This window comes from Suncus etruscus, chromosome 3 (genome assembly GCF_024139225.1).
Source record: "Suncus etruscus isolate mSunEtr1 chromosome 3, mSunEtr1.pri.cur, whole genome shotgun sequence".
Classification (NCBI taxonomy): domain Eukaryota; kingdom Metazoa; phylum Chordata; class Mammalia; order Eulipotyphla; family Soricidae; genus Suncus; species Suncus etruscus.
In genome coordinates this window covers 42,359,268-42,481,163 of record NC_064850.1, presented here as the reverse complement: position 1 = coordinate 42,481,163, position 121,896 = coordinate 42,359,268, and the positions used below count along the sequence as shown (strand labels likewise).

The window sequence follows — 121,896 nt, the reverse complement described above, 5'->3', positions numbered from 1 at the left end:
CCGAGAGAAAAACAAACAAACAAACCCCCTAAAAAAAAACCTGCAACAACCCAGACAAGCTGACTGCGAGCCTAGAACCTCCCCCCCTCTCCAACCGGGGCAGTTTTACATTGCTTTGGGTTTTTTTTGAGGGGGCGGGGTGAGGGGGTACGAGACAAGTCCCCAAGTTTACTTTGCCTTTTTCCCCCCTTTTCCCCCTCCTTTATTTCTTTTATTATTATTATTTTTTATTTGTTGCATTTTCCCCCTTTCCCCCCTCCCCTTCCTCAACTCCTCTTCTGGCTAGAAGAAGTGCGCGTTCCTCGGAGCCGACCCCGACAGTGACAGGAGAGGGTATACGATCCCATTGAAGTTCAAGAAGACATTTCCAACAAGTCCAGGAGGCCAGTTTGGAGAAGTGCAAGAGATTTTGTTCTTTTTTTTTTTTTCCTCTCTTTTTTTCCCCCCTTGGAAAGAAGATATTTGTAAAGCGACCACCAGCCACTCTGCGGCCAGCGACAGCGGACCCCCCCACCTCTCTCTCTCCGATTTTACCTCGAGGTGGGTCTTTTGGCTTCTCCTTGGCTTCTTGCAAACAGCACCAAAAAGCAGCACAGCAGAAACAGCAAAATAAAGAAGAAGAAGAAGAAGAAGAAGAAGAAGAAGAAGAAGAAGAAGAAAGAGAAGGAGGAGAAGGAGAAGGAGAAGAAGAAGAAGGGAAGGAAAAGAGGGCAAGAGAGGAAGGGGAAAAAAAACAAACCAAAACACCAACCGGGGCAGAGGAGGAGCGCGGCGGCGGCGGCGGCGGCGGCAGCAGCAGCAGCAGCGGCAGCGGCAGCGGCAGCAGCGGCGGCTCGGACCCCCTCCCCCGGTTCCCCCCCATCGGTGCAGCTCTCCGGGCGATGCCAGAATAGATGCCGGGGCAATGTCCCGCCGCAAACAGGGCAACCCGCAGCACTTATCCCAGAGGGAGCTCATCACCCGTAAGTGTGTGCGGCGCGCGCGCGCGAGGGGCCGGAGAAAGGGGCTCCGGGCGCCCGGGGCTGGGGACTCGGAGGCCGCGGTGGAGGGGACGCAGGCGGCGGTGTGTGTGTGTGTGCATGTGCGTGTGTGTATGTGCGTGTGCATATGTGTGTGTGTGTTTGCAGCGGGGTAGCCAGGGGGGTTCGGAAAGTTTCTTTGCAGCCTGGGGAGTCGGCATTGCGCTGCCCCGCTCTGTGCCCGGCGGGCTCCGGGCCGGGCCAAGGCAAGTGGGGCGCGCAGGCTGCCGGCGAGGTGTGTGCGCGCCCGGGGAGCCGGGCTGGACACTCGTCCCCTCGGAGCGGCGTGTGTGGCGGCGGCTGCGCTGGTGGTGGTGGTGTTGCTGGTGGTGGTGGCGGGGTTTAGAGAGGAGGGGGAGGGGGTCTGGGGGGGAGAGAGAGCCGAGGGGGATGGGGAGGGGGAGTCTGGAAAAGTTGGCGAGCGCGTGGGTCCGCGCTGGCGATGCGGGCGGAGGTGAGCGGGGCGCGCTCCGAGCTGGAACGGGGGCGACTGTGGTGATGGAGATGGAGATGATGGTGGTCTGGAAGCCGCGGGGCCCGGCGCAGCTGCAGCCGCCGGGTCCTGGGGTCCCCCCTTTCTTCCCCACACCGGTCGCTGCTGCTGCCTGGGTCCTCGTAGGGCGCCGGCCACACCGGTGCTGGAGATGCCGCCACGCCACCACCGCCTTTCTCTTCCCCTCCTCTTGGTATTTGCAAAAGAATCCAGCTGCGCGGCTGTTTGCCGGTCGGAAGCAAATTCATCCCCCCCCTCTCTCTGCACCCCCCAACTCCCCACCTCCGTCTGTCTCCTGGGATAATCTTCTCTTTTCCCCCCACTCCAAAAAGAAAAAAAAAAGATAAAGAAAAGATGGGGAGAGATTGGGGGTTGGTGAAAAAATCCCCGCCACGGGGGGCGGAAAAAAAAGAGGGGTGTTATCAGTTAGGAGTGGGAAGAGAGGGATGTGCTTGTAAATTAGTCAAAAAAAAGAGAGAGAGAGAAAAGAGAAAAAGAGAGACTTATCAGTCTCTTACCCATCTCTCTCCGAATAGCCCTCCTTTCCCCCATCTAAATAAACAAGGCAGGTCGCCCTGGAAATACTCCCGCAGCCACCGGACGCCTTTGGAGCAAGTAGAGGCCGAGCAAAATCCGGCAGCTTTCTGGGTGTGCGCGCCTGGTTCTTTAGAAAAGGGGATCAGGCTTGCAGGAGCGGGGCCCAGGGCCGATGCTCCAGCAGGGCAACCAGCTCCTTTGCACCGGGAAGGTCGCTCCTCTCTCTTTCTCTGTCTCGCTCTCTGTCGCTTCTGGCTCCGGGGCCGCTGCTTCGCGAGCGCGCCAATGTTTTATTCCTTTCTCTCTCGCTGTGTCTGGGTCTCTGTCTGTCGCTCCCCCCTCATCCTTCAACTCTCTTTCTTTCCTTTTATTTATTTTTTCTTAAAAATATTAAAAATAAAAATGATAGCTGCAAATCAAACAGTCTCTGGTGCCACCGAGACGGGCACGCAAGGTTGTGTTCTTGCAAAAAAAGAGAAAAAAAAAAATCCACAGGCTGGGGCCGGCTGCGTGCCTGTCTGCTTGCCTGCTTGCCTGCCTGCCTGTCTGCCTGCCTGCTTGCCTGCCTGTGCGTCCCGCCGGCCGCCGGCCCAGGACTGGCTGCCCGGAGGCCGGCAGCCGAATATTTATGTTATATTTTAAAAAATTTAAATAAATAAATAAATATATAAAGGGGTTCTCCCCTCCCCTGAAAACACCCGGCATAGGAGCCATCTGCTCGGAGCGTGGCTGCCATCTCTTTCTCTCCTTTGTTTCGGCAGATACATTAGTAAGAATTTGTGGGTTTCTTATTATTTGGAGGGGGGTGAAGGGGAGGGGATGCCATATTAAAGTGGGGTTCGCCTTGGGAGAGACAGAGAGAGAGAGGGGGAATGCCTTTTTTTTTCCGGAGGGAAGGCAGAGAGAACTTCTCCTTGATGATAATGATGATAATGAATATGATGATGATGATATTATTATTATTATTATTATTTTTTTGGCCCATCCTGGTAATGCTCTTACAAAAGCCAGACTCACTGGTTGCATTTTCAAAAACAATATTCTGCCACCAGATTTGAGCCTGGCTGGATCCAAGTCCCTTTTCTGCAGTTGTCACTTTGCCCTTCCTTTCCCAGCTGCAGCCCTGGCTTCTCTCCCCTGCCTGCCTCCCTCTAGCTCTGCTTGGGAACTGGTGAAACTGTCTCCTACTTGCAGAATCCCTTCTCCAGCAGGCAAATTGGCCTCCCCGACCTGCTTGCTTGCTTGTGTATAATTGCAGGTTTTTTTTATTTTTTTTGAGGAGGGGGGTAAATGGAAGAAGGGGCTTGCAGTGGGAGGGTGTTGTTTGGGTAGGGGGGGTGCATTGTCAAGATAGCAGCAGCCTAAGAAGCTAAGCGACCAGGCAGTGGCTTATTAGGGGGAAAAGGGACAGGTAGGTGTCATTTTTTTCCCCCCTCGATTTCTCCTCCTGGCATTTCGGAGACCTCAGAAGTCCTGATCTGGAAGGACCATTGGCAGCTGGGTTTGTGTGTATGTGGGAATGCCAGGGGGGCTGGTGCATTTTCTTCCATCCTTCATGCACTCTCTGTGTCCTCGCTGGGAGCTAGCTGGGAAAGGCTGGTGGGCACCAAGAGTCAGGGCTTGCAGGGGGACGAGTGAGAGAGGAGTGCATGTATGTGTGTGTGTGTGTGTGTGTGTGTGTATATGTGTGTGTTGGGGGGAGACACAGGCATGTGTGGGGCTTGAAGCGGGGCAGCAGAGTGGTCTGACTAGTTTCCAGATCAGCTTCTTTAGGATCAAAAAGACAGTTGGTCTTTTCTCTCTGTCCTGGGTCAACCCTTGAGGTGAGGCAGGCAGGCCAGAGGGATGCACTTAGGCCTGAGCCCACAAATAATTCTTTTTCAGGGACTTGAGTTGGGCATGGGTGGGTATAGGGTGCTGGCATCTTGATGAGATAAGCATGATGCTGTCCCTAACTTAACTTGGCTCTGTGTGTGTATGTGTGTTTGTATGGGGTGGGGGGTAGCGTCCCTTTGCTGATTTTAAACGTGAAAGCAGCATTTCACTTGGGTAGCAGCCCGAGGACTGCAGGATGATGCAACTCGGGATAACTGATGGCGTGGGAAATGCGCACAGAACATACAAGGCGCGTGGGCAATCGTGGGGGGCTGTGTGGGTCAGAGGAGAACTCTAGAATGAGCTGGTAACAGGGCTAGACAGAGCAGAGAGAGAGAGAGACCACCAGTGTGGCCGGCAGCTGAGCAGGGAACACTAGGCTTCTGGTTCCTTTCAAAATGTTTCACCCAGATACACCTGGCTTTCTCAAGCACTGCTAATAAAAACAAACACAGAAGAACACAGGAATCTCGGTGAAGAGGGAGCTGGACCAGGCAGGGCAGGGCAGGGGGGCTGCTTGAAGGATCAGAGGCCACAAGAGCAGGTCATGACCTCCAGCCCCAGATGGAACTTGAGGCTTGGGGAGGAAAGTGACTGAGCCCCGGCAGCTCAGTTCCCTAGTCCCAGAGAAGGGGTGACATCTCCACTTTGATCCAGATTTTCTTGGGGAGACCCTCAGTCTCTTTAGGCAATCATGTTTGTGCACAGCTCGAGCTCCAAGTCTGCATGTGGTGGAACTTGGGCTGTTTCTTGGGGGGCTTTCTAATCAGATGCTCTGTTCCCCAAGTCCCTGGGAAGGCTGGCTTCCCTATATCTTCACCTCGTTTTCTTGATCTAGCTTTCTCCTACCTGCTACCTGAGATACTGGAACCTCTTTTGTCTTCCAATTTTAGGAAGTGGGCAGGGATTGTGAAATTGGGTTCCTTCGCATATTGTGAAGGGAGCCCCCCAAGACCAGCTGGGTGAAGGGTGAGGTGCTTCGGGAGAATAGAAAAGTGCTTGGCCGAGGGGTGAGGCTAACCTGATCTTATTCGTTTGTCATTTGCACCTGAGGGAAAAGAGCCGTGAACCTATCTCAACCACCCCTATTATCTTTCAGGGGTACCCTTTCCTCCCCGAATATTTTACCTATGCACATATGTCTTCTGGGGACTGGGCATGATTTGCTTCTGACCCCTGCTTTCTTCTTATGTGCTTAAAATTTGGGGGGGGGTGTTCAGGCCTTCAAAATACTTCCCAACGGAAAAGGAGTTGTTTTGAGTGAATGCAGTCGTTTTGGCAAAATCTATCTAAAATACAGCCTAGAGATATGGGGGAAGGCTGGGGCCACGTACGCATGTATGTGTGTGTGTATGTGTGTGTGTGTGTGTGTGTGTGTGTGTGTGTGTACACGTGTATTGGGAGGGGGTAGGTTGTGATGTTAAAGAGCTTCCGTGCAAAACTGAATGGGATTTAGATGCTCTGACGTTGGACAGTCATTAGAATTGCGTCTCAGGTGGGATGGAGCCGGCCACGCAGCTTTCCTGCAGCTCTCCGCTTTCTGGCTTTCTCGCACCTGCCAGTACTATTTATTAGACCGTGTCTCCCCATCCCGGCTTCCCCGCTCCTTGACCTTCTCCCCGTTCCTCCTTTCACCGTTGTGTTGCTGCCTTTGCTGGTGCTTGTTGTGATAAAAACACTTTCCAAAATAAACTTTCCGTTGCAATGGGCTTGGGCAGGCTGCATGGCTGGGCTGAGTGAAACCGGAGTCAGCCTGGTGCTTACCGCAGCTAGGGGGAGCTCCGTGCCTGTCTCATGTGGGCTGTCGCCGCCGGGGCTGCCGCTGCCCTACCGGTTGCAAAACCTCTTAAGTGAAGTGCAAGATTGATTTTCCTGCAGAGAAGGAACGGAACAGGACAGAATGAGGATAAAAGTTTGGGAAACCCGGGTCTTGATGGACACCCCTGCTCCCCCCATCTCACTCATCCCAATCACCCCAACCTAGCATCTGTTCCCTTTTCTTTTTCAGAATTAAGATGATTTCTATTGGAATGGGGGTGTCTTCCTAGCCGCCGAGTTGAATCTGGGCTTTGACTTGCTGACATGTTGAGTCAGTGGAAGGTCCGGATGGTGGTGGGAGGGAACCTTAACTTTGTCTGTGTCCTCGCATGTCACAGACCCCAGAATGATTGCTTTTAGCGAGTTCTGCACCTCAAATGGCTTGATGGATCCTGTGAGCTCTGGTTTAATTATTATTTTTATTATATTATTTTTTTTATAACAGTTGGCTTCCTGATGTCGTAGATTAAATGATGTTCCAGTCGAGAGAGGGAGGAATAACAGTGTCCCCCAAAGAGATAAAATGGCTATTCTAATAGCCAGTCAAACTTTAGAAGGATTGTGTGCTGGTTAGCACAGGCGTGATTCATGCCTGGCTCCTCTAGCCTGGGCCCTTCATGCATAGTGTTGAACAGGCCTTTCTTGCCACCTCCTTCACCGTGGAACTCGGGCAGGGAGAAACTGTCTGCTTTTAGATCCTCATGTTCTAGAAGGTCGTCTTGGCCAAGCCCAAGACAGCTGTGGCCTGCACACACTCATTTCACAACCTAGGCAGAAGAGTTTGCACCGAGACAGGAAAGGGTGCGTTCTGCTAACCTGCAAGAGAAATAAATTAGGTCAGACAAAAGCTGAGCATTGTCATCAGAGAGCCGCTTCCCTCTCCGGCTTGGAGGACCCGCGATTTATCTGCCTGTTTCTCTCCTTCATTTCATGTTTGAGTCAGGCCCGTTGCAAGCAGTTCCGGGCTTTGAGCCCTGGTGACAACTAGGAAGGCTGGGCAGTGACTTGGGGCCCAAGAGACTCCATGAGCGGGAGGGGAAAAAAAGAACCAAACACCTCCTTTAGCAATTCCTATCCCTCTGTTGTGGCACACTCAGGGGTGTGGGGGGACTTTTATAGCCACCCCTGAGATGAGTGAGGTGGGGAGGCGAGGCTGGAACTCTCTCTAGGGAACAGTCTGTGTTTTCTCTGACTTGGGGAGCTTTAGGGAAGGGCACCCCGGCCAGCCATTTGCTTTGTCCTGCCTGGAGCTAAGGGTCTGTGCTGGGGTTCCAGCTGGGAGGATGAGGAAAATTGTCCATCTGGGGGGGTGGGAACCATACCCTGCACCTTGCAGTTGACCACCCAGCTCGAAGGAAACACAGGACCAGGAAGGGATGAGTCCACAGCAAAGCTTTAGTCTTTGTCATTCTCTCAAACATATCCCCCACTATTAGGATGGATCTGGGGTTCCCTCTTCTTGCTGCCCTCCCTTGCATGCCCCCACTCTCCCCCACACCCCGTGCAGGGAGCCAGCTGAGACCGGAAACACATTTCCCCTAATCACCCCTTCTCCAACCCTTCTATATGCCCCCCCTGCCTCTGCACAGGGGTGCCATTCCCCGCTTAGCCTGCGACCCACAAGTGTCCAAAGCTGGGGACCAGGGGAAGGGGACTATCTGGAAGGCACATGCATGTAGTGCTTTAGTCACGCGTACCCTGCAAAAGGAACACAAAATTGGGGCTGGAGGAACAGAGCAGTGACATCCGCAGAGTTGTGCCTCTGGGACAGGAGGTGTCTTTTGTGTCGTAGCTGAAATTCACACGGCACCTCTTTTTTTTTTTTTTTTTCCTTTTTCTTCCAAGCAGCTGCTAACCTACTGGGGGTGTTGAATGCGCCAGCCCGATTTTATGATTTTATGTGATTTTGTGATTTTATGAGCATGAAATCCCAGACCACACAAAATGAAAATTAAAGTTGAGAGAGAGAGAGAGAAAGAGAGAGAGAGAGAGAAAGAGAGAGAGAGAGAGAGAGAGAGGGAGGGAGAGAGAGACAGAGAAAGAGAAAGAAAGAGAGAGAGGAAAAAATATATATAGAAAAACAAAACAAGTAAACAAAACCAAAAAGGCTGGGTTGTATGGAACTTTGTTGTGACCTTTAAGCCTTCCACTTAAGGGTCAAAATGCAGCCCCACGGGTGAAATATTTCGCTCCCCTAACAGCCCCTTTTCCCTGGTTGTGAACTTTAAGGAAGGTGAATGCCTGTTGTGGTGCCCACGACAGGGACGATTGCTTAGAAAGAAAAACTGAAAGGCTTTATATGAGAGAGGTGGCAGAATTTTGAGAGCTTCGGAGGCTCTGTTTGGGAGTGGGGATCCAGGAGTCAGGACCCGGCCTGCTAGGCTTGTAGCCTTTATGGCCTGGGTTGGAGGCCTGGCTTGTCCTGAGCCGAGTCCCTGGGAAAAAACCGAGCATGCAACAGTATAGTTCTCGCTGGCTCTGCGGTGCTTCCTGGTTCCCTGGGGATGGGGGACGTGGGCAGCTCTCGCAGAGTGGGGATCCCTTCCAGAGGTTTGCGGGGAGTCTGAGTAGAAAGGAGGTCCCTGCTTTCTCCCCAGATGTGCTTTCATTGATGCCACATGCTGGCTGTGGACCCGGCTTGTTAGTGGAGCAGCCCGAAGGGCCGTCTGGATCTGACACACAGATTTGAGGTGTTTCTCTCTCGTCTGGTCTTCGGATATATTTTTTTTTCTGCTGACCTGGCTTTGAGGGCTCAGGCGGGGAGTTCTGGGATGGGATGGGGAGTGGGTGCTACGTCTTTGGTGGTGTTGGTGATGGAAGGGAGAGGTTGGAGCAAGTCTGTAACATAATTTCATCTTTCTTTTTCCTGGGAGCTGTTTCTGAGATGGGCAGGAACCTCCAAACCAGGCGAGGCTGTGAGGACCATGCGTGCAGGTGGGGTGGTGGGTCGGGGAAAGGGGCATCTGTTTCACGCCCATCTGCACTTGGCAGAGTGAAGATTTTCTTGCACCTCACATCTCTTCTTGGGGGCAGGACTCTTGCCTTCCCAGAGTTCTGGGGGTTCTGTTCTCTGCGAGAAAGACAGTAATCTTTAGGTTGACAGAGCGGTCTTCTGTCTGCCCTTCCTGAACCCTGAAAGTTCAATAAGGGTTGGGGGAGCTCGTGGTGGCATGAACTTTAGCTGATGGGCACCCCACAAACCTGTGAGTGTGGGGGGTCTGCACTCTGCCTTTTTATCCCATCTGAGAAGGGTCTGAAGGTGGCCTTTGGAGTTGATAGGGGAGGCGGGCGAGGACCAGGAGGGACTCTGGGTGTGGGCCTGTTTTTGGCCTGTTCAGGCTTTAGCAGCAACTGTAGAATTTCAGTGGGGGATTGTGCCAGCCCTCCCTGCCTGGTGTAAGTGTACCCCCTGTAGCACCATGACTGGCCCTGCTGCTGTCCTGTTCCTGTTTCTCTCTGTCAGCCACAGTGTTATTCCTTCCATTCCAAGAACTTCTCCCAGCCTCATTTGTTTGTGTCCTGCCTTTAGAGTGTCCCCCTAGACACAGATTATTTCTCCCCCAAGATCTGATATCTTTCCCTGTTGTTATTCTTTCTCTCCCTCTGCACAGCCCTTCTGTCTGCCCGCACCTCTTCTATCCCAAAAATCCAGAAATGAGAAGCTAACAGCAGCTCAGAAGCCGGGGCTGCATGTAGAGCACACTTGTGGGTTGCCCGACCATGTGTGGGCAGTCCAGGCGTTTCGTTTCTGGTGTGTTTTGGGGTGGAGGCCGCTAGCTTCTACCAGTGCAGACCCTCCAGGGAAGCTGTGCCAGTGGGCAGGGCAGCGGTTGGGGCTTGGTAGAAGCAGGTGTGAGGCCTCCAGGGGAAATGCAGCCGGTTATAAACAAGCCGCCTATGATGGTGGCAGTGGTGGTTCAATGTTCTCAGTGCCTGGCACCCCTTGCCACCCTCCCGCTACCTCTCCTGGAAGGGATCTGTGTGTTTTCCCCGGTGATGGGTCAAATGTTCAAAGTAGAGATTGGGGTTTATGTCTTTGCGGCTAAAGGGACTTTCAGCCCCATGGCCTGTGTTCAGCCATTTGCCGGGGACAGTGGCTAGAGGGATAGCGGAGGACTCCTTGTGGACTGGCATCACCCCGGGGCCTGGTGCGTGGAAACTATCAGATATTCCAGGGGCAGCTGGGGCAGGGGTCAAATTGGGGCCGCTCAGCCCTGACAGCTACTGGCTGGACTTGGACCCTCTCAGCACCCCGTTCCAGACCCGTCTTTTGCCCGCAGGTCCTTTCTGGCCTCTTGGAGCACACATGTGTGTGAATGTGTGTGTGTGAGTATGCGTGTATAAGTGTATCTATGTGCATGTGAGTGTGTGTTTGGTGAGCCAGGCTCCAGTGCTTTTCTGTGACCTCATAGCCAAGCTCATCGTGGATGAACCCCAATTTCCCTTCCTCTAAGTACATCTTCCCAGTGGGGTAGGGACCGTCTCATACATGAAGTGAGGTTTTGCAGTAAAGGAGCTGGTGAGTGTGTGTGTGTGTGCACACACTTTAAGGGGAGTGGTTTGGGATGTTTTGGGGCCCATGAGCAGCTGCCCCAAGAGTCCAGAGTCACTTGATCGGGCTGGGGCTGGGGGCCGGAGAGGGCCCGGGGAGGGTGGGGGAGAGCCAGAGAGGTTGAGGGAAAGCCAGGTTGTTCACCACCCTGGGCCTTTGCGGGGACAGAGCTTCCTGGAGGTTTTCCAGGGGGCTGGGGTGCAGGGTTGGGAATTGGAAGGCCCTGTTTGTCTTGGCCGGGGAGAAGCATGGTGTGCTCCCCCACTCACCTATCATAGGAGCCGGAGTAGGAGAAGCGAGTAGTTCTCAGGCCCCGGGCCCTTCTCCGACTGTGGCTTTTGTGTTTTCTATTGTTGATATGGCCTGAGCAGGCCTGGCGGGTACACACAAGCACACACACACACAGGTGCATGTACACACACGAACACGCGTACACGCACCCCACATGCCCAATCCAGTCTCCACCCGCCAGCGGAAGGGAAACCACAGCTCATCTTGGGGTGTCTCTGGGGGCCTCAGCGTGAGTCTCAGACTCAGCAGCTGCCTCGGGTCACCCGCTCCCACCCCAAAGTTTGATCTTGTGGGCCTGTGGGGACCTCCATTGCTGGAATGTTTATGTGTGAGAGTGTGAGGGTATGGGAGAGTGAATGTGTGTAAGAGGGTGTCTGAGAATGTGTGTGAGAGTTTGTGTCTGGCGTGAGTGTAAGTCTGGTGTTGTGAGTGTGCCTGGTATGAATGTGTGTATGAGAGTATACATCATGAAAGTGTCTGTGTGTCTAGTCTGTGTTCCTGGTGTGTGTGTGTGTGTGTGTGTGTGTGTGTGTGTGTTGGCACAGGGGCTGCCGCCACCTTCCTGGGAACCCCTTCAGGCAGCCCGTTTGGAGCGCGGAACCCCACGCATGGCCTTGGTGGGGGGAGATGGTGCCTCTTGGGAAGGGCAGCCAAGCTCTTAGGGGGTACAGGACAGGGCTGGGGAAGACCCACTTTGTTAGTTTTCTGCTTGGAGGCCTCAGGCCGCCCGGCCTGACCACCCAGAGGCCTGAGTCAGAGCTGGGGTGCCGGGAGCAACTTTGGCTACTCTCAAACTGGGTTATGGGACTCACCCGAGCTGGGCAGGAGGAAAGCGAAAAGGCAGAGGCTGCCAATGAGAGAAAAGAATACCAGATGTTTCCAAAAAGGGGGGGAGAGAGAAAAAAAAACAGAGAGAGAGAGTGAGAGAGCAAGCGAGAGAGCGAGAGAGAGAGAGAGAGAGAGAAGAGAAGAGAGAGGAGAGAGGAGAGAGGAGAGAGAGAGAGAGAGAGAGAGAGAGAGAGAGAGAGAGAGAGAGAGAGAGAGAGAGAGCCACGATCTAGTGCTTTAATGCTTTCTGAGCATCTCACCAGAGCACGCGGCTGAGAAAAAGTAATGAAAAGCAAAAGAAAGCGAAAGGGACCAGGAAAAAGCCAGTGTGACATTTACTACTCCAAGACCCTCCAGCACCCCAGATGGCCTGGAGATGGGGGGTGTGGGAGGGATTGGGCTGACTTGTCTCCCAGGGCCAGGCCTGCAGAGGGGTTATTTCTAGGGGACCAGGCAGCTGCCTTTTCTCTCCACAGATGGGGCCCCTGTTTCGTCTAAATTCTTGTTGTCTTCTCCTTTTATTTTATTTTATATTTTTGCTTTTCAGTTCATTTTCTTTGTGTGTATGAGTCTCTGTTCTCCTCTCTCCCTCTCCTCTCTCTTTTTTTTTAACAACACAATATTTTGACATCCTTTCATTTATTAGTGTTCCTTTTCTAGCAATGGTGCACAATACCTCCTTATATTTCTAAAGAACTGTTTCCACAGTCTTCTCCTCTGGCTCTGAAATTATGTATATGTAATTGGTAATTAAAGGTGCGAGCTTTTCAATATAAACAGTATTGCTCAATGTTAGATCATTAAAGGGAAAACGGGCACTGAATAATTACCTTTTGCATCCTGACAGGAATCTCGTGCCCCCCCCCTCCAGCGCCACCCCTCCCCTCATGGCACCCCAGAACCATGGCTGGGCGGGAGGGGTGTGATTACATTCTAACCAGAGCGAAAGCATCTTTTCATAAAATAAATTGGTAAATTAATTATGGAGTATTGTCTCCCAACTCCTTTCCAAGGAAAACTCGCGCCCGCTGGCTTTGCAGAAGTGTAATGAGGGGGTTTCTGGGACTCCGTCACGAGCACCCTTTCTTGTGTCTGTCTATCTGTCTGTCTCTCTGTGGCTGCTGGGGGGGAAGTGTGTGCCGAAGGCTGTGTTCTGATCATCTCTTCGCGGCCCTTTCTGGAACGCCACGTTTCTGTGGAGGGCTCTGTGTGGCTGCTCTGTTGGTGTCCCCCCCTCAAGTTCCCCCTCCCTCGCCTCTGCCATCTGTCCTTGTGGCTTGTCTACACTCTGCTGAGTCCCAAGCCGGACCCCAGGGCCTCAGTGATCTCCTTGCTCTCCTACCTGAGCTCTTGTAGGGAAACCCGGGTTCTGAAAACACCCTGATTTATTTATGAGCAGGACAGAAAAGGCTGCAGGTTTTTTTTATTTTTTGTTTTTAATTCTTCTGACATACTCTGTATCTTGGTTCCAGCCACTTTAGGGCCTCAGGAATGTGCTTTTCTGCCACCTGCCAGGTCCCCCAAATTCCACGGCCAACTTCAGTGCTACCTGGTTTCCCCAACGAGCGTTCTTGAAAAATCCCGTGTCCCCAGGTCCCCACGGGGAATGTTCTCTTCTTGCTCATTCTACACGTTTTATTTATGGTTCTTTGGTTGCTTCCCCCAGGGATGGCTGCTTTGAGGGGAGGTGATTACTAGCTTCCAAATATTTGGGTCCTGGGTCCTGGACAAAAAAGGAATAAATGAAAAGTAAGGAATGGATCCGGCGGCCAGAGAGACATGGAGACAAGGGCTTCTTCGTCTGTGGTTAGTTCCCTGCCGAGCAAGGCTGCTCCGAGTCAGGATTGTTTCCTTTTCTCGTCTCTTTTTTGCTGGGAGTAAAAATAAAATAAGAACAGGACTATGAGGTGTGCACACGGGGGATGTGGAAGGATGACTGGAGATGGACTAGGAGTTGACATGGGGGATGGAGGCTGGCCCCATCTTGGCTTTGTACTTTGTCCTGGCACTTGTTGCTGTCTGTCTGTCTGCCTGCCTATCTCCTCTGTCTGTCTGTCTATCTGTGGGGCCTGTTGACGTAGCTGACTTTCTGTTTTCTCCTCTGTGCTGCTACCGGGCTTGAGCATATGGTAGAGGGGAAAGGTAGGGGCCGCCACCCAGGTGAATCAGCTCTGGCCTGTGCTCCTTGGGGTGGCCCCCAAATCCCCATATAAATATTTTTAGGAGTGTGTGTGTGTGTGTGTGTGTGTGTGTGTGTGTGTGTGTGTGTGTGTGTGTGTGTAGTGTATGTATTCCTGAGGGTCAGCAGGCCCGGCTTTTCACAAGCACCAGGCCTGTGTTTTTCTACTGAGCTATAGCAGCACCCTGGGGAAATAAAGAGAAAAAAAAACACAAAAACAAAAAACCAACAACTGGGAGCCCAGAGAGATAGGGCAGTGGGAATGCACTTGTCTTGCACACAGCCGGCCCTGGTTCCCACCCTGGCACCCATAGGGGGTCTCCTGAGTTCTTCCAGGAGTGATCCCTGATCTCAGAGCCAGGAATGATTTCTAGGCATGGCTGGGCATGGGCACCCAACATAAATAACCAACCTGAGGTTAGAGCCTTTGTGTTTTTAGAGTCTGGGCACTTTTGGGGGCTGAGAGAGGGGCTCTGGGGTGCTGAGGCTTTTCCGTGCAGAGATGATCCTGTGATCTCTGTTCTCTGGGCTCTATCTTGGGGGGGGGGCCTTTGGGAACCAAACATTGCATGGGACATGTGTGACCCTTGGCATGTGAGGGTAGGGTGGAGTCCTGCTTGGGAATAAAGAGAGGGCATGTGAGCAGGACCTCGGAGGGGGACACAGAGGTTCTTTGTGGAAGCCCAGGGCTGCCGGGACTGACTGATCAACTGACCAACGGGGGGGTGGGGCCGGTCAATGGCTGTGATCTTGCCCGTGGGGGCGGGCAATGGGTGTCGTGGATGGATGGTGGGTGCCCATGGTTGCGGTTGCTTAAGCCCATTTCTCTCTTCTCTGCCCGCCCCTGTCCCTCTCCCTTGTGTATCCAGCAGAGGTCGAGCATGTGGAGACCAGCATCCTGGAGGAAGATGAGGGGCTGGAGATAGAGGAGCCCGAGCGGGCCTGGGGCTCATGGTAGGCGGCCCCGAGCCAGACCTGCTGACGTGTGGCCAGTGCCAGATGAATTTCCCCCTGGGCGACATTCTGGTATTCATCGAGCACAAGAAAAAGCAGTGTGGGGCCGGGCTGGGTCCCTGCTACGATAAAGGCCTGGACAAAGGCAGCCCCCCACCCTCTTCACGCCCTGAGCTCAGGAGAGTATCCGAACCCGTGGAGATCGGAATCCAGGTCACCCCTGACGAAGATGACCACCTGCTCTTGCCCACTAAAGGCATCTGCCCCAAGCAAGAGAACCCTGCAGGTATGGACCCTAAGCTCGCCGCCCCCCTTTCCTGTCTGTGCTGGGTATGGTGGTGGTTTGGTGGGAGGGGCTGGCTTCCTTCCTGCTTGAGGGACCCCTCAGTGCTGGTCACCCTGAAATGTGCTCGGAGCTCCAATGTGCCCTTGGGCCCAAGCTGGCTCTGCTTGTGGACTCTGAGGAGTCCAGAGAGGAGTGTGACAATCTGGAAGTGTCTCTCTTTGACCCTGGCTTTGCTAATGCTCTTGGCATGGTCTTCTGGCTTTGGGACCCAGTGTCTGTATTCTGTCCTTGACCCAGAGCCAGTTGGTTCCCCCACTTGTGGCCTGGACCTATTGGAAAGATTCCTTCTGTGAGGTGTGCGGTGAGGGTTTTTTTTTTTTTTTTGGGGGGGGGAGGGTGGCTCTGTTTTCTCTTGGGTCTTGGTGTCTGCTCATAAAAGTGGTGAGACCTCTCCATAATGTCAGGGATCCCAGCCCTCATTGCCTGGTCTGATGGTTGGATCCAGGGAGGCGTGAGCTGGGGTGTTGTTTGCCTGGAAGAAAGAGAAACGGAGTTTGATTTTCACAACCTGGAGCTCAAGGCTTTGCATGTGGGTTGCTTTGCAAAAGTGGGTATTAGAGCACCTCTGCTCTGAGGGAGCCTATCTCTGGGCATACCAGAGGCTTTGCATCTGCAGCCTCTGACTTTGAGGCCTGGCTGGCCTGGACAGGGCAGCTGTGTACTCCAGCCTGTATTGGAGAATGGGGTACCTCTCTAGCCATATCCTGTGTCCTTGCCTCCATTTCCCCAAATGACAACAGGACAGGATAGATTTTAGTTGCTTGCCAGGCAGGAGGGTACATGGACTGGGCTTGTGGAAGCTTTGCCAGGGATGCCCTTGGAATGTGGGGGACCCCTCTGACTGCAGTGAGAACATAGGTGAATATGTGTGTGTGTGTGTGTGTGTGTGTGTGTGGGCTGTCCCCGTTATGTTGGGGACCTTCTGTACATGCCAAAGGGATGGAATTCTGGGTACTCTTTGGAGAGGGGGCCTGGCATAATGGGTCCTTCCCCACTCTACTGGTAAGATGCCCCGTCCCAGGAAGTGGTCAGTGAGAGCGACTGTAGGATGATTTCTGTGTGAATGACCTGTTTGCCGATGACATGTTACCAAGGGCAGAGAGTGAGGTTGGGTTGGAGATGCCTGAGTTAGGAGGGGCCTCGTAAGGAAACTGGGCCAGTGTGTGGTCATTGCTGGCAGAGATGGGTCCTAGAGGTAGAAGGTCATCCCAGAAGCTGCCGGAAGGGGCTTTGAGTCCAGTGTGTGCATATCTGTACCTGGCACCCAGCGGCCTTGGTCTCAGTAAAGCCTTGGCAGCTTTGCTGTCAGCATGAACCCTTCGTGCGGCCTCAGCAGAAAAGGCCCCTTTTCTCTTTGTCGCTAGCAAGGGGGCCCTACTTCCTAAATTCCTTGGCTTACTGCTGGAGAGATTGTTTCCTCCTAGTCATTCCCTTCATGGCTGGCTTCTGCCCAAGAGGCAAGGCTTCAATTTCCACTTCCAGTTTTGCCTCCTGGCCTGGATCCCCCAAACATTTCTCAGGTGGGTGTGAGAGGGAGAGCTCCCTCATAAGAAAAGGGGAGGGTCATGGAGTGCAGGTTTGTGTCCAAGAGAGACTCCCTGTGGTTTCAGAAAAAGCAAACTCTATCTCCGAGTCAGCTCTGCCTCTCCCTGACACCCCCGATCCTCCCCCGTGCCCCCACCCCATTCTGGGGGTTGTAATGCGGCAGCCTCCAGTATTTTTATCTGAGGTGTGACGAAAGATATTCTTGGCCTTCTCTGTTCTGGAACAGGACGCAAGGATTTCTTCATTCTGGAAGGACTCTGTAAAATAACCCTCAGAAGTTTAAAGAGATAGGTCTGTTCAAAGCATCTAAAATGGTATTTTAATCAGACACACAAAATAATCTGTGTGCAGTGTCGGTAGAACAGGGGCCTTGTTTTATGAAGGGGTTCTTCCTCTCTGCTCTCTCTCTTCTTCCTCCCTCCCTCCCCTTTGGCACCAACTTTCTTTCTTTCGTTTTTTTTTTGTTTGTTTTTTCTTTAATTTAATAAAAAAGGCAAGATTAAAGACGAAAACTTCAGTGGCTCCAATGTATAAAGTTATTTAATATGGTAGGAGCATTAATTATTTTAGCTTAATTGAATTCTGAGGACTGCCATGGTTGCATTTTTGTCGACAAGTCCTGTTTATTATTTCTCTGTGTAGATTAACAGTAAAGGAAACACAGATAACTTTCAGTTATTTATTGTAAAATAAATGTGTCAATTCATGTGTAAAGCAAGCTGCTCCAAGATAATTGAGTCTTTATATTTAAGTAGGGGACTTGGAAACCCTGGCTTGTCTCTGCCAGGGTTTCTGGTGCCACACACAGCAGCCACCCACACTGTGACCCCACCAGCCTTGATAAGCCTATCTCTTGGGCATTGCCATAAGTGGCACCCAGGTCACCCCTGGCTTGTCTGGTTGTATTCTGGGACCTTCCAGGTGAGGGGGTCTTGAGTGCAGAACCTGGAGCCAGACCCGCTGCCAAAGCTCCCAAGAAGCGTAGGCCTGGAGGACCTGTGAACAAGGCAGGGGGATCCCCTAAACTCTCCAGTGCATCCACTAGGGCTGTTGAAATTCTACTGGTCATGGCTCTAGGGTCAGACCTGGCCCATCCCTAGACCTAGAAATGGAAATTTTGGAAAAAATAAAAAATTTTTTTGATTTTGGGCCACATCTGGTGACGCTCAGGGATTACTCCTAGCTATGAGCTCAGAAATCGCTCCTGGCTTGGGGGACCTATGGGATGCTGGGGGATCGAATAGCAGTCCATCCTGGGTCAGCTACGTGCAAGGCAAACACCTTACTGCTTGGCCATTGCTCCAGCCCCTAGAAGTGAATATTTTGGACTTGACTTAATGCTTTGTTTCTTTTCCTGGGTCACACTTGTCAGGGCTCAGGCTTACTCTTGGCCTCTCTGCCTGGGGGGTCACTCCCAGTTGAACTGGGGGACTTTATGGGATGCTGAGGATTGAGCTTGTCTGTCACATGCAAGACAGGAGTTTCACTCTTATACTATCTCTTGGGCCCTGGACATGGGGTTCAAAGAAAGGACTGTGAGTCATTTAAATAGAAAAGATGAAGAAGTGGCAGGGATGATGCCTCTTGGAGGACCCATTCATTCATTTACTTACTCACCATCATTCCACTCCTTTACTCCTTTATTCATTTATTTACACACACATTTTTCACTCATTCATTTATTCATTCAATTCACTAATTCAATTCATTCATCACTCACTACGCTCATACATTTGTTCATCAGCAGTAAAGCACCTTGTACTCTTTCTTCTCTTGGACCTCATGTGACCTGGGGTGACAGACCCCCACCAGCGTTGGGGACCCGGGGGAACGATGGCTTGTGTGGAGACACAGCGAGCCAGGTTTTTGATGTGGGGTCCCTTCCCCTCATCATGCACTTTGGGAGGAAGACCTAGTGGTGGGGATTTTTGTCTGAGAAACAAGGGGGAGTAGAAAGGCCCCAGAAACAGGTAGTGTCAGGATAAAGTATACCCTTTGTGTGGTGTTGCTGGTTGTGGTGTGGGGGCAAGGGGCCCCTCAGAGTAGGCATTCGGGGTACAGGGGACCTTCATGTCTCACCTACTTCCCTATGATCTGTCCCTTGGTCCTCAACCTCACTTTTGTATGCTGTGCATATGTAGAACCCCTTGGCCTCCCACAGGGGACACCCTGAGACACGGAAACTTCTAGAAGCCAAACTTGGGTGCTTGTTTGCAGCTGCTCTTAGTTTAAGACTCAGAAACTATCTCTTGAAGACTTTCTCAGTTCTGTCCCCAGCCTGCCCTCATTTGTGAGCTGCTGCAGAGAAGGCACTTAATTTGGGGGGGTGTTTTACCCTCTCTGTGAAGGCATGGTAAAGCTCGGGGGGACGAGGGGCAGAGAGGACTAGCTGTCACCTGTCAGTCCTGAGTGTCACTTCTTTGGAGGCGACAGGAGGCTGGCAGCATCTTCTTGGCTTGGCTGTAGCAACCAGGGTCCCTGCCTTGACGCTTGGCCCATGCCTCCCATGGGAAAGCTCTGGGGGGGGTGGTGGTGGTGTTACCTGGCAGCTTGGAGTAGCCCCGATGGGACACAATCAGGACTGGGGTGACCTCCCTGCACCCCTCACCTGAAGTGCCAGATGGGAGGGAACCTCTCACCCCTCTGCTTGGCTGAGGGGGTTTGCATGCAGCTGCTTTCTGGCTGTCCAGAATAAATAAAATAAAACATGGGAAGAGAGAGAGAGAGTGTGTGAGGAGAGGCGAGGCGAGATGAGAGAGAGAGAGAGAGAAAAGCAACAGGCAAGAGAGAGAGAGAGAGTATTAACTTGGCCGGTGGGAGATATGGAATGACTGGCTGTGCTGGAAGCCCGAGATAAACTCCATTCCAGGTTGTCTGGAAAGAACTTGCATTTGTTATATTTAGAGTTGTTATTTTCTCTCCAAATTAAGATTAGTTAAATCCGTGTGTGTGGTGGCAGGGATTATTATATTTTATTATTAAATCGTGACAGCTAATTATTAGTTCTGTCTGCACAGAGGAACAGCGGCGCGCACTGCTGGTGAGGGGCATGTCCCCAGGCTCAGCAGGGCACGTGCTGGGTGCTGGGTGCTGGGTGTGGCAGGGTTGGTTGGGAGTAGCCAGGCTGGCCCGCCTGGCTAGGGCACCAGGCTTGTTGCTCTTCTGGGTTGACTGCACATGAAAACAGAGACCTCTCACCTGCCTTGGAAACAGGGATTTATTTCTAAGACCCATTTGAGGGAGTGCAGAGACATTAAGGAACTTGCCCAGAGTCACACAACAAAGATGCCGCTGGCTTCTTGGGAGGCTTTTTCCCAAGCAGTGATTCCACCAGATAGAGACACTGAAAGCAGAACCTTCCTTTCAGGGTGGTCCAAGACACCCCTAATGTGGCCTGTGATTGCAGCGCCCTCTATAGTTTCCTGGCAGGACAGCAGCCAAAGGATGGAGTGAGGACCAGAGAGTAGAGTGGGTGCCCTCTAACCTCTCTGTGAGTTCGAGTCCGATTCTCATCATTTGGAAAACCCTGTTTTGATGAGAACGGTTCATGTCCACAACCGGCCCATGCACCTTGAACTCTCCTTTCCCTGAGCGCGGCCCAGCCTCACGCGCTCTGACCTGTCCATGGGGCTCTTCTGCCTTTGAGTGTTGGTATCCTTACCTGGCCGAATCATGTCTCTACGGAGGCCTGTGGCCACTTGTTCGTGGAGTGCTGGTGTCCTCTATTCTCCCTGGGGCTCGTCCGGTCTACTGGCTTCTCAGGTGGGGAGGCTGCATGTCTCCGAAGTGCAGCCTAGTGCTGAGCTGTGCTAGGAAGAACACAGCCTAAGGACAAGAACTACTGTTTTTTGTTGCTCCAGGGGCTTACCCTGCAGGGTCCCTACCCCGCCACAGCAGCTCAGCAAACCAGGGAAGAAGAAGAGGGCAAGAGAGAGAGAGAGACAGATATATGGCACACCTACAACTGATACCCCCTCCCTGTTGTATTAATAATGATAATAATAATAATAATAATAATAATAAGATGATGAGATGAGAAGGAGAGGGTTTTGAGTTGGACAGTAATACTTGGCAGTTGAGTCCAGTTTTGTTTAGTTTTAGTTTGGTTTTGGGGCCACACCCAACAGTGCTCAGAGGTTACTCCTGGCTCTGTGCTCAGAAATCATTCCTGGCAGACTCAGGGGGTCGGACCCTATAGGATGCCAAGGATAGGATCCAGGTTGGCCATGCTGCAAGGCCAACAGCCAAGGTCAACACAAGCCCTCCCTGCTGTGCTAATCACTTTGGCCCCTCTAGCCTTCTTTATTTAGGCACCTGTAGTGGACAGTTTCTCTAGTCCAGTTGCTGACGGGGGCTGAGCATGGCTCCAACATGACTGGTACAAAATGGGTGTCCTGGAAAGAAGAGTGTGAGGCCAGAGCTGCTCTGGTAGCCTTTCCTGGGGAGCTGGCATGGGCACCCCCCCCATGAGTACAGTGGAGGAAACCCAGACTTGCTGCTTGCCTACCGCAGGGGGTCCGGGTGTAAACTCAGCCAGCCTTATGGTGCTGCTGTAACTGCTCAGCTCCCCCATCCTGCTGGTGGTTCCTGCTGGAACAACAGGGTTCAGCCCTGTCTCTGTCCTAAGCAGGAGTGAAACCCCAACTTACTTTCACTTTGTACCTGACATGATTGACTGAATTAAGGACAGTGCGTGGGAGGAGGGGGCTGTGAGTTCAGGCTTCTTTGTGCCTGGGGACATGGGTAGCATGGTGTCCAGGGTCTATGCAGTCACTGATTTCTCTCTCTCTCTCTCTCTCTCTCTTTTTTTTTGTTTTTTGTTTTTGGGTCACACCCGGCGCCGCTAAGAGGTTACTTCCTGGCTATGCACTCAGAAATTGTTCCTGGCTTAGGGGACCATATGAGATCCTGGGGATGGAACCAGGTCGATCCTGGTTCTGCTGTGTGCAAGGCAAATGCGGTAACTCTGTGCTATCACTCCAGCCCCTCCTTTTTTTAAAATTTATTTTGTTATTTTTATTTTTTATTTATTATTATTTTTTACAATATCTTTATTTAAGCACCTTGATTACAAACATATTTGTAGTTGGACTTCAGTCATAAAAAAGAACGATCCTCTTCACCAGTGCAACCTTTCCAGCACCAATGATCCCCATCTCCTTCCTCCCCCACGCCCTGCCTGTATTTGAGATGGCATTCTATTTTTCTCATTCACTACCATTCTTCAAAGAAGTGGATCAAACACTCCTGAAATTTATTTGGAACAATAAATATCCATGAATAGCTAAAGCAACCCTTAGGAACAAAGAAAATGGGAGGCATCACTTTCCCCAACTTTAAATTGTACAACAAAGAAATAGTCATTAAAATAGCATACTATTGGAATAAAGACAGACCCTCAAATCAATGGAATAGACTTGAGTATTAAGAGAATGTTTCCTAGGCATACAATCAATTAATATTTGATAAAGGGGCAAGAAACACAAAATGGAGCAAAGAAAGCTTCTTCAACAAGCAGTGTTAGGACAACTGGTCAGCCACATGCAAAATGTGGTTAGACCTCCATCTAACACATGCACAAAGGTCAAATCTAAATGGATTAAAGACCTTGATATCAAATCCAGAGCCATAAGGTACATAAAACAAGTAAAACACTCTACGACATTGAAACTAAAGACATCTTCAAGGAGAAACAAACACCACTGTCCAAACAAATGGAAGCAGAGATAAACAAATAGGAGTATATTAAACTAAGAAACTTCTGCACTTCAAAGGAAATAGTGACTAGGACACAAAGGCCTTTCATAGAATGGAATAAACTATTCACCCAATATTGATTCCTTTTTTAATCCTCCTAGTACCAGGGACCAAACCCTAGGCCTCTTGTATGCAAGACTTGAACTTTCCTCACCCTTATCCCCTTTATAAAGGCCATACTCAGTCTCGTGGTGTCTGGGAGGGATGCCCAGGGATCACTCCTGATTCAGTGCTCAGGATTCACACCTATCTTAGAGCTCAGAGCTTATTTTTGTCCTAGTCCTCAGGGATCGCTCCTGAATTGGTCCTAGGCATCACTTCTGTTTCGGCGTTTATGGGTCAGATCTGTATTAGTGTTTAGGGCTTATTCCTATCTCAGTGCTCAGGGATTCTACCTGTCTCAGTGTTTAGGGTTGAATTCTGTCTTTTTTTTTTTTTTGGTCACACCCAGTAGCGCTCAGGGGTTACTCCTGACTCTCTGCTCAGAAATCGCTCCTGGCAGGCACGGGGGACCACATGGGATGCCGGAATTCGAACCACTGTCCTTCTGCATGCAAGGCAAATGCCTTGCCTCCATGCTATCTCTCTGGCCCCTGAATTCTGTCTTGGTACTCAGATATCACTTCTGTTTCAGTCCTCAGGGATGATGTCTGTCTTAGTGCTCAGGGTTTACTCCTGTACCAGTGCTCAGGGATCACTCCTCTTTTGATGCTCAGAAATCACTCCTGGAGGGCTTGAGGGGACCATATGTGGTGCCAGCCAGGGTTCAGTCCCTGCCCATGTGTTCCAGACAAGTGCTCTCGCTCTGGCTCTGCTTTGATTCTCTCTGCTGTGACTTCTGTGGCTCTCAGCCTAGCTCACAGTGATACTGCTGTGTCGGTGGCTCTGGGCACAGAGCTCGGGGCCTAGCAGGGGGTGCAAGTACTAGGAGGGCGTCCCGTGGCCTCCCCATGTCTGTGGCTCATGTCCTGCTGGCCATGGGTGGAAAACCTGTCGATTGATAGCTGACCTGGGATGGCCACTAGCTGTGGGTCTTGGGTGTGGGTTGGGGGCTGGCTGGGGGAGACAAGGCAGGTGGCAAAGGCTGGTGGTAGCTAATCTGTGTGACCTTGAGCAGCCTGTCTTTCTTTCCCTCTGTCTCCTTGCCCACCTCTGTCTCTCTGTCCTGTCTTTCTGTTCATCTGTCCCCTCTGTCCCTATCTGGGCTGAGCCCTAGAGCTGAATAGAAGGATCTGCCTGGGGTTAGCGAGGGTGGGGATAGCGTCCTGCCCCACAGACCCCCTTACCCTTTCCTGTCCCTCAAAGGCCTTTCTGTGAGTGCTGGATAGAAACTCAACATGGCCTGACTAGAGGGCACTGAGGACCGTAGGGGCCTCTCGGGGTATCTCGGGATAGTGGGGTGCCCCTGCTACAAGGGCACAGCAAGGGTCTCCCTGGCATCTGGTCACAGAGGTATTTGCTTTATTAACAGGAGGCTCTGACTCAAATCTCTCAAACTAGAGGGACAGGTTCAGTGGGGTGAAGGGTCTCCGCAAGGCCAATGTGGGGCCCTGTCTAACAGCCTGAGACAAGGAGGGTCCCCTTCTAGACAAGGCCAGGCTTCAGACTTCATTCTTTTTTATTTGGGGGATGTCCTCAATGATTCGTGGGGGGTCTGGACCTGAGGGTGTCTGTGTGGGCTTGCAATATCTTTCTGCAGCACTCAGACCCATGTGGTGTGGGGGAATCACACTTGGAGCCTTGAACTTCTCAGGCTTGTGTGCCAACCCATTGAACCACCTTTTCGGCCCTTGTCTATTTCTGCATCTTAGTAAACTTTTCTTGTGTTGGATCTAGAAAGAGTTGCTGGAGGAGCCTGAGAGGTGAAACCCAACCAGTATAGAAACTGGGGACTTCCCCAGCCCCACCACCTTTGGGTGGGAAAATAGCTACAAAATGGCCTTGTTGGACTTAGCAAGGTAGAACCAGTGGGGGAAAGAAGCAAGTCACCACACAGCTGCCAAGGGTCTGACTCCCAGCAGGGAAGGACCACTAGAATCAGGGCCTTGCCTTCAGTCCCTCCACTGTAGGAGGGATCAGCCTGACTTTCACCTCTCTCCCTTTTGGGGGTACAGGGCTCATTAACTGGATTCTGGGGGTCTTCCCTGGGGGCCAGAGCCCCGAGTTGACTTTTTTGGGCTTAGTGCCCGCCACTGGTGTTCTAGACTCTTCTCGGAGAACTCTATGAATCCAAGACCAGTCTTTGAGGGAGGCTTTGAGAGGGCCTTCCCCTCCCCTCCACCACCCCCAGCCCTGGCTTTAAGAGGGGGGCAGCATTTGGAAGAGGTAAGCTTCCCCCCTCCCAGCTACTCTCTCCCCGCCCAGCTACTCTTCCCACCCAATGGCCCAGTCAGTTAAGCAACCGGTCCTTCCCTGTCTGGAGGTTTGTAAAACTTTCCCTGCAGTGGCCACCCTGGAATTTTCCTGGCCAGGCCTTCCTCCACTTTGGTAAGACTGGGCGGGAGAGGGACAGTCAGAGCTCTGGGGAATTTACTTTCAAAAACACAGACGGACATAAGAGATCCAGCCAGGTCCCACGAGGGTGAGGTGGTGGTGGTGGGGAGTCGAGGAGACACCAATATCAGTGGCCCCCAAAATGTCGCCGGCCATTTGGAAGTAAGAGAGAGGTCCCTAAAGCCTTGGGGGTGAGGAATAGAAAGTCAAAATCTGCTAACTGGGGGGCCCTCTGAAGTGATAGCACAGCCGGGAGGGCGTTTCCCTCGCACACTAGGCTGTCTCGGGTTCAGTCCCTGGCATCCCATAGGGTCCCCTGAGCCTGACAGGAGTGATCCCTGAGTGCAGAATCAAGAGTAACCCCCGAGTGCCTCTGGGGGGGGGGTGCTCCTCAAACCTTGCTGACCTCAACCTCCTTCCCTCTGCTGCTGAAGCATCTCCAAAGCCCGCACACCCTCTGCGGATCCTGGACTTAGCCCTATGTCAGGAAATCCAACCTTGGCTGTCGGGGAAAGGGAAATGACTAAGGACTGGCTTTCTGGGGGGAGCCGAAGAGGGGCCACACCGAGCTGGTCCACCCGGTTTCCATTTCCGCCAAGCCCCTGCACACAAAAGCTTTTCCTTATACAGCAGGGACTGAACTCTGGCGGGGGCGCGCGCATCTCTCCAGCCGGGTGCAGTGACCCGGGGCGCCTGCATACTGGCCACTTGGATTGCGTTTCCGGCAGCCCCAGCGGCGGTTGCCCCTGGGGAACTGAGGTGCGGGGTTCTGAAGTCCGGCTCCTGGCCTTTGGGTTGCTCTGCAATCTTTCCCCCTGGTCTCTCCAAGCTGCGCCCAGGGCGCACGGCGGGGGCCCCTGTGACCATCAGCAAAGTCCAGGCCTCCCACTGCCTGGCCTCACCGAGAGCTGATTGTGCCTTCCTGGGGCGGGAGGGCAGAGAGGGGCTGCCGGCCTTGCATAATTCCGGGGCTTAATGGGCCAGCTGCCCGGGCGGGGCGGCGGGGGTGACCCCCCGCGCGTCTGGCCTCGCAGGGGGCGCGCTCCTTTCTTCTTCTTCCTGACAGCTGCCCTCCCCCCCTTGGCCCGTCTGAGCTGGAGAAGGGGTTTCCTTGGGGGGGGGTGCGGGGGTGGGGTAAAGATTCTTAACTTTGGCAAAGGGGAGCTGGACGCATGCAATGAATCGGAGCGGTCCTGGGGCTCCTCAAGGCGCCGGCGAGTTGGAAAGCAGGTTTCCTCCGAGGCCTCTGCAGCGCTGGAGTCTTTTCTTTTCTCCCCCAACCTCGTTCCCCGCCCCCCACTTACAAGCCCCCCTACCCTCCCGCCCCGCAGCCGCCCGGCGAGCTCGCCCCTGGCTGGGGTCCAGGACCAGTGCAGGCGGCAGGCGGAGATAGATGGTTGGAGGCGTACACCCAAGGTCAAGGGCGGGGAGCCCGCTGGGCTGCGCCCCTTTGTGCCTGCGGGGCCGCACCTCCTCCAGCCCGCTGGTTCTTGGTCCCCGGTCCGTTGGGACCGTGGGGGTGGGCTTTGCATTTCAGGGATCCCTGTAAACTGCCGGCGTACCCACCTCCCCACCATCCCCTTTCCAAAAACCAGCGTGCGCGAGTGCGCACGGGCCTGGCGCCTCTTCTCGTGGGGATGGAATTTCTCCGGGATTCCGGGAGCTGGTCCCGGATTCGGGGCCAACCGGGACTCCCCACATTCTCTTGATGATCTCCTGCCCCATCGCCGGCTTCCCAGGGCAAGTCAGAATCCGGGGTGATGTCTGCATCTAGGCGGGTCCTGGGCGGTTTGCTTTCTGTGGTACGTTTCGTGGCCACAGACCCTGAGCCAGTTTGGTACCTAAGAGAGTTTCTTGCAGCCTTCTCCCCCCTTTTCATCTCGCTGTCTCTGTCTCCCTCTTTCTCTCTCCTGGGGGAGGAGAGCGAGGCAGCCCTTCTGGAAGGAATTCCTGGGGCTGGGATTTAAAAACCCTCCGGAACAAAAGTGTTTTCCCAATTGTGTGGGAATGGAACCCTCCAGGCTGGGGCTGAGACAAAGCCAGTGGAATTACAGGGAATTAACGCCCGTCCTTCCTTCAGCCCCGCATGCCACACAATAACCCCCTCCCCAAGAGAATTTGTATGCAAATGGTCACCTTGTGAGGAGTCTTGCTTTCTTTCTTTTTTTCTTTCTTTCTTTCTTTCTTTCTTTTTTTTTTTTTTTTTTTGCATCTTCAAAATTGGCCTCCAGTTGTTTAAAGCACTCCATCCACTGGCTCTTTGCGGACCCGGCAAAGCAGTGGTTGGAAGCCAATGTATTTACCACAAAGCTCTTAAGAAAATGTTCAAACATTTCCTTAAAGCTGTTACTCCGGAAATAAAAATGTGTGCTGTTTGCCTAGAGAAGATTAAAAGTTTAACTTCACTAACGTGACAGCATTTCTTTTCTTTTCTTTTTTTTTTTTTTTTTTTTCTGGGCTCTCCTGGGGACCACGGGGGTGATTGTCCACGATTTAGAAATTGGCCTGGGCTGCCTTGGCTCTGACAATTGGCGGGGGCTAGTCTAGGTAATTTAGAAAGATGAGTCTCCACCCACTATATTTAGGATTTGGGCTGGCCCACAGCCTGATTTATAGAGCCCTTTCCTGAGCTCTCAGAGGGAAAGTAGTTTGTAAGCAAGGGCTTGGGGCATTTTTGAGTAAGTGTTGATGTTAAAATAAAAAAAAAAAAAAAACAACTTGGCTTCAGCTCACCTCGAACTTTAAGGCTATGGGAATTTGGAGATCTGTGTATATTTATTTAGTTTCAGAAAGGCTTATGGGGTCCCTAATAGATTCAGCTCTTTCTGTCTCTGTTTTTGTCTATCTCTGTCTCTGTTTCTCTCTGTCTCTCACTCTCTCTCTCAGAGCTGGCTGACCATCTGAAGGGTTTATTTGCCCGAACTTGCTGGCCTCTTTCTTCACCGCCCATTCCAACCCTTCTCCCAAGACTGAATCTGCCTCCTCCTCCTCATCTCTGTATAAATACAGCTCGACCCTCTCTGGATGGTCCAAGAGCAAGCAGGCAGATTCTGGGATTTGATTAATATTTATGTTCCTGGATTTCTCCACAGACAGAAAGATGAAACGTTAATTATGTGTGTGCGCCTCCAGAAATCCCCGCCTCAGTTGCTTTCGAGAGAGGCAGAGTTCTGAGTTTGGAGGTGACTAGGTGAGGATCAGGTGTGAGTTTCCTTGTTAATCTGGGACCATCCTCCAGTCATGAGAGATGACTCCCCAAGAGTTGAAGGCCCCAGTTGGGGGCAGGGGAAAAAGGTGGAGCCTCCTTCATCTGGAACCTTCTGGAAGGTTTAGGCCTGTCTGTGTTTGAGTGACAGCCCTGCCATTTTGGTCCCAGGTACTTGACGGATGTGCTTTGTGGTGTGGGCACTTGGTGTGAGCTGGTGGATTTTGTTAGCTGCCGCTAGTCCTCATGCCTGCGGAGGGAAGGACTGGGCTTTAGAAGGATCCTGGGGGCCACCTAAGCAAGTGGGCATAGCTTTGAGCGTGAGGATTTGAAGGAATATGGAGTTAAAGCTTGACTCTCCTGGAACTCCCCGCACCCCTCAACATGGATCCCTATTGGTTGTTGCCGGAAAACTCACAGACGAGCTGATTCCTCACCATCCCCAGACTGAGGCGCGAGCACTCAGTTTCCGCATCTAGAAAATGGCTTATTACGTTCTTGCTTCCCACGTCTGCAGAAGCAGACGTCGTTCCCTAGGAACGTGGCAGCTGCCCATTTCAGAGCATCCTGCAGTGTAGATGGAGCTAGCAGTGTAGACGGAGCCCACCTTCCACTGGGGGAAGGCGGAGTCACGTGTTTGAAGGAAAAGCACCAATGACCATTTGGGAGTGTTGTTTTCAGAGCTGGGGGACTTCTGGGAGTGGAGTGGGGGAGTGGAACATTGCCCCCAGCCCTATTATTTTTGGGTACTCCCTTGTCCCTCTCCAGGTCTTCTTCCTTCTTCTGATGAGGTGCAGATTCTTTGTGCCTCCTGGATTTCCGTAGAAACCCCTGGACTGGCGCCTTCGGTTGCTACAGATGCGTGTCTGTATCCTTCTCCCCCTTCCCCAGCAGGGACCAAGGTTTTTAGGAGTTTGAGTTGGGAGGGTTGCAGGATGCATGTGGCTTTCTGCCTTCTCCCCTTCCAGGAGACTGGCTAGAAAGAACCCTGACATCTGAGCCGGAGTGCAGGGCCACACGGCAGCTCCCCAAAGCTCAGCATCGGCACAGGCATGGAGCCAAAGGCTGCCTGGTCTTCGCTAATTGAATACAGATCTGAGACAATTCCACGTGGGCAGGCGACGATGGGCAGGGAGGCTGTGTGAGGGCCCCCCTTTTCTCTAGCCCCACCCGCATGGCTTCACAGATGAGCTCAGAGGCCCCAACCTAAAAGGTCCTCTCTGCTGGTCCTCTCTGTCCCCAGCTTGTCTTTAGCATGTTCCTGATCTGGCCCACATGGTTTGCAACAACAACAACAAAAAAAAAATTACAGCAAAGTGAGTGTTGAGATCTTGCGCCGCCCATGTAAATATTGTTTGTCTGAGCTGGGTCTTCCACTCTTTGTTAGTGGCTGTGCGTTAATTAGACGGCAGATTAGCGCTGCTTGCCTCTGCCTCACAGGCCTGCAGTTGGGGGGGGGGGGCGGACTCGCTGTCCTGTGAACGGAACCCGCTCAGGAAGCCCTCTCGTGAAGCGGCCTCTTCTCGGTTGTCCCTCCTCCCACCACCACCCTATACCCCGTGTGATCCCTCTTCCTGTCCCCCTTCCTCCTCACCTGTTTCCCACAGCCCCAAGCCCTAAAGCGGGCTCCTCACTCTCCTTGTCGTCATGCAAAGGACAGGCACATTAAACACAGCTAAATAAATCATGTTTACGCTTGGCGTTCTTGGGAGCGAAAAATCTGTTGGCTGTTTTTACTTCCTTCTTTCTCAGCATTTGCTCCCTACCTGTTTTTGAGTCCATGCCCAGAAATAGTAGTTTTGTCAAATGAGGGGCTAATGCCAGCCAGCCTTGCTTGCTGCCAAGGAAGCTGAAGGATTTTGCAAAACAGAGTGACGTTTTTTTAGTGACACTGATTCCACACACATACACCACCCCCCTCCACTCCCCACAGAAATTAGGATGGAGAAGAAAGGTATTCAAGTGCCCTTAGAAAAAGAAGAAAAGCAGAAGGGAAAGAGAATAAAATACAAGGCTGCTGGCTGGTGGCCCCAAGGGCCTCAGGATGGAGCTTCCGACACTTACTGTGACTTGAACTTGGTTACCAGGGACAGAACTGGCACTTCTCAGCTCAGGAAGGAGTGACTGAAGCCAGCCGGGAGATGAATCCTGAGCCTCTTCATTTCAGACCCAAGATTTAATTTTCTCTGCCATTTTGGGTGTTGCAATGTAAAGGCTTTATTTATTTTTATTTTCTTAAGGTTATTTTGTGTCTGTTTTTTGGGGGACCCATCAGAGATAGTTTTTTCATTCTCTCAGGATGAAGACAGCCTGGTTCTCCTCTCCATCGGGGTTTGCAGCTCCTAGGGGTTGGCAGACACAAGAATCTTCTCCCATTTTTCATGGGATGAGCAACACTGTGAATGTTTGTTGGAGGTGTGTGTGTGGTGGTGGTGGTGGTGGTGGGGTAGGAATCCCTGAAAAGGCATTTTCAGGATGGGGTAAAGTTCATTGGGCAGAGGAAGCCAGTGGCGGAAGGAAGGTAGAAGCAGATGAAAAAAATAGACACCACAGACCGTGAATGGTCCCCGAACCAAATAAGTGACAATTACCGGCTGCTCCAGTGGGAAGGCTGGGCGGGTCTTCCCAGGGAATCGTTGCTTCTGCGGGTGGTGAATTCATGCCAGCCTGGGCCAGATCCACCTCTGCATTTTCAGAGACCGCCCAGGGAACACAAGACAACATCACAAATTGCAACCACAGTCGGGCAAGCTCAGTATTAGAGTCAGTACACCCATCCCCGTTCCGTGCATTCTCACGGAGCACTCTGGTCTCCTTAATTACACGGCAGAGCCGAGCTGATCCGATCCACACCTCTCTGCTCCGCTCCTGCAGCGTGGGGAGCGGGTCTCCACGGCAGTGTGGAGTTGCGGGTGTTAATGTGCTAACAGTCTTTATTAAATTAATCCCGCCAAGTGTGAATTTGTACTGATTTTGTTGTGCACACAGTGGCCGTTCCCGGCGGTAGTGCGTTAGGTCAGGAACATGGTTTTCTCACAAAACAGACCGAGACAGAAAGGAGTAAGGACAAGCCAGAGCTGCCTAGGGCTCCCCTGTGCTGAAGAAACTGGGTGATTCCCATGGTCATATGGGGTCTGTGCTGATCTGATGGACCCCCCTCTCCGCCCCCCAAATGTCCATGAAATGCAGAATATCCAGACAGGGCAGGACTGGTGGAACCAAATTACCACCCATCCAAGCTTTCTCCTGACATTTCAGGGCTTGGCTTAGGTGTTCCAAGATTGTGTTCCAAGGGGAGGCTCAGAGCTGTGGTCGTTTTAAAAAGTGAAAAGGAAGGAAGAGGCTGAGAAAGATCCAGTCTGCTGGGCATTCTTGAAAAGGTGCCTTTGCTTTGGTTATTAGAATTGCAGTTATTAGAATTGGCTTCAAACGCCAGCGATCGCGCTGAAACAGGGATGGGAGGAGGCTCTCCTTAACACGTTCACACTCCCTACCCTTGTCTGGATTGTTCATCTGCTCTCTGAGCTGATCCTGGGCTCCGTCTGGAGCTCGCCAGGCCCCGCTTCTGTGCCCTTTCTGCCCAGACTGATTTTCTGCTCTGTATAACTAAACTTGTTCTGAGCCTCCGGGCCTGGAGTTCTTTTGGCTTTTGCTCAGGGCTCTGGGGTACAGATACCACCTGGAGAGAAAAGGGGGTACTGTGGTTTCTTAATGTGCTTTATTTCATCATTTTATTTCTTTATCAAATGTTGGGCTCTACCCAGTGGTACTCAGGGCTGTTTACTCTTGGGTTAGTGCTTTAGGAGTCATAGTTCTGCTGGGGCTTGGGAGACCCAATGTGGGTTGGCCAGGTGTGAAGCCATCCTCTTTGCTCCCAAACTTTCTCTTAAACCCCTTGATGGGTTTTTGTAGCCCCTACTATGCAGGGCTCTATCATACTTCATTCTCGGGTTCTGACTGTCTCTCTGATCTTCGAATTATGTTGGGGTGTTAGGAATGTATGAGCCTTAACTTCCTTCCTGGACCCCGTGTTTTCTTTTTGGTTTCTCTCTCTTGAGGGGCCCTGGAAGGGACCAGTTTAGGGATCACTGTTTCCAAAGCCCCCCAGTGGATACTAAAGAAAAGGAAGAGGGGGTGGGTGAAAGGTTCTGAGAGGGGCCTCTGTGATTCTCTGAGATACCTCCCAACTTGAAATGAATGAATGAATGAAATGAATAAATGAAGATGGCAGAGAGGCTGGACCCAGCTGACCTTGAGAGTGTGATCTAGAAAAGAATTGCAGAGAGCTGGTCCTGAACGCGTGATGCTTGGGAAGGAAAAGCCGGGCACAGCTTCCGTCTACACCGCAGCTCTTGGTGCAGGGCCCAGTGGTGATGATGGTTGTGGTGGTGGCATGGGGGGCTGTGTGCACATGGTGGCTGCAGCTCTGATCTGGAGCATTCCTAATAAGGGGTATTTAAGGTAGCAAGGGCTCAAGATGAAAGTGGGTTCCTCTCTGATTTTCTTAGGGGGCAAGTAGGTGTGTGCGTTCATGTGCATGCATGTGTTTCCTCGCGTGTGTGCAAAGGGTGCATGGATATGAGTGTTTTATGTGTGTATGCAGATTCCTCTACTTGGCTTTGGCTTGTTTTGCCCGTGAGGCTCAGAGAACTGCCAGTCTGCCAGCTTGGGATTGTCCTCGCCTGCATCCATCTCTGAAGATGCGAGCAGGTATTTGAACATTTCCGTGTCTCACGTACCGTCACGCGTGTGTGTGTGTGTGTGTGCGCGTGCGTGCGTGTGGAGACGCTGTCGACCACACACCAGCATGCACACAGTTCAGCAGCCCTGGGAAACTGGGGTCCCCCCCCTGTGGTCAGAGCTATGGGTCTGTGTCTGCTCCTCCCCACCACCACTGGAGAAGCACTTGCATTAATTTGCCTTCTAGCAACTTTAAAGGCTTTTGGAGTTTCCCCCAAAGACCAAAGGGGAATCTCAGGTGTTTCTGGGCCCCTACTGGGTGAGTCAGCTCTCTGACAGCTCCTATTGGGATTCACACCCCGCCTGCCTTCCCTCCCTGCTGTTCTTCTACTTTCTTGTGCCTTCTGGGGAGCTGGAGAAAGTTTGGGGTGTTGTCTCCTCCTGTGGCTGAGATGGAGTGCAGTGAGGGGCCTCTGTGCCCCGGAATGTATTGATAGCTGGCATCTGAAGGATGCCAGGTTGGCAAGCTTTGAGAATTGCTTGAATGCCTGGCAAAGGGACTTGTCTGTATGGTCAGCTGAAATGGACCCTTCACCAGTGCAGGTGGAGAGAGGAAACCAGGGCTAGGCAGTGCTGTGGGGGTCCTAATGATTGTTTTGTGTGCATCTCCCTTTTCTGGGGTTCACTGGGGAGTAAAATTAGTGATTCACTGAGCAGGATTCACTGATTCACCAGCGAACAGGGCTAATAGGAGCTGGAGGAAGTGCTGAAAGTGGCTTTGGCCTGCCAGGATCCTAAGAGGAGTGTGGAGTCTCCTGATGGTCACTGATATCCTTTGCAGTTGATTCCAGTATTCTTTCCTCTTGTTGTCTAGGGGCAATGGTTCCTTGCAGTGACCCTAGATCCATCCTGGAGATCCTTCTACATGTCTAAAAGACGTCCCCCTCCCCCAGCTATCCCGTAGGGCTGCTATTTCCAATGGCATGTGGATCAGAGCATTGAACTGTTTCTCGGAGTCCCAGATACTAAGCCCAATGTCAGTACTTAAAGACAGTTGGGCAGACTGTGGCAAGTCCTTAAAAATGAATGGCTGAGCTGAGCCAAGCAGTCTTTAAAGATGGCTGTGCAGACCAAGGCCAAACTTCACTTTTCTTTCTACCCTGGGACACTTGTACTGTTACCCCCAAACTTCAATCTATTGTTCTAAGTCCATTGCTTCTTGATGGCCTTGTCCTGGCTTCCAGATCCTTAATCCAGACAGGAGATGAAGCTCTACGTATTACAGGACTAGATTCCTCCCCAATACCTTCCCAAGCCTTGCAGATTCCTCTTTCGGGGCTAGTGAGATGTGTGTGTGTGTGTGTGTGTGTGTGTGTGTGTGTGTGTGTGTTACCCTGTGAAAGGTTTTCAGCCACAGCTCTCTGCTTTGCTTATTTCCAGCACTGTCTGGCATGATGAGCCCCACTGTGATTACCTCTTTTTACATGGGGTGGTAAACACTTCCTGGATCTTGTTGGTGCCTAGACCTTGAGAAAAAACTGAGTTTCACCCCCAAGTGTAGTTCTGCCATGGAGGGGCAGAGAGAGTCCTGGGCACCCATTTCTCTTTCTTCTGGCCCTATTGATCTTTCCTCCTGTTCCTAATGTAGTGGGGGAAGCAGGATGCTGATTTGGGGAGCTGGGGGATCTGAGTGGCCCCTCTGCTGTCTTCTCCACTTCTTTTAAATAGGAAATTGCCAAAATGGATGTCACGGCTGCTAATGAGATGTAGTTTAACTGCAGGGTCATTTCACCAGCTAATACTGTTATTATGTGCTTCAGCTCATGGCATGGAGGCCCCTGCAGGATTTGGGGAGGATGTTCTGAGAGGTGGTGAGGACACAGCTGGGCCGATTGGTATCTGGGTTTTGGGGTACATGCTGAGGTCTGGGCTCTTGCAAAGCCCCTGGATGCCTGTTCCCCCTTTTTCCTCTGCACCTGTTTGAGAAATGCAGCAGAATTTCAGGGCTCTTCGATTCAGAGATTCCCTTTAAATACAACTCCGCCTCCCTTTGGACTGCAGGTGCTCGTGTATTGGACTTTGCATCTCCTGATAGGCCTGGAAGCCACAGAGGATATATGGTGGGGGACCCCGGTTCTAATATCTTCTGGCTTCACCCTCATGCGGGCTTGGGCTTGGTGGTCTGGGTTTCCCACCCTAGCTGGCTTTCCTCCATATTCTCTCTCTAGCAAACTGGAAAAAAGACTCCTGATTTTCTGTTGGGGTGGGGTGGGAGAGAGATAATGATTCTTAAATGGGAGCTTGCATTTGATTTCCTCCCTCTCTGTCTCCCCCCCACCCTGTCCTCACAACCGCACCTCCATTCCACATCGCATTTTTATCCTCCTTAAGACAAAGTCGCTGGCAAAATATTTAAGGGATCTGCAAGAAATGTTTTTATTTGCCCGCATGTGAATTGGGTTATCTGCCTATCTTGTTTATGAAATTCGGGGCCCGTCTTTCCTGCAGTCTGTTCGCCTCTCAAATCTTTCCCGGCTGCATTTCCATATTTCTGCGTGCTTGTTCTTTGTTAATCACTTGGCAAACGCTTATTTGAATATTAAAAATTTCTTTAATCATCAAAGGCAGGAGCCCAGGCTCATGAATATTCATATTTGCCCCCCCCCCACTGGATTCTAGTTCATTACCCCGCAGTAAAAGCCAAACAGCCATCAATCGCCCTCATTACTGTGCTGGCGTTTTCATTGGCTGACCGGCTGCTGCTGCCCAAAGCTTTTTTCCCCTTAAAATTAAAAATAATAATAATAATAATAATAATTTTTTCACCCCCCCCCCGTTCTCCTATGAGCTGTTTTGCACCTGCCAATTACTCCCTCCCTATAAAACAACAACAACAACAACAACAATTCGTGAAGACATTTCTCTGGTTAAAAAACAACTTTGCAAACTTGTCAAATTGTCCTGCTGCTGGGGGGGGGCACCAGCAGGACCCTGCTCCCCCTTTCTTTTTACCTCCAAAATAAAAGAGTTAACCCCAGAAAAAAAAGGAGGAGAAGGGAGGCAAGGCAAAAAAATGAAATAAATAAATAAATAAGGAAGAAACTTGAGCCTCAGAGATGAATATTTGTCAAGAGAGTTGACGTAAGTTCCATTTGCATAATGACTTTGTACTTCTGCATTAATAAAATTTGCATATGAAGCCATGTTAATTACTCCTGATCATGCTTTTTGCATTCATGCATAGTAATTTTCTCCGACTTGTGAGAATTAATGTCTTGGCATGGGGGGGAGGGGGCGCGGGGATTGTCAGGTTTCCTCGCCAGCGGCCCTCACTCACCAGCCCTGGCTCCCTGTCTGTCTCCCTCCTGGATCTATGACTCATTTTTGCACGATCAGTAGGAGTTCTTGGCTTCAAAAAATGTAGCCATTGAAAAACACCAGTAGGGAGAAAAATATCCTTCTAGTGCTCAGTATAAGTCCAGAGGTCTCTGCAGGCTGTGTGGCTGCATGGCAGGAAGGTAGGGGTTGCCCGTGGAGGGAGGCTGGCCCACCTCTCCATCCTTGGCTGAGATTCTGTGTGTGTCTGTGTGCCTGTGAGTATCTGTGTATGTATCTCTGTGTGTGTTTGGCTCTATGTGTGTGTGCTTGCGTGTATGTATGTGTGTGTGTCTGCATGCTAGTGATTGTGGGCGTGTTCCTAGAGCAATGCGCAAGTGCGGAAGCAGCTGGCACATGAGCAGGGTCCCTGTGGAAGGGAGATGCAGTCCCTTGTATGATGGGATATAACAGTGCCCTTGTTGGGGGCTTTGGGGCTCTTATTTTGGGGCCTTCCCCCTTCTACTTTTCTCTGTAGAAGAGGCATGAAATCCATTCTGTGTGGATGCATGAAATTGGCTCCTATGAGCCCCCAGCTATTAGTGATTTTCATTTTTTATTTTCTGTGGTGATTGGTCCCAATACCTACCTGAAAGGAAAATATAGTCAAATTTAAAAGATGAGATGGTTTCCGAATTTATTTCTTTTTCCCTCCTGGAGGTAAACATCATGATAAGAAGTCCAGGGAGCTGGTGCATAGCAAAGAGGGGAAGTGTTTGTTTTTCTTGCAGGAGGCTGACCCAAGTTTGATCCCCAGCATCCCATAGGGTTTTCCAAGCACTGCCAGTCAGGATGATTCTTGAGCGCAGAGCTAGGAGTAACCTCTGAGCACTTCCGGGTGTGGGCCCAAGACAACAAACAAACAGAAAGAAGTCAAGAGCCAGACTGGTGGTCTGAGTCCATCAGTTCCAGAGAGGGGCTCCCTGCAGGTGAGGTGCCTGGCAGGGCTTTGTGGGCACAGCTCAGGCTGGGCGAGGGCGGGTGGAGGCCGAGTTCTGGGCTAGGAATAGGGACAGAGACTGAGTATGGGGCTGAGTGGGAGAGGCTTGTGTCTTCTAATTGTTGGCCTGAGAAGAGCTGAAGGGGCCCTATGAGTGTGCTGCTTATGGAAACATGGCCTTCAATCCCAGCCCCACACTGTCCCCAGCACTGCCAGGGTTGAACCTTGCCAACCATTGCCAGGGGGGGTAAGAACCACCTGAGCACCCCTAAGTGTGGTCCCAGGCAAACCCTTTCATTTCAAATAGTAGGTGAGAGTCTCAGCTGTGACTCAACTGGCCACCCCGCTTTCCCTGCAGGAAAGGGGAAAGGGAATGTTTGAACCCAGGCTTGGGGCTGCCATGTTAGGGGGATTGATTTCTGCCTTCCTTGTCTTTCTGGGGACTCCCTGGGCTTGAAGGAACTCCTGAGGAGGGATGGGGTGGTCTTGCTTGGAATTTGGGCTTTTTTTTGGGGGGGGGGTCCACACCCGGCAGCTCTCAGGGATTTACTCCTGGCTCTCTACTCAGAAATCGCTCCTGGTAGGCTCAGGGGACCATATAGGATGCTAGGATTTGAACCATCGTCCTTCTGCATGCAAGGCAAACACCCTACCTCTATGCTATCTCTCCAGCCCCCGATTTGTTTTGTTTTGTGGCCACACCTGGCTGTGCTCATGGGTTATACTTCTGGCTCTGTGCTCGGGAATCATTCCTGGTGGGCTTTGGGGGGTCATATGAATGCTGGGGATTGAACCTGGGTCAGCTGCATGCAAGGCTATGCTCTCCCTGCTGTGCTATTGCTCTGGTCCCTCAATTTGGTCTAAAGGAGCCATCTATGGCCTGAAGAGCCCATATTGCACCCTTACCCACCATGCACCTTCTTCCTCCTCACAGCTGGATGTGCGTGCTGATAGCCTCCCAGGCTTCAGAGACCTCACACCTGCTCATGCCTCAGTTTCCTCCAGTCTTCCTGGCCACACGAGGTGGCTGGTGTAAACAGTGACTATGCTTAGTCCCAAGCTGCTGACCCTGTTTTAGATGCTCCAGAACCTTCCATGTATGGAAGGCAGGGCTGATACCAGCAGGCAGGGTTGCTGTCCATGCCTGGGGTATCATCGAGGTCTGGTCAGAGCCAACATCTAAGCCAGCCAACCTAGCAAGTAACTCGCAGCTGTTGTGCCACTCTGCCTAGTGACCAGCAAAGATACCCTGGGCACTGTCCTGTGGCTAGGCCGGTCCGTCAGGGAGAGGCAAGTGCTGGCCCTGGCGATCAATGGGTAGGACATCAGATTGGACATTTCCTGTGTGGACCAGATCTGGGGTCCTGGATCATGTAGGTTGTGGAGGAAAGGGGTACATGGAGAACCCTGAGCTCCTGCTCAGGTCTAGGGGCACTACTCACCTCTGCTGCTCACAGATTTTGGGGTCCCTCCATGGGCATCCAAGCCCTGCCCTGCATTCTCTGGAGCCTCTTATCCACGGGCATGGATGGAGCTTCATTAGGCCTTTGGACAGAATAGGAGAATCTGGCATGGGGTGCGAGCAGGCAGGGCCCCCTCCTACAAATCTGGGCTGCGGCATGCGGGTCACTGGCCTCCCCGACAGCATCGGCCCTCAGCCCCCCTTGTGCTGCTGTTTTCTCTTTGTCTCCCAGGCTTCCCTCCTGTTCAATTATGCACCCCGGGAACGCGGCTTCTTCACTTGTGGTTTTGGCAAGGGGATCATTCAGATCTCTGCCCTGGTGGTCTCCGAGCTGTTTCAGATAAAGGCCAAATCCGACACAGGCCAGGCCGAGGGGAGCCTCGGTGTGGGCTGGACTGTGGGGAGGGAAGTCTCTGGCTTTCGTGGGGGCTAGAATAGCAAGGGGGCAGGGCTGGGGAGGGGAGTGGTCAATGCTTCCAGAAGGCCCTGGGCTCCTGTACTGTATGGGAGACAGATAGCCACACCCAGGCCAGGCCACCTTTGACCCCGACAGCAGCCGCAATGGCTGAGTGATCTGCTGATCCAGTTCACTTTGTGGCCCACAATGTGGCCCACGGCCGTGGCTCACAACCATTTGGGTCTTCCAGAGTGATGGCAAGACTAAAGGAGCAACTTCCTTCATCAGTCTGCTCTGCATGCTCAGAGCACTCAGATGGGGCCCACAGATTTCTTGCTTGTCCTCTGTGTCCCATCCTAAGGCAGCCCAATCACCCCAGGACAGGAGGCCACCCCCAGAACAGCCCCACCTGGCAGCTGCACTAGGAGGGCCCTGGAGTTCCTTGCTACTTCCTTGTAATTCCCCAACCCTCTGGGCCCACCTTCCCATCCAGGGGCAGCCTGCAGCCCTGGGCCCCCACTGGGCCCCTGCTTCCGCACCCCCTGCCTCTTGCCCCATTGCAGGGGTCACTGACCAGTGTTTTCTATTGTTTTTTCTGCAGGGCCGTGTAGGCCTGCCCAGCTGCCCGCGATGGTCCCCATAACTGCCTCCTCCCACCCTCACACATCCGTCATCTCTTCTCCTCTGCGTGCCCTGGGGGCCCTGCAGCCCTGCTTCCCTCTGGCCTGCTGCAGTGCGCGCCCTGGGGACGGGCCGCAGGGTGAGGGTCAGACGGAGGCCCCCTTTGGATGTCAGTGTCAGTTGTCAGGTAACACACGGCCGCGTGGGGGGGGGGTGGTACGGGGGGCTGGGGTGAATGGGGGAACCCTCAGCCATATTCCCATCCTCCAAAGACATTTGGGTTGAGGATTGCTCCCTCCAGAAATGCTGCAGATGTCTGTGGGCAGAACTGTACCCCCCTGGGTCTGCCCCCTTCCTTGGGAGTCTTTGTGGGGGTAGTCCCCTCTCTACACCGAGCCCTGCTGGTCAGCTCTGCCCAGTGTGGGAGAGCCTCCCAGAGGGCCTTGCAGCAGCCCTCGTCCCCCATCTCTGCACTGTGGCGCTGAGCTTAATTGGATAACGCTTAACATCTGAGGTGGTTTTCTGCCCTCGCCACTGCCCCCCACTCCGCACCCCTCACCCCTAGAGTCGGCTAGAAGATTCCTGGGTTGTCTATGTGTCTGTGCTCACAGCAGGCTTCTCTCAGAGGGAATATGTTGTCCATTAAGGTGGAGAAAAAACAGTCGCTCTGCTCCAGGGAGCCTGTAGCTGGCGTCACTGGATGGAGGGAGGGAGAACCGGGGTACAGAGGTGCTGGGTGGGAGGAGGGAACACATGGACCAAGCACCCAGCACGTGTCACCTGTGTCTCCTTCACTGAAAGCTGGCATGGTCATTCTGCAGATGGGCATACAGAGGCCATGTAGGGGTCACTGCCTCCCACTGCTCCTCACTTCTAAATCCACACTTTTGCTCTGGCTTGGGGGCTCTCAGAATTGGAGGAGAGCATTCTCATGCCAGCTCCTCAGGGAGACACCACAAGGCCACAGGAATGAGCACTCAGGCCTGATTTCCTTGCAGGGGTTGGGGCGTGCAGAGTTGGGGCTCCCCCAGCCTTTGATGGGGACAGATTTAGCTGGGCTTGAAGTGTTTGTGAGGGGCCTTGACCGTATTGAGCTCAGTCTGGGCCCCTGGTGCTGGGGACCAAGGGGTTCTGTTCTGGGCTCTGCTGGTCTGTACTGGAAGACCCACTGGCTGGACAAGCCCCCCCCAAACCCCCCCCCCCAGCTCTGTCTGGGCACCCTTGGTGGCCAGTGAGGGGCCGCTTATCAGAGACCAGTTGAGGGTTTTTGACTGGTCTGGGGCAGAGCAGAGACCCTCTGGGTGATGGTTTTCTTCCTTGTGTTTTCACCCCCATGTTGCAAATAGGGAGGTTGTGGCTGAGGGGAGGGGCATGTTGGGGCACAGGCTGCAGGAGTGGGGTTCATTGTGAGGGAGCCTCCCCACAGAGAAAGTCCCTGTCTCTCTGGGCTGAGGGACTCTCTCTGCTTCTTGCCACCCGAGCCCCGCAGTCCTATCCTGAGGGTTTGGGTTGGGGGTTCAGCTTTCCAGCTTTCTTGGGAGGGAAATCCAGTCTCATTCACTCATTCATTCAGCCATACCTTCTTCATCCGTTCACCAGTTAATATATTCACCCACCCAGATATCCATTTACTCATTCATTTGTCCACTCACTTATCTATATATTTGTTAACTCATACACTCATTAATTTACTCATTAAACAATTCATTAATTCACTTATACATTCACCGACTCCTCCATTCATTCATTCATTCACTCATTGACATACATTCACTCATTCATTCACACATTGCTCTTTCACTCATTCATTTACTAACACCTCACTCATTCACTCATTCATTTACTAACACCTCACTCATTCATTTACTAATACCTCACTCATTCACTCATTCAGTCACTTCTCATTCATTCACTCACCACTCATTTTCTCACTCATTTACTCCTCACTCATTCATTCACTCATTCAACCTCTCATTCACTCCCTTACACCTCATTCACTCTCATTCACTCACTAATTCACTCAAGCACTCATTCACTCTTCACTCACTCACTTGTTCACTCACTCCTTCACTCACTTCCTCACTCACTCCTCACTCCTGACTCAATTACTCACTCCCTTACTCATCCCTCACTCACTCCCTCATCTGTCCACTAGAAGGCACCTAGTTGTAGACACTGTGCAAACCTTGGTGATCATGTCAGGGGACCCCACCTTGCAGGAAGGTGAGATGGCATCGACTGGGGACTAACCATGGGCCTACAGAGATGGAGGAATCCTGCCACCCCAAGATCCTGCCATTGGCTCTCCCAATCTGTATTTGGGTTCAGACCCACTGCTGCCATGACTCAGTCTAGCTGGGATCATGGTCGAGGAGGACAGTGAGGCAAGACAGTGTCTTCCTATAGGCCTGAACCTCCTGATTCCCCCATGGGGGCCGGGAGGTGGGAAGCTGCCTTCAAGTACACCCCACCTTCTGGCTGCAGAGTCTTTGACCCACATTTCTGTCTATTTCAAACGTGGAAATACCTGGTTCCAGTGGGTTTTTTGGTCCTTCCGAGTTTCTGTCTGTGGCATTAGGGCTGGCTGGGGTGGGTGTGTTTTGTGCCTGTTTAATGAGGAGCTGGAGGGTGTCATTACCTGTGGAAGCAGGCTTGGCCCACCTCTTCCCCCCCCCACTCCCCCTTTTGGATATGCGCACACTGAACCTCTCTCTTCAAATTAATAGGGAAAGCCCCAGTGTAACCGCGTTTCACACAGGTTAATTGCATGCCCGCCAAGGCACTCACGGTTATTTATAGACGGAGGTGATTTTAGGGGGGAGAAAGCCATGCAGGTGTGTGTGTGTGTGTGTGTGTGTGTGTGCGTGCATGCATGCATGTGTGTATGTGTGTCTGCACTCCCACAGCTCAGGGCTAGGGGCCTCTTCCTGATGGTGGGGAAAGAAATGGGGGCCCTCTGGATTACTGAAATGGGGATGTCTGGCTGCCCAAGCCCTTAGTCAATAAACTTTCTTTCTTCTTCAGCATCCAGAGCTGGGATGGAAGTTCTGGCCCCTTGATGTACCCCAGGATTTCCCAGAGTGGGTGATCCCTAGTTCCTCTCCAGAGAGCACTGGAGCAGGGAGACATGGGGGTAGCAGATCTGGGTGCTCTATGGGGTTCTTTTGGGGCATCCACTTCAGGAAGAGACCATTTCAGGGATGCTTGCTGTGTGATCTCTTTTCAAATAGAGGATGAAAAGCCACATCAATTTGGACATCTCTGTTGTATCTAACCACTGCTGTTGGTAGTGGTGGGTGGGGGAGAGAAAGCGCCTCTCTGTGCCTCAGTTTCTCCCTTCTGCAAATCCTGTGTATGTCTGTATGCATATGAGCATATGCACTAATAGGTGGATTGTCCTATTTATTTACCTATCTATTTATTTATTTGTTTGTTTTTGGATTTTGGGCCACATCTGGTGGCACTCGAGTTACTTCTGGCTCTGTGCTCAGAAATGAATCCTGGCAGACTAGGGGGACCATATAGGATGTCGGGGATTGAACCTGGGTCTGCCACATGCAAGGCAAATGCTATCACTTTGGCCCCTGTCCTATTTATTTTATAAATGAAAAAAAATATTTTCATTTTATTTGTGGGTTCAGGGCTTCCTCCTGGCTCTGTGCTGAGGGGTCACTCCTGGTGGTGCTTGGGAGACCATATGGAATCTCAAGGTTTGAACCCAGGGCAGCCACCTGCAAAGCCAGCAACCTTCCTGCTGTCTCGTTTCCTTGGCCTTGCACTATCATTTTTAATAGTGAGACTCCTCTATCCACATATGGGACGAATCTGACATTGGCTTTGGTAGTTACTTGGGATGTGATGCCTGACAGGGGTCTCCCCAAACCTGGGCTGTCTGGGGCTTTATGGGATAATATGAGAATCATATCTTTTACTGCACTGATGCTTTGTATTTGCTGCAAAGGAGGATTGGGGATGCTAGAGCAAACATCTGCTTGCCTCGGGCCTTAGTTTCTCCACCTGCAGTGTAGGTAAGGTTTGCAGTGCCGCTCATTTGAATGAGGTGCTGAAAATCAAACCCTGAACCAAGCAGTTCATCAGAGAGTTCTCGAATACACTGGGTCCCCCCTGTGTGTGGTGTGGGGTCCCTCAGTTTCTACCCTGAAAGGGGTGAGACTTGGAAGATGGAAACGGAAACATGAATTTCCAAGAGCCATCCATGGTCAGCTGCGGGGGTTGGGGGGGGCAGAAAACCCATCCGAGTGTCTGGAGTAGTTGTTTTGATGGGGGCAGGCCTCCCCTAAAACTCTGCTCTTGGGGAAAGTGGAAGTGTGTGGATTTAATAGAGGGAGGCAGTGGCAGTCATTAGAAGATGCTGAAATCACAGGGCAATCTTGTAAAGTTAAATTCAATTTACTTTTCGACGGGAATTGTGCTCGCTGTGTTATTTAACGCGTCTGGGGTTTCTTGGCATGGGTGAAAGGGACAATAAAGATAAAAGAATACCTGGACGCAAATAGCAGGTTTGGGAGGAGGCCTGGCCCTGGGTCTCTCCTCCCTTTCCATCCTGGGGCTCACCGAGTGTTGGTTTTGATGGTGCTGCCGTCCAATAGCGTACCGTGGACCAGACCACCCTCGCCGTGGAAGCCTGATGCAATTAATACAGTGTGTCTGGAAAGGGGCCTTCTTGCGGGAAGTTTTATGTTAATGATATGGTCTGCGCTTTGCACGGAGCAGAGCAGAGCCGGCAGCCAGCCCGAGCTGTTCTCTGCGCTGCGTTTGATTAACACCGGAGCGTGCCTGGGACGCCCAAGGCCGATGAGGACCCAAAGACCGACCGCGCTGGCCAGGGCCCCCTCGACACCCCGCCTGATGAAGGGGGCCGGGTGGGTGGGAGGCCCCGCCGTGGGCATGGGAGCTGCTCTGGAGCCTGTGGAGGGTGGGGTGAGTATGGGGGTAGAAGGGGTAGGCGAAGGACGAAGGGTGGAGCCCTATGTTGGATCCCCTCCCCAGCACCCCAGCACCCTACTTTTGCAGAGTCCCAAAGTGGGGCTTCCCAATTCCCTGTTTTAGTGGGGTGGGGACTGGGTTTTTTTTCCCCTCAAGAATGTTCTGACCACTTTGTGGCTGGCGGATAAGCATTGAGCATCCAAGGGCTGCAGGGGACCCTGCTGATGCTTCTGGGGTGTTTTTGCCTGTTTGTTTGGGAGAGCACTACCAAAGAGAACATGCCAGAGATGTCTGGTCAGCTGGGAGGCCCCCCAAGAGGGAGGGAATAGACGGTCCAGATTGGTGGAGGCAGTTGAGGGTGTCCAGGCATTGGGGGGGGTCTCCAGGAAGCACCTCCAGATCCTGTTTCCTTACTTCCAGCCAGAAACTCATATCTCCAGTGCCCAGGTGGGGCAGGGGCAGGAAGGAAGAGTGCTGGGAAGTGGGGGCCAGAGGCACCTACTGGTGGGACTGCTCTGAGATCAAAGGGTCCCCAAAGGAGACCCCCCCAGCCACACCCCCATTCCACTTCACTCCCAGCCAGTCCTTCCGACCACGTTCCGCCGGAAAATCAAAGGCGTCTTCTCTTCAAATCCATCCAAGATGTTGCTCTTTCCTGCTCTGGCGGGAGAAGCATTTGGAAGTGCAGTTTCTTTTTCTTTTCTTCCTTTTTCTTTCGTTCTTTCTTTCTTTCCTTTTTTTTTTTTTTTAAATAGCCGTCTTAAAAAGGAGTTTGGCTGTTTAGCACAGCTGGTGCTCATTACATTATGCACTGGCAATAAAATAGCATGTGTAATTAATTTTTAATGCGGCGCTGGCTGCAGCAAATGAAAGCAGTTTGCGGATGGCAGGAGCCCCGCGCTGGCCGCTGCTGCGGTGGCAGAGCTCAGCCCGGCAGGATGGGGTCTAGGAGCTTCTGCCCTGAACTGGGATCCGGAGAGAACATTGCCACCTTGGTCTTTGAGCAAGCGCTGCCCACCACCCATCCTGGGGTGACCAGGGAAGGCTTGAGCCTAATAGTCTGCAGGTGAGGGCAGGGTTATCTCTTCTTCAATCCTGGAGGGATTATTAGAGAAGGGGAAATAGGCTGAGAGATGGGAAATGTCTCCCTCAGTATCTACTCCATGGACCCTGGTGACCCCTTGGAAAGCCCTGTTGGGGGTTCAAGATGAAAGTCCCTGGTAGCGGGAGCACGTGATCTTAGATCTGCTCTCCTTTGCACCTGTGCCTCAGTTTACCCCCTGTGATGAGAACATGCCTTCCTGAGTCCTTGGTCAGCGATGGGGCCAGGGTTGTGTGCTGACCACTGGCCACTGATCACTCCCTCTTCTCGGGGTTTGTATTTGAAATTTGTGGGAGCAATTGCCAGCTTGGAGGGTGAACCTTTTCTGAGAGAGCCCAGGCTAGGCCAGGTGCCCTCAACACCTCTGTTTCCTTTTTATTAATGTTTATCTTTTTTATTTATGGGGTGGGGTGGGGTTAGGACATTTTAGACAGTGGTCAGGGTGATTCCAGGCTCTATACTCAATTAATAGTGATCCCTGCAGTGCTCAGTAAACCGTTACCTGGTGCCTGGGACTGACCTGGTTTTGCTGCGGGAGTCACAGTCAAGGCAGCTGCCTCACTTCTGCTCTATGTCCCCAGCCCTGGCCACTTGCTTCTCCCCTGGACTCCAGGGACCTCTTCTTATTCTGGGTGCTCAGAGCCAGTCACTAGCTACTGGGGAAAGTGAGGCAAAGGCAAGTGTGAGGGTGAAGGGACAGTTAGTTGTCGAGTGCCTGGGACCCTGAGCCACTGCAGGCAGTGTCCCACCCCTGCAGACTGTGCCCCGCCCCTGCGGGCTGTGTCCTGTTTCTGTCCCATGTCTGGCTCCTGGAGAACAACTTGGTGTGGACTAGCTGGGCAGGACCCCTATTCTGTGCCTGGGTCTACCTAACAGTCTGACAAGCCCTTAGTGGTACTCAGATACCTGTCTTCATCCCCCAGGAAGAGGGGTTTCTCCTTTTCCTCAAAGAGATTCTGGGGCTCAGAGAAGCCTCTCCCTGCCACAGTACTGAGGTGCCAGCTGAGGTCTGACACACACACACCTATTTTTTTGGGGGTTCTCCCCTGGGCAGCAGGGGTGGCTGGGCCAGGGCTGCCAAAAATAGCCCCCTCTCTCAGGAGGGGCCATGATGAGGGACCAGTGATGGGTGGGGGTTCTGCTAACCTAGGGCACCTCCTTCAAGAGTCTGAGTCAGCAGTGACTTTCCCAGAGACAAGTGTTGATATTGAGGATGGAGCTGCGAGTGCAGCATAGGGGCCACGTTAGGAGAAGAACCCTATCCCTGCCCACGGGGTTGCACCCCAGCCTGCAAAGGGCAACACAGACCCCAGAGGGCATCCTGACTCAAAGACTCTCACCTGCTTGCCCCCCAGCTTGAGATGCTGTCTGGATTAGAAGGCTCCGTACACTTGACCCTCCTAACATTGTGCGTTTCAGATCAGGTCAGCAGTGACTCAGTTTATTCACTCAGAGCTGGGACTGTGGTGGAATGAGAGTAGCTGGGGGAAGCCCATGTGGGTGGGGTAGACCCCAGGAGTGGCTTCCACCTCCCCCCCAAGACACTGTGGAATTATCATCTCTTAGATATGGCATGTGGGGTCCAAGACCAGAGGAGTTTGGGGCCCCAGAGATGGATTTGCCTGGCTCTCTCTGGCTCCCTGGATCCCTTCTGACCTCTTGCTGGCAGGAGTAGGAACCAAGGTTGTGGGGTTCATCCAGGGTTATGCCCTGGGTTTCAGGGAAAGGGATGGGACACTGGTCACCTCCAAGCTCAGTGCATACTCATGGCTGTGGTGATGAGGCAGGACTAGTTAGAAATGAACTTTTTATTCAATTTAATTTTATTTATTTTATTGCGTTATGGTCACAACTGATGGTGCTTAGGGAAGACTCCTGGTGGGGTTCAGGGATCACTTCTGGTTCTGTCCTCAGGGATAACTCCTGGTTCAGTACTTAGGGATGACTCCTGGTTCAGTGCTCAGGGACTGTTGAAAAACATATGCGCTCAGGGATTACTCTTGGGTTTAGGGATCACTCCTGGGTCTGTGATCAGGGGTTATTCCTGGTGGGGCTAGGTTATCCTACATGGTACTTGGGATCGAACCAGGCTGTGTGCAAAGCAAACACCTTAACCTCTGTACTTTCTCTCTGACCCAGAGCTGGACATTTTAAATATTGCATTGTGGGTTCGAGGGGCTAAGGTTCAGGCTCCTGGACACTGAAGTTCCAGCCTGGCCCCCATCCCCACCCACACTTTCTGTGCTTTTGAGACAAATGTCTCAGATTCTGCCTTTGTGTTGGCTCATTCCCAGGCACTTGGGCCTGAGACCAGCCGTGGGGTGTCGGGGACAGAATCTGGGATTCCCCATAGCAGAGCTCGCTCTGGGCCCTCATTTCTGTCAAGGGCTCAGTTGCTCGAGAGTATGCTGAGGACTTGCTTGAGTCTGCACTTGCAGTCACTGCTTCCTGCCCTCCAGGCCAGCAGCCAGGGTCCCTGGGCATTTGGGGCTTGTTCTGGGAAACCTTGGAAACATGAGCAGCACTAGGCAGTAGCCCTTCATCTCCCGCCCCAAACTGGCACTTGATCCTAGCAGACATGCGTCTTCTTCCTCCTTACCTCTCCCTCCTCCCTCCTTTTCTTTCTCCTTTCCTTCCTTCTTTCCTTCCTCCCTTTCCCTCTCCCCTTCCTTTTTTCTCCCTCCTTTTATATTCTCCTTGTTCCCTTTTCTCTTCCCCTGACTCCTTTCCTCTCTACCCTTCCACAGTCCCAACCCCACTTTCTTGCTTCCTGTCTCTGACTGAAAGCTCTGGCCACCTCCAAAATTGGGAGTTAAAGTGTGTCCTGGTCCTGGTGGGAGTGTCTTCTGTTTCCCAACATCAGGCTTTCAAGATTCCCCCATTTGTGGTCAGACTTGGAACATTCTTTACTGTTGAGGAAGGACCCTTGGGGAGCCCCATTGGAATGCCTGTCTGGACTGACCCATCAGGAACTGATGTGGACTGGCATTCTGTGGACTTAGTGAACTAATACTGTGTGGGCTGCCATGGAGTGGCTTGTGTTCTGTGGACTGATGCTCTGTGGGCTGATGCTCTATGGGCTGATGGTTCATGGACTGATACTCCATGGACTAAATGAATTGTCACGGTGTGGGCTGGCGCTTTCTGGATTGTTGCCACATGGACAGACATTCTGTGGATTGACACTCTGGACTGATGCTGTGTAAATGAGCGTTCTATGGACTGGCACAGTGGTGTGGGTTACCCTGGCTGCTTTGTTATCCAGGGACATTGTTGCCTTCTAACTCTGAGCTGTAGTGAGCCCCACTGTGGGCATTTGGATGGGCACACACTGTAGTGATAGCCCTGGTGTGCCCACCAGGTTCAAACCCTCTTCAGCTCTTGTGTGTATACCCTGGATTTGGATCTCCAAAAAGTCTCCTGAGTCTCCTGAGTCTTCTACCCTGACACCCCTTGCACACCCTGTGGTTGGATTCCCCAGGATATATTCAGTGGCCCCAAAGTGAATATGCCCTTCCTCAGTAGGGATCTCGTTCCTTCATTCTCCTCCTTCTGTGTCTCTGGTTCGTGTCTAGGCCACTTCCTCAGGGCAGAGTCTGGACCTCGGCTCTGGTCTCTGTGACCCTCAGGGGCTGGCTTTAGATGGACATTTCTGTAGCTTGAGCTTCAGGAAGGAAATTCTATGAAGGGGTGCTTATATGATGGGCCCCTGTACCTCCCGAAGCTGGGCAGAGTTGTCCAGGTGTTGCTGCATGCCTGGCTCTGCCCTCTAACAGTCTCTAGGATCTCTCTACCTCTTCCAGGTGTATTTTACTGTGCTTCCCCCACTGGACCAGGAGGAATTGGTTGCTCTTTGTGCAGGAGACAGAGTGCTGCCTGGGGTGTGTGTGTGTGTGTGTGTGTGTGTGTGTGTGTGTGTGTGTGTGTGTGTGTATCTGTTCTTGTAGGAGCAAAAGAAACTTCTGAATTTGGGTTCTTCTCTGAAGTTGGGGGCCAGCAGGCCAGGGATCTGAGGCTGAGGGTGACTCTCTCATCACCTCGAACAGGTGTCACTACCCCCTCCATTGCTGTGGTCCAGACCACCGTCCTCACCACTTCTCTACCTCTTCCTGGTCCTCTGTGGACTCTTCTTGACCCTAAACACATTTTTTGTTAGTTTTTTGGGCCACACCCAGCGATGTTCAGGGCTCACTTCTGACTCTGCATCAGGAATAACTCCTAGCAGATTCAGGGAAACATATGGGATGTGGGAGATCAAACCCAGGTTGCCCATGTGCAAGGCAAGCACCTTCCCCACTCTACTATATAACTTTTCCCAAGGACCCAAACATATTTTAAAGGACAGTTGTTGATGGCCTTTGTGCCCCCAATGATCTAGGTTCTGAGTTACTATACCCGAGGGAGCTTCTTTCCAATTTGAAGTCAGGCGCAGTTTCACTATATGTTTGGGATTCTTCCCAACTCATAGACTCCAGGCAGCTCCATTGATACTGAACTATGGATCTCTCTGGGAGTAGAAGCAGGGCTTGGTTTGGTTCATGGAACAGTTCTCTTTGGAGGGTAATTGAAGTTACCTATGGTCAGACCAGAAGTTCCTTGATCCTCATTCCACTGGTGGGACTGGGGGCCTCAGTTTTTGCCCCCTTGGGGTAACACTCAGGACTCAGGATCGCCCCTGGGGTTTCCACCATGATGTCTCCCAAGGCTGCCTACAGGCTAACTCAGCACAGTTACTCTGTGTGTGTGTGTGTGTGTGTGTGTGTGTGTGTGTGTGTGTGTGTGTGTAGGGGGACGGGGAGTATCTTTAAAACAAGTCTATAATGATAATTATGAAAGAAAAAATGAGCAGAGTAGAATAGAAGCTCAAAATAGCTGGACGCATACTTGCCTATAATTGAGGTTCTTTTTTTTTTTTAAAGAAAATATAATTATTTTTGTAAATCGTCTCTGGAAGCGAGGAGTATTTTTAGTTTGTATCTTTTCAGGAAGAGCAAGCTTGGTCTGCATTGTCATGGGATGTTGCTGGGCAAGGCAGAGACTAGGGGGTTTGGGGTAGACCCTGAGGGTTGGGGTGCCTGGTTTTCTGGGATCTCAGGATTGAGCATGCTTTGCTGGATGCTCCTGACTCAAGGGGTGCCTGGGGTCCTGGACCAGGTGGCCTAATTGTGGGACTCCTTCCAGTAGACTGGGCCGAACTTTCCCACAGAAGCTTATTTGCTTGAGAAAATCATCATTTCCAACTGGCCTGTGTTGATCTAAGTTTTGATCATTTCAGTTGCTCTGTGTTGTCATAAACAATATAAAGTTGATTTGTTCTTGGAGGCAGGCTGGGGTGGTGGGTGGATGACTGGGGACACTAGTGAAGGGAAGGTCACACTGGTGGTGAAGTGGGTGTTGGCATGTTGAATGCTAGAAACAACTGTCTTAGGAACAACTTGGTAAATCACTGTGTTCTAATAAAAAATTAAAAAATAAAGAAATAAAAGGTATGCTGGGGCCGGAGCAATAGCACAGTGGGGAGGGAGGGCGTTTGCTTTGCATGTGGCCTACTGGGGTTTGATCCCCAGCATCCTATATGATCCCTTGAGCCTGCCAGGGGTAATTCCAGAGTGCAGAACCAGGAGTAATCCCTGAGTGCCACCACGCCATCTTCCAAATGCCTAAGACTTGAGAGATCTAAGTTTCTGACTTAGATCAGAAACTCATAGGATCAGATGGGGGAAGTGGGGGGCTCTTGTTATTTACTTCTCGTTGTTTTCTGCATTCTCTGCTCTGGGTGTGTGTGTTTTTTTGTACATGCAGACGGCTGTGTGAGAGAGTATATCTGTGTATATGCATGGGAGGATGTATATCTGCATGCCTATGCACACATGTGAGTACATTTGCATGCTTGGTATGGGCTGGGACATGTATGTGTGTGCATTATGTGTCCAAGCATATGAGCATGGTTTCTGGTGTCTGTGTGCACATGGCTGCGCTTGTGTCTGCCCAAGTGTGTGCCTGCATGTGAGTGTAAAGGGGTGCAGGTGGTGTGCTCTGGACACAAGTACATGGACCCACAACATGAGTGTGCATGGGGCCCCTCACTTCAGCTGTCAGTCCATGAAGAAATGCTGGGGTACTTCAGCTCGATTGCCAGGACCCCGAATTCTTTGCCTGCCAGGTGAGGATGTCCATGGTGACTGCCCTTTCTGTAGCTCGGTGGGAAATGCACTATTATCCCTATTCCAGGGATGGGGACACTGAGGTCCAGAATGCCCACTCATGCTCTGGACTCTCTTGATCCTTCAAGCCACCTGTTGCTATGGAGTGAACAGTCCCGGGCCAACTATGTCACTATTATTTTTATTTTATTTTTGGTTTTTGGCCACATCAGAGACACTCAGGGCTCACTCCTAGCTCTGAGCTCAGAAATCACTCCTTATGGTGCTTGGGGGAACCTATGGGATGCCAGGGATTGAACCCACATTGGCTGCATGCAAGGCAAATGCCTTCCCCGCTGTGCTATTGCTCTGGCCCTGGCTGTCATTATTTTTTATCTCTGTCTTTGTGGCCCACATCATGGATGGTGGGGACGTCCTGTCCCCTCAGCCTGGTCCCCTCAGCTTTCCTCTTCCCTCTGGGTCCCTGTGCACATGTTGCTGTCTCAGATTGTCTTTTCTTCCCTAATTAGACTAATAATGAACACAGTATTTCCAGGCCCGGCTCTAAAAGTCAAGTGCAGAATGATGGCTTTCATTTCTCTCTCTCTCTCTCTCTCTCTCTCTCTCTCTCTCTCTCTCTCTCTCTCTCTCTCTCTCTCTCTCTCTCTCTCTCTCTCTCTCTCTCTCTCCTCTCTCCTCTCTCTCTCTCTCTCTCTCTCTCTCTCTCTCTCATACATCTCTTAAGAAGGGATTGGCAAAAAGCAAACAACTAATAACCTATGGATTTACAGAGCGAACCCGTGTGGGCATACCTGGCCTGAGCTTTTCTACCTGGAACCCACTCTCTGCTCCTTTAAGTGGAGACTCTGGCGTGCATGGTATTTCCAGGGCCTGGTTTCATTTATGTCGGAGCCAGGCTCACTATGTGAGAGCCGTCCGCATGCTGGAATTAGTCTTAAGCTCGCTTCTGTGGCGTTGCCAAATTCCATGTTTGTGTTTTATTTAGAATTCTTTTCACGGCCAGCCGAGTCTGTTCCGGCGAACACAGCACGGTCGCGCCCCGTGGAGAAAATAAGCAAGCTTGCGTTTTCCTTGGCAGAAGTCGTGGCCACAATACACTGCGGTCCCGGAGACATTCTTTAAAAGCTATTTTAACCCAGAACAGATGCATAAAGTCGGCACCGGCCTGCCAGTTCCTTTCGTTTTAATTAAAAAATAATTATGGTCTAATAGGATGTTAGTGACACATCGGGATGAACGGGGGTGTGTAGGGTGTAGGGGGGTCGACATTACCTGCCACTTAGAAATGACTGTCACCCCTTTGGCTGGAACAGGACTGGGGGTGGGGACAGCCTGGGAGGGCGAGTTTGAGCTCTAATGGGGGATTGGTGCCATTTGGGGGGATTGTGGAGGGCTGGTATGGGGGGGGCCTGCTCTCGGGTGGTCAGGTGACCTGGTGGGGGACAGAGTGTTACAGAGTATCCCCCTAACCCCACTATCCGTCATCTCTTCTCCAGAGAACCTGTGCAGCGAGGTTCTCCCACAAGTCCTTAGGGGAATTGTGGGTGGGTGGGGGGGAGATGCCCTGACTCCTGGTCCTGGGATTCTTCCTCCACCCCAGCTTCAGAATCTGGTGTTCTTTGGGTTCTGCTGTGGCCTTGGAAGTATTTGTGGGGTAATAGCTGGGGTGGGGACGAGGTGTAGACACGGGTCGTGCTTGGGACAGTCGCCTGCGAGAACATGCCCAGTCTGGGTGCAGTTTTCGTGCCTGTGTGGTTTTTCGTGGTTTGGCCAATTTTGCAGCAACTGAGACCTTTGGTGGTGGGTAGGAGGTGGGTCCCGGACTCCTGTGTGGGGATGGGCCAGCGCTGGGTCCTGGCTGGCTTCGTGGGGTGGAGGGAGTGGCAACTCTACCAATGAGACAGTTTGTAGCTGCTGACGGCTCTGCTGATGGAGTGTTTTTAGGGTCCCCAAGCCTCTGTGTGTTCTCATTCTTGAAAGGGGGAAACACAGGGACTCCAGATGCTGTGGCTTTCTTTCTCTGTCTCTATTTCTCTGCCATTTGTCTCTGTTGTCTCGTCTTATCTCTCTCTGCCATCTCTTTGCCTCTGTCTCTCTGCCATCTCTCTGCACCTGTCTCTGCCATCTGTCCCTGTCTCTGTTTCTTTATTATCCCTAACTGCCATCTCTCTGTTGTCTCTGCCATCTCTGCTTGTCTCTATCTCTGCCATCTCTCTGTCTCTCTGCTATCTCTGCCACTCTTTTTGCTATCTCTATCTCTATTATCTGTTTGTCATCTATTTCTGTCTGTCTCTTCTGTGTCTCTGCTGTCTCTGTCATCTCTTTCTGCCAGCTCTGTCTATCTTTGTCTCACTGCCATTTCTGTCTCTGCCATCTCTTTTTGTCTCTCTGTCATCTCTCTCTGCCATCTCTGTTTCTCTGCCATCTCTGTCTGTCTTTCTCTCTGCTGTCTCTCTCTGCTGTCTCTGCCAGACATCATGACTGGTCACTGGAGGTCAGAGGCTCACCCAGTGTGTTCTTGTGCCCACCCCACAGGTGGGTATCCTCAGATCCCACCCACCAGGCATGCCTGCCTGGCCAGTACCTCCCTCTGCACTGACCACCTCTGCTCTTGTGTGTGTGTGTGTGTGTGTTTGGGTCACACCCGGCAGTGCTCAGGGGCTCAGGGGTTATTCCTGGCTCCATGCTCAGAAATTGCTCCTGGCAGGCACGGGAGACCATATGGGATGCCGGGATTCGAACCAATGACCTTCTGCATGAAAGGCAAACACCTTACCTCCATGCTATCTCTCCGATCCCAATCACCTCTGCTCTTGATGTGCCAACCCCACCTGATGCCCAGAGATGGGCAGAGATGCCCCCAGGCTGAGTAAGTCTCTGCCCCATCCACTGCGATGCCAGGCTTGCCCCATCCCAGCCCATATGAGGTTCCAGGGGTTCCCGGGGGTATTTGTTTGTACTTTTTGGCAGGACTGCTGCTTGTGGTTGGTGGAGTTAAAGTGAATGTTCCCCGGAGCCTGGATTCCTCTGACGGGAGCGTTTCAGTTCCTCTATTAAAAGCCTGAGTCATCCCGGTGCTGTTCCTCGAATTTTTGGATGGGAAACTCAGCGTTTGGCTAATCCCGCCAATTACACCTGATTGCCGAGTAATCCGCCCTGTGCGCCATGGGCTGATTCTGGGGTGCTCTGCCTGCAGCCTCAAGAAGGAGCCAGCTTGGGGCCTTCTGCCCAGTCCCTGCACTCTGCTCTGGGGCTGCCTCCTTTCCTGTGGCTAGTCGGGCTCCTCCTGCAGCTCCTGGATATCTGATTTTGGAGAATGACTCACATACAATGGCAAGGGTGGCCTGTTTGTGTGCGCCTGTGAATGAGGGGCAGATGGGGGTTCCTGGCCCTGGTGCCAAGACTGGGGTCCCCTTTCCCTGGGGGGTTTCCGGCTCAGAGGAGTTTTTGTTCCCAACAAGAATCTGGGCCATCTAATCAGAGAGAGTCTCTCTCATCCCTGGAAGCATCTGATGGCCAAGGTGGGGACTAAGCCAGGGGGATCCCACCTCCTGCTTGAGGCTCAACAACCGGGGAACAGTAAGGCAGGAATACATGAGCCTGGGATGCACCCCCATGGATAGTTCTCTACCCCAAGATACAAACTGGCCCAGGACCCTGGAAGCAGGGGGCAGGACAGATAGGGTGTTGGGGACCAGAAAGTTACTGTCTGGTTCACTTCAAAAGTATGTGGCTTGGGGCTGGAGCCATAGTACTGCAAGGAAGGTTCTTACTTTGCATGTGGCTGACCAGAGTGGGACATCTCATATGGTCCCTTCAACACTGTCAGGAGGGATTCCTGAGTGCAGAGCCAGGAGGAACCTCAACAATCAACAAACAAAAACACTCTGCAAACCCCCCCCCATCTTGCTTGCCCCCAAATGTTGTTGTCTCTGGTGCCTTGGCTGCCACATGAGTTGGGGTGTTCAGTCTGTTGAGTCTCTTCATTCACCGAGCTCTGGGGCTCACTCACTGCTGATAGGAAAAGGGCAAAGCAGAGGATGGTGTGCGTCTGGCTGAGAAAGGTGGTGCTGTGTGTTTTAGGGTTGGAGAGATGGGTTGTCTAGCTGGGGAAGGTGGGTGCTCTGTGTTGTAGGGTGGGAGAGACAGAGAGAGTGTCCAGGTGTTGGATCCTGAATGTACTTTGTGAATTGGGGACTATCGTGTCTTTCTGGGGGTGTGTTTGGGGGCCATAGGGCTGGAGGGAGCTGACCTCACTGACTTTAGGGAAAGCAAAGTTTCCTTCAATGAGCAACAAATGAAGCTCAGGGTGGACAGGAGGAGCCAGGCCTGGAGACCCTGAATTTATTGAATCCCTGAATTCTGGCACATTAAACCAAAGACTGAAAGGGAGAGTTTGAGAAGCTCCAAAAAGAGTTTGAGAAGCCCCCCACCCCCAGTACCAAACTGGATTCCTGCTCAGAGCTCAGGGTCACTACATTGGACTCTTGAGTCTGGAAGGGGTGTATGAGTGTGTGTAAGCTTAGACATTGTGCGTGTGTGTTTGTATGAGAGAACACACATGTATGGGTCCATGCATTGCATGTGCATAGTGTGAGCATGTGGATGTGGTCAGACATTGTGTGAACATCTGAATGAGTTCATGCATCTCGTATAGGTGCATAACCTGTTCATAGTTCACATGTACATAAGTGCATATACATGTATTATCTACACATGTGATCATGTGTGTACATCCACTCATGGTGTATTCATGTGTGTGCTCACTGTAGGCATTCAAACATATGTGTATACATGTATAGGTTCACATATCTTATATGTGAGTACATGTGCCTGAGCTCATGGATTATGTGTGTTTGTGTGCATGAGTTCATTATGTGTATCCATGCACTGCGAGCATTTGTGGGAACATGACTGCATGAGGCCATACATTATGCATATATGTATGTGCATAAATTCATAAGTTGCTTGTATGTGAGGATGTGTGTACATGATAATTGTATGCATGTTGGGGCTGTAAAAAGCACAGCAGGGAGGTTGTTTGCCTTGCACACAGCAGACCCAGGTTTGATTCCCTACATTTTATAAGACCCCCCCAAGCACCACTAGAAGTAATTTCTGAGTGCAGAGCCAAAAGTAACCCCTGACCACTGCCAAGTATGTCTCCCAAAACCCTTTCCCATAGTTGTATTTACACTATGGACACATAGTACATGCTATATATGTATCTTCACATGACACAGTACCATGCACACACCTGCACATATAGCTTACATACTCCTGCACTGGGGCACCCACATAAGCACCCATGTGCTCTGCATGCATGTGCTCACAGGTGCACAAATGAACCTGTGGGAGCAGTGCCTCTCCTTTTCACCCTGAAGTGTTACCTGTGACACACTGTGTGACCCAGGGAACAAGGCAGGTATCCAGGAACAGGATGTGAGGACGTGTGTGGGCACAGGCTGGCCGGAGGGGCCCCCAGCTTCTGGGAAGCAGAAGGGCCTCCCTGCATGACTGTCAGAGGCAGAGTTGGGGCACAGAGGGCCCTGGAGGGGTCTGAGGCCTGGGCTAACTCGGCTGTGTCTCTTTAGTCTGTCTCTGCTAAAGTCTGGGGGGAACTTGTTTCCTGCCCCCTGAAGGTAGTGAGGGGGTGACGTAGCTTGGGGTCACATGGAAGGTTACAGAGAGAGGAGCTCTGAGTGTAAATGTCCCTTTGTTGAGGGGATCGACAACTTCTCCATGGTGACCTGATCTCTCACTTAGGGCTCTAATGTCCTAGGTCTAGACCCCTGCTCAAGTCTAACTGGATCACCCCTGGGCATGCCTAGATTGGATGGGGAACCCCTTAGTTCCTAAGTGGCCCTGCCTCAACCTCCCTCTGATCCCTCGACTTGCCCTCTGCTAACTTTCCTATTTTGCTGGGTCATTGCCCTCTTGCCCCAAGTGACTGTCCGCCTCATCTCCTCATCAGGGATCAGCCTCAAGAGATGGGGTTCTTGGTCCCAGGCCTGGGCTTGGGGGTCCTTGGGGAGCTGGTTCCAGAGGCAGAGCAAAGGGCTAGTCTAGCATGGGGATCAGTTCTTGCTCTGTCCTCCCTGGAGGCCGGTGCTGTGGTAAACACCTGTCAGCATTGGGCCCAGAGCTCGCTCACACACACACACACACACACACACACACACACACACACACACACACACACACACACACACACCACCCCACCCAGAGATGGATAGAAACCCCAGGCCTGGACCCTCCCAGAGCTTCTCTGAGCTCTTCTAGCTTTGAGCTGTTGGGGCCACTAGTTTGCTGTTTTCCCACAGCCTTTCTTCTGTCTGTTTGTCTTGGTTTTCCCAGAAGCTCTGAGCTGTGCCATTTGTCCATAGCCCAAATTTAGCACATGCACCTTTGCAGCCCTGCTTGTGCCCGGTAAACATTACTAATCGATTCTTGCATCCTTCTGAAATGACATTGAGTTGACATTGAGTCTGAAGAACCCCCAGGCTGACCCACTGGCTTATCCTCAGCCCTGGAGAGCCCTTTTAGTTGTTATCCTTGATCTGGCTGTGGGGAAGATGGGTGGGAGGTGGAAAGCTGAGGGCGCTCAGCCCAGCTCTCTGGTTTTGCAGCTGAGACAGGATAGGGAGGCTCTGGTGTGAGGTCCCAAGTGCAGGGGAGGGGACTGGCTGACGCTGCCGGTCACCAGGGCCTTCCCCTCCTCTTCTCGCTGTGCTCTCTGGGGCTCTGGCCCTGGTCTCACCCCAGCAACTGTGTGTGTGTGTAGGGGTGTATGGTGGGTGAGGGGGTGGTCGCTCACAAGAGTGGGTTTGGTGAAGCCCTCTTGCCCCTGGGCACCAGAGACCCGGATGCACTAGGCCCTGTGGGCTGAGACTCACCTCCTCTTCACCTGGCAATGTGCCCCAGCTCACAGACAGCTGGGTGGCCCTGACCTCAGCCCCTGCAGGCTCTGTCATGCAGTCCCCGAGGCTCTCTGGGTTTCCACCCCAGGGCCGTGGCCTGCTAGCCTAGAATTCCCTACTGATGTCAGAGCACCCTACGCTGGGATCAACAAGAAGTGGGGCTGGGGGTCCGGTATAAATTTAGAGAGAGAGAGAAAGAGGATGAGAGAGGAGAGAATCGAGAGAGAGAGAGAGAGAGAGAGAGAGAGAGAGAGAGAGAGAGAGAGAGAGAGAGAGAAAGAGAGAGAGAGATGGAGAGAGATGGAGAAAGATTGAGAGAATGAGAGAGATAAGGGAATGAGAGAATTAGGGAGATAAGGGAATGAGAGAATTAGAGAGATAAGAGAATGAGACAGGGGCCGGAGAGATAGCATGGAGGTAAGGCGTTTGTCTTTCATGCAGAAGGTCATTGGTTCAAATCCCGGCATCCCATATGGTCCCCTGTGCCTGCCAGGAGCAATTTCTGAGCATGGAACCAGGAGTAACCCCTGAGCACTACCGGGTGTGACCCAAAAAAACCACCAAAAAAAAAAAAAAGAGAGAATGAGACAATTAGAGAGATAATTAAAGAGAATTAAAGATATACGATAATGGGGGTGCAGAGAGACAGCATGGAGGTAAGGTGTTTACCTTGCATGCAGAAAGTCTGTGGTTCTAATCCGGGCATACCATATGAGCCTGCCAGGAGTGATTTCTGAGCATAGAGCCAGGAGTAACCCCTGAGCGCTTCTACATGTGACCCCAAAAACAAAAAACAAACAAACAAAAAGATATAAGATAATGTAGAAAGAATGAGAGAATGAGATGAGAGTACAAGAGATAGAGAATGAAAAATAGAGAATGAGATGATTGAGAGAGAAATAGAGTAACAAAGGATGAGACAGATGATGAGAGTGAGCAGGAGTGAGAGAGAAAGAGAAAAAGATCGAGAAAAAGAGAGAGTTCACAAGAGCCTGGTCTCAGCATATACCCTGTAAGAGACACACACTTGGCACAGCTACTGGCTTACCGACCCACCTGCACAGACTCACCTGGGGTAGTTATGCACATCAGGGTTCAGGGCTGTGCCCCGCTGTAGGGTTCATAGGAGAGCTGTTCCCTAGGGCCCCAAGTCCAGGTCACCTCAGTAAAGTCATATTAGACTCCAGACCCATACCTAACAATGCTCAAGGGTTACTCCTGGCTCTGTACTCAGTAATCACTCCTGGCATTGCTCGGGGACTATATGGGATGTTGAAGATCAAACTTGGGTCTGCTTGCTACCTGCAAGGCAACCCCCCCATCTCTCTGACCCTTCTTATTATTGATATCTTTGTCACTTCCATGATAAGGGGACAAGGTAAGACTCCCTCTTTGTGGGGTGGGAGTGTTGGGGGATCCCTAGTGGTGCTCAGGAGCCCAGGGGTCATCCTGGTGGCCAGTGACTTAGCTTAGATCTGAGTACATGGCCTGGGAATGAAGTACCTCTATTTATTTATTTATTTTGTTATTTATTTATTTGGTTTATGGGTCATACCCAGTGGCACTCAGGGGTTATTCCTGGCTCTGCACTCAGAAATCATTCCTGGCAGGCTTGGGGGACTATATGGAATACCAGGGATCAAACCCTGGTCCATTCGGGGGTCAGCCACATGCAAGGCAAACTCCCTACTACTGTGCTATCACTCTGACCCTGCCTCTTTTTATTTTTAATGAATACCTTTAAAAAAATTAAGTCATAGTGAGATACAGTTAAAAGTTGTTCGTGATTGAATTTTAGTCATACAATGTCCAATACCCTTCATCAGGGCACACATTTTCTGCCACCAATGTTCCTGCTTCCCTCCCACCCTCCCCTCTGTCCTCTGGGACAGACATTTTTCCTCTCTCTCTCTCTCTCTCTCTCTCTCTCTCTCTCTCTCTCTCTCTCTCTCTCTCTCTCTCTCTCTCTCTCTCCCTCCCTCCCTCCCTCTCTCTCTCCCCCCCCCTCTCTCTCTCCCTCCCCCTCTCCCCCCCCTCTCTCTCTCCCTCCCCCCTCTCCCCCCCCTCTCTCTCTATCTCTCTCTCTCCCCCTTTTAGACATTGTGGTTTTCAATATTGTTCATGAAGGGGTACCATGCACATCACTTTACCAAATGAGATGCTTTTTTTGGTGGGGGAGTCTCCAGGACCACTTCAAGCTATGTCTGGAGTCTGGTGCTGGGGGTCGAATTCAGGGCCTGTGTGTGTGAATCTTGCACCTAATCACTTGAGCCCACTATGAAATCACTTACTGAGGCCGGAGTGGAGTGGGAGTTCAGGACCCCTACAAACAGGGGTGGGGAGATTATCTGAGTCACCATCTGCAGTAGAGCGCAGAATTTGTCCAGAGCTGCCTGGCTGTGGAGCTAAAGGGACTTTGCTGGGGTTTTCTTTATATTTTCATTGAGCTCCAGAGCCTTCCTGGGACCTGCCCTTTCTCAAAGAGCATCTCCAGATGCAGCTCCACCTCTCTGGGCAGCTTATGGCTGGGTTTGACTATTTCAAATCAATGTTCTTTAAAACATTTTAAAAAATTATATTAAATTGAAACACCAATCTGATGTTGGTAGAAGAGGGGGGACAGGATCAGCTGAGTAGTTCTGTGAGTGGGAGTAGTGGTGTCTGTTGGCATAATGGGCCAGTGCACACACATACACGCAACATGCTAAAATATGCATATAGAGACACACAGACAAACATGTACTATAGACACAACAATACACAAGCCATGCATGCACACACAGACATGCATATATACACACTACACAAATGTACACATAGGCTTGCATATAATACACACATGTGCACACAGGTACAAACTCACACAGACACACATCACACATACACGTTCTCTTGTGGTTCCCATGTGGGGGGGTCTCTACCCCAGACTACCCCCTCTCTGCTTTGTCCCTTAACCACTCTGTCCCTGAGCTCTGACTTCATTCTTCCTGCCTGCTGGGGGCTTTGGTTGGGGCTTTGGTCAGGGATAGAGCTTTGGGCTGGAAGACTCTTGCTCTCTCCTTTTCTTTTTTAATTGAATTTAACTTAATTTTTTTGGTTTTGGGGCCACAGCCAACAGTGCTCAGGGGTTACTCCTGACTGTACTCAGAAATCACTCCTGACAGTCTCAAGGAACCCTATAGGATGCTGGGAATTGAACCCAGTTCGGCCCTGTTGTAAGGCATAATACCCTACCGATGTGCTATTGCTCTGGCCCCTATTTATTTAACTTTTTGGGACCACATCTGGTGGTGCTCAGGTTATTTCTGGATCTGTGCTCAAGAATTACTCCTTGTTGGTGTGGGGGTCCATATGGGATGCCAAGGATCAAACAGGTTTAGCTGCATGAAAGACAAATGCTGCTATGCTCTAGCCTCCTGATTTTTGCTAGCATCATTCCTCAATGTTCCTTTATATGCTAATAGCTTCTGGTTCCTCCATATCAGTGCCCAAGATGGTCCCCCTACCTATAGGTCCCGGTTACCCACCATTTTTTCAGGGATACATGTTTTCTGCCTTCTCTCTGCTGCAGAGGTGGTCACAGTCTGAGAGAGGACAACTCTCCCACTCCAAATCGTGCACACATATGCACTTTGGGTGCTGCAGGGCTGACCCTGGGAAGGCGTGGCAGGAAAAGGGGGGGGGATCACCCTGAGAAATCTTGAGCTTTGTCCACATGTCCTCATAGCTGGTCTGTTGTGAATTTCTTCCCTTTCACCAACTATCAACTATTTAGGAAATTGCTTTTCCCAGCTCCTGGGAAGGAGCTTAGGTGTTTTTTGTTTGTTTGTTTTTGGGCCACACTGGTGACAGTCAGGGGCTATTTCTGGCTCTGTGCTCAGGGATCACTCCTGGCAGGTTGGGGGGCTCCTATGAGATTCTGGGGATCAAATTCAGATAGGCCACGTGCAAGATAAATGAATTCCCTTCCCTGTAATGCTCTGCCCCCCTGAGTTTAGGTATGTTTCTGTTGGCCTGAAATTTGGCTTCAAGGCTCACTCTGGGCATAGGCAGAAAGTTCTAGATTTGTTCTTTTTGGTTTCTTTCTTTTTTTTTGTAGAGTATGGCTAGGGTTGGGAAACACACCAAGCAATGCTTTAAGGATTACCCCTGGCAGTGCTGGGGAACAAAGCCAGGACTCCCTAGCCTGCAGTTTCTAGATCTTGCCCAGCCTGTACCCTGTCCCTAGGACATGCTCAGTGACTGTGTGGGTTTAGTAGTGCTGGGCAGTAAGTAGCAGGACACTTGGCACACTTTTGGGATGAAATCTGGGGGTGGGCAGTATATTCTACGTCCTCTGTACTTTCTTCCCCACACTTTGATCTCTGTACACTGGCAGGTTTACCTTGTGCATGGCCAACCCAGGTTTTATCCCCAGCATCCCATAAGGTTCCCCCAGCACTACCATGAATGATCCCTGAGCAGAGCCAGGAGTCAGCCCTGAGCACAGCTGGACTTTGGGTTCTCAGGAAGTCTGCACCCAGAGACCTCCCAACTTCTCTCCAGGTCCTCCTGCCCTTGGCTGTAGATCCATCCTGGAGGGTGACAGTATACTGTCATCAGAGCACCCTGTCTTGGGTCCCATGGAGCCAGCACCCCTTCTGTTCTGGAACTTTCTGCTGTGGGCTCTGGGCAGGGCCTGGATGTGGAATCCAGGGGGTGATGGTTATGTGGGATGGGGCTGTTTATCTGTAGCAGGTGGACTTGGTTTTGGGGAGGCTGCTCTGAAAGTGGGGGCAGAGCGGTCATTGGACTTTTGTGAGGACCAGAACAGAAGTGATAGCTCAGATGTGTGTGCACGCACACATGTGCAGGGGTAGTGGGTATATCTTAACTGCTCCACAAGTGAAGCAGACTTCTATTTCAGGGGATTGGGGAGCTCGGGTCTGGAAGCAAATGCTGACACAGGAAATAATCCACACAAGATTAAAGAGAATAAAACAGGTTCAGGAAAAATTTACCACCAGCTTTCTACTCACTAGCAAGAGATACCAGCAGGTAGATAGACTAGTTGTGGAAACCAAAACCACAACCAGCTACTTTCTGAGACCTGAGATCTTTATTAGGAAGAAAAAGACCACTCCCTTGGATGGAGAGCAGGTAGGGGTAAGGGACTAATCCAGAGGTACTTCTAGCAAGAAGAATTATCCTGAATAATTCTAACATATGGGTATGTATGTGCATATATCTGTATGTGTATGTGCGGGGGTAGGGGCTGTCTCTTAAAGCTCCCCAAGGAGGTCCTTTGAAGAAATGAAAGTGCAGGGACTGGGAGGCCCTTGGCAATGACCCAACCTGGCTCCTAGTGGGTATTTGATGGTGCAGGGCCGAGTTGGGAAGGACTTTGTATGGGTCTCATTTGCACCCATGCCTCTTCTCCTCTGGGCCACCCTGAACTTTTCCTTGGGGATCAGGCCATAGATTCAGCATGCCGGTTACATCTGAGACTGTCCTGCACACAGGAGATAGGTACCAGCATGTATTCAGAGGGCCCCAGGAGCAAAGGGTATGAGGCAGGCAGGAAACTCTGGTGGACTCCATGGCAAGGTGCCTTGGTGGGGAAAGATGGCATCAGTGTGTGGGGTACTCCTACAGTGTGGCCTTGGAGAAGTCATATCACCTCCCTTATCCGAAAACCAGAGGGAAGGAAGAGGTTGATGATGGGCTGAGGGTGGTAAAGACAGGGATGATGGTGGTATGGATGTTGATGGTGATAGTGGGAACAGTGTTGATGGTGATGATGATGATGATGGTGACATTGATGGTGGACACAGTGATGGTGATGATAACATGGTGTTATTGATGGACACAATTATGGTGGGGATAGTGAACATGGCGGTGGTGCTGATGGGTGATGGTGATGAAGATGGTCATGGCAGTGTTGTCTCATCAAGTTGTCACCAGGCTTAAATTAAGAACTAGGTGTGAATATACCTAGTTTTTAGGGGGAAGAATGTCACATGTATGCCCTGTGTTTGAATTGGTATGTGTGTGTATGTGTGTGTGAGTGTGAGCTTCTCAACTACTGCTCCATTTGTTTGTTTTCCTTAGTTTGGGTTTACACCAGGTGGTGTTCAGGATTCACTCCTGGTGTCAGAGATGGGACCTGGGTCAGTTGTGTGCAAAGGAAGTGCTTTCTCCACTCCCCACTCTGACCATTTGGAAGTCAATGCTGCTTGTTTCTTGGCGTCCTTTACAATCTTGGGCTAGCTCTAGGACTGGACTTTTTTGGCTGGACTTGCTATTCCCTTTGGTGCTCACTGTGGCGTTACTGCCACCCTGCATGAACACTGGGGACCTGCTGAGGTGAGAGTGTTGTCCACTTGTCCTCTGACTGTTTCCTCGTGCAGGCCTTGACCCTCCCACTCCCTTAGGCCAGCACAGTTCAGGCTCCGAAGAAATCAGCTTTAGGGTTGCCTCTGGACTGTAGGAGTCAATCTTGGCATGCAGCTGGGCTCAGAAAATCATGATGAGGGCTGCTCTGTGCCAGGCTTGGAGAGGTGAGATGTGCCTAGACTCTGGCCAAGCCCTCCAGCTAAAACCCTCTTAGTATGCCCAGGAGGCCATGCCTCTATAGGCTGTGGCCAGGCCCTGGGACTGCCAGTGCCTAGGGTCTGGCAGCCTGGCCAGAGCACAAACTTTCAGAGGGCTAGAGCCATAGCACGGTGGGGAGGGCTTTTGCCTTGCATGCAGCTGACTCGGGTTTGATCCTGGTATCCCACAGGGTCCCCCTGAGACCTGCCAGGAGTGATTTCTGAGTGCAGAGCCAGGAACACTACTGGGTATGACCTAAAAAAAACAAAAAAAAACAAAAGTTGGGGGAGAACTTTCCTGAATCAAAGTGCAAACTCTCCCTCTGGGTACCCAATTCCTGACACTCATTAGAGATGCATTTGCTGAGTAGGATGGCCAGATGCCAAGGGGGGATCCAACCAGCTTGATCCCTACTCAGTGCATGCTGTGGGTGCCACCAGGGTGGAGAGCTAGGAAAGAGGTGGTGAGGATGGTGGGGGCTCTGTCCACGACGAGGGCCCAGAATTCCTGGACATTTCTGGGTGCCCCTCCTGGTTCCCGATGCTCCGTGCATACACATCAACTCATGATGTGGAAGGATGGAAGGAGCATCACTGTTCCATGGACCGATTCGGCCCTTTTCAAGCGAGAGCCGAGAAAGTCAGGGGGAGCTATTCCACAAGAAATAGACTCTCCTTTCCGAGCACTGGGGGAAACAGAACTGGCGAGGGTTATTTCTTTTTCCCCTTCCCAGGCACTCTGTATTATTAAGACACTCTGTCTTATAAGGGATGTTGGATAATTAATCCTATGGTGAGGCCATAGCAACAAGCCTTCGGATATATTTAAATAATGAGGCAGCGCTTGAATGTGGTCCCGTAAAAAATCCTTGGGAGCCCGTGACACAGAGAGGAGACAGGAGCTGGATTGATTCAAATGTGGTTCACCCCTCCTTCTGTGAAAAGGGCCTTTTTGTTTTCTGTACACACATGTGCGCACACACACACACACACACACACACACACACACACACACACACACACACACACACACACACACACACACACACACACACACAGTATCTAGCCAGAACCCTGCTAAGTCATTTTCCCTTTTCAATCGAAAAGAATCAATTATGCCTCGGGGTGGCTTTCTAAAACTCCACATTTGAGTGTGTGATTTGGTTGGTCTTGGGAGCGCTCCACACAATTGGGGAGCGGGTGTGTGTGTGTGGGGTAAAACAAAGGACTTCTTTCCCCAATCTCGGGGCACCCGTGTGGACTCCCAGAGGCTGACAATATCGACAGCCATCAGGAATGTCTCCGCTGTGGAAATTTTGCCTCTAATTCAAACTGGGCAAGGTAAACCCAGTTTCAGGGCTGTGTGCGCAGTAATTGCAATAATTTAATTTAGCTATTTAACCTGTAATTCAGTGGTATTTATTAAGGAGCACGGGAGAAAATGAGGCCATTAGGAGCCAGAGATGAATACATTGAAATGAAAATGAACACTTCTAACGACCAGTTGACCTTCGGTTTGTAGCGGTTTTTATTAGGCTGGTCACGGTAATTACCAGGCCGTGAATGGGGGAGGAAAGGGAATAATTCTGTAATGAACATTTTTATTCATTATCTCGCATTTTCAGCAAGTGGATAAGTATCGTGCAAAAGGGTGTTGGTGATGTGCTCTTGTCTCTGTTTGTTTTTCTAAAAAAAAATAATAACAGGCTGCGGCCTTGAGCTTGGTGGTGCGACACAGGCTTGGAGCTGGCATTGTACAGTTGAAGATTTGTGTCCTGGGGTGTTACCGGGGTTGGGGCGTGCTTTGGGGGTGCAAACCTCTGAGGTCCAGGGGGATATGCAGCTAGTTTTCTTGATGTGTGTTGGACTGGGTACGGCTGAGGCAGGGTAAGTTATAAACAGGGTTTGGGTTTGGAACTGGGACCAGGCCTTCTGCACCCAAGCCAGAAGAATTTGCTACAACTTGGGGTGCAGGTCATGCAGGAGAGACCTGTGGATCTGGTCTGAGGTGACTCGGAGCAGTTCAGAGGATCATTTCTCTGGGGAGAAAGACAGTGTGGATAATCCAGCAGTCAGCCTGTGTGGCAGGGACATGGCAGAATTAACGTGCAATTTGGGACTGAATGACAGCTAGTTTGACTTTCCTCGTCTCCTGCTCTGTCCCTTCAAAATCTCTCTCGAGTCAGGGACACTGGGCATGGGACTTGTGCTGGAATTAAATGCATAGAGAAGAAACCATGATTCTCTATCTTGGCAGCCACAGTAGTTCAAGAAAAAAAATACTTATTTTTAAAAACTACTTTTCTCAAGAAGCAAGTGGGTCAGAAGCCATGGCTGCCAGCTAGTTGTGTTTCTAAATCAAAAGGTAAAGTTTGGTCTGGAAGGGGGTAAGGGGCTTTCTTCCCAGGCACCCCGGAGGTGTAGTGTAGGCTCTGCCTAGCACTGATGCTGGTGGGCCCTCTCTGCACATTTGGGGACCTCCTTCAACTGGGGGCCATGAAGCCAGACTTCCTGGGGTTGGGAGCTTGTGGTCCAGAAGTGGCATTTAGTGAGGACCGCCCTGTCCCTCTCATGGAGCACTCATGAGTTGGTGACGGAGTTTCTGCCTCTGCCTCATACCTCTCACCCCAATGGAAGAGGTCATTTTTGCTCCCAAAGAATTTGCAAGAATCAGAAGTTCTTCACGTAATTAGGAAGAGTGACTGTGTGTGAATATACATGATTGTGTGTTGCACGAGTTGTATGAAGGTACGTGTGTGAGTGTGTGAATGAGCGTGAGTGCATGCATGGCTTTGTGTGAGCATGTATAGATGCATGCATACGAGTGTACATGCCAGTGTGATTGAGTGCATATGTGTATGTGGACATGCATGTGTGTAAGTGTGAATGAGTGTGAGTGCCTGCATGCATGACTTTGTGTGAGTATGTGTACAGGCATGTGTGTGAGAGTGTCTGTGTGAGTGCAGGAGTGTCTGTGAGAGTGTACGTGTGTCTTGGTGCTTTCCAAAGAATCTTATCCCTTGAGCTCTAGATGGCTCTCACTTCTTTCCTGAGTGCCTTCACTCACTTTCTGACCCCCAAACCTTCTTAGACACTGAATCTATAGACAAAATGCTTCTCTTCCACTTCTGAGTGTCCCAATGTCACTGGTCATTGACAAGAAGGGTCATGACTTTCTTCTGAGTAGGGGTGTCTGCACCCCACTTGGCATCCTGACTCAGGTGCCAGCTACAAGATGGGTAGGGAAGTTTCCTCTGTATGGCATTACCAGCACACCAAGATCTCCAGGTAATCCTCAGCCTGACCCCAGTGGCTGGCTTCCTTCCTTCCTTCCTTCCTTCCTTCCTTCCTTCCTTCCTTCCTTCCTTCCTTCCTTCCTTCCTTCCTTCCTTCCTTCCTTCCTTCCTTCCTTCCTTCCTCCCTCCCTCCCTCCCTTCCCTCCCTCCCTCCCTCCCTCCCTCCCTCCCTCCCTCCCTCCCTCCCTCCCCTCCCTCCCTCCCTCCCTCCCTCCCTTCCCTCCCTCCCTCCCTCCCTCCCTCCCTCCCTTGTTCATTCCTCCCTCCCTCCACTCCCTCCCTCCCTTCCTTCTCCCTCCTTTCCTCCCTTCCTTCCTTCCTTCCTTCCTTCCTTCCTTCCTTCCTTCCTTCCTTCCTTCCTCCTTCCTTCTTTCTTTTCTTTCTTTCTTTCTTTCTTTCTTTCTTTCTTTCTTTCTTTCTTTCTTTCTTTCTTTCTTTCTTTCTTTCTTTCTTTCTTTCTTTCTTTCTTTCTTTCTTTCTTTCTTTCTTTCTTTCTTTCTTTCTTTCTTTCTTTCTTCTTTCTTTCTCCCTCTCTCCCTCTCCTTCCCTCCCTCCCTCCTTCCCTCCCTCCCTCCTTCCTTCCTTCCTTCCTTCCTTCCTTCCTTCCTTCCTTCCTTCCTTCCTTCCTTCCTTCCTTCCTTCCTTCCTTTCTTCCTTCCTTCCCAGGCTTTCTTTTCTTCTTTTTTCTTTTCTTTTCTTTTCTTTTCTTTTCTTTTCTTTTCTTTTCTTTTCTTTTCTTTTCTTTTCTTTTCTTTTCTTTTCTTTCTGCAACACCTGGGCACTGCTCAGGGCTTACTCCTGGATCTGCACTCAGGAAGCACTCTGGCAGCATTTGGGGGATCATATGGGATGCCAGAGATCTGAGATCAGATTTGCTTGGCTCTTTGTAAGGCAGTTGCCCTCCTCACTGTCCTATTGATCCTTTCACATGTCATGGGGACAGTCCAGCTGGGCCTCTCTCTAAAGCTGACCTGCCACAAGATAGGAGGTGTCAGAAGAAGATCAAGGCATGCCTGAATGGAGGAGCCAGGCCCCATGCCCCTTTTTTGTGGAGTTGGCCACACCTAGTTCTTCTTGAGGGCACCTCCAGATGTGGCATTTTCCCCCGCTTCTTACAGGAATGAGACTACCACATGCAAGACAAGCATATTAACTGGTATTTGATCTCTCTCCAGCCTCCCACTTCTCAGTTTTTTTTGGGTTGTTCAGTTTCAGGTCATACTCAGCAGTGCCCAGGCCTCTCCTGGCTCTGCACTCTGACATCACTCCTAGTGGACTTAGAGGAACCAAAAGGGGTGTTGGGATTCGAACAAGGTCAGCTGCATGCAAGGTCAGTGCTTTACTTAACCTGTGTTTAAGCAAGTCCCCCACTTCATTTTTAAAAGACAAAGGGGATGCCCTGGGTCTCATTCTCAAAGCCCCCATGGGCAGTTCACCATGGATGCTGCCTTGAGGAGGAACTTTGGACCAAGCTCTTTGCCTGGTTGCCTGGTTACAGGATTATCTGTCGCTAGTTTCCCTGATGGGGTTTGGCCAGGGAAGGTGGGAAAGTGTGGCTGCGCTGGGGTGCAATGAGAACCACCGATCCTATCTGGCTCCTGTGTCTCCGCCGCCGCCGGACAGCCCCACTGACCAGCTGCCCTGGGAGCCGTTGAACGCTGGAGCTTCTGATGCGTGAATGGAGCCTGGGAAATGTGCCAGGCCCTGGCTTGGAGCTTCTTCATCATTTATTAGCCCCGAGTTGTAATTGTTTCCCGACTTCTCTGCAGATATTTATCGGGGAGGAACTTTCACTGCGGGCTGGGTGGTGGGGCCTGGCAGTGCCTTGGCTGTGGGTGCCTGGAGGGTGGATGGGTTGGTCTGGCAGGTGTGGGTCAACCCAGGCTCGTGCTGGTGTGCCAGCTGGCCCCTCATTTGTGTGTAAACTATTGGAGCCTCATATAGTTGGAATCAAGGTGCACATGGGCACGTTTCTGAGCCCCAGATTCTCCCCTTAGAACCCAAGGGTCCAAGACCCTTAGGAGAAACCCATAGGGTGGGAAGTGCCATAGAGTGTCATGCCAGGTCTGAGGGTGGTGGTGAAGAAAGGTCCTAGGCTAAGAAATGCTGATGTCAGTTCACTTATTATTTTTGTTTATTGTTGGGATTTGGGGCCACACCCGGAAGTACTCGGGGGTTACTCCTGGTTCTGTGCTTAGAAATTATTCCTGTCGGGCTTAGGTGACCCTTTGGGATTTCGGAAATTAAACTCGGGTTGACGAAGTGCAAAGCAAATGCCTTCTCTGCTGTGCTATATGTCCTCCAAATGATGTCAACCTCTTGTCTACTGCACCTGGATGTCATTTGTGGAACTGAGGACTAGGGGCCCTGAAAGAGGCATGGGGAATATTGGGGAGCTGTGGGGAGCTTCTCCTCCAGAAAAAGCTGGGGGGGTCTCATACATAATCTAGGCAGGTGCTCGTGATGGCCCGGGGAGGCCCCCCACCAGAGGCCAGTTCTGAAATAGGAGTCAGCTTCTTCCACCCTGTGTGGCCTCAGGTTAACCTTTCTCTGTGCCTCAGTTTCCCTAGCTGGCTCTATTTTCTTTCCTTGGGTATCAGGACCCCTTAAGTCATGTTTAAGACAAACTGATGAGGGTCAGTAACCTCAGGTATCTTGGTCTGGGAGCTACAGTAAGGGGGATCCTCTGTGCTACCCACTTAGGACTGTGGCCAAACTCACCCAGCCTTGATTTTCAACTCCTTCCCCGGTCTCCAGAATTTTTCAGCTTCACTTTCCTGCTGACATGTCTGAGGAAGATACAGTTGCTGAATACTCAATCGGGAACACCCCCCTATTCAGCACTCCCAATTCAAAACGGAATGCCATGGAGGCCGTCCACTGCTGTGGGTACACAAAGTGGCACTGGACAAGGTCTCTAGGTTCCTGATGGGAGGAGGCAGGATAGCTGAGACTCTGGTCATGACCCAAGTTGTGACCTCAGCCCTCCAGTTTATGCCGGATGTTCTGCTTCTGGACTCCTGCTACTTTGGCTTTCTGGGACCCTGTGAGTCACTTTCTGATCCTTGCTTGTCTTGGGGTACCATTTCTGGCCATCAGCATGTTCTGGAGGAGATGCCCAGCCTGCCCAGCCCTGGGTACCTCCCTGCACTTATAGCAGTTTCCCCTACCCCATGTGGGGGAACATGATGATGAGAACAGATGCCTGAACCTCCCTGGTTAGGGACTTGTGAGGGGACAGCAGTTGGAAAGGGGGACAGAACCGTCCCTTTCATTAGTCATTTGCCTCTTTAGGGCTAAACACTTATCTTGGTTTGAGGGTTTTCAACAGAGAGTGGGGCATCCAATCTCAGGCTGGATTCTGAGTTGGGCCTTGCAGAATACTGCCGTTATCTGCAAATTACTGCAGTTATCTGCAAGGTTGCCTGCTGCTTGGCTACTGCTAAGAAGGGAAACGGGTGAAACCACGCTGCCTCAATGGTCATGGTGGGAACTTCTGTTCTCAATGGGGGTGTCTAATGAGTGTTTGCATGTAGATTTCTCTGCACTTTGTTTCAGTGATCTGGGATCACGTGTTTGTGTGTGTGTGTGTGTGTGTGTGTGTATTTTTACAGAGGAGAAAAAGGGAGAGAAGAGGGCAGAGGTAGGATGAGGAGAAGAAGAGGAAGAGGAGAGGAGAAAGGTGAGAGAAGAAGAGAGGAGAAGAGAAAGGATGGACGAGGTGGGGTCGTCCTTCTGCAGCCGGAATCTGTTCTCTGGTACCTTGTGTTGTGCCGAATTGTTGGTGATTACTCCCCCAGAAAATAAGGTTCTTTTTTTTTTTTTTCACTTGCTTTTAACTTTCTGCCCTTGGCATCTGTTCCAGGCTCTGTGGACGAACTAGCCTGCGTTCTGACAATGGGCTCAAGCAAACCCTTATTGAAAAGCATTCTCAACTTAATTACATTTCCTTCTTCTGGAAGCTATTTTAATTTTTTTTATAATCACATGTTAATTGTGTATTAGCGGGGCCTTTCTGATTAGTTGAAAACATAATGAAACCTTTGTAAACAACACAGAGAGAAAGAAAGAGGAGCGTGTGAGGCCGGGACAGCGGGGACGAGCCAGCTTGGAGCAGCTTGAACAACCACGTGACTGATGCCAGGGTGCGGGTTGTAAGGGTGCGGTACCTGTAAGGCCCAGTTTGAGGGATGGATCCCTGGAGACAGAGAAGACAGGGATTGACTGCTGAGCCAATAGGGTGTGGGCTCGGGGTGGTCCTGCTGTGCTTGGGATTCCTGAGATCCCTGCTGTCATGTGTGCTTCACTGATCTATCCATTCAACTGTGCATCCACCGAATCATTCATCAATCCAGATACCCATCCATTTATCCATCCATCCATCCATCCATCCATCCATCCATCCATCCATCCATCCATCCATCCATCCATCCATCTATCCATCCACATACTCACCCATCCATCCATTCACATACTTATCCATTTATCCAACTGTGCACCCATCCACCCACAAACCCTCCATCCATCCATATACCCATCCTTCACCCATCCATCCATCCATATACCCATCCTTCACCCACCTACCTATCCATCCATCTATCCATGTATCCATATATCCATTGATCCACACAACTATCTTTCCATCCATCCATCATCCATCCATCCATCTCTTCATCTTTCCATCTGAGCATCTATCCATCTACACACGAGTACATTCATTCATCTCTCCCTCCATCTCTCCATACCTTTTTCCATCCATTCATCCATTCATGTACCCATCTATAATGCATTTATGTAGTCCTGCATTTATTAATATTTATTAATGAGTCCACTCATGTATACATGCATTCATGCATCCATTCACCCTACACATCAGCATATTCATATAGTAATGTATGCATCCATCCATTCATCTGTCCATCCACCCATCCATCCACCCACCCATCCATCCACCATCCATCCATCCTTCCATTTATCCATGATCTACTCATTCATCTAGCCACATACCCATACATCCATTCATCTATAATGCATGCATGTACCTATTGTTCATTTATTAATGAATTAATTTATGTGTGCATGCATTTACCTATCATCATGTATGGATTCATGTCTTCATCCATACATATATCAATTGATCTATGCATTCATCCACAAACCTACCCAATCATTCACCCATCCATCACCCATGCAGGTTTTCAACCTCCATCTACTCATTCATGCAGGCACCCATTTATATCATGCATGCATGTGTCCACACTCAGCCATGCTTTCCTGCATTCATGTATCTATTTTCACATGCACCTATTCATGCAAGCATGCATCTACCCACCCATTTGTCTTTTAGTATTCACTCATTCATTCATTCATCCATCCATATCCTTATTTCTGTGTTCATTGATTCATTTACTCATTCACTCTTTCAGTCATCCACTCATTCATTTATTCTCATCTCTTTTATTTATTTTTTTTTTGGAGGAGATAATGCTCCCAAGCACTTGCTCAGGGGAGCAGTGACCGCTCTGGCGCTACTTGGTGAACAAGGCAAGCTAGTTCAGATCCAGATAATTCTGTGGTGCCAGGAATCGAATCCCGGTCTGGCACAGCCCTAGGATGATCTATCTCCTCCTGTCTTCCTCATTGTACTGTTCCTTAGTTTCCAGGCTGAGCACTTACAGAACCACTGTTCTTTCCAGGCATGTGCCAAAGCCTGGCTGGTCTTCCCTTTGGAGACAGCAAGCTGCAGCTGGGAATCGGGTTTCTTTGTGCACATTGAGCCAAAGCTGGCAGGAGAACCGCTCGGTGGGCTCTGGGGCCCGCCCAGGCCTGATTCTGAACCTGCCTTTTTCCCAGTTCCACTTGCATCAGCTCCGGGGGTAGGCGGTCCGCATGTCTGCAGACCCGAGTGCGTGCTCTCCCGCTCTTGTTCACACCGTGTGTGCACGCGTTTCTGCGTGTGCTGATGTCTCTGTATCTAAGTCTAGCATCCCCTTCATGTCCATGTACTGACATCAGAGCGCGTGCTCTCTTCCTGAAAGCACCCATCCGCTTTACAATCTCTCTTGTGGAGAGAGAAAAGGGGTCTCCTTCTCCCCTTCAAACTTTTTTCTGACCCCCCCTTTCCAGGGCAGGCAGGAGCAGGGGAGGGTGTTGATGTTCCAGGGGCCATTATTGGGGAGCGTGGCTGGCGCGCTTCAGGGGCCAGGACTACTGTGCTGTGCACGCTCTCTCCAGCACCAGGCTGGCCGCTTGGAAAGCGTTGCCAAGAACACGCTGTGAAGAGCGGCCAAGTCAAACACGAGCATTCCGGCCAGTGCAGCCGGCTGGCTTCTGCAGGGAGAGGAGAAAAAACAAACCCAAACCCAAACTTAAACCAAACCAAACCAAACTTACACCCACCCCCCCCCCCAGCCAAAAACCGGACTTTCTGATTGTGAATATTTCTGCAACCAAGAATTCGTCCAGCGATTGTGCTAAAAATATTCTGAAGCCTCTCCAAGACCTCTGCAATGCCCTTTTCATTGTACTTGGCTGAAATGCCCCTAGATCCCAGGGGCTGAAATAAAGGGCTGAAGCTTGTGTGGTCACATCCTGCGCCCTCCTGACCCTGATCACTCCACGGCGGCCTCCCAGCACCGCTACTGTTGTGGAAGAGAGTGGCGGGCAGAGCAGAAATCTGTGATTGGATCGCGATGATTTCAGGAAGTTCTATTTGACGTTTCAGCCGCAGCAAAACTTGACTTTAGGGCAAGTCTTTTGGTTGATCTGCCCAGGGAAGGGCAGGGGTGGGTGTCGGCCGGCAGGGTAGGGATGCATACTTCTGCCCTCCTGTATGCCCGGTGGAGTCCTAAAGTCTCAGCACCACTTGATTCCAGTACCCAAGGGTCCTTTCAATTATGTCATGAGCCGGAACACCCATTGCTTCTTCACTACCCAGACTGCACCCTGCAGAACCTTCCTACCATCCTCGTTCCTCTCTCACACTCTCCCCCTGTCTCACTCTCCCTCGTTTCTCCTGGAACCCGCTCTGTTCTGTAGCTGCAGCTACTGGCACAGCAGGACTGACCTAAAGGATTCCCCAATTTCTGTCTTCCAGCCCTGATACCCTCTCCTTGCCAACGATACCCCACCTCCCATTGTGGCCATCCAAAATGTCTCGGGACGTGGCCAGGAGATACCCCTACAGACAACCACTGGTCGAGCTCTGCTTCCAAGCTGGCCGTCAGCACTCCCAGAAATGCTCCTGTGGAGTATTAATACCTATTTTTAGGTTTCCGAGTCATTAGTAATAACAGGGTGGACTCCAAGACCTTAGACTTTGAGATGGAATTTCCACAGCTGAATTTTGACCCTCAAAGTATATTGGCAGATGGAGTCCCAGGATGATCTGGGAGGGGGCATGTGGGCGTGGTTCCTGTGGAGTGGGCTCTGGGTCTCTGCCGGGCTGTGGTGTAGGAGTCCAGAGTCTGTGGATAGGATTCAAATGTGCAGATATATTTTCTTCGGAAGCATGTGTCTCACTGAGCATCTCAGACTGTTCTGCTAGAGTTGCTTTGCTGAAAGTTTTGTGGGTGGCTGGACAGTTTTGAGACAGATACTTTTTTCATGTGTGGGGCCCTGGCATGTAATGGTGTTCTCATGTTCTTCCTTTCTCACTCAGTCCCTTCCTCCCTCCTCCTTCCCTCCTTCTTTTCCTCCCTCTCTCCTTCCCTCCCTCCTTCCCTCCCTCCTCCCTTCCTCCCTTCCTCCCTCCCTGCCTCCCTCCCTCCCTCCCTCCCTCCCTCCCTCCCTTCCTTCCTTCCTTCCTTCCTTCCTTCCTTCCTTCCTTCCTTCCTTCCTTCCTTCCTTCCTTCCTTCCTTCCTTCCTTCTTTCCTTCCTTCCTTCCTTCCTTCCTTCCTTCCTTCCTTCCTTCCTTCCTTCCTTCCTTCCTTCCTTCCTCTGTCCTTTCCTTTCTTTCTTTTCTTCCTTCCTCTCTTCCCCTTCCTTCTTTTTTCTTCCTTCTCCCCTCCCTTCCTTCCCCCAGTCTTCCTATACTTCCTTTTCTCCTCCCTCTCTCCCTTCTTTATTTCCTTCTTTCCTCCTCTTCTTCCACCCTTCCTTTCTTCTTCCATCCTTTCCTTTCTTTCTTCCTACCTCCCTGCCTTCTTCCCTCCTTCCCTTCCTCCTTTCTTTTCTTCTTTCTCCTTTTCTTTCTCCCTCCAGTCCTATACTTCCTTCTTTTCTTCCTCCCTTCCTTCTTTCTTTTATTCTTTTCTCCTTTTCTTCTATACTTCCTTCCCTCCTTCCTTTATTCCTCTCTTCCTTCCTCCTTCCCCTTCCCTCCTTCCTTCTTACCTTCCTTCCTCCCTCCCTTCTTTCCTTCATCCTTCCCTCCTTCCCTCCCTTCTTTCCTTTCTTCCTTTTTCTTCCCTCCCTCTCTTTCTTCCTCTCTACCTCTCTTTCTCCTTCCTTTCTTTCCTCATTTCCTTTCTCTTTTCCTTCTACCCTCTCCCTCCTTTCCTTTGTTCTTTCACTCCTTCCTCCTTTCTTTCCTTTCTTCTTCCTTCCTCCTTTCTTTCCATCTTCCCTTCTTTCTTTCCTCCCTTTGCTTCCTCCCTCCCTCCTTCCTTCCCTCCTTTCTTCTATTCCTCCTTCCCTCCTTCCTTCTTTCCTCCTCCCTTTCCTCCTCCCTTCTCCCTCCCTTCTTCCTCCCTTCTCCCTCCCTCCCTCCCTCCGTCCCCCTCCCTCCCTCCATCCCTTCCTCCTTTCCTTCCTTCCTTCCTTCCTTCCTTCCTTCCTTCCTTCCTTCCTTCCTTCCTTCCTTCCTTCCTTCCTTCCTTCCTTCCTTCCTTCCTTCCTTCCTTCCTTCCTTCCTTCCTTCCTTCCTTCCTTCCTTCCTTCCTCTCTCTCTTCCTCCCTACCTCTTCCCCTGCCTCTTTTCCTTCATCCCGTCCTTGCACAGGAACCCATTCCAGAATTCTGTTCTGTGCCTCAGTGCTGACTCACTCTTGGGGCATCCTAGAGATTGAGTCCAGTTATTTCTTCACCCACCTGGGTGGGTCCTGGGGCTGGAGTTCAGCAGGCTTTGTGCTGGGCCAAGAGGCTCTTTGCGGCTCGGCCACACCTTTGCTTCTGCTGTGCCTCACCTTGGCCTGGACTGGCATGTGGAAAACTCTGGCCTCTGCTTTCCCAGGACCTGGAACCTTGGATTTAGGCAGTCAAGTGGAGTGTATGGCTGGGGCCTCCTGGCCCCAGATAGTTCAGTTTGGGGTTCACCTCTGCTGTGACTTTTCCTCCCTCCACCCCTGCCCCCATCACCTCCTTTTCCCTTACCCTGGCCCCATTATTGCTTTCCTGGGCCAATGGGAGCTTTTGAGAATCAGCTTTTGGGGCATGAGAACAGCATGCCTGGCCTCTGCAGGTGACACCCAGGGTGCCTTCCAGTGGCAGGGACCCTGCTGTGCATCCCTGCATTTTTCCAGGGCACCTGTGTACAATTTGGGGTATCAGGTCCCCTTTCTTCATAGCCCCCCCAATGCCTGCCCAGCCTGAGTCCCCGGATGCAGTCATGCTGGGCTGCCTGGCAGCCTTGGCAGGAGCCGGAAGTCTGGGCACCGAGTGGGCCTGGCGAAGGGGCCTGGCCTGGCGGTCTCTCCGCCACAGGCGGGGTGGAGCGAGCTGGCACCAGGGCTCAGGGAAGGCTGCAGAAGTGCCGCGGGTTTTTCATATGGAAATGTGAAATAATGGGGTGATTAAATAGAGCTGTATATTAAAGTACATCTGACATTAGAATTACCATAATGTGCTGTAGCCTTAGGCTGAGTCCTTTATTGCCATCTGCGTCGGGCCCCCAATCCCCCGGGGAAGCGCTAAAATATTCTGAATAAACTCAGCTCGACTTCTTATTGAGAGTAAAATACCATTTGTGGCACGTCGTATTGATTCGTCTTAATTGTGGTGCAGAAAAGAACATTCAGGCGCTGATGACTTTTGTGCTCGGTGACAAGCTGGCTGGAGTCGCTCGGAGCTGTTGCAGTTGGTTAACCTGGTAGTCGGGCGACAGGAGCTGGGTGCCACCCCAGGGCGGCACAGCTGGGGCCCTGCCAGCCCGGCCTCTGCCCTCCCGTGGAGAGAAGTCCCCAGCTCAGGGACCCTAAAAAAAGTCCAGCCACTCCCCCTTCCTGCCATCTTGGCCCTACTTTTTCCTCCTGGGGTGAATGTGGCTGGAGTTTGCCCCCTCAGACAGGCAGGCTGCACAAGCCAGGAAGCAAAGTTCTGAAAAGCAACAATAACAACAACAATAAAGACCCCAAAAGACCCCACTGGACAGGTGAGCCCAGCCCAGCTGTTGGGCGTTTCAGGAGGAATTTCAGGGCCTTTTAAGGCCCTGGTCAGTGGCTGAAGTCTTGGGGGGAGGTAGTACCCTCTAGATAAGTGAGTTGTCAGAGGGAGCCAGAGTCCTTGGTGCGCCCATCACTGCTCCCCCCTTTGCAAGCTTTTCCCCCATAATTGCCTATGATTATGCACAATTTAAATATTCAAACATGCCCCACCAACCTTGGGCTAGCCAGGTTTTTATTACAGATTCAGAACCAGGGAATAACCTTTAACTTCAGAGACAAATGAGCCAAATTTACAAGTGCTTGTGCGCAGCTTTCCTGTTTTATCCCTCCCCGCGGACTGAGCACTTTCACGCTGCCACCGCCGCCACTCCGTGCTGCGTCCATTTATTACCACTCGTTTGTGGCGGCCAGTAATGAGTCTCCACGCATCGGCCCTGACCTCGAGAGAGAGAGCTCGACGTGGAGGCTCCGCAGAACGCCAATTATCCTCTCAGAACGAAGTGTCCGCACACTGACAAGAGGGCAGGAGCTCCGACCATCCTTCTGGGGATGCAGTGGGTAGATTGGGGTGGATTGCAGAGAAGGCAAGAAGGGCGTAGGCTGGTGTTGGGAGGAACAGATGATGGAGAAGGGATATATTCGGAGTCACTCTTTCCAGACCCTGTTGGCTTGCTGGGCTCTGCAGGGAAGCTGAGTTTTACACACCAAACTCTGCACACATGCGTGCACCTATGTATATGTGCTAGCAGCTTTGGGACTAGCCAGTTTTTATTACAGGTGAAAAGAAGTATTTCACTTTTCTTGTCTGTTTATTTCTTCATGTGCTTCAAATTTTTTTGGGGGGGGGAGGCCACACCCAGTGGTACTCAGAGCTTACTCTTGGCTCTGCACTCAGAAATTGCTCCTGACAGTCTCAGGGGACCATATGGGAAGTTGGGGATTTAACTGAGGTCTGTCCTGAGTTGGCCGCATAAAAGGCAAATGCCCTACTGCTGTGTTATTGCTCTGGCCCCCAAATTTTCCACTGAAGTGATGAAGATGGGCCAGAGAGAGTCCAGAGGGTTGAACTTGCCTTGTATGCTGCCAGTCCCAGTTTGAATACCTATGGTCTCCTAAACCCTGATCAGAATCATCCTTGAGCACAGAACCAGGAGCAAGCCCTGTGCACCAATAGTTACAGACATGGCCCTACAACCCTAAAAACAATTGGATAAAGGTTGGTTTGTCTTCTCTGTTTATTTTATTTTTTTGTTTTTGTTTTTCTTTTTGGTTTTTGGGTCACACCTGGCAGCGCTCAGGGGGTTACTTCTGGCTCTACACTCAGAAGTCACTCCTGGCAGGCTCAGGGGACCATATGGGATGCCGGGATTCGAACCACCATCCTTCTGCATGCACGGCAAACACCTTACCTCCATGCTATCTCTCCGGCCCCTTCTCTGTTCTTTTGTGGCTTCCTCAAGTCCTGTGCTGAGACTTCTAGAATCCTTTGGGCAGTCTGATATCGAGGGGAGGGTGGTGTGAAAAAAGGGAAGAAAACTTGGTTTGAGTCCCTGGAGCCCACAGGAACAGGGTAGGGTGTGGGGTGCATACAGGGGCCCCAATCCAACAAGATACTGGTTTTGGATCAGACAACCTACTTCCTGGGGTCCAACGCCTTAACAGGATTGAGTGGGAGAAGTCAAAGGAGTCTTGGTGGTGGGGAACCGGAAGATCTTGCTGTGTGTGAAAAGTCTCTGTGCATGCATGTATGACCTCAGCTCTGCCATCGGACTTAAACGAGGCTTGTTATTGCCATACCAGGTCCTGTGGTCAGCCTTGCCCTACACCGCGTCAGGGCTGAGGAGCTGTTTCATAAGCCACAAATGACACACGTGGCCAACCACAGACATGAGTTGAAATTGAGACTGTTGAGGGGAAGGTAGGGTGTAGGCAGGGCACCTGGGGCCTGCAGCTGCCATTTAAGCTTAAGACTGCTTTTCCGTTGAGAGCCTGGAGCATCCTTATCTTGAAGGTGCATCTCTGGCCCAGCATGTTCAGATGAGACAAGGCAACTCCTGCCTTTTGATGACCTAAAGTTTTCTTGTCCCCAACAGCTCTTGGCTTTAATAAACCTTGAGTGTGAGCCTGATACCTCCCCTGCCAACCATTTTGAAGGGATGGTTTGGATCATACGCAGGAGTTTTCAGGATTCTTGACTCTGGACTCGGAAGTTACTCCTGATAAGGTTGTAGGACCATGTGAAATGCCGGGAATTGAACCTAGATAGACCGCATGCAAGGCAAACACTGTCCTGCTGTACTATTGCTCCTTCTCCCAATTTTTGTTTATTTGTATTTGGGCTACACCCAGTGGCACTCAGATTCCATGCTCAGCAATTACTCCTGGCAATCCTCGGGGACCCCATGGGATGCTGGGGATCAAACCAAGATCAGCCACATACAAGGAAATTGCCCTCCCCACTGTGCTATCGCTCCAGCCCCATTTATTTATTTATTTTTGTTTAATTGGTGAGTTTCACTGGGTTGGAATTTCTAGTGACGTGATTGCCCATGATTGTTCTGCCCAGTTTCTTTGCCTGTTTGCAGAGTTCCCTGCACCCCCCCTTTGCCCCTTTGCAGCTCTGCCTCCAATCCCTCCCCTCCGAGCTGGGTCCCACCTCTACACCTCCAGACCTCTCTCAGCTCTGTATTTTCCCAGCTAGTTGTGCTGCTGCTGTCTCCCCTGCTGGGAGACTTGCCCTGACAAGTGACCTTAAGACGGACACAGTGCAAGACATTCTTGAGGTCACTGAAGGACCTAGAAGGGGTTGGCCTCTGCCCAGCATGGGGCCTGGTGTCCAGCAGAAGGGGGGCCTGGTGTCTGGAGCTGCTGGCTCATAGTTCAGGGCTCAGACCTGGGCCTCTTGATAAATTTTCTGGCATTGTTGGAGGCGGGGAATCAGCACCCAGAAGTGGGTTTCTCCTTCCATGAGACAGTTCTTCCTAGTTTAGACATGCCATGTGTAGTGGGGAGAGCCTGGCTTGGGAACCAGCACTTGCAGACTGGTGTTGGTGGGGTAATACTGCCTTCGCCATCCTTGCTCCATGACACAGTGGTCCTTTCTCTGCTCTCCTCCAGTACAGGCCCTCTGGACTTGGGCAGTGCCAAGCTGTGATCTGGCATGTTCAATTCTGCATGCTGGACTAAGCATCTTTCCTGGGGGGGCGTCTTTGTTCAAAGCAGGGATACCAGGGTTTGGGGGTGCACTGTTGTCTCAGGGAGCATGATATAGTGAATTTGGTCTCTGTGGCAGGTATACCTGTGCCTGCTCGGTGCATCAAAGCCACTTCTACTCTGGGGGATGGTCCCCAATACTCTGAGACTCCCCCATCACACCAAGCAGCTTCATTCTCACCAAGGATAGATGTGGCTGATTTCCTGTTCCAGGTCAGCAAGATGAGTTCACTGGAAGGTGGGCTGACTTGGTCTATTCAGCAAGAGCCCAGTAAATCTATGTGATGTACATATATACATATATATGTATATGTACATATATATTGAGAGAGATTATGAGAAAGAGGAACAAAGAGAGAAGGGGAGACAGAAGAAAGTAAGAAGAGAAGAGGAGAAAAAGAAGGAAAATGAGAGGAAAGGAGGAGAGAGAAGAGAGACCTCATGAGCTAGTGAGCATGTGTTTCTGCTGGAGCAAGTGGAAGCAGGCAGAGTGGGATAGTGGGGTTCCTGTTGATGTGGGTGAGAGGCCTCTCAGGAAGATTCTGAGTGCCTGGTGGTTCCCAGGGGGCAGTGATGGCCTCACAGGCTGGTTGGGAGAGTCACTGGACAGCTCTATAGTGGCTCAGGGTTAGGTGCTGAGCCGTGTCTGTTGTGTTTGAACCCAGTCCCCTGGGGACTCCCAGTATGTTGCTGGCCAGGATATACCTATGACCTGGTGTGGCTGAGAAGTCAGGACCAGGGCCAAGGCCCCCCTGGGTTGAGCCCTGCTTGAAAGAGAGACTGGGGTCAGAGGCTTCCTCCAGATAGGACAGACCATGGTGTCGGGGGACAGACAAAAACACGAATGTGGATAGGAGCTCATGTTTGAGGCAGGGACTCCCTGAGCCATGCTGCACCCTGCCTAGACCATAGCCTTTCAGTGTAGAACCCCAGGGGCAGCCCTTTACCAAAGCCCCACTTTGGTACACCTATAAATAATCAGTGTGGGGTGAGGAGGGAGGGGGCAGGTGACCAGCTGACCCACATGAGCTCCTGCCATTCTTCCCAACAGCCCCCTGGCACCTCTCACTTTTCAGTTCTGTCACTGGAAGTGTCCCCTGTCCTATTCCATGCTGAGTCCATATGGGCCCCCGTTTCTCTTTATCATCCCCAGGCAGGGCAGACGAGAGCTGCAACCACTGCTCTGGGCAGCCCTTGGTTCTCATGGCCCGTCCACCCTGAGCTTTAATTTCCTGGGCTCTGTGTACTGGGGCTGGGTCTGGAGTGCTGGGTGGAGGGGCCTGGGGAGTGTGGGGATAGATTGGTGATGTCTGGATAAGTGCAGGAAGGGAAGCTGGGTGCTGACATGAGGTGATTTCTGTGTTTCATAAGGCAGACCCAGGACTCTATTGGACATGGTAGAACTCCCCCCGCCCCAAGCCCTCAACAAAAGTGTATCTGCCTGGACCATTCCACGAGCTAATCAGCCTAGTAGTCCCAACTGACTCACTCCCACCACACACACTACATCTCAGTTCATTCATGGGCTGCAGAGACAGGTGAAACTCTCACCTTTTCACCCCTTACCCCTTACCCCCAACCTGGACCCACAAGCCTTGTCTGGCCTGCCTCATGCAGAAAGGTGTTTCCACCCATGACTCAGTTTCCACACTGCTCCTGCTAATGTCCATCCCTTGGGCTTTTGGACCCATGCAGGCCTGTGATAGTGCTATGATCAGTGCTCAGTTCCATCTGGGAGCTGTGCCAGACCTCCACTGTCAGAACTGGCTGGGAGAGTTGGACATGCCTGGATACTGCAGCTCAGACTCATAAGCAGCAATGCAAGGAGGCAGTCAAAGGACCTGGTCTCTCTGGGCATGGAAAATTGAGGAGGGAGGCTCTGTCCAGGTGGAGGTGGGGGGTGGAGCCCCTGAGGGTTACTTGGGGACTGTGCAGATTGACATCCAGTGACCAGAGGAGGATTTGATGCCTTCCAAGGGACCTGGCCCTTCCTAGGCAGCAGGAGAGAAGGGGTTCCCTCCATAGCAGACCTCAGGCCCTTTCCTGGTCCATTCAAGCTTCTCAGGTCCCTTTTCCTAGGTTTCCCCTGGAACCAAAACTGGGGTATCCCTGATAGAGTGTCCATAAGGAACAAAGGCATCTGGACTCCATTCTTGGCATAGAGAGAAGGCTGACTCCCAGGGGTGTGACTGGTTTCAAGTGGGGTGCTTGGACTGGCCACTTTTTGAGGGGGCCACACCTCACGGCACTCAGATGTTATTGCTGGCTCTGTGCTCAGAAATTACTCCTGATAGTGCTCGGAGACACTGTGGGTGGTTGAACCATGGTTGGCTGCATGCAAGGCAAATGCCCTCCCCACTGGACTATCACTCCAGCCCATAGGAATCCAGTTTTATATCAATTTCCAAAGGTTGATGTAAAACTAAGATGTCTCACAGTTTGCTAGTCTGGACACTCTGCACTTCTAGTGCCCCACAGAGGCTGCATTGAGATTCCTCCTGGAATTTAGTACTGCCAGAGAGACAGTGCCCCATACCCCCCGGATATGGGGGGCTGGTGCTGGGAAGGTCCATTAACCCCAGACATAGAAAAATTAAATGTAAGGCTGCGAGAGGCCTCTCGGGTTCTGGCTACAGGAACTCTGAATTCAGTGCCTGCCATTGTGGCCTGAGAATTGCCAAGTATTTCTGGGAGGCCCTGAGCATGCTGGGTCTGGCCAGAGACTTCAGCCCCAAGCCCTGCTGTGTCCCAGAAGCCTGGCATCACTAGCCCTGCTCATTGAACTGTCCAACATCAACAGAAGTTACTCCAGAACTCCTTGAGAACTGCTTGAGGCCCCCAAATAAAGCAAAAGTCCAAATGTTACATCTGCATGGAGTGGAGATGCAGAAAGGATGTGTTTATGAGCACGGTTCCCCCTTGACCCTGTCCAGTGCTTTGTGGGTGGCAGGCAGTCTGCTGACAAGGAAGCCAGGGAGGCTGGTAATATATCCACCCTGCTCTGGAGAGCATTTGATTGTGGAGAAAGTCTAAACTGAGTGGCGCTTGGGGTGCTGGTGAGCCGGGTTGGCGAATTTGAGATGCTTACAAGAGTCTTTCATTCAAGCCGGACCCAGCTACTAAGTGTGGGCATCAGGAATGTCTGGATGGGCAGGAAAGAAGCAAGTGGAGGTCGGGCATTGGTTCTGAGTGCATGCTGGAAGCCACAAGATGTGGCATTTCCTGGGCATTTCTCAGGCTTGGAGACCACAGGATCTGCATGGTAGGAGATGAGTCCTGCCAATCCCTGCCTCATCTCACTGGCACTCCAGGTCTGCAGCCTGCAAAGATGGGGTAATTGTGAGGATTGCATGTGCCCAACATGGAAAGTGTGGGGTAAATTTTCTAGCAAAAAAAAAAAAAAAAAAGAAACATTCTGAGGAGGAGCTTTAAAAGCTCTTTCTGACACCTTTTCATTTTTAGTTTTTTGGCCATACACGGCAATTCTCAGGTGTTACTCCTGTCTCTGTGCTCAGAAATCACCCCTAGTGGAATTAGGGGAACCCTATGGGATGCCAGGGATTGAACCCAGGTCAGTTGTGTACAAGGCAAATGCTTTCACCACTGGCTATCACGTCATCCCCTGATATTGTTCAGTTCTTAAAAGTGAGTTGGCCCACTTAAGGCTACTCAGAGGCCAGATACAGCCATGGATGTGGAAATGGCCAATTAATTTAGGGGCACACCTGGCAGCACTCCTAGCTTTGCACTCAGAAATCACCCTGGCAGACTCGGGGGACCATATGGGATGCCGGGGATTGAACGTGGGTTAGTCTAGGGTCAGCTGCATGCGAGGCAAATGCCCCACTGCTGTGCTATCACTCCATCCCCTATTTTATTTTTTTAAAGGGGAAGAGAATGGGGAGAGCTGTCTGGTGTTTGAGGGCTAATGATTCAGAAGCTGCCAGATCCCAGAAAGAGCTTGACCTATGGTAAACACTGTCAGGACTCTGAGGGTATTTGTGGGTACAGAGGTGCAGGGAGAGGAAGCCTGGCCTGGTGTGGGTCTGTGGCCCTGAGACACATACCCATCTTCCCTGCTACTTCCTTACAGCTCTGCTCTAAGCTAGTGTTAAAAATGTCTCCTCCACGTTTCCTTTTTCAAACAAGAAGTGGAAACATCTGAACTCTTCAGGACATGCACCCACATGCTTCCCAGCAGCCGCATTTTCAGGTTTTATTGTTTGGTTTTGTTTTGTTTCCCCCAGAATTTTTTCATCGGCCATTTTGCCTGTGAGAACAGCCTTCATTCTAGGCCTTTGCAGACCAGCCATAGAACTTTCTAGAAAAAAGGAGATGGGGAACTGTGCTCTGGAGAGCCCCAGGAAGAGGAAGATGCTGACAAAGGAGATGGAGAGAGGGAGGGAGGAAATTGGCTCGAGGTCCATTGTGGCAATACCTGGGTGGTACTGGGCTACTGTGAAAAGTTGGGTGCCAGGAGCACTCTCAGTACTAGGGCCCTCTGGCATGTGGGAGACCTGTTAGTATATGTTGTCATGAACATGGATTGAGACTTGAATAAAAGTTTTGCAGGCATGTTGGGCTCCAGCCATAGTAGAGCGAGGAGGGTGCTCTCCTTCCCCACAACCAGCCTTACTTGATCCCGGCACTTCATAGTGTCTCCTGAGCACTGCCAGGAATGATCATTGAGCACAGAGCCAGGAATAAGCCCTGGTGCTTGCCAAGTGAGGCCCCAAAACCAAAAAAGAGAAAAGAAAGTTTTGTAGACAAAACTCAGATGCTGAAGCAGGTACTGTTTAAGTAGACGTTTCCTGGGCCATCTCCTGCCCTGGTGCTCCTTTTACTTATGTGTCCTGTCCCTCACCCGTGCCCTGCTGCCCACTTTAGATTATGATGCCCGGGTCCTATCCCTGTGCTGTCCACCTGTGCCTGTCCATCAGTGGCCTGATCTTGTCTTTGCATGGTTTTCTGTGCAGTTCATGTGCTCTTGATCAGAAATCTACAGCTGTAGTACAGTGGAGAGGATGCTTGCTTGCACGAGGCCAACCCAGGTTTGATCTCCAGCATCTCATAGGGTTCTCCGAGCCCAGCAGGAGTGGTTCCTGAGTGCAGTCAGGAATGGTCCCCAAAACAAAACAAAAAAAAATCTGCAGCTCTGGGCCCTGTTGCCGAAGCCCAGAGGCTCCTGTCACCTCTGCCCTGCCTCTGAGAATCCTAATCTGCTGGTCATCTGGGGTTGGCCCTAGGTGAGAGAATTAAGAGCATGATTGGTCCCCTATAGGATGCCAGGAATGAAACCTGGATTGGGCACATTGGGAGAGTGGAACACCCTCCCCCCTGTTCTGTCCCTCACAACTGAGCAAGTCAGACTTTGGGATTTCTAGTCTTCCTTTCTTGTCTCTCTCCCCAACTCCCTGTTCTTCACCACCACGAACATACAGTGGAGACAGGGAGGAATGACTCTGGCAAAGCCCACTGCCCCGCATCTGGTCTTGGGTGGCCCCAGGACTAGAATTCTCATCCAGCATGTCCTCATCACCTTTGGCACTATCCTATGATGCTGTCCCATAGGAGCCTGTTGACATTTGGGCTGCAGGTGAAGCCCCACTAGTAGGGGATCATGACATTTGTTTTTATTTGTTTTTATTTTGGTTGTTGGGTCACACTTGGTGAGGTTCAGGGCTGATTGCTGGCTCTGTGTTCAAGGGTCACCCTGGATGGTGCTCAGGGGACCATATAGGGTGCCAGATTCAAACACAGTTGGCTATTTGCAAGGCTGGTACCCTCCCAGCTGTGCTATGGCTTCAGAATGATGATCATTTGGTTTGAGTCCCCTGGTTTCTACTGTTGAGATCTCAGCTCACCCTTCCCCCTAAATCTTTGGGTTTAAAACAAAAATAAATCTCGCACAGGGGTCAGAAGTCATTGGCAAGAGTTTGTGAGGGAGAGTAGGGTATCTATGTCCCCTGTTCTCTTACACCTGCTTAGGAAAGGTGGGAGGGAGAGAGGCAGTGCTTTAGGGGTACCCTGTGTGTGAGTTTGCCCAAGTCTGGGATTAGTGTCTCTCTATCCCTTCTGGGTGGTCCAGCATGGGTGGTGGAAGGCAACCTCCTTCTAATGGGAGGTTCTGAAAGGAAGGCAAAGCCCCCAGGAGGCAGGAGGGAAGGGATGGAGTCCTGACATATTTCGGCATCTGGTCTGGTCATCTGCATGGTCAACCCACCTTCCTGGAGCTGGCGCACAAGTATCCTGCTGGGCCCGAGGAGATGGGCTTTGTGTGTGGGTTTGGGGGATTGAGTGTCCCTGTCTGGAGGTCTCTGAAGGTCTCCAGTACCTGTCCTACTTACCTGAGTTTAAATTTGCTGCCACATGCCTGAGCATCTCCCAAGGCCATACCCAAGTGCTACCAGAACTCTCTGTCTCTTATTCTCTATCTGTCTCTCTCACACTGTCTCTCATCCTCCTTTTCTCCCTCCATCTCTGTGTCCTTCTTCTGTCCCTCTATCTGTCTCTGATTTTCTGTTTTTTACTTTTTCTCCATCTCTCCTCCTGTCTCTGACTTTTCTCTGTTTCTCTTTCCATCTTTGCCTTTCTGACTCTGTCTCTTCCATCTCTGTCTCTATATGGTTTAGAAGACAAGCCAGCATTTAAAGGATACTCTCTGGTCTCTGTGTTTGGGAAACCATGCAACATTAGGGATTGGACCCATATTCCAAGTGCTTGGAGCCAACACCCTGGGCAGCTCTTTCTCCTTAAAATAAAAATGTCTGGGCCCGGAGAGATAGCACAGTGGCGTTTGCCTTGCAAGCAGCCGATCCAGGACCAAAGGTGGTTGGTTCAAATCCCGGTGTCCCATATGGTCCCCCGTGCCTGCCAGGAGCTATTTCTGAGCAGACAGCCAGGAGTAACCCCTGAGCAACGCTGGGTGTGGCCCAAAAACCAAAAAAAAAAAAAAAATAAATAAAAAAAAATAAAAATGTCTGGGCCCAGAGAGAGAGCACAGCAGCGTTTGCCTTGCAAGCAGCCTATCCAGGACCTAAGGTGGTTGGTTCGAATCCTGGTGTCCCATATGGTCCCCCTTGCCTACCAGGAGCTAGTTCTGAGCAGACAGCCAGGAGTAACCCCTGAGCACCGCCGGGTGTGGCCCAAAAGCAAAACAAAACAAAAATGTCTGTGATATGGGGAGAAATATTCAAAATCTAGAGAGCAGCCTGGCATGCAGAGGGCCCAGAGTTCTGTTTCAGGGACCACAGGGTTTCCAGAACACGGCCAGGTGCAGCTCTGCAGGTCCCCAAACACCATCAGACTGGAGCAGCTTTTCACGGGACCCCTCCCCCCCCCATATCTCACCATTAGGCTCTTATTGCTAGAAGCACCAAAAGAGACCCCCAGAGCCTCCAAAGAAATAAGTGAATGAGAACAAAATGTTTGGAAGAAGTTCTTGTGATTTTCAGAATCCCCAGCATGAGCTTTGCCAGAGGGGGTGCACTGGGACCCTGTCAGTGTCTGGGGACTATTTCTGCCCCCTCTGGGGGATGGGTTTTAGAGGGGACATTGTTCACCATATCTAGCCACAGGGAAGCTCACACATGTATGTACACGTGTGTGCATGCATACACATGAATAAATGCACAGTTGTCCAGTGTGTGCATTGCTGGTGATCCCTTGACTAGCCAGGCCTGGCCACGATGGTCACAGATACAGGGGAGAACAATGGCAGTCCCTAGGTTTCTCCAGCATACCCTGCCTTACCCTAACTCTGAGATCTTGCATGTCCCAGACTCTAGCCCATTGGGCTATGAGGTTATACAGGATAGGAAGACCTTTCTGGGCCTGGAGAGATAGTCAGGGGTCTCTGACCCTATTGCTTTGTAGGCACCTGATTCTGGTTCTATCCCCAGTACCACAGATGGTCCAAATACTGTCAGGAATTAGTCCACACTGAGCCAGGAGTAGCCTCTCAGCGCCCGCAGGTCTGACCTCAAGCCAATCCCTCCTCACCTTCAAGATCTTTTTTTGTTTTGTTTTCTTTTGCTCTGTTTGGGGGCCACATTTGGCGGTGCTCAGGGCTCCTAGCTCTGTGCTCAGGGATGACTCCTGGTGGGCTCAGGGGACGTGATGGAATGCTAGGGATTGAACTGGGGTTCACAGCATGCAAGACTTTTATTTTCTTTTCTATTTCTTTCCTTTTCTGGGGGGGGGGGGTGGAGCAGCTGAGCCATGCTCTGCAGCATTCAGGGGTTACTCTTGACTCTGTGCTCAAAGATTATTCCTGGCAGGTTTCAGGGACCCTATAGGATGCTGAGGATTCGACCCTGGTCGGTCACATGCAAGGCAAACACCCTCCTCACTGACCCTTTAACATGTTTTGTTTAGGGAAACAAGACCAGGAGCTGAAATCACTTGCTGATCCCCCAGTGGCCATTCCCAATTTCTCAATACTCCGGGAGGAAAGCGATGCTAAAGGGTCTCCTCCCTTTGGATTAGGTCAGCCCGGGTGCCCCCTTAAGAGGCAGGATTAGGCCCCTCCCCACTCGTCCTCCCATCCCTCCTCCCTGCGCCCTGTAACTCAGGCCTCTTCTACTCACGTTCTCTCCCCTTTTCCCTCCCGTGTGTCTCCCCAGGTAAAGATGAGCCTTCCAGCTACATTTGCACAACATGCAAACAGCCCTTCACCAGCGCGTGGTTCCTGCTGCAGCACGCGCAGAACACGCACGGTTTCCGCATCTACCTGGAGCCCGGCCCGGCCAGCAGTTCGCTCACGCCGCGCCTCACCATCCCGCCGCCCCTGGGGCCCGAGGCCGTGGCCCAGTCCCCGCTCATGAATTTTCTGGGGGACAGCAACCCCTTCAACCTGCTGCGTATGACGGGGCCCATCCTGCGGGACCACCCGGGCTTCGGCGAGGGCCGCCTACCCGGCACCCCGCCCCTGTTCAGCCCTCCGCCCCGGCACCACCTAGACCCGCACCGCCTCAGTGCCGAGGAGATGGGGCTCGTCGCCCAGCACCCCAGTGCCTTCGACCGAGTCATGCGCCTGAACCCCATGGCCATCGACTCCCCCGCCATGGACTTCTCGAGGCGGCTGCGTGAGCTGGCGGGCAACAGCTCCACACCGCCGCCCGTGTCCCCGGGGCGCGGGAACCCTATGCACCGGCTCCTGAACCCTTTCCAGCCTAGCCCGAAGTCCCCGTTCCTGAGCACCCCGCCTCTGCCACCCATGCCCCCGGGGGGCACGCCGCCGCCGCAGCCCCCGGCCAAGAGCAAGTCGTGCGAGTTCTGCGGCAAGACCTTTAAGTTCCAGAGCAATCTCATCGTGCACCGGCGAAGCCACACGGGCGAGAAGCCCTACAAGTGCCAGCTGTGCGACCACGCGTGCTCGCAGGCGAGCAAGCTCAAGCGTCACATGAAGACGCACATGCACAAGGCCGGCTCGCTGGCCGGCCGCTCGGACGACGGGCTGTCGGCCGCCAGCTCCCCGGAGCCCGGCACCAGCGAGCTGACCGGAGAAGACGCGCTCAAGGCGGCCGACGGGGACTTTCGGCATCACCACGAGAGCGACCCATCGCTGGGCCCCGAGCCCGAGGAGGAGGACGAGGAGGAGGAGGAGGAAGAGGAAGAGCTGTTGCTGGAGAACGAGAGCCGTCCGGAGTCTAGCTTCAGCATGGACTCGGAGCTGAGCCGCAACCGGGAGAACGGAGGAGGCGGTGTCGGGGGCATCGGAGGCGGCGGCGGCGGTGGCGGCGTGGTGGTGTCCGGTGTGGCCGGGGTGGGCGGTGGAGGCGGCGGCGCCGTGGTCAAGGCCCTGGCCGACGAGAAGGCCCTGGTGCTGGGGAAAGTCATGGAAAACGTGGGTCTGGGCGCGCTGCCCCCGTATGGAGAGCTGCTGGCCGACAAGCAGAAGCGCACGGCCTTCTTGAAGCGCTCCGTGGGTGACCCCGGAGGCGACGACGAGGACGATGCGGGCGGCTGCGGGGATGCGGGTCCTGGGGGTGCAGTCAATGGGCGCGGGGGTGGCTTCGGCCCTGGCACCGAGCCCTTCCCGGGTCTCTTCCCACGCAAACCACCACCCCTGCCCAGCCCGGGGCTGAACAGCGCGGCCAAGCGCATCAAGGTGGAGAAGGACCTGGAGCTGCCACCCGCCGCGCTCATTCCCTCGGAGAACGTCTACTCGCAATGGCTCGTGGGCTACGCCGCCTCGCGCCACTTCATGAAGGACCCGTTCCTGGGCTTCACGGATGCGCGCCAGTCGCCATTCGCCACGTCGTCCGAGCACTCGTCGGAGAACGGCAGCCTGCGCTTCTCCACGCCGCCCGGAGACCTGCTGGACGGCGGGTTGTCGGGGCGCAGCGGCACAGCGAGCGGGGGCAGCACGCCGCATCTGGGTGGCCCCGGGCCTGGGAGGCCAAGCTCCAAGGAGGGTCGCCGCAGTGACACGTGTGAATACTGCGGCAAAGTGTTCAAGAACTGCAGCAACCTGACCGTGCACCGACGGAGCCACACGGGCGAGCGGCCTTACAAGTGCGAGCTGTGCAATTATGCGTGCGCGCAGAGCAGCAAGCTCACGCGCCACATGAAGACACACGGGCAGATTGGCAAGGAGGTATACCGCTGTGACATCTGCCAGATGCCCTTCAGCGTCTACAGCACCCTGGAGAAGCATATGAAAAAGTGGCACGGTGAGCACTTGCTGACTAGCGACGTGAAAATCGAGCAGGCCGACCGCAGCTAAGTGTGTGCCCTGTGTGTGTGTGTGTGCCCTGCGTGCGCCCTACCCGGCCTGCGCGCCCAGCCCCGTAACCATGGACCCTTGCCAATGGAGAGAATGCTGACCTGATATTTACTGGCCTCCTCCTCCTCTTCCTCTTTCTCTGCCCAACTTCCTCCCCCCCACCACCACCACACACACCTCCTCCATCTCAACGCCACTTAGCACCCCACGTATCCCGGCACCCAGGCCAGGCAGAGACCCTCTGTTGAAAACCTGATCTGCAAAAGTCCTTTGGAAAACTGAGGGTGGATTAAGGCAGTAAAAAGGAAAAAAAAAAAAAAAAAAAAAAAAAAAAGGGAAAAAAAAAGAAAAAAAATATTGTGGAGCCTTTTAACTGTGCAATAATTTCTGTATTTATTGGGTTTTGTAAATTTTTTTTTTTTTGGCATGTGCAGGTACTTTTTCTTCTATCGGTTCTAATTCCTTTGAAAAGATTTTGTTGGGTAGCCATCCCTTTATTATTATTATAATTATAATAATTATTTTTTTGGAAACCCTGTAGTAACCTGAGCAGTGACTCGCAAGCAATGTAGAGGGGGTGCATATCTTTTAAATTATAATTTCGGGGTGGGGGGTGGGTGCTGCTTTTTTGAAATTTAAGCTAAGCATGTGTAATTTCTTGTGAAGAAGCCAACACTTAAATGACTTTTAAAGTTGTTTACTTTTATATTCTTTAAAAAAAGATTTTTTTTTTTTGGTCCTGAAATAAAATGTGGCATGTGTTTTTGGTTTCATTTTGGGGGTGGGGTGGGGGATGGATGTGTACAGCGATTACAATCTTTCGAGTTGTAGCACTTTGTTTCAAAAATAATCGGAATATGGAGTTGTAGCACTGAGATTGTCCTGAGGGACAGAGGCCTTTCTGTGCTGATTTCAACCTTTCCCATGAGCTAAGTAAAGCTTTGGGGGGGAACCCCCAGAAAACTCAGCACTGCTAGAAAAACAGGAGTTTTAGGGAAGCTGCCCGAGATGGTGAGAGCATATTTAATCTGGGGGCGCACTCAGTCTTTCTTGAAAAAGTCAGGGGGCGCCTTGAGTGCTGGTCACAAATGCACTATTGGCTGTGGGGTTCACTCCACCCTACTTTGGGCTGAGGGTATTTCTCGGGGAGCAGGTTGTGGCTGGTAGTGATCCAGAAAGGATGCCAGGTGCATTATAGTGTAGCCGTCTTTTTATATATAGGCTGAACAGTCTCTCTCTCTCTCTCTCTCTCTCTCTCTCTCTCTCTCTCTCTCTCTCTCTCTCTCTCTCTCTCTCTCTCTCTCTCTCACTTCCTCTCTCATCTCTCTCTTTTCTGGATCATGCCACCACCAAACTCCCAAGTTCATTCTACATGTGATCACTGAATCCCTTCCCAAACAGACAAGTGCCCCCCATTTCCCTTAGAGAATTTAGGGGACCAGGCAGGGGTCTCTCCCTTCTATGCCCTGCACACTGATGCCATCACTAGGAGAGGCTGGGAGAGGCAAGGGAGCCCTGACATTGTGTTTCCCTTTTCCTGGAAATACCAGGGATCATTCCATCTGACGGTGCCCAGGCTACTTCCCAATGTTTTTGTTCTGTCCCATTAGGTTGGAAGATGCTAAACATTGAACTCTTGAGATTAGACATTTGTCTTTTGTTGACCCGCACTTTAATGCTTTTGTTTGCATTTAAATGAAATGGCTTCTAAACAAGAAATTGCAACATCTTTTCTCTGGCCCCAAAGCTGGGCTTGACTGTATCGGATGCTGAGATTCGAGTGTCAGTGTTGCTAAGCATGGCATTCACAATACTGGCACTATAAAGAATAAAATAAAAAAACACCCCATAATTTATTGGACAGTTTTTTTTTCTACTGCCATTCAATTTGATGTGAGTGCCTTGAAACGAATCTTCCTATTCGAGTCTCTTGAGACAAATGCAAAACTTTTTTCTTTTTTGGGAAATGAAAAGACTTTTTTTTTTTTTTTTTAAAACATGAAACGAGAATAGTCCATTCTTTAGAAACCAAGCCACATTTTCTTTACAATGTTGAATCTCCTGGTTGAAGATAGAGGACATGAAAAATGCCATAAACCAATCGAACTGACCACACAACACAGCTGGGACCTCCTTTAGCTGAGTGTCACACCTCAGTCCCTTCCAGCAGGGGCCAACGCTGCTGCTTCGAGGCGGAAGGAAGGTAATTTACTGCTGACTAAAAACTTCAAGTGACCCGAAGGGCAAGTGGAAATGGTGGAACCCACAAACCCATTCAGGAGCAATGGCTTATTGTTTTCCTAAAGTTCGATTGAGTACACTCTGTCTTAAAAATACGTTTACAGTATTGGATACATACAAGGGTAAAAACAAAAAACAAAAAAAAATTGTGTGTATGTGTGTGGGAGCTCTCATTATTCCCCCCCCCCAGTTTGCTTACTAGTTTATCAAAAATGATACCAACAGTGGCTGCGTGTATATTGTTTTTCTTTGGTGACGGGGTTTTAGTATATATTATATATATTAAAATTTCTTGATTACTGTAAAAGTGGAACAGTATTTGTAATAATTGAGAATGCCTGGGCATTTGACAAAACAAGCGGGAAAAAAAAAAACCCTTTTCTTTTCCTTGAAAATGTTGCAGTAAAATTTCAATGGTGGGTCTATAAATTTGTTCTTGTCACTGTAAAAAGTAAAAAGTCAGAGTTTTAGTACATTTTTTTTTCTGCCTTGGGTGTTGAATTTTTATTTAAAAAAATGTATAGAAACTTGTATTTGGGGTTTCAAAGGGGATTGCTACACCATGTAGAAAAAGTATGTAGAAAAAAAGTGCTTAATATTGTTATTGCTTCGCAGAAAAAAAAATCACATTTCTGACCTGTACTTATTTTTTTTCTCTTCCCACCTCCCTCTGGAATGGATATATTGGTCGGTTCATATGATGTAGGCACTTGCTGTATTTTTACTGGAGCTTGTAATTTTTTAACTGTAAGCTTGTCCTTTTCAAGGGATTTAATGTACCTTTTTGTTAGTGAATTTGGAAATAAAAAGAAAAAAAAAACAAAAACAAAACAGGCTGCCATAATATATTTTTTTAATTTGGCAGGATAAAATATTGCAAAAAAAATTTGTATGTGAAGTCCTATTGTACAGGAGAATAATTAAAAAAAAATAAAAATAAAAAGGTTGTTTGACAACCGTGGAGGAGAAGAAACGCAAGGAAATAGTTGAATGCTTCTGGTGCGCCATCCACCGAGTTGTATATATATTTTTGTGGGGATTGGCCGTACCCAGGACCATGGGAGACCCCCTGATGAAAATCAAGGCTCTCTAGTGTGGCCGTCGAAGACCCGATGGGGGAATTCTTGATTCATGCTGAGTGGGGGGAAAAAAAAACCACAAAAAAATCCCTGTTTATGGTGAGGATGTACCATTTTGCAGAACCCTCCTTTCTGGAAGAGGCCGTCTGTCTGTCCATATGGCAGGCATCCTGCCGTCGAGCCGCTGGTCAACGCTACCGCCACCTCCCCGCGCCCCTAGGAGCAGAAAGAAATGCAGACGGAGACCAGGGAGCGGCGCCCACCTTCGTGGGTCCCCCCAGGCACGGGGTCATGTGCCAGATTCAGGAAAGGAGGCCGGGCCGACCGTTCCACCAGGGGTGCTGGATGGCTTGCCCAAGCCTTCTCTTCCCTGTTTTGCTGCTTTTCTCTGTGAAACCTATTTTCCGTCAGTCTCCGAATGCCGCGGGCCTGGGATGGATTCGGTGCCTTTCCACATCTTTCTCCTTCCTCTGCCTTTTCCTCTCCATCCTCCAGCCTCTGTGGGTCTCCTTCTTGGTTCCTTTTGGGTTGGATTTCATTTCTTGTCTTTTCCCCCACTTTCTCTCTTCTCTCTCTTTCTCTGTCTCTCTTTTGTAAAGCCAAGTAGCTTTAAGATAATAGAGTGGTGGTTTTTTGGATGAGGGAATAATACCTTTTTAAAAAAAAAAGAAAAATACCTATATCAGGAAGCCATTTTTTTAATTTCAGGAAATAGACGAAACCATTATTTCAGGTTATGAAAGTCTGAGTATCCTATTGTGGTGGGGCGGTAGTGGTAGGGGCAAATTCTTGACCAAATGCAGAAATCTTTCTCCTGGGAGTTTCTCTGCCGACTACACCCTGTCTGCACTCCACTAAGGTTGACAGACATGAGGGGCCCGTGGAAAGTGAGCTGGGATTTCTCTTGTGTCCTGCAGGCTAAGCTGCAGCACCTCAGGGCTGCCGTCTCCTCTTGGGGGGCACCAGGTCAAGGTCACTCGGAGCCCACCCCTTCCTTCCCACACTGCCCCGACGTGAAACTCGTATTGTTCGACCAGCTCACATCAGCTCTGTTGTAACAGCTTCTCTGAGTCACCAGAAAGCCAGGACAAAGCCATCCTAAAGCACAAAATTTTGTCTCTGTCCACGGCAGAGAAACTAGCATTTTTTCCGGGGGGGGGGGGGATTTATTTTGCTTTTTTTGCTTCTCTTTCATATTTCAAATGCTCGCCCCCCAATCAGACCATCCAGTGAGAAAGCCCTGGGTCCAGGCTGCCCAGCCCACCTCAGGCCGGGTTCCACACTGCCATGACTTTCTTCAAAGTTGTTCCCCCAAACTGGAACCCGGCATTTGCCATTAGAAGGTCTTTCCCAGGGACTGGAGGAGGTGGCACCCCACCCCCACCCCAGCCAGGAGTGAAAGGACTGGATGCGCCTTTCACCCAGGCCCTGAGCCCCATCTGTCAGTCATGTTGCCTCTCCCCCGCCCTCCGCCACCCCAACCCCCGTGATTCTGTATTTGGTGCTCTTTGTATTTGCCTGCAAAGCAAGTTTCATTGATTTCAGTTGTTTGCATTTGTACCGGCCAGGCGAAATATTTTTATTACCTTTTTCTATTCCTTATTGTATGAGCTTTCATTGTTTACTTGGAGGTTTTGTCTTTTACTAACAGTTTGGAACTATTTATTATTGCTTGGTATTGGTGCTTCGTTTAAGAAACGGGCACTTGATTATTTTTTTTATTATGGATTTAAAATTAAAAAATACAAACGTTGGGATGACAGGAGGCCATTTCAACGTGGCTTAGTGAACTATTTATTGTTCTTTTGATTCTCTGTACAAGATTTTGGGGCCTCTTTCCCCCACTCCCCTCCATGTCACGATGTTCAGTTGAGCATGTGTCTGCCATTTCATTTGTACGCTTGTTCAAAACCAAGTTTATTCTGGTTTCCAGTTATAAAAATAAATTGGACATTTAACTTGAATCTGTGAGCCTTGTGCTATTCTGTGCCTGGTCGGGGGTGGGTCACCTTCAAGTGTGTGTGTGGGTCAATGGACTCTTTTCCCTTTCCCCAAACTCACATTTCCACCTGGGATAAGAGACAATCAGGCCATGATACAATCTTGGGTCATGGAGAATTGGAGTTTAGAAAGGCGACCCTAGTATTGGGAACCTCCTATTACTTTGGAAACTTCTAGAACTCAGACTCACACTCCCTACCCCGCTTTGGCAACCCCTAGTCTTCAAGTTTCTCTGGAGGTGGAATACAGGTATTAGAAGCATGTGATACTCAGAGTTGTTCACACTGAGGGATTCATCTCATTGAACCTAGCAGATATTTTCTGACATCTGGGATGGAGTGTGGGGGCATTTGAGGGGTGAGAAAACCCCAAATCTGTGGGAGAATTGTCATACCCCATTGCCTCAATGATATGGACGGACACACACACACACACACACACACACACACACACCACCACCACCACCACCTCCACTTGCAGCTTCGCATTGCTGCATTTTGGTGGGGTTAGGGGCAGTAATTTTGTACATCAATACCCTAATTATTTTGTGTGCTTTTTGAGGGGGGCTGGACCACACCCAGTGGTGCTTTGGGATGTTCTGGCTCTGTGCTCAGAAATCACTCCTGGAAGGCTCAGGGGACCATATGGAATACTGGGGATTGAACCCAGGTTGGAGGCATAAAAAGCAAATGCTCTTCTCGCTGTACTATCACTCTGGTCCCAGAAACCATAAGTTTTAACACTTATTGCAAGCACCCGAGTAAATTTCTAAATCATGCATCATATTATTTGCAATAATAATTTCATAAGTATCCAATACAATACTCTTTCTTTCTTTCTTTCTTTCTTTCTTTCTTTCTTTCTTTCTTTCTTTCTTTCTTTCTTTCTTTCTTTCTTTCTTTCTTTCTTTCTTTCTTTCTTTCTTTCTTTCTTTCTTTCTTTCTTTCTTTTTGGTTTTTTTTTGGGCCACACCCAGTGACGCTCAGGGGTTACTCCTGGCTATGCGCTCAGAAGTTGCTCCTGGCTTCTTGGGGGACCATATGGGACGCCGGGGGATCGAACCTCGGTCCGTCCTAGGCTAGCGCAGGCAAGGCAGGCACCTTACCTCCAGCGCCACCGCCCGGCCCCTCTTTCTTTCTTTCTTTCTTTCTTTCTTTCTTTCTTTCTTTCTTTCTTTCTTTCTTTCTTTCTTTCTTTCTTTCTTTCTTTCTTTCTTTCTTTCTTTCTTTCTTTCTTTCTTTCTTTCTTTCTTTCTTTCTTCTTTCTTTTCTTTCTTTCTTTCTTTCTTTTCTTTCTTTTCTTTCTTGCGCTCAGGGGTTACTCCTGGCTTTGTACTCAGAAATCACTCCTGGAACCATATGGGATGTCAGGTTTCAAACAAGACTTTATCTAATGGTTGTTCCCTGCTTTCTTCCTTCTCCCCCCAAAAAAGCCTTCTAGTATGAAACCCACCATGATTCTGGGGTGATAATCCGTTGTTCTCCTTGGATCCCTCATCCCTGAAGTGAAATTTAACGAAGCCTTTGGGCTTGGGGGACAGATGTGAAGAGGGAATGAACTTTTCTGAGCATGAACCTTGCAGATTTAGAAGGTCATACTGCGAGGTCAATTTCTTTCTTACATCCTGCAGGACCTGCAAGGCACATCTGGGTTCTGTTGAAGGTTCAGCTCTGGGGGGGGGGGGTGTCAAGAAAGAATCTCTGTCTTACTTTCGGGAGCAGCAACCCCACAATGAAAAGAGGCCCCCACAGGGCCTGTGTCTTAGGTATGTGATCCTGAGTAGGTCCCCAAATAAAAAAAGCTGGAAGGAAATAAGTGCTTGTGATGTCCTGTTCCTTTGTAAGCTTTCTCCAGCTTTCTAGGACTTGTTGCTGATGACCCTTGCTAAGCTGGTGTTTCCTCCTCTTGTCATTGACTCACCAAATACAACCATTCCCCTTTTTGTCACTGCCACCAAGAAGCTCAGGGTTCAGTGGAAGGTTCTGCTAGAGCTGCCCCCTTTGTTCAAGTTGACATTCGCCTTCCCCTTTTAAAAATCTCTTCATTTTTTCTGCATAGGTAACCTTAGTGTACACTAAGGCCATAACCTCCCAAGGTTATTGTAATGTTATTACTGTAAATTGCCTGATGTTACTGTAACCTCCCTCCCCAGTATTTCTGAGAGGTGATAGAGGCAGAACTAGATCAAGAGTGAGTAACCTGAACCCAGGAAGACCTCGTTTGGATCTCTGACCCCCTTGCTTGCCTCCTCTAAGGACCCCTCAGGGTCTGGTTCTCTCAAGTTCAGAGAAGTTGGCATTTGCTGAGCACCTGGGAAACTGTACTTGGCTGGGCTAAAGACCTTAAGGATTAATTCTCTGTCTTCAGATAAACTTGGTGATGTGAGAACAGCAGAAAGAAGAGCCAGAATCTGCTTGTGTGTGGGGCTCCCAGCTCTGCCAGTGCCCAGTTAAGCCCCAGGGGTCTCTCTTCTCTCAGCCTCAGTTTCCCCATGTGTCCATGAGCACAGGTTATCTTCATCCTGTGACCAGGAGCCAGTCAAGAATTGCACAGCAAGTGCTAGATGCATTCACAGTAGCATCCCACAAAGCCACTCTGGAGCCACATTTCTTCTTCTTTTTTTCTTTTCTTTTTTTTTTTTTTTTGGTCACACCAGGAGGTCTTCAAAGGTTACTCTTGGCTCTATGCTCAGAAATCACTCCTGGCAGGCTAAGGGGACCAGGTGGATTGCTGGGATTTGAACCACCATCCTTCTGCATGCAAGGCAAATGCCCTATCTCTATGCTATCTCTCCAGCCCCTGGAACCCCATTTTCTCTATATAAAGTGTCCCCTGTTCCTAGTAGCCCCTCTCCTGCCTCCTCCAACTCCTCTGAAGGTCACCCACCTCTTATGCCTGGGGCTGCCAGTTCTGGGTGCTCACCCCATGATCCCTTCCTTCTGTGTGTGTCCCTGGGGCACCTAGTACACTCACAGAAACACTCACTTGGCCTGTCTGTCTGTCTGTCTGTCTGACCCCGTGGTTCTGCCAGCTGGGCAGGTGGTGGTATTGTGCAGGGAAGAAGCCAGTTTCAGCAGTGGGGTGCTGACCCCCAACTGACCTGTCTCTCGCCCTTGCTGGAGAATGGGATTGGAATTCTGGGCAGATGGGAGCTCCTCCTGTCCTTGAATCCTTCTGTTAAAGAATTAATTCTCTCCTGCTCCCTCTTTTCTCCATCCAACCCCTCACCATGTCTATCTCTCTGTTTGTCTTTCTGCCTGGCATCTGTTGGAACCCAGATTGGTTGTGGGCAAGGCAAGTGCCTTACCTTTGTACTATCTGTCTAGCTCCTATGCTTTGTGGGTAATGGACAGATTGGTTTTTTCAAAGGAGCATTCCAAAAGCTTGTGGCTCTTCTTCCTCTCTCTCTGACTCTGAGTTGGCAGATGAGCCCTCCTTGTCTCACCTACCCCCTTGGTACTCATATCCACTCGCTCTCCTTCATATATCCAGAGGACTATGCATCACTCCCACAATGCATATGAGGTTTAATCTTCTGTATATTCTGTTTAATCTTTTGTATATTCACATAGTGATGCTTCTCTGATGCATTCTTCATTTGTTCTTCTGTATGTTCAGGTTATTCAGGTAGTCACGCCCCCCCCATTTCCCTTTGCAATGCAAGTGCCTTATTAAATTAATCATTCATTCATTCATTCACTCATCCATCCATCCATCCATCCATCCATTCAGTACTGGCTGGCCAAGCAGTTAGCAGTACAGATATTTATTTATTTTAGTTTGTAAACAAGTCATAAATTCTAATGGCAATTTGTCTACAGAGAGTGTGGCCTTTGGATGATGCATTTGCTTTCTTTTCCCCCGAGAAGTTGAACTCCTTTGTCATCCGAGTTTGACTCACATTTTAATTTTTTTAAAAGCAAATGGTCTGTCTAACGCATCACCACACGGAACCGAGTGCCTGTGCCATTTTGGTTTTGCAGTCAATATTTTTAATTGATGTCATTCGGGAGACCCGGGAGCCCCTGGCCCTCTTGGCTCACAGCTGTAATCCACGCTTTCTGCGCCTGGCATTTTATACTCTGTAGTTTTCCTAATATTAAATGGATTTTTTAAAAGGGAAAATAATGGCTAACTATGCCAGCTAATGAGGAACCTCTGTTTTTTTTTTTTTGTTTTTTTTTGTTTTTTTTTTTTGTTTTTGGGTCACACACAGCAGTGCTCAGGGGTTACTCCTGGCTGTCTACTCAGAAATAGCTCCTGGCAGGCACGGGGGACCATATGGGACACCGGGATTCGAACCAACCACCTTTGGTCCTGGATCGGCTGCTTGCAAGGCAAACGCCCGCTGTGCTATCTCTCCGGGCCCCTGTTTTTTGTTTTTGCTTTTGTTTTTCATTTGGGGCCACACCCAGTGGTGCTCAGGGGTTACTCCTGGTTCTGCACTCAGAAGTAATCCTAAGTATAAAAAAAAATCCTGAGAATAAATTTCTGCACTCATTGTGTTATTGCTCTGGCCCCTGGCAGTGATTTTCTTAACTGCCCAGGAACATGTGAACTAAATGCAAAGTTGTGCTCAATAATTTAATATTCCTGAATTGGGAGGGCTCTGGGAAATGACCCTCAGAGAACCAGGCATTGATTTATTCATACCAGTGTGCTTGAGAACAGGCACACTCACAAGCACACACACACAAAGTGTTGACTGACATGTACAATGAATAAATTAGAACCATGTGACTAGCAAGATAAGGGCAAATGGCAATTTTATTTTATATTTTTATTTAAACACTGTGGTTACAAGGTTGTTCCTAATATAGCTGTTATTTTTCCACAGATAAAATTGTTCATGATTGAGTTACAGTCATCAATGTTCAACAGCCTTCACCAGTGCACATTTCTCACCTCCAATATCCCCAGTTCCCTGCAGTTAATTTTCTTCTCTCTCTCTCTCTCTCTCTCTCTCTCTCTCTCTCTCTCTCTGTCTCTCTCTTTCTCTCTCTCTCTCTCAGTCTCTCTCTTTACTTCTCTTTGTCTTTCTCTGTCCTCCTTTGCAAATGGAAATTTTAGTAGAAGTGAAGACTGCCAAGGTACCGAGTTCTAAAGGTTGATTTGCAAAGGTGGTGCTGAGCTTCCTGGTGGCCAAAGGGAAAAAGAGACAAATGAAATCTTAGCATCAGTTTGGAAAGGACCATGTTGGGTGTTCAGGAAAACAGTGAGCAAACACATTACTCTGAGAAGCTCTATCACTGAATTCCTCATACAGATGATGATTCTCCAAACACCATGGAGTTCCCTAGGTTCTCAGTCTCTGTTCTATCTGGCATCCCAAAAGTATTTGACAAGTCTTCTGGATTTAGAGCACAGGTATTCCTTTGAGGGAAGGACACTTAAAGTTTAGTTTATGATCAATGTGATCTTTAGCTCCTATGGTTTCTAGTTTCATGGTGACAAGTCTTCAGATAGCTCTTAGGTTTTAATTCTGTATTTGTTTTCCTGGTTGTTGCTTTGGACCAGGGGTCCTCAAACTTTTTAAACAGGGGGCCAGTTCACTGTTCCTCAGACCATTGGAGGGTCTGACTATAGTAAAAACAAAACTTATGAACGAATTCTTATGCACACTGCATATATCTTATTTTGCAATGAAGAAACAAAACAGATACAAATACAATATGTGGCCCACGGGCCATAGCTTGAGGACCACTGCTTGGACAATGGGAGTTTGTAGAGTCAGAATATGACAAGAGTATTGGCTTCACATTAGGGCCCGAGATAAAAGACTTGAGATATCACTTATGAAAGGCACCAAAACAGACCTAGAGACACTCACTGGTGCAGAGGATACAAAAACCTCTAATGTGTATGTCTAATCAGAGAAAACCTCAGAAAGCTGAACAAAGAAATAGCCAAGTCCACCCTTACCATTGGAGATACATGACAGGACAAATAGAAGATGGGAAAAATGCAGACAATGTCCCCATCAGTCAACACTGTCAACTAACTCTCTTGACCTAATTGACTTTCACAGCCCTCTTGAACCCACAGGTGTGAAGTCACATTCTTTGACATGAGGAGAACGCATCAAGACTCGACACAGTCTGGTGATAAATATCAAGTCCTCATCAGTGTCAGTTGCTATAAATCATACAAAATGCTTTTTGACCACAAAGAATTAAGTGAGAGGCCAATAAAAAAAAGAGCTGAAGAATTCCCCAAATATTTGGAAAGTGAGTGTTGCATGTCTTAATGATTCATGGGTCTAAGAAAAACACAAAATGAAATTTAAAAGCACCTTTTTAACAGAATGAAACATCAACAAGACATGCTAGGGTTGGCAATATGCAGCTAAAGCTGTACTTCAAGAAAAAGGCATAGCATTAAATGTTGATACTAGAAAGAAAGTTTTCAGACCTATGAGCCAGTATTCCTCTTTTAGAAGCTAGAAAAATTAGGGTCAAAAGAAACAAAAATAATCAGGAAGATGGAAAGAGCAGAAAGAACTGGACTAGAAAACAAAAACATAAAGAAATTTAATAAAATTAAAATTTAGGTTATTTATTTGCTTGTTTTGGGGGGAGGTTTATTACTTAATTATGTGACATAATAAAGTCTATTATGAAGGTGCTTAAAGCTTACTCCTGGCTTAGGGATCACGCCTGGTGGTGTTTGGGAAACATATGTAGAGCCAGGAATCAACAGGTCATGACATGTGAGACACTTACTTTACCTGCTATGATCTATCTGGCCACTCAATTTTTAGATTTTTTGGGGTAGTTTTATGGGTTATAAAATTTATAAATTCATAGAAGGATAAATAGAAAAAAAAGAGGAGTGGATGGAGTGATAGTATAGAGGGTAGGGCACTTGCCTTGCATGTGGCAAACCCAAGTGCAATCCCTGACATCTCATATGATCCCCAAACATGCCAGGAGTGGTCCCTTTGTGCCAGGAGTAAGCTCTGGACACAGCCAGGAGTGGCCACAAAACAAAACACATCCAAACACAAAAAAGAGAGGTGTAAAATACCAATAACAAACCTGAAAAAAAGAGCACAGTATTGTTTCAACATTGGTCTATACTACATCATGATTATTTGAAAATGAGTTAGGGGCCAGAGTGGTAGCACAGTGGTAGGGCGCTTGCCTTGCATGCAGCTGACCCAGGATGGATGCAGGTTTGATCCCTGGCATCCCATATGGTTCCCTGAGCCAGGAGCAATTTCTGAGTGCAGAGCCAGGAATGACCCCTGAGTGCCGCTGGGTGTGGCCCAAAAAACAAAACAAAACGAAACAAAAAATAGAAAATGATATAAAGCTATGGACTAATGTTGCTTTAATAAACATACTTAGGAAAGGAATAATTAATTTAGAGGAAAAAGAGGGTCTGGAAAAATAGTACCGTGGGTGGGGAGCTTGCCTTACTTGTGGCCAACATGGGTTTTGTCCTCAGTACCCCATGTAGTTTCTCAAGCCTGCCAAGAGTGAACCTTGAATGCAAAGGCAAGGATTTTGTGTGGTAGAGAAAAAAAAAATGAAGTGAAGAATCCTGTCATTATCTGTAGGTTGCTGCAAATATCTGCATATCTGCACAGCTGCAGAGGCCCAAGGCTGCCAGCGCTGGGTGCTGTGAGGCTCACAGGGGTCTGTGAGGCCTAGCTACTGGATGGGGCCGGGTGCCCACCCAGGAATGTCAATTTGTAGCTGAGCGGCAACACTGCTACCCAGGTGGCCTGGGAGAGAGAGGAGGAGAGGAGAGGTAGAAACCAAAGTATCATTTTTATTCCTGCATAGAAACTGAAGCCAGCTGAGACAGAAAGAGAGAGAAAGGGAGAGAGGGAGAGAGGGAGAGAGGGAGAGAAGGAGAGAGGGAAGAGGGAGAGAGGGGGAGAGGGGGAGAGAGAGGGAGAGAGATTCACTGGCTAGAGGGGGCCATGGAGGCCTTTAGATCCAGGTTTGAGAGAGGGTAGAAAAAGAAGGAAGGGTAGATACAGAGCACGTAGCATTTTGCTGAAGCTTTATCTCTGGCCTCCTATGGTTTGGCTGACACTGCTCTGGTCACTAACCTGCCTGACTCACAACTGCTCGAGTTTTTCTTTTTATATCCAGTGACGGGCATGTCCAAGGGCTTGTGCAGGGGGCATGTCTAGGTTCAATTGTCATTACAGTAAGGGAATCCAAGAGGTGTGTTCAAGAGGAGGGAAAGAAGTAATAATAATAATAATAATAATAATAAATAAGAAGAAGAAGAAAGAAGAGAAGAGGAGAAGGAAGAGGAGGAAGAGAAAAGCAATCACTACATGTTCTAGAGATATAAAACACAAGAGAACACAAAATATGTTAATATACCAGCAACTTATATGAAACAGAAAAATTAATTAAAACATACAAACTACCAAATTTTTTCATGTGCATGTCCCTCAGACATTGTCAACGGTTTCCTTCTCATCCTTCCTGATGCCCTCTTCCCTTCTTTCTTCAAATAATCCATAGCCTGAATAATTTCATATTTGGTAGAGAGATTGAATTTATAGTTCAAACCACCCCTATAAAACAAAATAAACAGGGCAGGAGAGATAGCATGAAAGTAGGGTGTTTGCCTTGCATGCAGAAAGAAGGTGGTTCGAATTCTGGCATCTCATATGGTCTCCCGAGCGTCTTCTGAGCGTAGAGCCAGGAGTAACCCCTGAGTGCTGCCGGGTGTGACCCCAAAACCAAAAATAAATAAATAAATAAATAATAAAAACACCCTTTCATGATCAGTTGGATTTAGTGGAGAATTTTATTTACCATTTATTAGAGAAATATTATCAGTATATAACAATTTGTACCTCAAATAGAAGTATTTATGAAACCAAAACTATTCTAATATCCAAATTACAGGTTTTTACAAGAAGACCACAGATAAATTTACCTCTTAGATAAAAATTCTTTATTATTTCTTTTTTTTTGTTTGTTTGTTTTTGGGCCACACTCAGCGACTCTCAGGAGTTATACCTGGCTCTGCACTCAGGAATCATTCCTGGCAAGCTCAGGGGACCAACCATATGAGATGCTGGAGTTGTAGCCTGGGTCAGCACATGCAAGGCAAATGTCTTATCTGCTGTGCAATCACTCTGGTCCCTTAGACAGAAATTCTTAACAGAATTTTAGTCAACTATATAAAGATAATATAAAATAATAAAGCATGGCCAGGTAGCTCTACTCCAAATATCAAAATTACCAGAGGGAGAGGGGAGATAATACTTGCTTTGTACCTGGCCAATCTTGGTTCTATTCCTGGCACCAAATTGGGTCTCCTGAACACCATTAGGTGTGTTTCTTGAGCACAGAGCCAGGAATAAGCCCTGTGCACTGTTATGAATGACCAAATTCCTCGAACAATTAATTAATGAGTAGATTAATATGTAGATCATATATAGACTAAAAAAGAAAAAAACATCTTATTGCAATAGATGAAAAATTCAACAACTGATAGTGATTGGAATCTCAGAAAACTAATTATAGAAAAGCACTTACCTGTTCTTAAAATCCTTATAGTTAAACTCCTACTTAATGGTAAGAAAACATGATCATTTGTCCTTAAAGCAGGAACAAGGCAATGACGCCTGCATTTATCACTGATTCATCATTAGAAATGTGGTCCTAGGGCCCAGAGAGATAGCACAGCGGCGTTTGCCTTGCAAGCAGCCGATCCAGGACCAAAGGTGGTTGGTTCGAATCCCGGTGTCCCATATGGTCCCCCGTGCCTGCCAGGAGCTATTTCTGAGTAGACAGCCAGGAGTAACCCCTGAGCAGCGCTGGGTGTGGCCCAAAAAACCAAAAAAAAAAAAAAAAAAAAAAGAAATGTGGTCCTAGACAATATAGGGCAAGACAATTTCTTTTCTGTTTTCTTTTTTAGAGTATTTTTTTATTTTTTTTAATTTATTTATTTATTTATTTATTTATTTAGTTATTTATTTATTTATTTATTTATTTATTTTTGGTTTTTGGGCCACACCCGGCGGTGCTCAGGGGTTACTCCTGGCTGTCTGCTCAGAACTAGCTCCTGGCAGGCACGGGGGATCATATGGGACACCGGGATTCGAAACCAACCACCTTTGGTCCTGGATCGGCTGCTTGCAAAGGCAAACGCCGCTGTGCTATCTCTCTGGGCCTGAGTATTTTTTTTAAATCTAAATACCATGGTTACAAGATTGTTCATACTACAGTCTTTATCACAGATAAAGTTGTTCATTATTGAGTTAGAGTCATACAATGTATAATAGCCTTCACCAGTGTGCATGTCCCTCAGACATTGTCAACGGTTTCCTTCTCATCCTTCCTGATGCCCTCTTCCCTTTTACCCGACCTTCTCATCTGCTTTCTGGGGTAGACATTTTACTTCTCTCACTCATTTCTTTTTTGACACTGATTGGCTCTACTGTTAATAAAGAGGTGCCATGCATGTCCCTTTCTTATATAATAGACCCTTCTCTACTCTAACTGCACTCTCTGTTTTTTGTGGTAAGCTTCCTACCATGGACTGATCTTCCTAAATCCTCCTTCTTTATTGAAATATCTTAAATCTATATGGATTGGAAAGGAAAAAAAACTAAAGCTCTTTTTCTTTCTAGTTGATGTTATCTTTTATGTAGAAAATTCCAAAGAATTTTTAATGTAGAAAACAAAAGCAAAAACAAAAACTTACAATACTGACAAATTACCTCTGGAGTGTTGGAGGATATAAAGTAAATATATAAAAAGCAATGAAATTCCTTTAGACTATCTACAAGTAATTCATCAAACTTAAAATCTTCACTAATATAAAAAACATATTTAAGAGACCAAATTTAATACCCCAAAAGTGTGTGTGTACATTGCGCATCATTGAAGCATTTGTAAACAAAGAGAATTCAAATAAATGAACAGTCTAATAGCTAGACCTAATTTTGTCTAAAATTTAACTTCCTACTATTTGAATATATGTATTTTCTGACAATTATAATGAAGCAGGACTTCTAAAATAAGCATTGACAAACTTAATTTGAAATTTGAAATTTATCTAGAATAGCTTCCATAATTTAAAGCAAATATTAACCGATTTCTAGACCTTATCGCCTTCAACCAAGGACTGTTGATATTGACATAAAAGGTAAATTTATAGATCAACAGAATTTAAGATAGCACCTTACAGTCAGTTGATGTTTATATTAAAGTATAGTCCACCAACAAAGCACAAAAACAACAACAAAAAACAACAACTATGAGCCTGATGAGAAAACCTTGAGCAGAAATGGGAGAGTGTAGAAGGTGATATAAAAAAATCATTAGAAGGGACCGGAGAGATAGATGGAGGTAAGGTGTTTGTCTTTCATGCAGAAAGATGGTGGTTGGAACCCCCGGCATCCCATATAGTCCCCTGAGCCTTGCCAGGAGAGCGATTTCTGAGTGTAGAGTCAGGGGTGACCCCTGAACGCTGCCGTGTGTGACCCAAAAACCAAAAAAAAAAAAGTCATTAGAAGCTCTGATCAGCAGAAGTAAGGCAGCTGAGCAAAAGATGGAGAAGCTCCAAGATGAGATGGAGGAAACATCTAGAAAAACATCTAGAAAAAAACCGAATATGGGGAAAAGTCTGGAAAAAAAGAACAGAATGGAAAAGATACAGAAAAAAAAGAACAGAACAAGAAAGCTATGGGGGTGAGCTCAAGAGCAACAATAAATTGGAGAAATAATTGGAGTCCTGAGGAAGATGAATTTTATGAAGAACTAGTTAAAGAAATCATATAAAAAATATCCCACAGTATAGAAAACAGGCTACCAAATATAAAGGCAAAAGAAGTCTCATCAAAAAAACTCCTTGACACACATTTTCCATGACACAATGTGCTCGAATGATGAAAGCCAAGATAGAGACAAAATATTGAAAGCAGAAAGATCAAAAAAGAAAATTAACATCAAAGGAAAGCCTGTAAGATTTACAGCAGATCTACCAAATGTAACTCTAAGAGCCAGAAGAGAATAGAGGAATAAAAGTGCAACCACCTAACCAAGAATACTCTATCCAGCCAGATGATCATTCAGATTTTGAGGAAAAATCAGAGATTTTTGAACAGGCAAAAGCTTAGGGAATTCATAGCTCTTGAGACCAGTTTCATAAGAAATTTTAAAGGAACTTCTTTAAAGGTCAGGACAAACTTCTCAGTACTGGTGGCACTTATGGTTACCCTCTGGTAGACTGAGGAAGGCATGTTTATTCCTAACTTGCTGAGGGATTTTATACATTTTTAATAATGAATTAAAGCTTTCTTTATATTGAAATATATCTTTCATATATATTTATTTATATATAATATAATTTTATTTATATTTTATTTATATTAACATATATTTTATTTATATAAATAATATTTATTTATATATAATATAAATATATTTATAATTTATTTATATATAATATAAATAAATATATATTTATATATATCTTTATATCTGATCAGTATTTTTATACTCATTTTTTTTTTTTTTTTTTGGTTTTTGGGTCACACCTGGCAGTGCTCAGGGGTTATTCCTGGCTCCAGGCTCAGAAATTGCTCCTGGCAGGCACAGGGGACCATATGGGGCGCCGGGATTCGAACCGATGACCTCCTGCATGAAAGGCAAACGCCTTACCTCCATGCTATCTCTCCGGCCCCTTTATACTCATTTTTATTGCAACCTTTTACTCATTTATAAAGACACTTTAAGCAGTATCTACAGTATAGTGTTTTCTAATAAAAAACATTATTCCCTTTCTTAGGAGAAAACATTTTATACTTTTATGGGCCTTTTATATTTTTATTGTTTTTTTTAAGGGCCACAACCAGTGGGGCTCAGCGGTTACTCCTGGCTCTGAGCTCAGAAATCGCCCCTGACAGGCTTGAGGGACTATATGGGATGCTGGGATTTGAACCGATGTCTGTTCTGTGTTGGCCACGTGCAAGCAAATGCCCTGCTGCTGTCCTATCGCTCTGGCCCCAAGATTTTTCCTTCCTTCTAAATTTTCTTAATTCTATTCATTCTTTTGTGTGTGTGTGTGCGTGCGCACGCACGCGCACACACACCACAACTGGTGACGCTCAGGTGTTACTCCTGACAATGCTCTCAGAAATCACTCCTGGCTTGGGGGACCATATGGGATGCTGTGGGGATCGAACTTCAGTCCATCCTCGGTCAGCACATGCAAGGTACATGCCCTACTGCTTGCACCACTGCTTTGGTTCCCCCCTTTTTTAATTCTATTCATTCTTATAAACATTGATTCTGTAGATTTTGCCCATTTCATGTAAACTCTACAATATATTAGGGCAGAATTAAAAAAACATTTTATGATAGGGAAAATATAATTACGACAGTAAGATCCAAGTTCAAAATAAACTTTAACATGATATACTCTAGACACCAGAGTTGGAAACGCACTATGTAAACGAGAATAGGCATTGTCTTAGATTGTATTAAGTGATATGAATTTCTTTATTTACATAGGTTAAAAATCACATAGCAATCAGTCATCACTAATTAACTTTTATGAGTCTATTTCCTGATCATTTCATTTGTCATTCCTTTAAGATTTGTTGAGCAAACTATATGAAATAACTTTGCTACATTTCTGTCAAAGATAGGGGTAAAGGGGAACTTGGGAACTATTGGTGGAGGGACAGACATGGTGGGGGTGTGACTGCTGTTGGGGTATGTGTGTCTGAAACAGCTGTATTATGAACAACTGTAAGTCACAGCATTTTAATAAAAATAGAATTTTAAAATAATAAAAGAAAACATTTAACAGTTATACAAACAAGTGATTATCTTTATGCATCTGTACAAATTAGGTAAAGGTTTAAAAAATAAAAAAGGTTTGGAGAGACAGGGCAATTGGCAGAGCATGTGTCTAGCACATATTAGTCCCTAAACTCAGTCCCTAGCACCACATACCTATGCCACCCTGAGTGCCACTGGGTATGTACCTGATGGCCCTAGCACCAAGAATATGTGGGAAAGTTTTGCCCAAAGATTTGCTAGAGGTAGTCCCTGTAAAACCAAAATGATGGGAGGTGGAAAAATAGCACAGTAGGAATGATGTTTGCCTTGAATGTGACCAACCTAGGTTTGATCTCAGGCATTCCACATGGTCCCCTGATCCCCCACCATGAGCAAGTCCTGAATGTAGAGCCAGGAGTAATCCCAGGGCCCAGCTGGGTGTGGTCTCCTCCCCCCCAAAATACCACACCCCCCCAAAAAAACCCCAAAATACCCACAAGGTCATGAACTAAAAATATATAAAATTCTGTGTATTTCATATTTAAAACATGTTCTCTTCAAAAGACCCCACAAAGGAAAGAGAAGCTATAGATTGGGAGAAAACAATTGCAGAGTTATATTCAATAAAGAACTGTCTTCTAGAAGGTAAATGGGTCTCAATGATAGTCAAATAAAATGATAAAAAGATAAGCAATCAATTCGAACAAACACCATAACAAAGAAGGTACAGGAACTTAAAACAAGCCCAGGAAAAGAAGCTTGCTATCATAAATCATGACAAACTGATGTTAGAATGAGCTATCACTACACACACTGTAAGTGCCATCACTAAGCTAGATAAAAACAAATGCTGATAAACATGAAGAGCCACTGGAACTCTCCTACATTGCTGAAGGGAATTGCAAAAGAAAGCACAATGTTGGAAATGTCAGCCTCTTCTATGATGAGACACACATCATCAAATGGCTCACAAATGCACTCCTAGATCCTAACCTATGAGAAATGCATCAAAGCATAGATTTGCTCAAGAGCTTTATCTAATCTGATGTTCTTCAGAGAGCTGGAGATCTCTGGAGAGCTAAACAAGGCTATCACAGTTATATGCACTAAAAATATGGTCGTGCAATGATTTTCATTTATATATATTTGCATTCAAAAGTGGACAAACAACTCATCCATGCAAGAAAGGGTGTGGATTTGAACATGAGATACATGTGTGAAGCTAAAGACTATTTGCAAGTTTTCCATTTCTGTAAAATTATATAGAAAAGAGCAAAATAACCCTGATAGGGAACAGCCAGTGAGTGGTAGGGGCTGGAACAGTGGGTAGTTTGTGGGTGATGAAATTGTCTTAACCATGAACACTGTTGTGGTTATCTACCTGGACACAAAACTTACCCAACAGCGTACTGAACATTGGCGAATATTATTGTGTATAAATTAGACTTCACTTAAGCTTATTAAAAAAAAAAGAATGCTGAAATTGAATGTCAGATGTTCCCAGGAGAGCAGGAAAAATGGGAGAATTGTGAAGGGCGCCCCATGCTGCAATATTCCAGGCCATTTTAATTATCTCGAGGAATTAATACCACAAAGGTTTTGATTAAGTTACTTGAACCCGAGGACTTGGAACCAGATGAGGAACTCCCAGCATCCTTATCACACCAGCGCCTCTCAGATGCAAGGCAGCCCTGAAGAATCGATCACCCATCCTACTGGGCTTCTGTTACAGAGTCAGGGGCCTGGTTTAGGGATGCAGGAAAGGCCACAAACTCTTCAAAGCATCACTCACTCTTCTGCAGTGCAGATGCTGAATTTGACACTCTGGACAGAGTCACCTAGACTCTCTCTTCCTGTGCATGTCTTGGGTGCAGGGGACCCCCTAACTCTACATCAGGAAAGTCTCTGAGGCTCATGAGGAAATATAGCTTCTCCTGGTTTCTGGAAAGCAGACCAGAAACACTTTTCATCAGCAAGTCAGATGCTAGGAGCACATGACGAGAACATATTTGTAACCATGATTTATCAACCCATATGTGTTACTAATAAACACTTTTTAGGATGAGGCATTGGAGTGGGAAGAGCTCTGTGCTCTGGACAGAAGGGTTTTTTCAGGCCCTTACCAATTGGTGGGTCTCAAAGTCAGCAGACTGCCCCACCTGTCTCCAGTCCTGGCCCCTCTCTTCCCAGCCCAGCGCTGCAGTCTCTGCACTGAGCTACTTATGCTATTTAAAGGAGAGGAGCGATTTCTGAGTGCAGAGCCAGGAGTAACCCCTGAGTGCCACCCGATGTGATCCAAAAACAAACAAACAAACAAAAAATAAAGTAGCAGAAACCAGGGCTGCACCATGCAATGCTGCCTTGCAATGCCTTGGTGTACTACTCCTACACCAAGCACTATTTCTATACCATGCTATGGCTGCTGCCTTGAGTTATAAGATTTGCTCCCTGCTGGTGTAGCTTCTCACTAATACTATGTTTTGTTTTGTTTTAACCCCTGCAGTGGTTGGGGGTTATTTCTGGTTCCGTGCCAGGGGTCATTCTTGGCGGTGACGAAGAGACCATCTAGGATGTCAGAGATCTAATCTGAGTCATTGCATGCAAGGCAAACTTCCTCCCTGCTGTGCTATTGCTCTGGTCCTTGTTCTCACTAGCTTTATCAAGCTAAAACTTCACCATGATGCTGTTGTCTTGATTTCCCACTTCCCAGCATCCTGCTGAAGGTCTAAGGCTGGATTTGACCTGACTGAGCTGTGCTAAGGGGCCCGGGAGATGGGCAGAGAGGCTTTGATTTGCATGATTTTCACTGGGACGGCTGTTGGAGCAGCTGATGACATAGATTCTTTGCTCTTCTTGTGGTTTTGGAGTCTATTCTGCCATACTCAGGGGGATCCCTCTGGGCTGGGATATTATTGCTCCTCTGTTGTGCTGGGACTCTAGCTTGAGCCTCCTGCATGCTGAGCACTGCTGAGGGGCTGAGCCTTCTCTCTTGCCCTGGGTTGGGGTGCTGAAGGAAGAGTAGTGAGTTTGTCAACCAAAAGATCATAAGTGTGTTGAGTTTGGAACAGTGGGGACACAAGGAACTGTCAAAAAAATGCTTGTGAGATTCTGGAATAATGGTAAGTAAGGGCTGTGGGAGAGATAGGTATGCTTGTGGGGAGCCTTCTCTGGCTCTCAAAGCCTGCACAGGGCAGGGATCTGGGGCCCTGCATGACCATGAGAAGGGGATCCCTGGGCATGCCTGGTGATAGTTTTGAGAACCTTGGGGTCCTTCTGTTGACTATTCTTGCAGGCACCCCACTTACAGCCAAAGTGGATTCTTCCTGTGGTTGGGTGATTCCCCAGCTCAGTACCTGGATGGGTGTTCTGTCACCCCAGTGGGTGAGGATCCCAAGGAACAGGCTAGAGAAGCTGGCTAGGTGGCCCTAGAGGCTTGTCTGCAAGATGGTTCAGCCAGGTCACTGCAAGAAGCTTTTGTTTTGTTTTATTTGTTCTTTTTTTTTTCTTTTTTAATCATATCTGGCAGGAGTGCTCAGGGGGTTTACTCCTGGCTCTGCACTAAGAAATCACTCTTGGCAGACTTGGGGGACCCTGTGGGATGCTGGTGGTCAAACCTGGGTCAACAGTGTGCAAGGCAAACACCCTCCCTGCTATGCTATCTCTCTGACCCACTAGGAGCTTTTAGAGACACAAATTTCATTTCAGAGCTAGAAGGCAGGACCAGGAAGCAGCCTAGGGATCACTGAGCATTGAGTGTGGCCCTGAAGGTCCCTAACACTCTGGAGGTAGCCCCAAGATCTCTTGCCCTTGAACTCACAGCCAGATTAGCCAAGAATCACTGAGGGTCCCTTCCCCATTTCCTGAGTATGGCTTGGGACACCCCTACACCCTAAGCAAGGGGAGTGGAGGGAGAGATTGGGGCTTAGGGTAATGGGGCTGGAGACAGGCCAGAGTCAGGGTTTAAGGTGAATTGGTGTGATTAGAGGCTGGCTGGAGAGTGAGGCGCTGTGATCCACAGAGCATGGGGTTCAGGGGAAAGAAAGGGGGCAGTAGTGAGACCACAGCCTTGAGAAGTATAGACCCTGCCATGTTGCTGATATGCTGGGGGCTGCGGTTCTCCTCACCCATCCCTGGGGGCTTCCAGATGCCCTGTGGTGCCTCCCTCACTCCCCCAGCCTGGGGACCACACAGGGAAACTCACATGGCAGCCATTCTGGACCCCACGCCTCTCAGGGCCCCCCCCTCCAGGCCCCTGCTGGGCTTATCTGGCCTAGTCCTGGTATGGGGTGGGGGAAGGACCAAAGCCTGGGTGGGAAATTATGCATTGCCGGCTGCCTAATCAAAAGCACAGCCCTTCGAAAGGGTGGATAAGGCAATTCTATGATTGGTTTCAATTAAAGATTTGCTACTATTTGATTAAGATGTATTATTGATTTGGGATCATTCCAAGTGAGCCCCGCTGGCTTCCTGAGGCCGGAGCTGGGGATTGACGGGCGCCGGGCAGGCTGGAGCTCGGGGCCACAGGCACGTCTGTGAACTTAGCTGTGACCAGGTGTCTCCTCTGGTCAAGGCTTTGTGGCTTCTGGAAGGGTCCACAGAAGTGAGGTGTGTTTGCATCAAGCCCAGATGTGGCATGAGGTGGCCTGCATCCTGTTACCCAGTGTGCTCTGGGAGTGGGGTTTACCTCTGGAGTCCACCCTGGCCTTCTCAGGCCCTCCTAAACCTCCTCACAGCACTTACCTATCTTTTGGTAAGTCTAGCGGAGTGGAGTGTGCCTAGTGCTGGATAGGCAATGGGGCAGCCATATGTGAGTCTGGAGAGGCCAAGTGGCCACCCTGATTCTACTCTCAAATCCAGCTGCTCATGTAGGCCTGAGGGCCTGACCTTGGAGTGGAGAGGACAGAGGCCCTAATGCTAGTCCTTCCACACAAGGGCTCCTGCTCAGAGGGGGTGTCTCTGGGGAAGCCCCTACCCCCAACTGCTACCAGGTAGGGCACAGACTCATTCCCTTTCCATGTGGGGAGACCCCAGCCACAAGACACCAGAGTTCACACTACCCTAGTGTGAGCACCTCAGGGCTCACAGCCTGCTTCTTCTATATATACAGCTGTGAGTTCCTATGTGGAAGAGATGGAGATAGAGTGTAGGGTATGTGTGTCTAGGTCAGTACCTGAGAGTAAAGGACCCCTGCAGACTGGGCACAGGTAAGAGGTTGTCACCTTTGCCCTTTGCCGGAATCTGGCTGCCTTAAATTGGGCCTCCTTTTTGGCTCTAAGCCTGTGTATGAACTCCTGCATCACTCAATTCAGATTCTGTGTATTAAACACCCTTTAGCCAGAGCTCTGGTGGGGACTGTGGATCCCCATCAGGACAGGGTGTAGGGAGAGGACAGGCCAAGCCCCATTCAGTGTGCCCCTGTGAGAAGTAGCCATAGGTCTGGGTGTGAGGCTAGGAGTGTGGCTAGGAGTTGAGTCTTATTGCCCAGGCTACTGTGTGGAGTTCTTGGGGATAAGCCTATCTGGTGTGGATCAAGACCACATGAATGCCCCATGGCTTAGTCTAAGTCTAACACGGGCTCAGACTGGGACCTTACAAGGCTGAAGGAAACATGTCCCTCCATCCTCCCTGAGAGGTGGGTTCCCTCAGAGAGGCCCAAGACACGTCAGGTCCAGCTGAGCTATGTCACAAACCTGGGGAAATTCTCTGGCCCATCTAAGTTAGTTCTTAACTTTGATCTTGAGCCAGACCATCTGCCCTTGACTTGGTAGCCCCTGCTAGCAGTATTTCAGCACCTAGGTGGTTACTGTAGCTTCTGCCTCTTGGTCTAGTAGGCCTGGCCCTTAGGTACTGAGACCCCAGTTCTGCTTTCTGTAGTGGCAGCAGCTGCTTCCAAACCTTGACCCAATTTTCACTTCCTGCCTGGAGGTCCATCAGCAAACCCATTCCCCCATGGCATCTGAAGAGAGCTAACTTGCTGCCACTTCCTGTGTCACAGACAGACTCATCCCCTGCAGCAGCAGCAGCAACCCTGGAGCAACTCTGGGCTAGGGCTGTGTCTGTCCTCATCACCCCAACATCTACTGCCCTCCCCCAAGCTAGAAAGCACTCAAGGATACCCCAAAGCGATAGGACTTGAGCAATCAAGACCGATCCAGGGCACAAGCTGGGGTAGCTTTCAGAGGTTCCCTGCAGGAAAAAAAGGGCAGACAGGAAGTTCTGCCGACTTCCGGAAGTGTCTGGCCAGGGACCCTCCCTAATTGGAGTCATGTGGTGTCTGGCTGGTGTCACCCCTGGGGAAATACTGTCCTAGTTCCACTTGGGTCTCCCTCTCCACCCTGTGGCTGCTTTCCAAGATGCCTGTTTTGTAACAGTTGGCCGAGTTCCCCTATTGTCACCCAGAGATGGGGAGCGGTCATCCTGCCCCAGGCTCCCCCACCAGCTGCTGGGCGCTTATTTGGACCTGGGTCCCTGGTGGGAGACACCAACTAAAACTCAGTTTCCTAGTGATGGGAGAGGTCTTGGTGGCAACTGAGACAACACACTTGGGGCCCTGGCTTGGCAGATAACAAAGGTCAGGATAGCAGCAGGGTAGGATTGAGGCTTCTCTCCCCTCTCTGGCTCTGTGCTAGTCACTCCTCCCTCAACCCCCTCATCCCACCTGCCCACCCCACTTGCCTTCTTGTTTCACTCCTACTTGACAGTGTGAAGCGAAGTCAGTAGAAACTTCTAGAACAAACTCCCTTGCTGTGTGTGTGAACAGAGATGCTCCTTTTAGCCCACAAAGCTCATAATGAAGAAATTACCAGAGAGCTGCTTGGGGCTCAAAGCCCAAGGGGGCAGCCTCCACCCTTGGTTCTTGTCTTGCTTTGGGGCTGAGGGTGGCAGGGTTGGTGAGTGATTGGGATGGAAATAGCAATGACCACACCCTAACTTCACTGAGGGGACCAGCAGGGATTCCCAACTGTTATCCAAATAAAAATGATTACAATCTGGTTAAATTATGGTATTTTCCCCCTTCATTCTGCCTCCTGTTATAGTTCCAAACTCTTTGTCACCGCCCTCAGCACAGAGACATTAAGTCACTTCTCTGGAGACCAAACAGCTCGAGGGATGTAGAGCCAGGATTCAGGCTACACAGTGAAGCCTGGGTCTGGCTTCTGTATGAATACAAGAACCTCACCTCTCATCACCTCACTCCACTGCTCCAGGTTCTTGTGTGCTCTCACTAGCAGTGCTATTTCCAGAATAATCTCCAGGTTATGCGCCTGGGCTTCTCACTGACCAAGAGGCCAATTCGAACTGGGAAAAGCACATAACATTGGCAGAGGAGAGCAAGTGATCAGTGGCTGGAAATATCTCTTACATTCCACCATGCAGAGCTGTGAACTTCCCAGAGCTTGAAGGCTTGAGGGTACAGCAGGGAAGGCATTTGCCTTGCATGCGGCTGACCCAGGTTCAATCTCCAGCATCCTATAGGGTCCCTACGCACCGCTAGGAGTGATTCTTGAAGACAGAACCAGGAGTTAGTTCTGGGTACCGCTGGGTGTGAGAAAACTAATAAAGAGTTCCTACTGGTGGGGCCAGAGCAATAGCACAGTGGAAGGGTGTTTGCCTTGCATGCCGCTGACCCAGGACAGACCTGAGTTTGATCCCCAGCATCCCATATAGTACCCCAAAGCCAGGAGCGATTTCTGAGCATGTAGCCAGGAGTAACTCCTGAGCGACACTGGATGTGGCCCAAAAAACAAAAACAAACAAACATAAAAAAGTAAGAGTTAGTACTGGAAATGCTTGTGAGGGACCCTTGTCCCTAAGGATCTTTGGTCCTCGTGATGCCTGCTCCTCACTGTGGCATCTGGTCTCACAAAGCACTGTGAGTCTAGTAGAGGGGGCATAGCAGATTTGAAGGGGGCCTAGTTTGTCTTCTGGACCTTGTACAAGGGTCAGCAGCTACCAAAGGGGACAGATATCTACATGGACCACTCATGGGTCACTAGGGCCAGGCCTCTTCGTGGCTGCCCTGAGTGAGCCCCTGATGAAAGAGGAGCTTTGGGATATCAGAGTCAGCATCGTCCAAGGGGCCGACGGAGGGGTCTGGAGTCCCAGCACCAGCTTGTCTCTCCATCTCTTCCCAGTCCACTAGCAGGGAATCTCAACTGCTTCTGGGATCCCAGGGAAAGGCCATGTTTGGGCCTCAGAAGATGGTGTGATGAGCCGCCTCTTCTCTCCAGGGCTTGGGAGGGAGGGACAGCAAGGGGTTGCCTGGGTTTGAACTTGATTCTGAGACACTCACAAAGGTGCATAGGAGAAGCCAGGGGAGAGGGAACAGAGAGATAAAGTGAAGAGAAGGGAAGGAAATGTTGGCAGCTGAGCAGGAACTGGGGCTAGCAAGGAAGGTGTGAGAAACAAACACAGAGACTCAGGGGGACACGGGGGCAAAGGGTCAGAGGAGAGGCAGGGGAGGGCACTCACTCCCTGATATGGGTGTGTTTATGCTCTGGAACAGCCTTGTTCTCCTCCCTGGTGGTTTCTTGTCTTCTTCATGCACAAAGGGAAGAAGGAAGTTGGTCCTTCACCTGGCTCCTTGCCCATGGCTTTCAGGGGAGGATTTGCTGAATGAGTGCTGATGCTGGGGGGTAGGGGTGGGTGGGAAGAGAGCAGTTGGGGGCTGACCCCTAGGAAATTCCAAGCCCCAGAGAAGCCCATGGAGCCTGAACCTCGAAATAGTCTTACATGCCTGCACCCTCCAAGCGGCTCCAACAGACCTAAAGGCGAACCCAAAGCTGTTTGGAGGTAGCCAGATAGAGGCTTTAGGGTGATCCCAATGCCCTGGTCAGAGCTGAGCTGCTAACCTGGTCTGGATGTCCCCACATTGGATATTGGGGTGTCAAGGTGGGCTGCCCCCACTGTTGTCTGGGTGGCCAATACCCGAACTCCTTAGGGTGCTCCTCTTTTATATGTCGGCTTCTTGGCTTTCCTCTTGCTCAGTTCCTCCCAGAGCTCAAGGGGAGCCACTTAATGGACCCCAAGATTTTTTGGTCACTTCAGCAGTTGGGTACCTCTTTACCTTCTCTTTCACTTTTTCTGTGATATCTCTGCCACCCACCTGGCTGCATCTCACCCATTTATACAAAACAGTTGGGAGGGGTCGGTGTCTCATCTCAACCCCTGGGAGAAGGCAGAGAGGAAGCACATCAGAGGGTATGTGGCACGTTCCTCTGGATGTGTGTAGTCATTGACCACAGCAGTTGTCCCGACTATGGCTGCTGCCACTCATGCACCACCCACTGATGAGAGGGGCGAGTGACCGATACTCCCATTGTCACTTGAGCTACCCACACCCCACGCCTATGCACACACCCACACACTGAACACTCAATGCACACTCTCTCGGCACACACACACTCTCCTCATGCACATACACAGTCCCCTCCACACATACTCCCTGTGCACACACATCATCCCCTGCAAACGTTCTTCCTGTGCAGATACACACTCGATACAGAATCCTCACGCGTACACTCATACTTTCTCCTTCTGCACACAACTCACACACATCCTCACTCACACATCCACACTGCCCAGGTGCAAGACTATCACCGTGAAAACACACACCCTTCACTTGCACACACATGCACTTCCATATATTCTTTGTGCACACACAATACCCTGCAAATACATACTCACACACTTCCTGCGTACACAACCTCATCACACATGCACACCCTTCCATGCATACACTCACACACCCCAGTGCTCAGACTTCCTCTGTGCATATACTCAATTCCTTGTGTGCACACTCACATACACACACACACACACACACACACACACACACACAGTCCCCATTAACACGGCTGCTCCTTGCACACACATGGCACACTCTCCTCTTGCTTGTGGCTGGGCTGGCCCTGGCAGGAGGCAGTTGTGGGGCCTCTACTGTTTACCTTGGAGCTGCCGCAGGGCGAACCCCCCCTCCCTGGAGCAGCCCTGGCATCCGAGCCGCGTGCTGGGAAGAAAGTGATGAGGGATTAATTTCCCATCCTGTGATGGGGGGAGTTGGGGGCCCCGTGGGAGGCAAGTCGCAGCAGTGAGCGTCCGCAACACGTGTGTGATCGGCTCTCACATGGTGGGGGCTGTCTTGGCAGGGCCCTGCACCTCGCTGGAGGT

The 121,896-nt window shown here is 50.0% G+C and overlaps 1 protein-coding gene across 1 annotated transcript; it reads left to right on the top strand.

Moving 5' to 3' along the window:
• The first annotated feature begins 239 nt into the window (after positions 1-239).
• On the top strand, positions 240-93,201 carry BCL11B (BCL11 transcription factor B). The gene is given in 6 exon segments (XM_049769919.1): positions 240-962; positions 14,462-14,526; positions 14,529-14,832; positions 39,348-39,554; positions 90,529-91,649; positions 91,704-93,201. Coding segments are annotated over 6 exon segments (2,685 nt in total). The 5' UTR covers positions 240-904; the 3' UTR covers positions 92,634-93,201.
• The last annotated feature ends 28,695 nt before the right edge of the window (positions 93,202-121,896 follow it).